The sequence below is a fragment of the Cupressus sempervirens genome, chromosome 10 (genome assembly GCF_028749045.1).
Source record: "Cupressus sempervirens isolate cs-2001-9-10 chromosome 10, ASM2874904v1, whole genome shotgun sequence".
Taxonomy (NCBI): Eukaryota; Viridiplantae; Streptophyta; class Pinopsida; order Cupressales; family Cupressaceae; genus Cupressus; species Cupressus sempervirens.
This window is the reverse complement of record NC_143127.1, coordinates 42,352,470-42,496,648: the sequence shown is the minus strand read 5'-3', so window position 1 is coordinate 42,496,648 and position 144,179 is coordinate 42,352,470. Positions and strand designations below refer to the sequence as shown.

The 144,179-nt window shown below is 37.5% G+C and overlaps 1 protein-coding gene across 2 annotated transcripts; it reads left to right on the top strand.

Annotated features, from left to right (window-relative positions):
- Positions 1–39,103: 39,103 nt before the first annotated feature.
- LOC149532471 (synaptotagmin-5-like) lies at positions 39,104–132,804 on the top strand. Of its 2 annotated transcripts, none has more exons than XM_089806018.1 (13): positions 39,104–39,217; positions 51,583–51,687; positions 51,869–51,919; positions 52,173–52,293; positions 62,727–62,848; positions 63,624–63,725; positions 63,835–63,909; positions 131,002–131,081; positions 131,212–131,362; positions 131,489–131,719; positions 131,850–132,143; positions 132,272–132,385; positions 132,481–132,804. In XM_089806018.1, the coding sequence occupies exons 1-13, from the start codon at positions 39,182–39,184 to the stop codon at positions 132,622–132,624; spliced, it is 1,626 nt and encodes a 541-aa protein (XP_089662144.1). In that variant the 5' UTR covers positions 39,104–39,181; the 3' UTR covers positions 132,625–132,804. The 2 variants fall into 2 exon arrangements, with proteins under 2 accessions (XP_089662144.1, XP_089662143.1); XM_089806017.1 differs by lacking the exon at positions 39,104–39,217 and adding an exon at positions 39,878–40,106.
- Positions 132,805–144,179: the final 11,375 nt, after the last annotated feature.

Genomic DNA, 144,179 nt, shown 5'->3' with positions numbered 1-144,179 from the left:
CTATAAAACCATGAACTAAACCCATTCTAGGGGTTAGAGGTGGTAATAAGTGAAGTTTTGTAACTGGATCCATGAAATATAGTTTAGAAATTGACAGTTTTTGGATTTCTTGATTGTATGTATGGATAAATTGATTGAAAGGCTCATTTTTACATTTTATTCTTGTTGTTCATATTGTTTCAGTACTTTTTTCTTAGATTTCAAATTTATTCGAGTCCAACTATGCATAGTGAGAAAATCATTTGTATATAGATTGTTCATTATTTTTGCTTTGACAATTTTTGGGAAAATGGCTTCCTCATGAATCCTCATTGTGGAATCATCATGGTTTTTGGGGATATGGAAGTGGATCCCTTATATAGTGTATATAGAAAAGGAAAGGCCTAGAAGATCTTTGCAACAATTTTTAAATTGATGCCCTAGGCGAGCCTTTGGTGCATGGCTAGGTGACCACAGTGCTAGCAAGCGGGATTTGGTAGATTGAATGTGTTAGATACTTAGATCTAAAAGTTTTAGAAGAAGGAGGGATGTGTGAGGAATTCATTTTCAAAAGGAGAAGGTCCCAAGACTAGGTTTTCCATATATTTCATTAGACCCTAATGAATTTTGTTTGGAAATGTTAGAAACCCTTGTTTTTAAGCATAAAAATAGCAAAGGGGTGTACGAATAGGTAGGGGACCTAAGACCCACAAAATATTATAGTATTTACAAAATGAAATCCTTCTCTGAGATTTATTTTCCACTTTATAAAGAAAAATTTGGAATTATAGCCCAAAAACCAACTTTGGAGGCCTAATTCTATTAGGACTATTCAGGACAGTTTTATCAAGTTTGGGGAAATTGATAAGGAGCCCTATGGAAATGGAGTCTAGAAGGTTAGTGGTAGACTAAAAACCATAAAGTTATATCCCTCACTCCATGTTGAAGGTATAATGAACAAGTTTTATGACATGATGAGTTTGAAGGACAAAGAAAGGTGTTCCAAGGAAGGAAAGAAGTTGTGAAAACCTTGGTGTAACTGGATAGTGAAGTGTGGAGGATAGGATAGATATCCTCTTGAGGTTAGGGTGACAAAGGGGATCCCTAATAGGATAAGAAGAGAGCCTATGTTAATCCTTAGGGAAGGAAAGGACATAGCAAGCAATCTAGATTACATCATATTGGTATCAGAGCCACCAAATATTTGGGGTCAGTGGCATGTCTTTGTGTACTGAAGAATCAATAGGGAATTCATAAATGGTGACCAATATAGAACTTACAAAGGAGATGAAATAGTAAAATGAAAGGAATAGACTTTAGAGAAAGCTTTAGAGGAGATAAAGACCAAATTATAAGAAGTTATTGAAGCAAGCAAGAAGACAGATCAAGAAGGAGATACTAGTAGCAAAGGTAAGAAGAAGGTTGATAAGGAAGACAAAATACCTGAGATAGACTCTCCTAAAATCCATCAAGGAATTGGGTGGAAAGGCCCTAGAAGGAGTTCCTTTTTTTAGTGGGAAGATGGACTCTAAAATTGTGATGGAATGGGTTGAAGGGATGGAATACTAATTTGAGTGTGAGGGGGTCACTGAAGCGCAAAAGGTCAAGGTAGCTAGATCTAGGCTAAGAGGATTAATTCCAACCTAGTGGAAGTATCTCCAAGAAGAAAGGGAGAAGATGGGAAAGAAACCAATTACAAATTGGAAAGCCATGGTGACTAAGGTAAAGGAAAAATACCTACCTGAAGACTATGAGATTCAAATACATAAGAAGAGACAAAGCTTAATAATAAAAGATATGGATGTAGCAACATATACTGAGGAATTCTAGAAGTTATGTTTGAGATCAAGGACTAAAGAAGAAGAATCTATTAAGGTGGCTAGGTATTTAGGTGGGTTGAAGTGGAACATCCAAGAAGAAATCAATCTATGGACACCTACAATAGTTCATAGATGTTTCCAATTGGCATTGAAAGTGAAAGAAAAGAACAACAAAAAGTATGATACAAACTTTAGAGGTAGAGATGATAGGAATCAAAAAGGTTATGGTAGCAGAGGTTCAAACTCAAGAAGCCAAGGGGAAAACAAGTGGATTGAACAACAAGAATGGAATTCAAATAGAGGGGGTTTCAATAGGGGAAGAAGCTCCAACAATGGTGGAAAAAGAAGAAGCAACACTCAAGGTAGAGGATCCTACTTTGCAACCATGAAGTGCTATAATTGCAATCAAATGGGACATACTACATGTAGGTGCCCTAAGAAAGGTTGTACTTGCTAAGGGAGTACAAAAAGAGTCAACTATGTGAAATAAGAATCTAGTACAAGTAACAAACCATCTAAGGTACCCTTAGAATCAAAATAAGAATATTAATTAAAGAACCTATCAAGAAAGAACCAAGCCAAAAAAGATCACTATTTAGGGTGAAGTGCAAGATGATGGGAAAAGTGGGTAAGGTCATCATAGATTCAGGTTCCACTAATAACATTGTGTCAAAGAAGGAAACTAACAAACTAAACATGAAAATAATTCCACATAACAATCCCTAAAAGGTTACATGGCTCGACAAAGGATAGCATGTTCTTGTAAGTGAAAAAGTATGGGTTTAATTCTAAATAGGAAGGTATAAGGACAAGGTGTTATGTTAAATTATACCTATAGATGGATGTCACCTTGTATTAGGAAGGTCATGGAAATTTGATAGGAAAGAAATGTATGATGGAGACAAGAATGAATACTCCTTCAAGAACGATGGTGTGACTTCAAGATCAAAATCTTAATAGAAGAAGGAGAGGTGAAATCTCCAAGTCCTAATGTCATCTTGGTGGGTGAAAAGGAGTTCTTGTAGACCTTGGAGGAAGGATAAGGAGTAGGGTTTGCCCTTGTGTTGAAGCCTAAACAAGAAGTTGTTGATAAGGTAGGAAAGAAAACCAAGCTACCTAAAGAAGTGCAAGAAATGCTTGAAGAATACAAGAATTTTGTTAGTGAAGGACAACTTGCTACCCTACCTCCCAAAAGACCTAATAGCCATCAAATTGACTTCATTCTAGGAGCCACTCTTCCAAACAAAGTTTCTTATAAAATGACCCCTCAAAAAAATAAGGAAATTGCCAAGCAAATCCAAGAACTCTTAGACCAAGGCCTAATTAGGAAAATTATAAGCTCTTGTGTTGTGCCTACTATTTTAGCACCTAAAGGGGGGGGGGGGGGGGGGGGGGGGAACTTGGAGATTTTGTACTAATCAAAGAACCATAAATAGGATCACCATTAGGTATGGGTTCCCAATACCTAGGATTGAAGACCTAATGGATTGTTTGGGGGATGTAAGGTGTAAGGAAACTTGGCAAGAAAGAATATAACCATTTCCACATAACCCATAATAGATCTGAAATAAACACGGAATTAAAATCCACATGCAAGAGAATAGACAACATACCCACAAAATTGTGAAACAAGATATACCTTGGGAAACCCTCATTGAGGTAAAAACCCAGCCTCCAAAAGTATCCATCACCATGTATTATTCAGCAAAAAATACCATTTCCATATAACCATGGAAGCCTTCGTGGCCATAGCCACAACTGAGAAAACTATGTGAACAAGCATGAATCCACACATCCCATGCCATGCTTTCAACCTTCACAAATGCTCCCTTGGCTAACCTGTCAAGCCTTGTCCCGCTCGACTCTTGCCTTTCTCACTCTCACTCTACAACAACTACCCTTGTGGCTACTTATATAGTAACAAGTCCCATAAAACCACTAAGTGGTATTACATAAACCATGTGCTAAAACCATGTGCCACCTAAGCCACTGACCCCACATTTAATATTGGGCATTTAATTCTTTTCCCCAATATTAAATAATTACATGAAATATTATCACAATGTTACAATACAACTCATCAAGAATATTCTATGGGAATCTTTACATGTTGCACATCCATCTAGGTACAACATTACATAATAAAATAAAATAATAAAATATAACAATATTATGCAATGTGTGCAATACCCATTATCTCAACACAAGGTACTTACCAAGATTGATCTTAAAAGTGGCTATCAACGAATTAGGATAAGGGAAGGGGAAGAATGGAAAAAAAACCTTCAAGACCACAGAAGGTTTGTATGAATGGATTATGATACCATTTGGTTTGTCAAATGCTCCATCTAATTTTATGAGGCTCATGAATGAGGTGTTGAAAGACTACATTGGTAAGTTTGTTGTTGTTTGTTTAGATAACATTTTGATTTTTAGTAAAAATAAGGAGGAGCATATCAAGCATTTAAAAATTGTTTTCAATAAATTGCATGAAGAAAAGCTAATGATTGATTTGGATAAGTGTGACTTCATGAAGTAGGAGCTAGTGTACCTTGGGTCTATTTTATCTCAAGGGAACCTCAAGATGGATCAGAGTAAGGTGTATGACATTCTAAACTGGCCTACTCCCAAAGTTGCTACAGAGGTGAGAAGTTTTCATGATTTGACCCAATATTATAGGAAATTTATCAAACATTTTAGTTCTATTTGTGATCCTATGTTAGACACTATCAAAGGTTTAATGAATACAAGGTTTCATTGTACTCCTCAAGAAAATGATGGGTTTGAGACACTCAAAAAAAGGATAGTAACTCAAACTATTCTTGTTCTACCTAGTTCTGATAAGCTCTTTACAGTGGAGTGTAATGCTAGCAATGTGGCAATAGGGGCATTCTTAAGCCAAGAAGGGAGGTTGTTGGCTTTTCATAGTGAGAAGCTAAATGATGCAAAGAGGAAGTACTCTTCATATGACTTAGAGTTGTATGCTCTAGTCCAAGCTTTAAGGAAGTGGAGGCATTACTTTCTTCCAAAGGATTTTGTGGGGTATTCTAATAATTAGGCCCTTAGTTTCCTTAACTCCCAAGACAAATTGCTCTACAAATAAAAGTGCTAATGAACTAAAAGAGATCATATTTCCACATTCCATTAGTGATTTGCTTCTAGATTATGTTGGAAATAACAATGGGAAAGTAAGTTCTGAGAGGAGGGGGGTTGAATTAGCACTTAAAAATTTTGCCTCTAAAATATATCATCGACATCCATCTCATAACTTATCATGTAAACTGAAATAACATACCATGCATCACATCCATAGCATAAAGCAAATAACACATAACATAGTAAATTGGTTACCCAAAAACCCTCCAATGAGAAGGTAAAATTGGGGTGGGGATGACACCCACAAATCTTCACTACAATAGTTGTAAAGTGTGGCCTATTACGACTACAATGTGTTTGATCATAATCTATTATCCACCTTGTGAAAGGTCTTCCCTATTAAAGGCTTACAAATACTATTAGGTTTCACCTTGTTAGAGGATTTAAACTTAAAATAAAGCAAGCACTCGGTTAAGAGATTTACAAAAGGCTGTTAGGACTACTCGATTAAGAGATTTTCTCTGTATCACCTGTTAGAATGAGTCAACACCATTATCCTTTGGTTAGCACCTTTCTGATTGATCTTAGATTTCTTTATTGTTTAAAACTTGATCCTCCTAATTAGATATGTCTCCTCTACCCTTTCACTTATATACTCTCTTCTTCTCAAACTGATTCTTCAATGCATAGCTCTATCATAGCCACCTCAACCACTATGAATTCTATCTCTACTCTTAGCATTCCTCTCCTCAAATGCATACAAACTCTCTAGGGTTTTCCTTGTTAAATATGCATTCACGGGGATGGATTAGGTAAGAATCAATGATTGTGATTGATCCATATTGCCACCTTAAGCTTCCATTTTTTTGATTGGATGCATGTACCACATAGGGATTATAATATACCTCCATACTTATCTTTCATAATTGTAAAATATGATTATGTTGGTCCAAAAATGGTTTACATAGTTGTTCACTCAACATATGAAGACTTTGATGCTCAACCTTCGCTGTGCTCCAAATGTTGTAACTCAGCTTCTGAATAGCTTGACACTCTCTATTTACTCTACACCTGAATCACTCAACATTTATAGACTATGTGACACTTGAGTGAATCGCACCTAACTACCCATATTGCTCGGCATGTATTGGCTAGAAACTTATGCTTGGCATTCTTTGATCATTTGGCCCACTCTGATTGCTCAACTCACTCTGATCACTTGGCATACACTATGTGCTCAACTTGCACTATAATTTTGCTAGATTATGACTAAGTGTTTTGTCACTGCCTTGTCAAAACCAATCTGAGATTAACAATCTCCCCCTTTGACATGAGTGGAAAAAACACTTTGTCATGGCATATACATTGGTACATTATTCATAAGTTAGATAATATATTCTTCGTTACTCGACTCATATACAAAACTTCAAAAATTTCAAAATTGTTATTTCTCCTATACTTTATTACTCCTCGTGAGTAAATGCTTCATTTCTGTTTATGCTCTAATACTCCTACTGAGTAGATATTTGCCTTAGCAAACATTTTCCTTCAAAATTTCATAAAATCCCCCTTTTTTATACTTATGTCATTTGGGTTGTACACTAACTATGTGTTTGTCCAAAAATGGCTTGTAAAGCTCCATGATTATCTTCAATGTTGCATCCCAGTTATTGAATGCTACCTCTAGAGATTGAAATTATTTGTCTAGCTAGAAAGCAAGGTCAACTAATCCATAATGTGTTGAAAGATGGGAATCTTTCTTCATCAAAATTTTTGCATAGGCTAGTTCCTTGTGCAACACTTCCATGTGAGGAGTGAGCATTAACTAGATACTAATCAAAGTAGATCTAATATTAGCATCTTGTCCTTGCAACTTGGCAAGCCTACTCTGATTCATTGGTGACCTCTAGAAATATATCTAACTTTGACTAGGAGATAGCTTTATAGTATTACCTATGAGCTGTAGATCTCCCTACATCTAGTCAATAGCCCTATGGGTTTCCTATGTGTATAATTCAACATTGCATAACTTAGTGAATAGAAAGAATATGTTCTTAACACTATATTTAAACTTTCCATCTTGGTTGCTAGATCAACCTGTCTAAGTGAAATTGCACTAGATATCTTTTCTAGTACCTTGGTATGAAACTTTCTTTCTAACCATTCTAATAATTTGACATTAGAATCTAGGTCTTCATCTTTTATCTTGTCTACAATAGTGATGAGTTTCTCTATGATAGGTTTATTTTCATTTGGTTCTAGGAGGCTAAAAGCATAAAAGAATATGTATTTAATGTCATGTAAGAATTTCTTTTTCTTGTATTCCCTCCTCAATAATTCTTGCCTCTTTTTCCTTTGAAGAGCTTCATGTAGTATACCCATTTCTTCAATAGTGATTGTGTTTAAATCAAACTTTGGGAGCTCAATCACTTCATCTAAGCTTACATCCTCAAATGATGTAATTTCAATGCTCTTAGGTTTGCTAGAACTTGGCCTTGATATTTGCAATGGTGTTTCTTGGGTACTCGGTCATTAAAGAGTTTGACTGCTAAGAGGAGATGTAGAAACTGGCAATGTGACTAGTGTATGTATAGCAATCTATTCCTCAAGCGTAGTAGTTAAATCTGACTCTTTAGTCTTATCATCTTGCTTTTGTATTACACCTTGTTATGGTGGTATAGGTACAAGACTTGCTTCCTAACCTGTGTGAACTTTAGTTTCATCCTTTTCAATAGTTACTACTGTTGATAAACTTGAACTATGTAGGCTTGGCACTAATGTGTCGACATGTTGTACTTCTACCTCTTTCATCTGAAATACAACTATGGGCATTGCAGATGGTGTTAATTGTATGGCCTCTTTTTGTTCCTAGTTTATAATTTGATCTTGTGATAGATCCTATGATTCCTTTTTTTTCACCTCTATAGATGGTGGGGGCACATTTGATGTGTCTTTTTGTTTCTCCCCTATAGATACAAGTTCTACCTTTTGAATTCGTCAACTCTCACCAATATAGGATGTTTGCATAGCATTGCTACATTGGTAGAGTCCTGTAGGATTTTTTTCAAGTCATCCATAGTCAAAGGATTCACATTTAGTGTTGAATTATCAGGAACATCATTAATAATAACAACTGAGTCTTGTTGACTCTCTTTGTCTGTATGTGGAGGATTGGTACTCGACACTTGTACATCCTATACATCCCACTGCTCATCTTCAGCTATGGCCTCCTCTATTGTTTCTTTAGTACCTTCCACATCAACTTCCTTGACTATGTTTTCATCCTTTTCTTTGTCTTCCTAATTCTTCTCAAGTTCTTACCTTTCCTGCTCACCTTTTCTATGATTGTTGGAGTAGATAACGCATAAATTGATTTCCAAATTGATGTACTTTTGGTTACCACATCTTCTATATTATCCTTCAAAATATGGAAAGCTCTGTATTTGGGGGGAAAATTTACTTTTATGCTTTTCCATAGCTTTAGCAATCACCCTTTCATCTAATTCAGGCATAACTTAGGCTAGTGTTGTTTATCTTATTTGTCTCTAAGTTTGTAAGTTGTATGGCCATTTTTGCTCAACTCCGTTATAAAGACTTTTGGGTATTGAGTTGGTAATTTCTAGAGGAGTTGTCTTGAATATACCCATCATGTCATATATGGTCTCCTCAACTTTATTTTTATCAAATTTTCCTAACTTCTCAAAATCTACATGTGTGAAACCAGATAAATCTACATTTGTAGTAATATTTTCATACAAATTGTCATTATTAGAAGAGGGATTGTGGCTTACCACCTTGTATTGACTCAAGTCATCTGACTCAATCTTCTCCTCATCTAAATCCTTCTGAGGTGTTCCCTTCTTCCTTAGCCTTTTGTAGGTCTTCTTAGCAGGCTCACTCAGCTTTGTTGTGTTAGCTACTCTTTTGTCCTTAGGCTTTGTCATTTTTGTAGCCTTAAAAATGGTTTCCCTTATGCTTGACCTCATTATAGGTATATATGGCTTCTGCTATGGATTCTTGACATGCTTCTCAATTTACTCCACTATCTTTTCTCTTCTTAGTTTTTTCCTTAGGTGCTTCATTGGCTTCTTCTCCCTTGACACCTTCTTCATCTTCACCTTGATCTTCACCTAGGCCTTATTTAATTCTAATGGAGCTTGTCCTTTTTCTTCCTCTTCATCATCTTCTTCTTCTTCCTCCTCTTCTCCACCTTCACCAAATCTCTCTTTTAACTTCTTAACCAATTTATTCTTCTTCCTAAGAATTGAAGCTATCTTTAAATCAATTGTTATCCTAGATTTGGCTTCCCCATAGTTTCCAAATGAGATTTCCCTCTTGTTAATATCTTTTGCTAATAAAGTTGTTATTTTTGTGGAGGCTTCATCCACATTGATCTCATATGGCAAGGGTTTCAGCCATCTAACCTTGGGTATTGCTGCTTGCACATATGTGTGTTTTGCATCCACTAGGAAACACACATCATCATAATGTTGTTCCACTAAAGATACAAGAATCCCCAATCTCTACTTCATGGATTTCTTAAAATCCTTGAAATAAGTAGTCATCACTGACTCAAAGTTATCTCCAAGTTGCTCAATAAATTCTAAAATTTGTTGTGCAATTGACCTGTTGGTCTTCCAAGCAACTTGTCCAAAGGTGGGGAATGCGTTTTTCACATAAAAGAATATGCAAACAAGTAAAGAACCAAACTTGCATAATACACTTTTATCTTTCCTAATGGCCTCCAAGTTCTCTGATAGTTGTTGCAGTTATAACTCAGCAAGGTCATAGGAATTGTCTCTCTTTACTATCTTATAACCCAAATTCATTACCATACATGAAACACTATTCAGTCCACACTCTCCCTACAAAGGAAACTAGGGGGTCATAAATAGTATCAATATACATCCCTCTCTTATTCCACATGGTACCTGTATTCTTTTCAATGGTTTCCTTTGCACACTTCTCATACTCTTAGGTCTATCTAGGGTAGGGTACCTTGATAGTCTATTTACAATCCTCTTTGTGATCTTGATTGGTCCACCTTCCAACCAAATATAATTGTCATGTATATGACTTAGAACAATTTTAATCCATTTGGTCTTGAACATTTGAGGAAAATTTAGGGCACACATTAACCCTTTTCATTCAACAATTTTCTTCTCTTCCCTACAAACTCCATTATCACATAGTTTGTTGTAGGCATCTCTTTTTTCCATATCTCCTACCTCTCAAATCTTTCTAGACTAACAACATCTAACATCTTGGATCATTAGAATCTTTGGTGGTATCATAGATAATGCACTAGGCAGATCTCTCTTGTATGCAATTTTAGGAATCAGACAAAATGAGGGTTGCCTAACATCATTACTTATCAAATAAACATTGAAAACCTATTTCCCCTCTTTTCTACTAGTCACAGAAGTGCTAGCTGCCATTTTGATTACCTAGGGTTTGTGAGAAATAAAACAATGTAACTTGACAATAGCTAAATAGCTTTTAAATCTAATGAAAAATGTTGAGTAGAAGCTGAATCTAGTTCGCAAATACTTGAATCTTCTTTCGCAATACACCTTCATGCACTCTATAAACTTTGGTAAGTGAAAATGAAGCAAAAATTGACTATATAATCCTTCATATTTGGCATTAAATTCTTAGTGCTTACATAGTTGTAAGCTCGGCTATCATAGACTTTCAACATGCTTGGTTAACATAGCGAGCTCGACACTTACTACCATGTCTTCTTAACTTAGCTATAACTACTATTCCTTGCCTTGCTTGACAACAACAATGAAATATTCTATGCTTGACACCAATATAGAAAACAAAAAAACTATAGATTTCCTCCGAGTTCTAATGACTACATGACATCTTAATCCATACATATATGATCTTTTCAGATCTTAGATTCTTGGAGCTGATGTATAATATAACTTTTCAAATATCAAACCCACACATACCTTTTATTGCCTAGTTGGGGGTGATGTGATCACTTGATTGATTGGATGAAGCAACCTCATTTGAGCTTGATGTACTGCATTCTTCCTTCTTCTATGTCTTGTTCATCTACACCTTTACCTTCTCAACATTGACCTTTCCTTTGCACTTACTGTTTTGATTACTCGGCATTAGTGACCTAGTTGGATAGTTTCTACTAACATGACCAGCCTTGAGACAGCTAAAGCATGTAGTCTCACTCAACCGTCTATTATAGTTTCCTCTAAAATGTGTTATAATGCAATTCTTAAGAACATGTCCATATTCTTGACAATAGTGACAACTATAGCTTGTGTTGTAATCCCAATCATGGGAGTTTCCATTTTGGTGTACCTTTGTCTACTTGGTTGATGTCCACTTGGTCTTAGATCCACATTCACATGCTTTATATCCATACTTCTGAAAATTGTAGCAGTATCCTTCAAATCTCTGAGTGCTCATGGTCTTTTTCTTGCATTAATTTGCCTGATGTCCTTGTTTATTGCAGTTGTAGTAGTATCCTTTGTATTTCTACTTGGGGTTCTAGTTGATAGTTTTTCTCCTACAAACATTTTCTATATGACTCAATTTTCAACAATTATGACTAGTAGGTTTGTAGTTCTTACCTTCTTTATTCCTTTGCTCACCACTTTTAGATGATTCTCCTTCCTCAGTATTAGTGTATCCAAATCAAGCAGTATCATTGTTGGGTCTTGAACATTTCATCAATTTCTCAAAGTGTTTGATGGCCTCACTTGGTTTGCTGAATCTTTCAATGAATTCATTTTCTTCCCTTTGTTCATTTTTTAGTTGATCATTTTGTAACTTTAGAATTTTGATCTTGATGTCGTTTCACTTCAATTCATGGTTTGCAAGCATCAATTGATTCATTGTATCCGATTGCATGTTAACAAGCTTTTGTACATTGATGTGTTCTCTTCAAGTTTTTTGGTCAATATTCTTTTGTCATCTTCAATCATGACTTTGTCTTCCTCAACTTTCTATCCCTATTTAGTCACCTCACATAGCAATACTAATTGGACTTCTTGTTCTATTTTAAGATTTTTGACCTCTTCAATTAGGGTATTGTTCTTTTCCATCAATATGCAACTGTTGCATCAAATTCACTTGAATTCCCATCCTCAAACAATCCAATAGTATATTCTTCTTGCTATTGAGTGTCATTTTGCTAAATAGCTAGTTCCTTTCTTCTCTTCAATGAACATTGCAATTCATCTCTTGCCTCCTTGAGTTGATGTAGGCCAAGATGTATTTCAATCTTCTAGTTCTCAATAGTCTTTTCCAACTTGTATACTTCCATCTTCAAAATCTTACCTCCAAAGCTATGAAACTTTCCTTTCTAGAGAAAAAAATCTTTGATACCGATTGTTGGAAATAACAATGGAAAAGTAAGTTCTGAGAGGGGGTGGTGAATCAAACTTAAAACCTTTGCCTCTAAAACATATCATAGACATCCATCTCATAACTTAACATGTAAACTAAAATAACATACCATGCATCACATCCATAGGATAAAGTAAATAACACATAACACTATAAATTGGTTATCCAGAAACCCTCCAATGAGAAGGTAAAACTAGGGTGGGGATGACACCCACAAATTTTCACTACTATAGTTGTAAAGTGTGGCCTATTATGGCTACAATGCATTTGATCATAATCTATGATCTACCCTATGAAAGGTCTTCCTTGGTAAAGGCTTAAAAAGATTGTTAGGTCTCACATTACTAGAGGATGTAAAATTACAATAATAGAAGCACTCGGTAAGAGATTTACAAAAGCCCATTAGGACTACTTGGTAAAGAGATTTGCTCTATATCACCTGTTAGAATGATTCAACACCATGATCCTTTGGTTAGTACCTTTCCATTTGATGTCAGATCTTCTCCTTATTGTTTAAACCTTGATCCTCCTGATTAAGTATGTCTCCTCTTTCCTTTCACTTCTATACATTGTTCTTCTCAAACTAATTCTTCAATTCATAGCTCAGTTATAGCCATCTTAGCCACCATGAATGCTCTCTTTACCCTTAGCATTCATCTCCTTGCATGCATACAAACTCTTTAGGGTTTGCCTTGTTAAATAAGAATTGGTGGGGATGGATTAGGTATGAATCCAAGGCTATGATTGATGCATATTGTTACCTTAAGCTTCCCTTTTTCTGATTTGATGCATGTACTACATAGGGATTCACAATATATTGCCATACTTATCTTTCATAATCATAAAATATGATTACGTTGGCCCAAAAATGGTTTACATAGAAGTATGTGACATTTCAAACAATTATGCCAAAAATTGTTCACTTGACATATGAAGACTCTGATGCTCGGCCTTCACTATGCTCCTAATGTTGTAACTCAACTTCTGAATAGCTTGACATTCTTTATTTACTCAGCACTTGAATCACTCAGCATGTATCGACTACTCGGCACTTGAGTGACTTGGCACTAACTATCCATATTGTTTAACATGTATTGGTTATAAACTTATGCTCGACATGCTTTGATCACTCAACTCGCTCTGATTGCTTGGCTCACTCTAATCACTTGGCATACATTATGTGCTGGTCTTGCACTATAATTCTGCTAGATTATGACTAAGTGTTTTGTCACTGTCTTGTCAGAACCAATCTAAGATTAATAAATTAGACTATGTTAAATTTTTTTACTATCAACATTTTGAATCACACTACATGATCTATCATTAGGGTGAAAGAGAGCAAGAGATGCAAAACAAAATGAGTTAAAGATAGGATTGACTACATCTCTTTTTCTCTTTCCTTCATGAGAGGGAAATTTGTTTTAAATCCAAACAACTAGATATATTAAGGATTAGGCTTATGAAAAAGGTTATAGATTTGGCTTTTCCCAAGAGATATAGGGACTTGCAGTTGAATCTCTCTTTCCTTGGTCCCTTCATATTTTGAATCAATTTCATCTACAACTCACATGTGCACAATCATATGAAATCATACCCTCACTTCTCTTCTTGTTTACATTTTTTGTCATTAACAAAGGTTCTGTCCGAGATCATATTTTTAAATTGTTGGGATTTAATGTGTGCCTTGGGTTTCTTTGCAATTTGTTTATACATTGACAAAAATCTAAACTCTTCATTTCTGACACAATTGTTCTATTTTGGCCCAAGCTCTGGCATTTGGTTTTACACTTGTCAATAGCATTCAAAAAAGGGCAACAAATAATGTTGTTAACATACCAGTGTAGCATTCAAATTGTGTTTTAGAGAAGGAGTGGAAATTTGGAAAGCCAAACTAATTATTTGAGCTAATAATGACTTCATTTTTGAAGCCAGATTGTTATAGTGTTGAACATGTAGAGCCTCTGCAAATTCTAGCAATAATGATTACTTACATATTTAGTTTAACATAGTTATAGTATGAGAAAATATGTTCTTGACAGTGTCAGGTGGAGCAAGTATGAGACGTTGGCTAATTTCTAGACAAAATGCACCAAAGACAAAAAAAAGTCAAACATAATTATTTTTCAAATTCACAAAAACACAACGAAATTTTCTTTAAAATTTTATTGTTTTCGATTACAAAATATAGAGATCATGAAGATCAAATGCTGAAAATTTCAAAAAATTTCATTGTGTTTTCATTTTTTTGAAATTTAGTCAATGGTGCAATTTATAGGGAGGATAGTCACATCCCAAGTATGATATGTGAAAAATTATGCTTGGAAATAAATATTTATCGTGTTAATAATCACTCAAGTTCATTAATTTATGCACAAGGCAAGTAGATTTTCAACTTTTATTTAAGAACACATTTGGACACCTTGGTTTTGTTTTTTAATTTGAATTTATATATTTGGCATTACCTATCTCTAATATTTTCTTAAGGTCAAATTTATTTTGAACTCTATTGAACATTGAATTTGTCACATAACATTTCAGTTTTAAACTTTATTATTTTTATTTTTTGAAAATTGAAGTCTTTAGTAACACCAAAGATCTTCATACTTTGTATAGTTTTAAATCATTGATGTGGATGACAAAATTCTCTGTGGAAGGGATCAACATAAAGAGGAATAATTTTTTGTTAGAGATGCTTCAAGAAATCCAATATGCTCTCAAACTGAGTTTATGAGAAAAAAAAAATAGGAATTCCTATTTTGAAATTTCATTACGACCCTAAATTTGGAAAATTTTGGAAATATCAAGACGTTTGTGGCTATAACTTTAAAATAGTCACAAAGCTCTATTAATTTGGATTTTTCTATGTCCATACCCCAATCGTATCTACATACTTGTGATTTGAATAGAATTCTATATTGTTAAACATTTTAGAGTTTAGAATTAGGTAAAAATTGAATTGAAATAAGCAGAGCACTAACCCGCCCATGATCTATATCAAAGACCTTGGCACATATATCGAATCTAGCATATCATACATTCTTAAATAAAGAGATTTTGGTTAATCAGATTTCTCAAAGTTGATTTTTTTTTGCTCTGCTAGGGTTTCATGTGTCTCTTGTGTATGACTCTCTATCTGAGCTTTCCTTCTATGTTTTCCATCTATCAAACCATATTTAGTGTGGGAATTTTTAGGGCTAGTTTATAATGGCCCTAGCCAGCTACAAGCCAATAGTTGATACTAGTGCTCGCGTTGTTGCTTTGGATAGTCGTGTCACCTCCATTCAATAAACATCATTGCAAGTTCATCTTGAAGGTCTTCCACAAGGTAACCCTAATATTATCCTTCCTTTGCAAGAATTTGATGTTGCATGTGAATTGTTAAAAAAACATACCTAGATAGGGTATTTTGTGGGTAGGACTCCTCTTGAAGCCATGCTCAGAGAATGGGTTACCAAGAGTTGGACTCATCATGGAGTCTACCTTGAAGCTATACAACACCCTACCAAAGGTTTTTTTCAATTCCACTTTGCTAACCTGTCCTAGGCTGATGTGGTCTTTAGCAATGGCCCTTGGTCAATTCATTCCTCCTTGCTTGTGTTCCAAAGGTGGTCTCAAGACTTTATAATCTCGGATAACAAAAAGCTTAGGGTTCCTATTTGGGTCGAGTTTCCTGGTCTCTCCCTACCATGTTGGTTGTTTATTGAGTCCATTGCCAACATTCTTTGCAAATTTGTTACTAAGGAACATGATAAGTTTCTCAATGCTTGCTCTAAGAAATGTGTTTGCATTGAGGTTGATCTCTTAAAGGATCTTAAGGATTTTGTGGAGATTCACATTGGTTCCCATGCCTTCTCTCAGATTTTCTTTATTTGAACCTATCAAACACCTGTTATATATGTTAGTTGGAAAAGCATAAGATTAGGGATTTCCCTTTGGCAATGCCTAGGCCCAAGGATGCTCCTATTAAGCCAGTAGAAGGAAACAAAAAGAGGTATGGACCACTATTGGGTGTAAGGGAAAGTCTTCCTCATCCCCTAAATAGTTGAATGTTGCTTCATCTTGTTAAGATTAACCTTAGACAGAAAAAATAGTTACATGCAAATATAACCAATTTCAAAAAATAATAGATCGCACATAAGATAACACAAGACACTAGGATTTAACATGGTTCACCCAATCCATGGGCTATGTCCACCAATAGCAAGTCCAATATTACTATTATCTAGTGATTACAACGTGATTATAATCTATAATCCCTTACAACTCAATACCACCGCAAGAAACAATTTTTGCATCACATATTATGAAAATCCCTAACCTTAAGCCCTTTTTATACAAGCTTTTTTCTGCTTACAAAATTAGGGCTAAAATAATAGAAAAATAGTAACCAAAACCTTTTATAATATAAGGGCATTTTTGGTTTTGGGGGTGCTACCCCTAAAAACCTCCACAGTGGCATTGCCCCTTGACCGCACCCTATACTATGATAGGGAGTGTACCTAGGGTGCTGCCCTAGGACCTCATCTTGGGAACCCCATAGAAATAATCTAGAGGGAAACAATGCTAAATAAATCTTTGAATTTGATTAGGCTCCACATCACAACAATCTCCCACTTGGAGACTAATCAAGCTCCACAACAATAACCTCTAACTTGGAGATTGATCATAGCACTACTAAACTTGTAGCTCCCACTGGAATATCAAACCACCCTAGACTATGTTGTTCTTTTATTCTATTCATTATAGAAGAACAACTGAAGCTGAAGAGGAATTTAGATTCTCCTTTGTCACTACCTTTGTAAACATATCTGTTAGATTGTCATCTATATGTATCTTGTCCAACTTTAACTGTCCATCTTCCAAAACTAACTAAATGAAATGGTACCACAACTGAATGTGTTTTGTCTTTGAATGCATAGTTGAATTCCTTGCAAGATGAATGACACTCTGCCTAAATTTAAACAAAAAATTATCCTTTTGAGGGTATCCTAGTTCTTCCAAGAAGAACTAAAGCCACATAATCTCCTTGGCTACCTTGGTAGCAGCCATACTTTACCTCTGTAGTAGATAAAGCATTAACCTTATGTAATTGAGAAACCTAGCTCACTGTTGCCCCACCAACAATTAATATATAACCTATAGTACTCTTCCTATTATCAATATCCTCTACAAAATTTGAGTTGAAATATTTTCATAAATTAGTAGTGGAGCCTCCAAAGTGTAAACACTTACTAGATGTATTGCTCAAATATCTAAGAATCCATTTAACTACATTCCAATGCTCAATTCTTGGATGATTCATATACCTATAAACAACTCCCACTACATGTGCAATATCTAGCCTTGTACATACCATAACATACATCAAGCTTCCTACGGTTGAAGCATAAGGTACCTTGGACATCTTATACTTCTTTTTTTATGTCTGTGGACACATCTCCTTGGTCAACTTCAAATGACTATGTAAAGGTGTGTTGATAGCTTTAGCATTCTCCATAGAGAAATGTTGCAACACCTTTGCAATATAATTAGCCTAACATAATGTCAATTTTCTATTTTTCCTATCTCTACAAATCTTCATACCAAGGATTTGTTTTTCTGCCCCCAAATCCTTCACAGCAAATGAATGTGCTAATTGGCATTTCAGCCCCTTCATGTGATCCATTTTAGACCTAGCTACAAGCATATCATCAACATATAAACATAAAATAATGTAGTTGTCATCATCCAACCACTTAAAATAAACATAATGATCTAAATGACACCTCCTATATCCATGCTTATGCATAAACCTATCAAATTTCATATACCCTTGCCGAGGTGCTTACTTTAAGCCATATAAAAAAAATTTCAATCTGCGCACTAAGTTCTCCTTACTGTTGACCTCAAATCCCTATGACTATACCATATATATCTCTTCATCCAAATCACCATGAAGGAAGGTTTTTTTAACATTAAGTTTCTCCAAATGCAAATCTTTAGTAGCCACAATATTAAAATAGTTTGAATAGAAGTCATTTTAACAATAGGAGAAAATATCTCATCAAAATCAATGCCCTTTTATTGTGCAAATCCTTTTACAACTAACCTAGCTTTAAATCATTTCTTACCTTCATCCTCTTCTTTCAACTTGTAAACCCATTTATTTTGTAAAGCCTTTTTACCTACATGCAACTTGCATAAATTCCATATCTTATTTTTTAGCAAAGAGTCCATTTCTTCTTTCATTGTAGACTTCTATTGAATCTTTGTATCCACCTGCACAGCTTCATCATAACATTTAGGTTCACTAGCATCAATAAGTAAAATAGATTACAATGAAGGAGAAAATCTTCTTGGAGGTCTACTTATCCTTGTTGATCATCTAACATTCATTGGGGTGTGTGGTATTTGTTGTTGTGGTTGTTGCAGATCATGAGCAATTGCTGGAACATCAACTGTTGGAGTATCATTTAACACTACATGATCATCTTCTTTCTTCTCATGTTGTTGCAACATATCTTTGTACACCACTTTCTCATTGAATATGACATCCTTGCTTCTTACAATTTTACAATTTTCAAAATCCCAAAGCCTATAACCAAATTCATTAATGACATATCCAACAAATACACATTTCTTTGACTTAGCTTCTAGCTTGGTTCTATTTTCATAATGTATATGAACAAATGTTTCACAACTAAAGGTTTTGAGAAAAAAATAACTCACCTTCTTACCAGTCCATGCTTCCTCTAGAATACCACAATCCAAAGGAATAGAGGGGCCTCTATCAATTAAATATATAATAGTATTAACAGCCTCTGCCCACATGTTTAAGCGAAACCCAACATGCAACCTCATGCTTCTTGAATGCTCCATTATAGTCCTATTCATGCATTCAACCACTCCATTTTCCTGTGGAGTCTTTGGAATAGTTTTCTATCTATGAATACCATTAGTGGAGCAATAATCTTTAAATTCATGGCTGCAATACTCACCACCATTATCAGATTTGAGACATTTTAATTTCTTTACAATCTCATTTTCAACCAAGCATTTCCATTTCTTAAAAATTTGAAATACATCAAATTTATATCTAAGGAAATAAACCCATACTTTTCTAGTTGCATCATCAATAAATGTAACATAATAAGGAGAGCCACCAAGGGAAGATATTTGAGCTGGTCCCAATATATTTGTATGGACAAGCTCTAATTTCTCATTTTTATTTTCCTTCTCATTCTTCACAAAGCTCACTTTCTTTTGTTTTCCATATACACAACTTTCACATATCCATATTAGCACATTTCAGACCTGGTAAAACTTTCTTTGAATGAAATACTTTCATACCTTTCTCACTCATGCGCCCAAGTCTGTTGTGCCACAACATTGTATCAAAATCTACAACAACTATTTATGAACATTCATTTTTCTTTGAAACAATCAAAATAGAAGGACAAATATGACCTATACAAAGATGTAAGGTGCCTACTTTCACATATTTTTCTACTACAATGGAACCTTTTGAAACATTTCAATTTTTATCATTAAAAGTAACTACACAACCCTCATCACTGAGTTTCCCTACTGAAATTTAATTCCTACTCAGCCTTGGAACGTGTCTTACCTCATGTAGTAGCCAATGATTCCCATTCTACAACTTAATCTTAACTTTTCCCTTTCTAGTAATCTGATAGAGTTCATTATCCCCCAAATAAACAAGCCCAAAATACCCTTGGACATAATCAATGAAATAACCTCTATGAGGTGTAGCATGAAATGAAGCACTAGAATCTAAAATCCATGTATCACCAATACTATCTAAAGATAGAAGCAAAGCATCCTCTTTGAATTTGCTACTGAACACATTTGCCTCCTTGTTCCCTTCTAGTTTGTCTCCTTCATTGTTCTTTTGAGTCCAATAATCTTTCTTCTTATGCCCTATTTTACCACAATACCAGTAATCTCTCTGTCCTCTAGATTGAGACCTCTTCCCCTTTGACTTTCCTCTTGATTTCTCATGATTTTCAGAATTGTTTCCTCTCTCGATCATTTTGCCTCTGCTTTGTGTATTCAAAGCACTTCTTGATGTAAATCCACTAGAGGATTTCCTACAAGTTTCTTCACTCAAAATAACACTGATCACATCATCATATTTTAGGGTATTAGATCTAGAAACAAAATTTCTCACAACCATTATCAAGTCATTCCAGCTTTCAGGCAAAGAACACAAAATAAAGAGAGCCCTAATTTCTTCATCAAAATTAATACCCACAAAAGATAACTGACTAGTAATAGTATTAAACTCATTTAAATAATTTGCAACATATCCACCTTTTTCAATTTTCATATTAAATAAATGCTTCATTAGAAATACCTTATTTGAAGCTGAGGGCTTTTCTTACAATTTCGCCAGGGTTTCCATCAACTCTTCCATTATCTTCGCTTTTGTAATGTTAAATGTCACTGATGGTTCCAAGCATAACTGAATGCTTCCAAGTGTCTTTCTATCTAAAATCTCCCATTCCTCATTTGTCATAGTTCCTTGGTTTTTAGTTTTTCCATCCAACGGCTTTCATAAATCCTTCTGATAGAGATAGTCCTCCATTTGCATCTTCCATAACTGAAAGTTATCCCAATTAAACTTGTCAACCCTTAGATTACCATCATTTTCCATCACCCCCACTCAACCGTGAGATTCCCACTCAAACATGAGACCTTATGGTAGAAGATCGCTAAAAAAAATGACAAAGGTCTAAATATATATAAAAAAGATGACTGTATGGCTCTAATACCACTTGTTAGGATTAATCTTAGACAAAAATAACAATTACATACAAATATAACCAATATTAGAAAATAATAGATTGCACATAAGAGAACACAAGACACCAAGATTTAACATGGTTCACCCAATCCTTGGGCTACGTCCACCAACAACAAGTCCAATATTATTGTTATCCAGTCATTACAACTTGATTACAATCTGTAATCCCTTACATCTCAATACCGTTGCAAGAACCAATTTTCACATCACACATTATGAAAATTCCTAACCCTAAGCCCTTTTTATACAAGCTTTTTGTTGCTTACAAAATTATGGCTAGAATAATAAAAAAATAGTAGTTGGCGCCTTTTACAATATAATGGTATTTTTGGTTGCGCACCTGGTGACCCCATCTTGGAGGCACTACCCCCAAACCCCCATAGAAATAATTTGGAGGAAAACCATGCCAAATAAACCTTCAAGTTTGGTTAGGCTCCACATCACAACACATCTTCTGCTCCTCTTATGTAAAATGGAGAGAAAACCTCAACCATTATAGGGTTAACGACGGTCTCGCCAAAGTCAATTCATATTGTTTCATAGGTTTCAAACCTTGTTGTTTTGCAAGGGATGAAGGTGGATGTGAGGGCTACCACTCTTGTAGTGGTTTGCACTCTACTTACTACATCCTTCATTAAGACACAAAATTTGTGGCATTCTCACAGTCCTCTCAGGTGTGCTAAGAAACCAAAAGAGAAGCAGTGGGTCATCACTCCTAGAGGGTTTCCCTCTAGTTTCTACCTTTCTACAAAATAGCTACTCCTCCCTTGAGGACAAAGTAGATATGGAAGAGTTTTCATGATTTTTTTTTATCATGGAATGTGTGAGGTCTTACAGACCTCTCCAAAAAGTACTATGTTTAAGACACCTATCATAGACTTGGTAATCTAGATTTCCTTTGTATGCAAAAGGTTAAAATTTCTAGTTTCATGCTTTCTTCTGCATGTCGCGTCATTTGGCCAAATGAAATTATGTTTTCTTCTTAACACAAAATTGGTAAGGGTGGTGTAAGTATTCTCCTATCACCTTGTCTTCATTTTGTTATTATTTTGCATGGTTTTGACCCATGCACAAAATTATTTGGATTTTTCTTTCTATAAATAATCATTCCTATGTTATAGTTAATGTTTATGCTCCCAATGATGTTGTGGAAAGATATCAACTTTGGTGCTAGATGGCTAACAACTTACCTCTAGCTACTTGGGTTTCATGCAACAAATTTAATATGGTAGAGCTGGCTTCTAACAAGGAAGGTATTTTTCCTTTTCACTAGACAAATGGGGAAAGGGAAGCATGGTACTACATGTGCAATAAATTGGGCCTTTTTTATCCCAATTCTTACCACCGCCAAAAGAGTGAAGTTTGACACACTTGGTCTAATTTTTGAGTTGGCTTTGACCTTATATTGAAATGTCTCAATTATGCCATGATTCCTAGACAATATTTTTTCTCCTTTTCTGAAGATCAAGAGTTACCTGTCATTCCTTTGCCATATGTGATGCTATCAAATCACTATCCCATTTATTTTACCATTTATTGACAAATTATTATCCAGCGATCTGTAAATTCATTTTTTCCTCAATATGTCGATGTTGATGCATGCTTCCACTATTGCTCACATCCTAAATGTCTAGAATTTGGAGCCATGTTCCCATTCTCAAACATGTTGGATTCAATGGTGGAATGATGTTGTTACTAGAACTGCTAGGTTTCTTCACATCTATGAGAGGCAGTTGGCAGTTTTTAGAAAAAAAAAGGTCTTATGAAGCCAATACCAAGGCTCTTAGGAAGGCTTTTGAAGCTCTTACCCTTAATCTGTTTAATTCTAATTTGCATGTCCAACTTGCCAATCTTCACCATGATAAATAGATTGTTGATAACTATGCTGCTTGGGGTGCCCAAATCCAAGCTCGCCTCCATTGGTTGGAGGCTGGCGATAACACTTCTAAAGAATTCTTCCAGGATCTCAAAGCTTGTCATACCAACTTTGGGATTAAAAAGATTAATCAGGACAATACTATTCTTCCCAATCTCCCTCACATCCTACAAGCTTTCGTGCATCATTATGTGTTGGTAAATAGATTTTTTCTTTCAGATTATTACTCTTAAATGCCCAACTCAGAACAATATCTGATCACAAACAATTGGAAAGCCACTTGTGGATGATTTGGATTTGCTTTGAATTAGTAGGTATAGCTCCCTAAAATGATCTCTAGCCAATTCCTTCACAGCATTGGACTGATTTGGCAGTTCCTCTTTCCCCACTTGTACACATCCACTGAGTGCTTGTAATTCAGTGATCGTATCTTGACTATGGAATTTTATGTCTGACAAACTATCCAAGAATTTGGAAAATTTTTCCTTCATGACAGTGACTCCAATAAGTGCTTTTCCTTGGCCTCTAGTTTGAGAGTCTGTATGTAATCCTCTCATAAGTTCAAATCCTCTATCTTGTGTTTTCTTCACCTTCTCCTCTATTTCTCTGAGACCTTTTTCTACAGACTGGATCATCTCAGTTTTGAATTACATGCTTTGAAGCCACTCAAATAGAGGCTCATCTCCCTTTGGTAAGATTTTAGCTTCCACTTCTTCTGTGGCTTTCATTTGGATGACCATCTTCAAGAGAAAGACACAATCTTCGCACTTCACCCTTTCTCCTACCAGAGTATTGCTATTTGATATAATGTTATATTTTTCTATTTCCAATCTTAAGATAACATTACCAATCTACTCCATGATTGTGACCCCTTCCAATTTGAATTTCCTGATCCATTCTTTACCAATCTGGCCATAATGCATATCTCCTTGGAGTTGGAGAATGAGGGCTTGTACTTTAGCTGTGGTAGGAGTCCAAGTCACAGACATACCAAAGATAGTTGCTAGTGGAGTGACTAGTTGCCTAATAAATTTGTTCAATTCCTCTATCTCGGCCTTCATCTTGATCTTTGATAACTTAAGACTTTCTAATTGTCCTTCTATTACTTCATTACTTGATCTCCACAAGCCAAATTTTGTATCATGTCTGACCTCTCCAAGATCAATTGAATGCAAAGTAAAATCATCAGGTGTCATATCCTCGATTCTCCCTCCTTTGTTTGGCTTGGCTATTTCCACAGTCAAGTGCCTTGTTTCTGGATCTTGCCCAAGTATTGACAAAGTCTTTTGCTTCTTAACCTTTGTTAATGCAATCCCAGAATGAACTATGAGGGATATAGTGTCTTTTGTAGAAACACTTTCATCCTTTCTCTTTCTCTTTCTTTCCAAAGTATCTTCGAACCAAGAATCTATTCCTATCACTTTGGAAGCCGTTCTGAGTGATTCAATACTAAACATCTTTTTCTTCATTGGAGTCATTGTTACAGTAGTTGAAGAGATAGGATTTTTTAATCCAATGAGATGAACTTGGAAGAAGTCTGGCCCTTCTCCATTTTTGAAGTTTTCTTTTCTGCCTCATCTGACTCAGTAGATTCATTGCTACTACTCTTTCCATCCCCTAGGTCTACTATCTATATAGGGGAACCACTTGGCTTCATAGTGAAACACTTATTGATGGAACAGGGCTATGGTGAGGAGATGGGATCAAGGTGGTATGTGGAGAAGGAATAGGGGTAGTGTGAGGAGATGGAACTAGAGTAGTATGAGGGGATGGGACTGGAGTGGAGACACTATCCTTTGGTTCCTTCATTTTCCTCTCCTCAGTACTAGTCTGGGTTCCGATAATCGAGAGAGAACCATCATGACAGGTTTGGGCTATAGGAACATTCTTGTCCAGAGGTTGATCACCTCTGCCTGAAGGTTGTGCTGGTGGTTGAATGGAAGCTATGGTCACACCTACTGAAGCACTTTGGGATGAAGTAGCTGTTGTAGTAGCTAGAAAAGTTTGAGTGGCTGCACCCTTGTTCCAACTCTTCCTGGTTGTCCACTCAACCCATTTCCTCGTTATTTTGATGATTCTAGCCATCATGATATCAAGATTCTCTTCCACATCCACATATGGTTCATAATTGATTGGAATCCCCCTTAACTTAGTCAAATAGGTGTTGCTATACATATTTTGACCATCATCCTCCAATCTTTTGACATTGAGATCAATACTATATGTCTTTATTTGTTCCACCATGAGCCTGGTGAAAGCACAATCTCAGCTCTCTAACTCATCCTTGCAATCTGCCCAATAATCCTCTATAGTGGTGATATGCTTGATGACACTCCCAATTTGTAGCACCTCTCTTGCATATCCATTTGGATTGAACATGGGTCTCATAACTTCATATTCTTCCAACTTGTACTTAGTCTCGAATGCCTTTAGCATGTTTTTGGCATCAGACTGAGACTCACAACTGTAAGTGCCAACCTTCAAAGGGAATTCATAGCCTTTCTTCTTCAAACTTGTGCTCAACATGTTCACCTAGATCACTTGCCTCACAATCTCTATCAGCATGATCAAATCACTTGCGTACCTAGGAAGCTTCAAAGCAAATTTGTCAAATGCTGCAAGACACAAATACAAAAAGGATAAGAACTAAATAAAGCAGCTACCAAACTGATTGATGGCCACCATTTCTTCCGGGCTGAACCTCCTCTTTGGGCATCCTTGGAGTTCCTTGAAAATCCTCATTCTAAATGAGTCATTAACTCTAACATATTTTGCATAGCTATTTTGTAACTGCAAACATGGATAAAATTCATAACTCTTCACATCATCAGGGAAATTCTCTATTCTGGGAAGGCCTAGCCACAACTGTAGAGAGGCTAACATATAAATCAGGAAAGAAGACATGTAGAAGGTATTGTAAAACTTTGTGGCATTGAGGGCCCTAGATAGATGCTCGCTTACCTAATATGCCCAATCAACATAATGTGTATCTGAACAGATGATTTTTACCAAAAAGAAATATAGTTCAACAAAATTGAGTGCTTGTACCTCACCTTTCAATCAATGCAAAAGAACCAGAATATCTATGATCTCAGGCTTGAGATCAGTGTTGAATAGAGTCTTAAGAACCTTACTTTTAGCTCCCCGTGGCTTTTGGAACTAGGACCTCATAATTTCCTTTTGCCACACCATTTTCTTCAAAGAGAACTTGGACATGGCTCCTCCTATTGTCAATTTAAAAAATTCTTCTCGCTCTAGAATCCAAAGGCAATTTACTACAGTTTGCCTATCAATTGAGATCAAAATTGTATGTTCGGGCAACAAAATTTGTTTAGTGTCCAGATTGTAGTGATTTATACATTCAACAATCAGCTCTAGAGCTTGAACTACCACTAGAAACCCGGTTGCTTCCACTAGCCCGCTTCCTTGGAGTTTCTCTATTATAGGGTGAATTGGCTCTATCCTTAGCCTCCTTTGGAAATCTTTCATATCAAAGAAATGGAGCGAGGTGTTTGTAACATTCTACAATTTTGACTTAATTCCATTCAACCCATTGAAACCAATGAATCTAGTTGTCATTTAATCTGTGATAGAGATGAATTGAAACCTTAAAATGAAAGTAGCATAGAGAGAAGAACTTTGCAACTAAAATAGCTTTGAAAACACTATTCAATTTGACAGCATAATAGTTCAATAAAGAAAGTAGTAATATGAAAATCTACTATGATCATCTCTATATAGAAATCCTAATTCACCCATTAATTTTCAAGATACGCACCACATGAGTGAATTAAAGGATAAATCCGTTAGATTAGCAAATGTGAGGGTTTGTAATGGATTTTTCCATGTCTTTTCACTATTTTCATTAGTCCAACGGTAACTTTCTTTAATTACATACTTACTTTCCCATTTTTCACCAAGTTCCGGAGAATTAAGAACGAAGTACTTTGTAAGGAAAAATTTGCTCAGCCAGATTTTGCTTAAAATACCTTCCCAAATGTGGTTAACTTGCTTCCATTATCATTTTTAAGTATCCTGTGATCAATCTATGAGCCCAACATGCTTGTAGAAGTGATTTTTCAATAGATATGGAAAATCGTTGTCTAGGGTTAAAAGCCCGCTGTGGAGAAAGCCACTCCTATTTTTCTATCCTTGCCTTTATTTTTCCTTTACCCTCTAAGTCAATGTGCCTCTAAGCTTCGAAAAATCTCAAAAGGGCTACAAAAGTGAAAAAGGAACCCATTTACTTACTTTTCTCTCTCGCAAATGCCTTTGTCAAAAAATTGACTTCATGGGTCAAAAGCCCATCATGGAGAAGTTACTTTAGAGTTTTTCGCTAGCTGTGATTCTCAGCACTATGATGAATCTTGAGTGACTCCCAAGGTAGAATACTATAATGTAGGGATGATCTATCCATAAAACAACTCTTTTCTTCCTTGTTTTAGCTTGTAAACCTCATTTGTTGACCTCTATGGAAAATTGCCTTCACAGCTCAAAAATTGGCCGAGGAGAAGACAATGTTGGGTTTTTCGCAAACTTCATTTTCTTTATGTGCAGATTATGATAAGTTGCGAACAAGTTCATCCTCGAAAATAGCTTTGTAAAAATCATTATATGACCCAAGAATCTCCATCAAATTAGGTTCTAGACTATCCACAAATTCATGACAACAAGAAAAACCCACCTAGTTATGTAATGCAAGGAAAGAGAAAAGATGAAAAACCCGATGGAGAAACTTTTCACTTGAGGGGAAAGAACTAGACTTGGACATACTCAAACTAAACTAAGACACAAGATCATTTTCCACTTTACAAAATGGGTACAGGATGAAAAGTAGGGCAACATTATGAAAGTGTTTTTGCTTCGTAGGGAAATTTGGTTGCATAGGAAGAATCTCTTAGAAAGTATATTTATGTTACTCCAAACTACCTAGTGATTGAGCAATGAGATTTCTTTAAGTAACTTCTCACCATTAAGGACCTCAAGGAGGCTATCCTTTCTAAAGAAAATGACAAGTCCCCTGGGTGTGATGGGTTCCCCTATGAATTTTGCAAGCACCTATGGGAGTCTATTGGTCAAGACCTACACAAAGTCTATCTTGAGACATATCACACTAAGAGTTTAGGATCCATCATTAACAAAGGAAACATTAAATTTATACCTAAAGCTGGTGACCTTGAGGATCTTTGCAACTGGCAGCCCATCACCTTGCTTAATGTGTCATACAATATCATTGCTAAGGCCTTATCTCTCAAGATTCAACATCTTCTTCCCTTAATTGTATGACCAAAACAAACTGGTTTTATCAAGTCCAGGTATATTCTTGACAACATCATTGTTGTTTGGGAAGGCATGGAGTAGGCTTGTAAGTCCAATCAAAAGACTTTATTTTTTAAAATTGATTTTACCAAAGCTTATGATTGAATTGAATGGCTCTTCATTTTGGCTATGCTTTAGGCTTTCGATTTCAGCCCTAACTTTCTTCAATCTGTGGAAATTCTTTTTGCAGATGCTAATGCTTGTATTATCATTAATAGTTCTCAATCTAAAGCCTTCGGGCTCTTTCGATCTATATGATAGGATTTCCCTCTGGCTCTGGCTTTATATGCTCTTGTTTCTAAAGGGTTTGGTTACTCACTCACCCACTCAATTTCTTCTAGTTTGGTTCGTGGCATTTCCTTTCCTGAATCTTCTTCTTAGCTTTCCAATGGTCACTTTGTTGATGACTCTTTTCTCACTCTCCTAGAGGACAAGGAAAGTATCATTAATGCCTCGCAATTCTTGGACACCTTTTGTCAAGCTTCTAGTTCTACTATTCGATGGCACAAGACACTATGTTATAGGAAATCTTTTCTTTCGACACCAACCTTGCTTACTCAATTTGAGTGGAAATGGGTTACTCACAAAGAGATATTCCACTTTATGGGCATTCCCTTCACATTTCAAGCTTCTCCAATGGAATTGTGGAATGTTGTGCTCATGAAAATTAAGAAAAAGCTTGATTACTGGATTACTAAACCCCTTTACCTTGCAGGGAAATTCCATATTTTCTCAAAGGTGTTGGCAGCTACTCATGTGTATTACTCTTCTTGCTAGGCTCCTTCCAAAGCCTCCTACCTCAAGATGGAACATTTACTTCATGACTTTCTTTGGGCTTCTGTGTCTAATCATCTTGGTTTTCATAGGGTTGTTGATGTGACAACCAATCTTGCTTACAAACCCTAAGCTCTCTAGGGTCTTCTTAGGTCTTTCACCTAACCAAAATAGGGTTTCTAACACACCTTGTGCCTCTGAGGAATCCATCAAGTAGATCTCACTCCTTCAACTGGTGCACATCAACTAGTTAGTTTAAGCTTGCTCATGAACTCTCTATAATAAACATAACCCCAGTGCTGATTAGATATCCCATATGATGAAATGGACACCTAGGTATACCTTAGATCACTCACCAAGATGCCAAACCCAAAACAAGAACTAAACCCTAATCGATTTGCAATTCACAAGTCAAATTGCACTCAAGTGCTTGGAAAAAGACTATAAGGATTAATCCTCCAAATGCACAAAAAGCGAGATATTTTGAAAAAAACCTTAACAAGTGCCCAAAAAAACTAGCAATCCAAATACCCTTTTCAAAAATATTGGAGATTTTGGAGGTCTTGACTCACCAACTTGTATGTACAACCTACGCACAATTTTAGCCTATAAATGAGGGTTTCAAGGGTTTTGGTTTTGTTTGCCTTAAAAAAAAAAATTTGCATCACCAAGACTTCTCCTCCAAATTGGTGTTAGCCTGCACCTCCTTGTCACTCACTATGTGCTTGGATTGATGTCTCTATACTCTCAATCCACTCCACAACTCATTTACCGATTTGTGATCACTAAACAAACATGTATGGCTTGCCTAGGAAATCACTCTCAAACTCAATGATGTTCATTCCAAGGGTCATCCATTAGTGTACATGAAGTACATGGAGTCTAGGTCTAAATCCCAAAGAATTGTACAAATCCAATGGTGCGAAGTGGCCCTAAGACTCCATTTTCCACATACATCCTTGTTCAGACTAGCAGATTGGTAATCTACAAAAGATTTATTTACCACACAGAAAACTAAATGAAAATTACAAAAAAATTCTTGACAAATATTCTAAACAACCTAAAGAAACTTATCCAACACCAAACCTTCTGCATCTAATTCATACAGTGCAAAGAACACACAAAAACAAGAACTGTTGTAGCACAGTTTGTACACTGCAATAACTTACTTCTTCACCTATTGAAAAGGTTGAGTTTGACCTTATATAGGCTTGGCATGACCGAACCCAACTACCTTAAGTGGCTGAAGATCTCCCATGAATAATTTTCTCAATTTACAAGAAAATTGCAAAAGTTGTCAAAGACAACTTTTGCAAGAATTGAGCAATTTTTGCAATTTTCCACTTTTGCTTCCCAAACTTGCTCCACTTGCTATCAAAATTTGCAAAAAGAAAACACCTAATAAGGACCTTAAAGCACTTACTTGCCCTATTTATCCCTCAAAACCCAAAAATGCTCTATTGAGCCAAATGAGCAAATTTTGAGCAACTAGGAGCAATATTGCATTTTGGGGGTCTTTTAATCTATGTAATCTCACCTTAGGACCAATTTGGTCCCCTTATTGGTCTAGTGAGGTGGTACCATCACTAAAATCCAAAACATCAAAGAATCCTTAGGTCTACCCTTAGCATAACTAGGTGCTCTTGCACCATACTCCCCCCATAAAAGAAACTAAGTCACACCTGATGGCAACATTTCCCAAGGTATGCCAATCTTTTTGAACTCTGTCTCAGCAACCCAAGTAGCCTCTGAAATTGGATTTCCCTTCCATTGGATGAGATGCTCCATATACACCTTGTGCCTTGTAGATTTCTTCACCCTAGAATCTAACATCTTCTCTGCTTCCAACATGTTGATATTAGGTGTTGCAACAAGTTCAAGGTCATCTTGAAAATTTGATCTAACCTAAAGTAATGTTCCTTTAAATGTCACCAAGTCTTGGACATTGAAAATAGGGGATATGCCAAAATTTGAAGGTAGTTCCACCTTATAGGCATTTGCTCCACACTTTGCCAAGATTTTGCAAGGCCCTACCATCTTCATTTGTAGCTTGATAGGAACACCTTTTTGAAGCCTTTCTTTATTCAAATGAACCATTTCATAGTCCCCAACAAAAAACTAAATATCCTTTCTATTTTCATTCACTTTGGCCTTGAGCTTTTTAGTGCTAGCTTGGATGGTTTGCTTGACTTGCTCTTGAATCTCCTTCATGGTTCAAACAAAGTCTTCAGCTTGACCACTTCACTAATCCATATCTCCAAGATATCTTAGTTCAAATACACCCCTTGGACACATTCCATAAACTATCTCAAAAGGACTCTTTCTAGTGGTCCTATTCCTACTATCATTATAGGCATATTCTGCTTGTGAAATGGTAGCATCACAACTTTGACCATATTCCTTAGTTAGGCACCTTAGAAGGTTTCCTAAGGTCTTATTAACTACTTTAGTTTGATCATCAATTTGGGGATGGTAAGCTAAACCAAAAGACATATTTGTGCCAAGCTTTCTCCATAGGGTTTTCCAAAAATGGCTCATAAACTTAAAATCCCTATCTAACACAATGCTTAATGGGAGTCCATGAATCCTTGCAACCTCCTTGAAAAATAGATGGGCAACATGAGTTGCATCATTAGTTGTCCTACATGGAATGAAATGCCCCATTTTGCCAAACCTATCAACAAAAACATAAATGCTATCATACCCTTGCTTGGTTTTTGGTAAACCCACAATAAAATCCATACCAACACAATCCCATGGCCTGTTTGGAATTGGTAAAGGCTGATATAGACCTAGATTTCTTATTCCTACTTTGAATTTCATGCATAACACACACTGCTCTACATATTTGGTTATATTCCTTGCTAATATTGGCCAATAACAGAACCTTTGCACTAGTTCTATGGCTTTGTTGACACCAAAATGTCCACTTTGCTTGCCATTATGCTTCTCCTGTATTAGGTTCTCTCTCATGGAACCCCTTGGTACACACAATTGGTTACCCTTGAATAGCAACCCATTTTGCAAGGTATATTCTGAAAATTTGCTATGAAAATGATTCTCAAAATCATTGCATACCTTTTAAGCTTCAGCAAAGTCCTCATCTTCTTTGTAAATATTATGAAAACTCTCTATTCCAATGCTTTGGAGCTGAATCTCTTGGGCTATCATGATTCTTCTACTTAGTGCATCTGCTACTTTGTTTAATTGTCCCTTTTTGTGCTTGATTTTGAAGGTAAAGGCCCACAAGTACACCATCCGCTTCAAGTGTTTGTTTCTTAGCTTCTCTTGAGTGTTGATGTAGCTAAGAGCTTCATTATCTGTAAACACACAAAATTCTTTGGACAAAAAATAATGTCTCCACTTCCTAAGACACTGAACTAAGGCATAGAGATAGAAGTCACAGGATGAATACTTCTTCTTGGACTCATTAAGTTTCTCACTATAAAAAGGTACTGGCCTACCTTCTTGACTCAAAACCCCATCTACTTCTAAGCCACTTGCATCACATTCTAAGGCAAACAATTTCTCAAAGCTAGGAAATTGTAGGATAGGTTGAGCAACTACATGTTTCTTCAACATTTCAAATGACTTTTCAACTTCTAAAGTCCACTTAAACTTAGAGTTAACTCCACCCTTTATAGTATCAAGCAAAGTTGCACAAATACCACTGAAATTCCTAATGAATTTCTTATAGAATTGAGACAAACCATGGAAACTTCTTACCTCAGTAGATGTGGTAGGTGTTGGCCAATCTAGTATAGTAGCAACCTTCTCCTTGTTCATCTTTAATGTGCATTGAGACGCCACAAAACCTAGGCACACAAGTTCCTCCTTGAAGAAATCACACTTCTCAAGGTTGATGGCTAGCTTTTCTTCATGAAGTCTTTTCAAAATTGCCTCAACATGCTTTATATGCTCTTCTCTAGTCTTGTTGAAGATAAGTATATCATCTAGATATACAACTGTAAAATTGCCTGTGAAGTCCTTGAGAACTTCATTCATGAGCCTCATGAATGTGCTAGGAGCATGGAAAGACCAAATGACATTACAAGCCATTCATAAAGACCATCAATAGTCCTAAATGTTATTTTATATTCATCTCCCTCCTTTATCCTTATTTGGTGATAACCACTCTTCAAGTCCAACTTAGTAAAATATTTAGCCCCTCTAAGACAATCCATAAGGTTTTTAATCCTAGGTATGGGAAACCTATATCTGATTGTAATCCTATTGATGGCTCTTATATTTGTACATAATCTCATTTTCCCCCTTTCTTAGATACCAACACAACAAGAACTGCACATGGGCTTATGCTCTTTTGTATCAAACCTTGATCCATCAATTCTTGGACTTGTCTTGCCACTTCTAGGTTCTAATATGGAGTGAGATTGTATGCTACTTTATTGGGAAAGGAAGCACCTAGAACAAAATCAATTTGATGACTTATAACTCTCCTAGGAGGTAGAGTAGCTGGAATACCATCACTCACTATGTCCTTGTATTTTTACAGAAAGGTTTGGACTTCAATTGGTAAGGGTTCCTTGGATGCATTTTCTTTTGCTTCAGACTTCAACACTATTGCAAAACTTTGAGATTCCTCATCCTTGAGGTCTTTGACAAATTCCTTTCCACTACAAAACAACACACTAGGCATTTTGGCTTGGGTTTCCTCCCTTCTAGCAATAACAAAATTTTAAAGGTCTTACATCCCTTTTTGAAAGTAATGGCATTAACTCTTCCATCATACACAACCTCCCTATCAAATTGCCAAGGCCTACCTAGCAAAAGATGGAAAGCATCCATAGGCAAAACATCACACAACAATCTATCTCTGTATCCTTCTATGGAAAACCCACCGAAGCTTACTCATTCACTAAGAGGATTTGTCCCTTGTTAAGCCAAGTAACCTTGTAAGGGTCATCATGAGGTATCTTCTACAATTTTAGTTTAGTAATATCCTCCTTTGATATTACATTATCAGTAGACCCTGAATCCACCACTACTTTGCATACTTTTCCTAGGATTTTGCATTTTATCCTAAACAATGCCCTTCTATGTTTAGGTTCATTAGGAGATGGTTGTTTGATAAGCACTCTCCTAAACATGAGATTCTCACCTTTTTCAGATTCAATGTGGTCCGCATTTGATTTTTTGCTACAATCCTCTTACACATATGTCATTCTTTTGTCTTAGTTTGAAGAAGAAGGCTTGTCTAGGCATCTATAGGCTGGATGACCTAACTGTCCACAATTATAACATTTCATACTTGCAAAGTATGAGTTGGATATGCCTGATCCTCTCCCCTTGTTAGATCCCCCTTGATTGCCTCTCCCTCTATTGTAACCACCTCTTGAAGAGTTGTCACTAGTTTGCTCTATGAGCTTGCTCTCACCTTGATTCTTTTGCTCACTACCTCTACCTTGGTAGCCTCCTCTGTGTCCTCTTTAATTTCTACCCTTACCTCTATCCTTAAAGTTGGAATCCCCTTTCCTCATGTTCTTTTCTTCCACCTTTAGAGCTAGCCGATGACAACTTTGAACTGTGGTAGCTACCAACAAACTGAGCTCCTCTTGGATATTCTACGTCAAACCACCTAGATATCTTGCCACTTTGATTAGCTCATCTTCTTGTTGTTTGGATCTTAGACATAACCTTTGAAATTCCTTAGTATAAGAGGTTACATCTAGGTCTTTTTGCTTAAGTCCTTTCCTTCTCTTGTGGAGCTAGATCTCAAAGTCTTCAGGTAGGAAGTTCTCCTTCACTTTAGTGACCATAGCCTTCCAATTTGCTATAGGTGTCTTACCCTTGTTGATTCTTTCATCTTATAGATATTTCCACCATGTCAATGCTAAACCTCTAAGCCTTGACTTAGCCACCTTGAACTTTTATGCCTCTGATACCTCCTCACACTCAAAATGGTTCTCCATGGCATCTATCTAGTCCATGATTGCATCTATGTCCATCTTTCCACTAAAAAGTGGAACACATTCCAAAGATTTTCCTCCTAGGGATTTGATAGCCTTCAAGAAGGGCTCTTCATTCAAAATAGGGTCAAGTTCAGGGACTACAACCTCCTTTGCTACCTCTTTACCCTTCACATACTCCTATTCTTCCTTCCTCCTGGCTGCTTCAACAAATGCATCCAGTTTCACCTTCACCTTTGCTAGGGATTCTTCAAGAACTATTCTTCTCCCTTTGTTCATCAACTTCCTTAGCTACCTTTGCATTAGTCACCATGCTAGTTTCACCTATTGACTCTCTAGTAGCTACAAGCATCCACCACCTATTACCAAATTTTTAACCTGCTTTGATACCAGTCTAATGTGACAACCAATCTTGCTCACAAACCCTAAGCTCTTTAGGGTCTTCTTAGGTCTTTCAGATCACCAAAATAGGGTTTCTAACACATGCTATGATACTAAGGAATCCATCAAGTAGATCCCACTCCTTCAACTAGTGCACATCAACTAGTTAGTTTAAGCTTGCCCATGAACTCTCTATAACAAACATAACCCCAATGCTAATTAGATCTCCCATATGATGAAATGGACACCTAGGTATGCCTTAGGTCACTCAACAAGATGCCAAACCCAAAATAATAACAAAACCCTAATTGAGTTGTAATCCACAAGTCAAATTGTACTCAAGTGCTTGGAAAAAGGCTACAAGGATTAGCCCTCAAAATGCACAAAAATTGAGATATTTTGCAAAAACCCTTAACAAGTGCCCAAACAAACTAGCAATCCAAATACTTTTTTCAAAAATCTTGGAGATTTTGAGTCACCAACTTGTTCGTACAACCAGGCACATTTTTAGCCTATAAATAAGAGTTTTAAGGGTTTTGGTGATGTTTGCCTTAAAAACTTGGTTTTCCACCTCATTAGGACTTCTCCTCTAGAGTAGGGTTAGCCTACATCTCCTTCTCACTCACCATGTGCTTGGATTGATGTCTCTGTACTCTCAATCCACTCCACAACTCATTTACTAATCTGTGATCCCTAACCAAACATGTATGGCTTGCCTAGGGCATCACTCTCAAACCCAATTTTGTGCATTCCAAGGGCCCTCCATTAGTGTGCATGAAGTACATGGATTCTAGTTCCAAATCCCAAAGAACTATACAAATCCAATGGTAGGAAGTGGCCCTAAGACTCCGTTTTCCACATACAACCTTGTTCAAACCAACATGTTGGTGAACTACAACAGATTTATTTACCACACACAAAATTGAATGAAAAGTACAACCAAATGCTTGACAGAGATTCTAAACAACCTAAAGAAACTTATCCAACACCAAATGTATTGCATCTAATCCATATAGAACAAAGAACACACAAAAACAATAATTGTTGTAGTGAAATGTTGTAGCACAGTTCGTACACTGCAATAACTTACTTCTCCAACCTGTTGAAAAGGTTGAGTTTGGCCTTATATAGACTTGGCATGACCGAACCCAACTACCTTAAGCTGTTGAAGAGCTCCAACAAAGAAGTTGCTCAATTTGTAAGAAAATTGCAAAAGTTGAGCAATTTTTGCAATTTTTTGCTTTTGCTTCCCAAACTTGCTCCACTTGCTATCAAACTTTGCAAAAGGCCTTAGATAGGTACAAAACAACTAATAAGGACCTTAAAACACTTACTTGCCCTATTTAGCCCTCAAAACCCAAAAAACTATATTGAGCCAAATGATCAATTTTTGAACAACTAGGAGCATATTGCATTTTGAGGCTCTTTTAACCTATCTAATCTCACCTTAGGACCAAGTTGGTCTCCTTATTGATCTAGTGATGTGGCTAGCATCACTACAACCCAAAACATTAAAAAAGCTATAGGTCTACCCTTAGCCTACCTAGGTGCTCCTGCACTAGTTGTTTGGAATTTTTGCTATCTCCTCAAAGAGTCTGGAGCTCTTGGCCTTCTTTCCGCACATAAGCAAGGGCTCACTCTTTGTGCTAAGTGGATTATCTATGCTCTCACTGGTGATGAAGCTTGGAAAGTGTTGGTTCAACATTGTATCTCTTTTTGGATTCCCTGTTAACATGTCTGTGTGGAAGGGGATTGGTCTTCAGACCCTTCTCATCATGTGGGAACCTATTCATATCCAAGGCTCTTTTGTTATCAAGAGCATTTAGAAAGCTTAGGAAGCTGTGAAGCCTTGGATTTGCTAGGATGGTGATGGGTTTCGTGATGAGCTTTCTTTGAATCAACATAACCTTTGGTGGTCCCCGTTGTTTTCCATTCAAGGTGTTCCTCTAGCCAAGACTCAAGGCGCCAGTGCTCTGCATTTTTTCAAATGTGACATCAAGGCTCCTAAGGACCTTTTTTTCCAGGATCTCTATGATTCTTAGATCTTGGGAGGATATGCAGGTCCAGTTCTGTCTTGCTCGTTTACATCGACGGACTTTTATCTTCTGCTCTTTGCCATTCCACCTCATTTGATTCATAAGGCAGGCATCCCATCTATGTGACCTTGGTGGAAAGATTGGAAGTGGTATCTTGCTACACCCTTCACCAGTTACAAGCCCAACTTAGGATATTGCTAGCTTTCTCCCCATCTCCTTATGGTGGATACTCTCAACCAGCAATGACATCTTTTGTCTTCTCCTTATCTTTGGAGGGTGCGATTTAATACTATTTGGAGTGTTATTATTGAGCTAAAGATTGCCCATTTTTCCTTGTGCCTACTATTTCAAGGGTTTCCCCTTGGGCCACGGCTCAAGCATATTGGTGTTCTGAATCCTCAATGTCCTTTTTGTGGGCATCTTGAGTCATTTTTGCATATTTTTTGGTTTTGTAGGTGTGCTCAGAATTATTGGCAATGGATACCTGATTTTTTCAAGCCTTTTAGGCCAGAACCCTTTTTCTTGGCACATGATTGTGCTGGGTGATTCCCCCAAGATTCCTAAGAATTTTGCTCAGATTTAGCATACCTTCAGGATGGAGATTTTGTTTACTTTGTGGAAGGATAGGAATATTGTTCTTTTCACTCACAACTTTCTTGATATCAATGTTACTATGTACACTAAAGCATGCATTTATAATAATGGCATGTTGCAGATTCAGGTCCAAGCCAACAAGGTGGTGCTAGAGGTGGCCCACCTTTAGGAATTGCTTAATCATTGGGGTAACACGCTTTGCACGATTGCCAGAGTTCTTCTTGACTCCTCAACTGACCACACTTTGCCCCGGGGCCGTCATTGAGGTTATGGTTCTTCTACTCACTGCTCGCATACATTGAGCTTGTAAGCTCCCCACCACCGCTCTCCTAGTGGTGGAGTTGCTAGTTGGCGATGCCGCTCGACTTCTTCTCGCCGTGGCTTTGGCTGGTCCCCAATGCTTGTGGTCCCCCCTCTTGTCGCTCATCCTGGCTCTAGTGGCTCCAAGTGGTCTTTCCCCTACTTGGATCTAGCTATTTCTTCGCCACGGGCGAAGGAGAAAGATTAAAAAAAAGTTGATGATGATGACATTGCTGATGGCTAGACTATTCCTAGTCCTCCTGCCAATCCTAGGGATTCCCAGGGTTATAATGATCGCAATGATCCACCTCCCTTGACTAACACTACTCTGACAGCTTGAGGGAGTTGCTTATATGTTTTTCTGATGACTAGTTGTTGATTTCGAGTTCGGCCATGTGAACTCTTGTGGGGTGATCTCGTATCCCTTGACCCCTTTTTTGTGAATTTGTAACTAGTATATTAATTTATTAATATAAAGGCACTATTCATCAAAATAATGAAGAGATTTTTCTAAATCACATTGATTTTTCTGGAAAGATGAAAGAAATATAGTTTCTAATAACTAAATGAAAACTTTTAGAAAGTTTCAGAGTAAATTTATTATATTTTTATCAGCAATAAATTATTTTTCATATTGCCCCTACTAATGAGAATTAAGATAAATCATATTTTAAAATTATAAAAAATAAATAGTAATATTCAACTATTGTATTTTGATTTTGATGTGTTAAAATTTAATCTTTTTTGGATTGATTCTTTGTCAAATAGCTAAATTGGAACTCACCGGTTGAAGGCAGGAACTAATAAACTTGTGTAGAGGACTGTGTATACGCATTACAAGCTTTCGGGAATGAGTACAGTCAATACATCGTTCAGTTATTCGAGCTCCTTCGATGAAAATCTCTCCAATTCCGTACGACAGTACGCACGTATGTCCTTTATAGCGAAGCCTTTAAGCCCAGTGGTTGTATTGAAAACTTAAAAATTATTAAGAAGCAAGGTTGTTTTGTTAATGACGAGGGAGGCCTGCAAATTTGCGACACTCAAAGGTTAATGCCATTTCTCTACATTCTTCGTTCTTTTCGCTTAACATCATTCCTTTAAAGCTGGTACATATGTTCTTTTGCTTACTCCTGCTTGTTTTTTTCCCGAGTTCTCTTCAAGCTCCAACACTGTAATTGCTTGGATCTTTTCAAGAGGGAAGCGAAGAATTCACAAAATTTATTTATTATAATCAACAGTAGGAGAACCAGTGATTATAACGAAGAAACATTTTGTTAAATTCGCGGCCTTTACGTTGTTGAAAAGACCGCAGCTTTTGTACTGACGTAAGAAAAAATACTTTACGATATTCGAACATATCTGGTGATTGCAGTAAATTATTTCAGAAGTTGGTCATGCCGGCTTCGAATTGTCCGTCAGTATTTCGTCGTGAGCTAAAGATTGAATTGTAGCAACTCAACTTTTGTATTCTTTAATTATCGTTCTCCCGAACGATCTCAGGGACTCAAACAGAGGGCTTGCCTTGAATAGAAGTGAACATTTAACGTAAACACGATTTCAAAGAAAGTGAACATTTGTGCGAAACATGACTGCAATTTCAAAGAGACTATGTCCAGATCTAAGTCTAATTTTTTTAATGTAGCAGCTTTCTTCGTTATGTACGAGTTTGAAGTGTAAAAAAATTTGAGTATTACAGTTGAGAAAGCGGTAATGGGGTTTATTTGGGGTTTTATGGTTGGAATTTTATGTGGAATAGGTCTGGTTGTCGCGTTTGTTAATGCAGAGGACTACCGAGGTAAACAACGCAGGCAACTGGTATGTTTATCTCTGCTCCTCTTTTTTTCTCTAGGATTTATTTTATTTAGAATGGTTTCATATAGACCTATTATTTAGTTTAGGTAATTTGTTGCCACTCCAACGAACTTGCCAGGACGTTGCTTCATCTCTAGAATTGAGCTGGCATGCGATTTATTTTAGATGACTTAACAGTCCTAAGTGAAGAGGATTGAATAACGAAGGTGAAAACAGCAGATGAATTAAAAGTAGACAAGATACCAGAAAGTGCCTCGCAACCTGCCGTGGGAGAGATGGGATTATTATCCTTATCTTGCAGATGCTCATCGCTGTGTGTAGGATCGATTTGCTTGTGATTCTTGTTTTCATTTGGAATAGTCCCCTGTTCTGACATAAACTGCTGCCTATTAGCTTCCTCAAATTGTCCACTTTCTTCACCGTAATCTGTGTCATTAGTAGAATTAGATGGAGGAAACAAAACAGAGGTGGGAGTATATGAAATAGTATTGGGAACTTCCTGTAAGTTAGTTCAAAAATTCCTTTTTGTTGACTGATTGTGAATTGCAGAAATTGGCATATATTCTTTCTCTGATATTGCTTGTTTGCAAAGCTGGAAACATTTTCTCATTGAAAACGGTGTCTCTACTTCGAGTAACCTTCTTTGCCACTGGATCCCAAATTCTGAATCCTTATTGCTCCTTCCCATAACCAATGAAAATTTCCTTTTGTGATTTAAAATCCAGCCTAGTTCTCTTTTCTTTGGGAACATGTAAATATGCTTCACACCCAAATACCCGAATATGTGAGTATGAAATCCTCTTTCCCTGCTGTTCCTCTTCCGGAATTCCAAAATCCAACTGTGATGAAGGACTCTGTTTAATAATATACACAGTTGTATCACAAGCTTCAGCTCAGAATTCTTTGCCTAGACCAGCATTTGAAAGCATATCCAAACTTTCTCAAGTATGGTTCTGTTGAAGCTTTCTGCTGCCCCATTTTTTTGAGGGGTGGTGGGAAAAACTTTTACCCTTCGAATACCATTATCTGCACAAAAAAGTTATCAAACTTCAAGGAACAAAATTCACCTCCTTTATCCATTTTCAAGCATTTAATTTTGTAACTTCTTTGGAAAACACTTAAGATTTCCTAGCCATCATATAAATCCAGAGTTTCCAAGTACAATCATCAAGGAAAGTAACAAAATAACTTGCACCTCCTAAAGAAGTTAGCTCAGTAGGACGAAAAACATTTGAATGCACTAGTTCCAATGGTCTAGTCATCATGTCATACCGATCCTTCAAGAAGCTGACCCGCCTTTGCTTGCCATAGAGACACTGTTTGTAAAACTCCAAGGTTGCTGATTGAAGACCTGGAAGTTGATCGCTTTTGAGCATAACCTCAAGTTTGAGCATAACCTCAAGTCCTTTCTTACTTTAGCCTTTGATGCCAAAGTGCCATATTGCTGCCCACAACAGCCATAGCAGCACCTACTTCAGTAGGTCTTTCAAAAAGATATAAACTACCAACTTTATTGCCCTTGGCAATAATCATGAAACCTTTTAGTGACTTTTCAAGAATCCGGAAGAAAGAAGGGATGGATGAAATTAGACTCTATTTGGGAACATGGCAAGTATCCTTTAGCACCCATTGGCCCCCTCCTTCTAGCTGCAACATAAATATCACCTTTACCAACTATCTCACAAGATTTGTTATCTCCAAGAAATACTTCTCCAAATTTCCCTTCATGATAGTTTGTAAAACACTCCGTACAAGAGGTGGCATGAAAAGAGGCTCCGGAATCTAACACCCACGAATCTGAAGTGGTGTCGGTTGTTGAAAGGATTGAAATACTATCCTCCTTTTCATAGTTTGTATTACCTTCACTATTTGGCAACTTTTCTTGTGCCTTCTTGTAAGCTCGTCAATTTCACTTTGAGTGACCAACCTTACCACAAAACCAACATTCTCCATTTCTACCTCTTGACATTGATCTATTAGCTGATTTAGATCTCCTTTGATTATGATTATTAACTCTACAATGACTTCTTCCCCTAGTTTTGGTGTTGACCATGGTAAGAGCATCACCGGAAGAAGTCTCTTGGTTTCTTGTTCTCATATCTTCACTCAAAAGAATGGAACCTACATTACCAAAAACCAGTTTACTTTTGGCTGAAACTGAAGTACTGATTGCTATCACCACACCATTCCAACTGGTTGGTAGCAAGCATTATGATAGAATGACTTTGTTCTCATCGTCTTGAGTCATCCCCATTGAATTTGCTTGGTGGACAAGAGTGTTGAACTCGTTGAGGTGACTAGACATAATTCCTCCTTCCTTCATGTTGAGATTATATAATTTCTTCATAATAAAAACTTTGTTCGCAGCTGATGCCATGGCATGCATGGCTGCAAGCTTGTCCCATACCGCCTTTGTGGACTTTTCATTTATCATATTGAAGAGGACATTATTTGAGAGCCCAAATTTAATAGATGTTTTTGCCTTCTTGTCCAACTGTTCCCAATCTTCATCCTTCATTGACATTGGTTTCTTTGTCTTCCCTTCTAGTGCAAGAGCAAGATCTTGCTTAATTAATAACGATTCCATCTGCACCTTCCAAAGGCTGAAATTCTGGCCTGTGAATTTCTCTACTTTCGCATCCTCCATTGTTCTGGAAATTCAGCATGGATTTCCAACCGGCATAACTTATGCTCAGAGACCAATTGAAGAGGATTGAATAACGAAATTGAAAACATCAGATGAGTTAAAAGTAGACAAGAGAAAACACAATTAAATGAGACACCAGATTTATTGCGGTTCACCACAATTTGTAGCTACGTCCACACTGAGCAGAGTATTGTATTCATTAAAAAAAGTTGATTACAAATGATACAGGAACAGCATATCTAAAGACTCCAATCACATAATATAATGAAGAGTCTTAAAATCCAAGAGACACATAATTGGAGGGAAGAAATATTCTGACTGTTGGTCTTCACACTAACACTAAGCTAATTTGTGGCCACACAATAGAACACCGCAGAGGCCTAGAAAACACTGTTTGAATTCATATGTTTTATTTGCTTTTGCGAAATAATCAGACACCATGGAACTTGTATGTGTTATGGTGAAGACTGCACCCATTTCATTTTTAGCACCTGGTTGATTTAAAATTGTATTTGAGACAATCAAACTGCCCGTTTTGGATGCATACATTTTAGCAAAGTAGCAACGGATTTATATTAGTATACTTGACGTCTTTGCCAGAGTACTCATTGGTGCATACCAACTTATACTTTGCACGGTTTTAAAGAGGTAAAACTCAAAGCTAGTAGTGCACCATTCCCTGCAATACAGTTTGCATTTATTGGGTTATTTAAGCCAGGGAAAACCATGAAGATGTGCATGATCAATGCATGCGCTGGTGCTGGATATCTTCTTATTGTTTCAGTTTTTAGCTTTATTTTTTTTTCATTATAAAATTACAGATCTACTTAGCTTTTAGTTCTGGCTTTTTGCTTTTCTATCCTTCGTATTGCATAATAAACACTGCTTGTATCCTCTGTATTATAACACAGTTCAGTGTTGGGCAGATATGCTCTTCACTTTTTCAGTCTAATGTTAGAGCTGTTTTTGAAATCTTAATCTTTCAATTGGTATCAAAGTAGGTTACACAGACTTTTATTGTGCATGTAGCAAGCTCAAGGAAATATTTATCTGCACATGGCTAATGGCAATTATTTACCATTTTGGCTTCTATTATTTACATGAGACAACTATGATTGTTTGAGTATAAAAATGAAGACTCTATTATTATCCAAAGAACTTTGGGAAGTAGTGGAAGTGGGATACACAAGACCTATAAATAAGAATGCTTTGAATGCATTGATACCAAATCAACGAAATCAGTTGAAAGAAGATAGAAAGAAAGACTACAAAACTCTTTTCTCCATCGGTGTTAAAATTTTCCCTCATATTGCTAGTGTGAGTCCCATTAGCGCTGGTAAAGGGACCTTAATGCATGAGAGTGGAATTTTCTCTTATATAGCTGGTATGGTATGGGTTTCATGGGTACACTATTAAAAGGCTTTGCAAATTGCATATTGAGGTACATGCAAAATTAGATTGGTAAGACTTAAAACTTTTTAAATAGTTCTTGAAAATTTAAAGATGACAAAAAGTGAGTCCATTCAAGGGAATTTGTAACAAAACTGAAAATTGTAGGAAAAATTCTTATATCTCTTTGTTCTAAGTTTGATCCAATGGCGATAGCCATCAGAGAAAAGAAACTACACGCTTAAAGTGAGACTTTGACACCCAAGCAAAATGTCTGTACCTCAATACAGTGTCCACATCTAGGAAGTTTGCAAGTGTTGCACATATTGGATCATTATGCCATAGAAAAGAGGTCACAACAGCAATAGAAAACCACATGTCCTCCAAATATCAATAAAGTGGCCATAAATCAAAGTATCCATGCCCCGAAAGCTTCTCTACACATCTGAGGCAAAGCAAAGTACTCACAACTTGAACCTCACTGGAATATGAATTGCCACACACTGGAAATACTGTCTTCAAGGAGTCTCCCATAATACGGCTGGGAGGCTATAGCAAATGCCACGCCCTTTGCCAAGATCTCTATGGCCCATGAGCAGAAGTCCACACTAATTAGAAAACAACAGAGCCGCTGATATTTATTCCTGCATACTAGGAATCACCTCATGCCATAGAGATATTAGTTCTGCCCCGACTGTATTCATGTTCAATAGGTAGAATAAAATGGCTAGGAAGGAGGAATCCTATCTCCAAGGAAGGTTGTACTGGCTCGAATTGACTAAGATATGTAATGAAATATTCAAAATGCAACCTTTGGTGCCAACACTATCTTCAGGAATATGTTTGACTAGTCTCTGTGATAAATAGTTTATGTAAACTTTCCACTCTTTTACTGGATCTTTGAGTACTACCCAAAGTTCCCAATTAGTCTGCATGCTTTTTCATCAAGACTGAACGGCTGCACACAATATTTTATTTGCAATACATTGAATTGTACTTATTCCTTCATGCAGTGTGCCCAAAAAGCATTGGAAAAAGCTTACGCCAAATGCAAATATATATGCCTCTTTTAGTTTATTAAACCCATGTGGCTATTGTTGATGCTAGAGGATTGCTGCAAATGAAATAATACTACCTGTGATTTCTGTATATTTCAAATGCAGCAAATGCTCTTGCATTTATATTTGGAAATGAGGTAGAGAGAGAGACATGTCCCTTCATGGGACATGTCTATTCATTAAGGTGAACTTAATATAATAATTATAATTACTTATGTAACCATATATATAATATTAATTTCTCCGAATAATATTTTAGATATATATACGTATATATATGTATGTAAATATGTATATATATACACTTCTCACATGAGATGTGTATATATCTTCAATAGGATTAGACATAAGCTACAAAACATTAACACTCCAGGGAGGATAAACACAAGATAGATATTACACCACTGGTTATATTAGGAATGACAAGTTATAAGGATATCTTTGACCAGAAGATATCCACCATTTTGATATCGCATTTGATATCATCAGTATTGGCCTCCAGAATATCAATATATGATATTCACCAAGTACTCAATAAGGTAATGGCCTACAGAATATCAACACATGATATTCACCAAATACCTATCATATATCTATAGAAACAACTCTTAGACCATCAAGTGAATGACATATAACACTTAGTTGTTGATTTATGTTACATCCCAAATTTTGACCTAATTTTAAATCTATTTATAGCCATTAGATTAAATGGATTTTCTTTCATAATCATGTGAAGAAGGTAGTTAAATATATCCGTTGTATTCATTATGTTAATTGTTTAATGAAGATAGTCGTTATCCATTATTTGTCATGTGATGTTTAACAATTGCTTGATTTTGGAATTATGGTTAATAAGTAAATTCTTTAGCTATATTAAATTTTATTATGAAATTATCGTGGAACTTGTTATTATTGTGGAAATATTGCATGGGTGATTGCAAAAGAAGATGAAGGGGAGAAGCATTGCTAAATAGGATCAACGGAATGAGACACTAGTTTAGTCCCATTATCAGGTTGATAGGTATGACTTTAAATTGCCTTGGTAAGAGTTTAGCGACTTGATCTTTAGGATACAATTGATGGACCCGCATGAGCTATTAAACAAACATTTTAAAACATAAATTAATTTAATTAAAAATAATACGTACCTCAAAGGTTTTTGATTGATCTTTCCACCACATTATTATAATATATACCTATGTACATATACATAGATATAAGAATAAAGTGACACCATAATATTATTTTTATAATAATATGATGCCACCTCACAAGTATATCTATGTGCAAGTAGATAGATATAAACTATAATTATTTTCGATTTATAACCTTCAAATGTTTTTTCATATTTATTAATTTTTCTTGCTAGAAACCGAATGAACACTTGGCATATTTATTTGGCGTCCAAAAGCCAAGACTCTTTCTTTTTATGTTACGGCTTCTTGGAAGCCAAAGAGACATATAACCTTGATATATCATGAGGTCGAGAGAGATGGAGGAGATATAACTCATCATCTAACTTCCTTCTCATCACCCCGACTTCCTTTTCTATCGACCAATCTCCATTCTTTTACCACTCGATACCTTTGTAGATACCATCCGATACCTCTGCATTATAAATATTGCCAATCTCTTTCACGTTCTACTTGGTATTTTTTTTTCTTTTCTAAAGACGTGATTATAATTCACATTGAGTTTGCACTTGGAGATCATTTTGAGGAAGAGCTAAATCATTAGTGTCTAGCAAGACTCCAATCTTTTCCAGTTTATACCAGGTTATGTGGTCAATCATATTCCAAGTATTGCTATAAATTTCATTATCAGTTGTTACTGCATTTCGATTACCACAGTAGTAAGCTACAGTTTATATTCATCATGCTTAAGTATCATCAGTTAGACCCTCTTTAAGAAGGAGTTGCTTATGATAAATAAAAGCCAAGTATCCATGACATGGAATCATAATTTATTTGTGCCATTGATATTTAGAATCAAATGATATTTTTTTGCAAGTCTTTAAGAACACATTTTTTTAATCACAGATTGTGATAAGTTGGAAACATATAATATTCATGAATTACTCGAGAATCAACGTACAGAGCCGAATGCTTTGAGATCCGAGCACTTAGGACTCATCGGCTGTATAGCCATGGAAAAGGTGAAGAGGTGAGATGGAATTTGCAATGACATGGAAATAAAAGTCAAATATGATACATTGAATCTAAATTAATTTCATTTAATGGCTCATGCTCGTCCATATTATTGTTCCCCTGTTGTCAAGTCAAGTGGTGGTGATCAGATCATTGAACTCATCAGAAAACCTTGGCCAAGGTCGTTTAAGGCATGTTTGCCATCTATGATCACTTGATGTTAGTAGAGCCAGTTATTTAGATGTGTCTGTCCATAACTGTGTAGACATTCTAAACACTAGAATGCTCAGAGGGCTGGGCTAAAAGTATCTCAAAACTAAAATGTATTTGCCAAGAACGGCATCTCTAAGGGTTTGCAATTAGTTAGTAATTACACTAACTATAACTATGCAATAAAACATTAATAAATGCTCCCAAGGAAGGTGCTGATCAGGTTAATAACTTAGAGTACTTTAACGGCCAATTCACTTAAGGATTTTCATGCTTTACCAGATTTGTTAGATCAAAGAAGTCAGATCAGAATGATTATGAGAGTTACTAATATATTTAACAACCCCAAACTATTGAAAATAAACAAAAAAGTAGTCTCACATTTGGCTATTTACTTTCGGCCTTCAAAAATAAGAAGTGTTGTGGAAATTATTAAAGTTTTCCAGCTAGTTTATTCGTAAGGCTAGAGGAGTGCAAGGGAGTTTATTGATTGTTGTCAATAAAATCTTTGGATATTGATAAGTCTATATTGACAATAAAGCCTTTCTATTAGTCTTGTCGTGAAAGCGCTGTGTGGGGGCGTACTGTTACAGAAATATTTAGGCATCTTTCACCATACAGAGTGTATTACAATGAAGAAGCAACTTGGGCAAATTAAATGGCTTCCTTGTATGCAGGTAGTGGTGGTTGTGACTATAATAGCAACAATGAATCCAAAATGAAACGTATTGGGCATTTTCCTTAGGACTAAGTACCGCATTGAACATTGCTCCTACTGATCTTGTGAATTATCGCCATCTACCTACACATTTGAGGAGTTAAACATATTTGCTGGAGAAGAACAAACATCTGGGTTATAGCATTAACTCTTTGGGCTTGGCTTCAACAACACTATTCATTCACATGAGCAATCATGGCTTCAGTCACTAAAAGAGGTTGCTTGTAGAGTTTTGCAGCAGCTGTTTCCTTCAACAGGCTTGCAACAGTAGCCATTTGGAAGAGAAACATATTTGGATTTTTTCTGGGAGTGTAACCTCAGTACATAGTGTTGGCAGACTTAATCATATGATGAACAGTCTCATGACTTGTAGTGTGTGCGCCTCACTCATTTATGTGTTTCTTGACTATAGTGTTGTGCTTTAGCCGTTGATGCATTTTCTGACTTGTTTTCATGTTGGATACGTTGGAAGGGGAGGTTGTCAGAACCATTTGGAATCTGCAAAGACCGACAAATATATTTGGCCAAGAAAAGTATTGGTCATGCTCCTCCTGCGATAGCAGTTTTGAGAAAACTGATACTAAAGGGGAAGCATAAGATTCTTGTGCCTAGTCTTCATTGAGCTGACAAGGACATCACCTGTTGCAAGCACTAAAGGCAAAGGATGCTTGTGTAAACAATCAATATAGAACTAAATCACATCGTGTAGTTGCTTTAAAATCATTTGTGGACTTATAAGATCAGAACCCATTATATATTGAAATGGAGATTTACAGAGATGACCCTGCTAACAATTATAATAGGGGAAATAACACAGTCTTCTAGTGCCATCTGTTTTTCAAAATTAACTATTGAAACTTCATTTTGGATGTGAAAGAATTCTTTCTAGAGCATTGCTACAGATTTTTTGAGATTTGGCCATTACACAGTTTACATTGGAATAACAATGGTTTTGAGAGGCACCAGAACAGCTGCAGAAACTTTCTATTTGGGATCTGACTTATAGTTCCATCTGTATTACTGCTGGACTGAAGTTTTAGACATCTGTTTCTGTTCATCTTGGCATGTGTATAAGTCTTGAAATACATGGTATGTTCATAATTGAGTTTCAAGCTTATCCTTGAGCACTATTACATTGCTAGACGCACAATCTTCGAGTTTGACTGCAACATGGGCATAAAGAAATATCTTTGTTTGTACCTGTATTAAGAGTGCTACTCAACGATGATCCTTTTGGAAAAAAATAGTTTCTAGACAGCTTATTACAGCTTGTTGGGCAGTTCAAAATTCTCAGTTCCAAATGGCATCGAAGGACATATCAGATTTGGCTAGAGTGCTTTACGAAACAGGTCACAAACTTGAGCTAGAATTTACAAGTAGGGAAAAGAGTCTCAATATATTGATTCAATTGGAAGGATGTTTAACCATGGTAGAGCAATCACCCCCAAATTTATTGCAAACAATTCTTGTTCCTACAGTGTCGAGGTTGAATCAACACAAGTGGTTGAATTATTCAGATAGGGAGATTAATTAATGGCGATTGTAAGAATTTTAACACCACAAGAACCTTATGAAGAAGATATCATGAAGGAGGCAGTACAACTCATTGTCGATAGTTTTCAAAATCTTGGGGAAAGCAGTTTTCCACAGAAGGGCTGCTACACTAAAATCATTTGCAGATATCAGATTATGCAATCTCATGCTTGACATGGGACTGTATGATTTAATACATACCATGTTTTATAATCTATTAGACACAATTAGGGACAAACACAATGCAAATGTTATTGCAACCATGGAAATCATTATGGTCATAACAATTATTGAGTGTGATGCTCATTTCCAGCCACTTCTACAAACGTTGTTAACAATTTCAAATAGAGAACAAAAGGCTTCAAAAGCTGCTTGTAAGTTGGTCAACAAGGTGCTCAAACAAGGTGAGCCAAAGATTGAGAAGTATAAACAACAACGGGCTGAAGAAGAATTAAGGGCAAGGGAATTACAGGTTGTATAATCTTAGAAAATGAGCAAGAGCCAAATGAGGAAAGAGCAAGAGCCAAATGAGGAAAGAGCAGATTTGTTTAAGAGGAGGGATCCAAGTAGGATGGAGAGAAGCGAAACTGAGAGTTGATGAAGCACTCCTTTGCATGAATGGATTGCTAAAACTGGTTGTCCACCTCCTATCAGTAATTTCCCCTATGGAGTCAATTTTGAGGCTGCCCCTCTAGTAGTGATTTTTGATAGCTTCTTTGGCCCTATCCATGGCTTCATAAAGATACTTTCTCCATTAGGCTTCTTTGAATAGCTTGAGTCTCGTCATGCTTGACTTACAAACATTTGCTTCAAAGTTGTCAAAGAAGTAATAGTACTTAGCAACATTAAGAAATTCGTTGTATATCTTGTGACTCCTGCTCTAACCTACTCCTTCCCTTGAGTGTGTTATCTCATCTAGCGAAGAATCCAAGGGTGATTGTAGATATATTTTGTAATCTTTCTTGCATCCTCTACAAATAGTCTCATTGTGCTCCAAAAGAAGGCCAAGGACATGCGTTGCACAAGGAGACCAAAAAAGTGTACTATATTTTTCTTGGAGGATTCTACTCGCTGCTACATATGTCGTTGCATTGCTAGTTATGGTTTGCACCACATTATTAAACTCCACCTCCACCACAAATTGCTCTAATATTAGAACCAAAGTATCATCTATCTTTACCTGTTTGGAGGCATCCAAAGATTTCAAAAGGAGAAGTTAATCCTTGTAAGAAACCAAAAAGTTGATGATGTTGCATTTTTTCATCCGTCCATCCATGTAAAAGAATGGTGCAACCAAATTGTTTCCATTATAATCTTTTCTCATCCACCACATCTTTGGCCCTAGAAATTGCATCTTTGAATACAGACCATGGGAAATATGATGGTAGTTGGAACTATTTCCTCTAGAAATTCTAGCCAACAAATACTTTAGTCACTTTCTTTTGATCGGTATTTCGCCCACACTTTTTTTTGTGCATATATGTGTGAAACCATATTGTGAACTTTCCTTTCATATGTGAGTACATGTGTGTAAGTGAGAGAGGGAAGAAGTATTGGAGAGAGAGAGAGAGAGAGAGAGAGAGAGAGAGAGAGAGAGATGGTTAAACTAGAGATATGACCAGGGAAATTTTATTTGTGTAGGAATTGGCTTTCTTCTTGAAAGAGAGAGAGATGGTTAAACTAGAGATATGACCAGGGAAATTTTATTTGTGTAGGAATTGGCTTTCTTCTTAAATTGATAATTGAAATTCTTATTGTGTTTCAAATGTTATTGTAGGCTGTAAAAATCGCAGCTCTATCAAAGTTGACATTGGACGATACAAAACGGATTCTTCCAAAAGAATCTTTTCCACAATGGGTTACCTTCTCCAATCGTCAAAAGGTGTTGTAATTTTGTCTACATTTATTTTCTCCTTGAAGGGATAGAATTTTTTCTTCTTCAAATTTTTGTTTCTCAAACCAAATTTGTTTGGAAAGTTAATTCTTTAATTCTGAATCTGGATAATATACAGCTAAGCTGTTTGAAGGTCATAAAAAAAAGTCTCTGTTCATTTTGGTTGCAGTTAAGTTGGTTGAATTTCAAACTGAAGAAGGTTTGGCCATTTATCAATGAGGTTTGCTTCAATTTCACAATAAAATCATGTTTTGTCAGATGTTTTTGCACATCATTCATATCTTATTATAAAATGCTGAACTCTTATAGCATACAGATTGGGAAAACAATTTCAAAATTGTTAAAAAATTTAATTGGCTACTCAGATAGGAAAGTTATAAATTCATAACCACTTAATAGGGTTTAGGGTCAATGAAAGAGTATTAGAAAATTTTATGTTACGGAGTATAACAATTTATTCTATAACATGGCAGGCCGCATCTGAATTGATCAAAGAAACAATAGAGCCAATTCTAGAACTGTACAAACCATCTATACTGGCTTCTCTCACGTTTTCAACATTTACTCTTGGTACTGTTGCCCCACAATTTACGGGTTTGTATTTGAATCCTTACTTCTATTGAGTGTATCATTTGCATAGAGTTTTAAAGTAAAGTGGAATTAATTTTATGACTTCATAAAACAAAAATTTGCTATCAGTGCATTTTAAATCTATATCAAGCCTTTTTTATTGTAACAGACTTTTCTGCCTTCAAGAATCTGAGTTATGGATGCTTTATCATGTCCTATTTTTAATTTTTGCAGATAATTAAAAAAAATCTGTTTCCTTTTCAACTACATTAAAAGTTAAAAATAATGATGTAGGATTGAAATTAAACTCAAAGTCGTAGAATTTACTAATGACATTGACTAGTCTAAATGAGGTTTCAGTAAATAGGCTAAAACTTGGAATCAAAGTTAGACTTCATTCGATTCTTCTAGGTAGTTCAATAAGCAGTTAAAGGTAACTTTTTGTTGGAAAAAAGCTGGATTCCATTTTTGGTTTCACTACTAGTCGATTAGAATCTATTAATAAAGAACATTAAACTTTTAGCTTCTTGTTTCTTTTAGAGATGGGTCTCAATTTTGTTTCTTGTTGTTGTTAGCAGTTACCCCTTTGAATCCCTAGTCATTCATAGACATTAATATGGTTTCATTCTTGATTTTTCTTGTCTAATGCTTATTACATTAATTACAACTATCTTAATATTATCGCCTAAAATTTATTATGGACATTTATTTCCTTACATCCCTCTATCTAGACAATTTCTAATTGCAAACCAAAGTTTAGAGGACTTGGTAATCACTTTCAAAGATGAGGGGGTCTGAATTTGAAGCCATACTAATGTTGTGATGCATAATGCAAGTTTAATCAAAGAGGTGTTTGTTTACCATATGGGGTAAATAGTTTAATGCATACAGATAATAGACAAGAACATGTAACACAGCAGTACTCCTTTTATTATTCGCATATATGCCGAAAAGATTACATAGTGCTTCCAATGATGATTACAATCATGATCCAAAGTTGTACATATACCATTCCGAAGAACCTTCCCGAAGGGGCCCATTGGCTACATAACAATTACCGACTACATGATAATCTACCCATCGGCTATTTTATAACTTTACCGACAACAGTGTTTTATGGTGTAGGTTCAATCACTGAAATAATCTGTTCAGCAACTGTAACCATTGTTCAAGTGGGAATGGTATGTGCCTGTGTTGGCTTAGCCATTCAGAATCTCCACCAAGCATCATCTTAGTGGCAGATCCCAGTCAAATCAATGACCAACTCTGTTTGTAGACCTTTTAAGTGGTGAAAGAAAGTAAAGATGGTTCCTAAAAAATTAGAAGACACCTTAAACTAACAGAAACACTGGAAAGAAGCCTAGGTAGTGAAAACATGCCTGTAGATGGAGTGACAGTCACAAAAGAATGTCTCAGAAGAGAAGAGTTGCAGCTTCCTACAGCAGTAGCTTAGGCCCTTAAAGCATATTTTCAGGTTCTTGAATATATTTATCAGCATTTTTCTCTGGCTATGAGGGCAGCTTTCATATTAGATCTGCAGGAGTTAGGGTTTTCTTGCTTCTCAAAAACTATTTATTAGTTTTAAAAGGAGACTCTAAATTGAACAAGTGTTAGTTTTCAGCCTTTTAAAGAAGGAATGGGCAGGAATTCTTAAAACATCGTCTCTTGCTAACTTAGTGACAGCTTCAGTCTTTTTGGCTAGTTTTCACCAAGTCTCTTGCTAGGGTTTCAACATTTGATCTTCACAAACCCTAGGTATGATTTTCCAATTGGAAGGATGGACGCATGCAGTTAGGGTTTCTAGGATATCAAGGGGATGATTTGTCTTATCATGGTTTTTTATCATTGAGAAAGAATTTAGTGTTTGGAACTCTAAATTTTCCATGCTTTTCATGGGGATTATCAAATTGAATTGGTAGAGTTGTTAGTAATTCGTGGTGTTAGGGTTTCAAAAGTTTTCAAATGGTTTGTAAAATATAGATAAAAAGTTTCTTCAAAATCCTAGAGTTTGTTCATGGTTAGAAAGAATGTCATCTGGATGTCTCACAACTGCACACCCAAATTCACCAACATTGACTATTGATAGAAATTCCTCCACATAAAAACTTGACTTCACTTCCAATGCACCATATGTGATGTCCCAGCCTTGACATTGCAACACTAATATTTCACACAATTCTTCCATTTTGTGACAAAATCGCAAAAGGATAGGCAGTTCAAGTATGGTATTTTTGACGTAGTCTGATGAAACCCATCGATACAACTGGATTAGCTTAATAATAATGTGACTACTGGTCATCTTTGAAACAACTAGGATGTGATCAGCACACGTGATATTGGTATCATCAATTATTCATATATTGACATGCAGTTTTCATATATAGCAACACAATCCACTATGTGGAGACCACATGTAAGAGTCAACGAGAAAGGGAAAAATCCAAGTACCGTGAATAATGACATCGAAGAGGAGAATTTGTGATTGATAACATTAAAGGCTAATAGATTTTGAGGATACTGCAAATCATCTATTGTTCATGGGCATCATGGAGGATTAAAGGGATAAACAATTCCTGACATGTTGATTATCTAACTTACTAGATACTCTTCAGCAACCCTCAAAGTCTGGTTCAATTCTGTACAAAGTCTGGTCCTTGTCAGATTCTCGCCAAATTCTCTTGCAGAGCTATGAAATCGCTGCAAATTCTGTCAGAGGAACCCGGGCAGAATCTGCAGCAAATTTTAAAGAATTTGCTGGGCTGAATTTGGTCTCCAAACATTTTTTTAAGACTTTTAAAGTGTTTTTTTAATCTCTCAACCCTATTGTGACCACCAAAAAGACCAAAAAAGATGTTTATATGTCATTTATGCATGAGTATGAAAATGAAAACTTATACAGGAAATCCAAATTGACAATAGGTGACATCTAAATTGATGATTATAGAGGAATGCCTTTAAAAAGATATGATATCTTTGAATCTGGGAATTCAAATTTGTACCTCACCTTTTGACATAGCCTGCATAGAAATGCTCTGTTTACTGTACTGGTAAAGAAATCAACACATACAGACAATGGAACAGAATAGCAGAATTATATTCGCATATGCCAGACACACATTATGCTTCATAAGATGAGTAATAGAAGATCATTTACAATTATTCCAGACGGGATATAAATACTTTCTGCCGAACCTTCCTGAAGGAGTCTGTCGGCCAAAAACATTATGTCCGCTACAAACTATTTGCCCGTCGGCTACAAAATACAAAACACCGACGACAATCATTTCGTCGGCTACAGAAACACCGCCGGGACCATCCAGTCGGCTGACACCATTCCCCCCAAAAAGAAAAGTCATCTCCGGACGACAATTACAAAATATCTGAAACAAATTAACAAACAAAATACATTATCAAAGTGACTACAACAAGAGAAATCCGCTTCTGTCACATCACTTCCACATTCATCCCATGCCTGTAGCCTCTACTAACACAACACTGCCTCCTTAATGAAGCTGACCTTGATAGCCACCTGTGCTGCTTTCTTTGTTTTCAATTCCTCAGTACCCTGAGCCAAGCGTCGCTGCATTGCCTCCAACTGGATGATTAGCTCCTCCCGAGCTCTCTACGCATCCACCAAGACAGCCTCCCGGCCAACACGTACTCCCAGTGCTTTTGGTACACAGAAAGTCCATCCTTGCAGCAACTTCAACTCTTCTCAACTGGTCAGACTCCCACGACTGATATCCGCAACGACTGGGGGTCTAGGGGGCAACGCCCCTGGCGGGGTCAAGGGGCAGCGCCCCAGGTGCGCTCCCTATCGCAGTACAGGGTGGGGTTGAGGGGCAGCGCCCCTCGCCGCCAAAACCAAATTAACATTTCGAAACCCACACAAAACTGCACGGAACACACCATTTCTATCATTTTCTGCCGATTCTACACTCTTTTTGGCAACCACTGATGCTTCCCCTTCCTTGTGGCATCATCTGCTACTCATTCCAAACAACTTGAATCTGTCGTCGTTTTTTTTTTTTTTTTTTAAGAAAACCCCGCGCACCCATCTTCTACACAGACTCAACAATCTCTCTTTCGCAAATGAGAAACAAAACTTCAACAATCTTTCGCTGAAACAACTCCTTTGGCAATGAGAAGCTCAACAATTCTTCCGGCAATGAAAACAATCAAACAATCTATTCCTTCGAAATTTCTTGTTGCAAATTGCATTAAATCCGGGCTTCTCCAGAAACCGTAGAGCTAACGCACCTGGAAAAAAATGCAAAGCCGTGGGGCAGTCTGTGGGAAAATGTGAAAAGACTCCGCTGAGAGATGCGGACAACTCCGCCGGCGCCCGATGAAGAACTCTGCGGGAAGATAATAGACAGATCACGCTGCAGAAGACCTTTCGCGGAATAGTTCGCGGGAGCTACCCGCGAGACAGTCCGCAGACATCTGCTGCGGGACAGTCCGCGGACAGCTACCCACAGGATATGTTCGTGGGAGCCACTCGTGGGACAGTCCGCGGACACATGCCGCGGGATAGTCCGCGGGAGCTACTCGCAAACATCTTCCCGTGGGACAGTCCACGGACAGCTGCATCCGCCCGCGAGACTTTTACTGCTTCTTTTTAAAAAAAAAAAAAAAAATCTTTTATATATATATATATTTTTTCACTTTTTTTCTTTTTTCTTTTTTTTTTTTCAATTTTTTTTTTCTTCTTTTTTTTTTTTTGACAAAAATAAAATAAATAAAAAACAACACCTCAATTTTGCCTCCAGGCGTCGCCATTCTGCAACGACGACAAGGGAATCATCTGATCATTCTATGACGGCGATGGCGACAGCATCTTCCTGGCACGGTAGGATTCGTTGATTGCGTGAGGTACCTCTTGCCTGTCCAACGTCCCCAACTTTACCACTCGATTGTTGCCGACCTCCCGGATCTGATATGGTCCAACCCATCTTGCCTTAAAACTTTCGTGTTTGCTTTCATTCCAATCGTCGTACTTGAGTACCAACTGCCCCGGCTGAAACCTGTTGAGTTTGTCATGCCACGCCTTATGCCTGTTCTGTGTCACCTCCGTTGCCCACTGTGCTTGCTATCGTCGCGCATCTAGATTATTTCCTTGCTGTCGGTCGGTACCCTTCAAGTAATTTAATGGTGTGATGCGTTCTTTTCCTCTTCCTCCTGTGCAATCCATTCACCATGTACCGAATGGTGAAATTTTTCTTTTTTCTGGCTCTGTGTTGTATGTCCTTCCCTTCTTCAGCCGTAACCTCCTTTGCATCATCTGCTTCTCTGTATTCCTCCAGACACTCATTTTCCTCCTTTTTCTCACCTTTGTCGACCCTTAGCATATTACAACTCGGAAAGAGTTCGTAGTCTTCTATTTGCCAATGGTAAAGGCCATTCACCGAGTATAGGTCGTCGTCATTTGATCCTCTGTCTAGTCTCAATATTCCTTTGTCATCCGGTTCCATTCTCCTCTTTCCTTCATTTTCATTTTTTTCGTCGTCACTATCGCCTTCACCTTCTGAGTCTGACGATGTTGCCTCCTCACCTACCATTTGTGTGTGCAGGTCAATTATGAATCTTTTGCCTCCGCGCTCCATTGATAGGGTATTTCGTTTCCAATCATGTTTTACTTTTGCTTGCATCAACCAAGTCTGTCCAAGAATAGCATCATATCCTTTTTTTTTCAATGGAATGACCACAAAATCCAATAAAAATGGTTGCGTACCAATAGTTACCGGTTGCGCCCTCAAGGTTCCCAACGGTTTAATCCCGTGCTAGTCCGCCGTGAGCAACTGGAATGTAGGTGGCCACAGCGTCAACTTTTCCAATTTCTTCCAAGTGTCCTCCGGCAACACATTCACGCTTGACCCTCCGTCGACAATTGTGTCTATCAGAACATTTCTCAAAATCCCCATCTCGACGATCGCCGGATGCCGTCCGGATGTGAGTGTCAGCAGCATTTGGTCTGTTGTCATCACTTCCCTACTGTCCCTTCCTGTGTCCTCCATTGCTTTCGAAAACTGTGTATGATTCAGAATGGCCGTCTGTAACTGGGGCATTGTGAGGAGGAGGTCACTTATCTTGACCGGTATCTCCATTTGTAAGATCTGTCGTACAATGTTTTGTTCTGCGAAGTTCCTTGCCAAGGTGTCGGTGATGTCCTTCAACTGAGATGTCCCCACCGACGATGCCTTCGCAATTTCTACCTGCGCTTCCCCCAATTTTCTCTTTTCCTCCGCTTGCCTCCGTGTAATTGCCAAAACCTCCTCTACATCCGTGCCGACAGTGATCAAGTTTACTTCAGACTTTGGACACTTGGAATCTTCGTGATCGCTGGGTCCGCACCAGCTGCATAATAATTTCGGTGTGTTTGCCGCTGTACAATCCCGTGCAAAATGACCCCACAAATTACATGCTTGGCATTGAACAATCGGCCGTCCGTTTGCATCATACTGGGTTCAACTTCGGCTCCCATTATTATTGTTATTGTTCGCATTGTTGTTATTTTGCCCTCTGTTATTATTCCTGTACCCTCCAGATGTGGCACCTGCACTATTCGTATTTCCGCTACTGCCCGACAGGGAAGCCTCCTGTGTAAGAAGCACCTGCGGAGATCCTCTTGTCTTCATGTTAAAGGGGCACTCTTTTGTCGAATGGCCCATGATCTGACAAATGTCACAGAATTGGTTCTTTGGACACGATCCTTTAGTATGACCGTTGGTCTTACACTCCGTGCACCACAGCTCACTGCCTTTGGGCTCCTTCTGCATGTTTTTAAACTCCTTCATCATGCGGATCATGTCCTTCTGTAAAGCGTGGATCTTCTTGCTACTGCCTTCATCATCGCTGCTATCTTCTCAGGTAGGCTCGTCGTCATCATAATCAGATGAGCTAGTGTTCTTCTTCTTCTTTGTTTTCTGCTCACTTTCGAGGTCCAATGCTCTGTTATAAGCTTCCGTGTATGACGACGGTGGCACAATTTTCATTTTCCTTCGCAACTTCGAGCATAGGCCTTCCACGAACCATCTTTTCTGAAATCCGTCTACCGGCTTACTTTCCATTTTGTTTATCAAGTCTTTTAATTTTCTGGCGTAAACACGGACAGTTTCGTTCTTCCCCTGCTTAGTATTGAAGATCTCTGCTACAATTTCATTATCATCCCGCAACAGTTTAAATTTTGCCAGAAACTCTTTTTTAATGTTATCCCAACTGTTTAGCTTTTGTGGATTTGTATCAGTGAACCAATCAATTGGTACACCTCGTAGGGTGGCTGGAAATTGCCTCATCTAGTCATCTTCATCAGTTATCCCATTTGCCTTCCACATCGTTTCACATGTTTTGCAATGTCGAATGGGATCGGTCGTACCATCGCCATTGAACTTCAGCAGTTTCTCTTTTGGTCCCGCCATCACAATTGGTTTCTGTAAACAGGCGTTGCTCAGTCCTGCAACACTGGCGCTCTTCACTCCCACACCGGCGGTCTGCACTTCCACACCGATAGTCTGTACTCCCACACCGGCGGACTGGTCTCCCACACCGACGGTCTGCACTCCCACACCCACAGTCTGTACTCCCACACCGGCGGACTGGTCTCCCACACCGACGATCTGCACTCCCACACCGGCGGATTGCACTCCCACACCGGCGGACTTCACTCCCACACCAACGGATTGCTCTCCCACACTGGCGGACTGCACTCCCACACCGGCGGACTGCTCTCCCACATTGGCGGACTGCACTCCCACACCGGTGCTTTGCACTCCCACACCGACAGACTGTTCTTCGACACCGTCAGACTCAACAACTGCGAACCTTGGTGAAGAAGGGTGTTCTGAAGTTGTCCCCTGCGGAAGTATATCCCGGACGAAGAGTTCACTCCACGCTCTTGCTCTGTCGGCACTTCGAGCCATGCGAGTCGATGCTCTTCTGTCTGGATTCTCTTCCCTCGGCAAACACAAATTCAAAAACTCCTCCCGTGCTTCTTCCACCAATTCCACCCGCTGCTGATTCTCCTCCAACAATTCTTCAGCGCTCTGGTTTCCATCGGCAATCTTCTGAAATCTCCGTCGGCGTTCGGCTTGCTGTGCCAGAATTAAATTCTCTTGCGCAGTACGGATTCCATCTTTTCCCTTGACCTTATTCCGATCCTTGTTAAGCTGATTTGGCATTAATCTTCATTCCTCCCACCTTCCAGGTTCATAAGGCAACGACGCCAAATGTTTACCGTACTGGTAAAGAAATCAACACATACAGACAATGGAACAGAATAGCAGAATTATATTCGCATATGCCAGACATACATTATGCTTCATAAGATGAGTAATAGAAGATCATTGACAATTATTCCAGACGGGATATAAATACTATCTGCCGAACCTTCCCGAAGGCCAAAAACATTATTTCCGCTACAAACTATTTACCCGTCGGCTACAAAAATACAAAACATTGACGACAATCATTCCGTCGGCTACAGAAACACTGTCGGGACCATCCAGTTGGTTGACATGCTCTAACCAATACAAAATAAAAATTCAGATAATTGCACTTATCTTTTGTTTCATTCTCAAACTGTCCTCATGATATGGAAATATGTTCCATGCATGTGACCAAGTAAGTGTATCAAGTTGTATGTATTGCTAAATGATGCAATACAGTGTCCAAGAAGTCATCACTTGGACCTAGGAAAGGAAAGTGGAAAGCATGAACACGTTATTGGACAAGGATAGATGATCATGATCCAAAAGTTGCATCAAGAGATTCACCCATACTCCTCACAACAAATGTTATCAGAGACCTTGGAAGTGGTTAAAAAGGAAGAAAGGGCAAGGTGTTTGATAATTGCAAAACATGAATCCCTAAGAAAGTTCAAAACATGAGATAATCATCAAGCATCACAAGGAGCAGGTGATTCTTCATGTGAATCCTCTCTCACAGAGAAAGTGAATGCTTGGATTCATGAAGATCATAAGGCTACACTTAGCCCATCTCAAAGATCATTTGTTGAGGATAACTTATCTAATGAATTCAGAAGACAAAATGGTGTTCATGATTCTTTTTTGCATCCTAATGAGCACATAGTATCTGCTACCAAGTCAAGTGTCGAGAAAGGAAATATCTCCAGTACAAGAAAATCAGAAGTCACTTCTTGTATCTAATTCAATCACTTTGAGGCAAATAGACAAGGAAATGTAACATTGAAGGTATGGAGAGATGAAATACAAGATAGTGAATGAGGATAGAAGAATATTTAGAGTTTATGGAACCCTAAATTAGTATGAATAGGAGGATAAGCCAATGGATGTACATAATATCTCACAAACAGAAAAGCAAGATGCAGACTGTATGGGCAAGCTATACCTCTGGACACACTGAGTAACTGCAAACACTCATTAGAAAAGTTGTGGGAATTACCAACCCGCAAGCAGGCAAGCTTTTGAGCTTTGCAGTTAACTTTCAAGTTGCATGAGTAGTTTGCAAATTTCTGATCTATGGTTTGTAATATGGTGGTGGTTGGGGAAACCGACTTGCATCAAACCTAATAATGCATATTCAAATTATCTATTTTGAGGAGAAAAGGTAAACACCATGAGAATTATCGTAGAGAAATTGCATCAGGACTATCACATAAAGTTGTGAACCCCACAGTCCTTACCTTATAGAAAAGAATTATGCAATAGACATTTGATATTTCAACATGAAAACATTTTGACAGGTTCATCTTTCTATTACCGTGTTTGTGTCCAAGGAAGAATTGTGTAATAAACTTTTTATTAGTTGTTACAGATTAAGTTACCTTTATGCAGAACTTATGACTCTTTGAGGGTTAGCTCCTTCGGGCTAGTTTCCTGTTGGGTACAAAATCGTTGACTATGGCTTTTATAGTGTACTTTAAAATCAATGAATTGATTAAAAATAATTCTCTCTTATCAAATTTGTTCCATGTTTGTATTTTTTATAACACAAATGAGGGTGAAATAATAGGAATTGCAAATTAAAGTAACTTATCTGCTTCTATCAAGAGTTTAATATTTCAGGATGATTAGTTTTCAGAGTGTGAACCAAAATATAGGGTTTTGAGACTCAACTCCCCAAAACCATTATATTTTTGGAAACATATTGAGAAATACTGAACTGCTTTTATATATACACACACATGATAAAGCTTGAGTAAAATATGGAAAAGAAATGCAATATGTATCACCTGTGTTAGAGTTACAAGAATGTCATGAAGTGGATTATAACACGTAACATAATATAGAATTCAAGTATAAAAGAATGTCTTGTTAGGATGTGAAATGTGCCATCAAAACAAGATGGAGAATTTGTTCCTCCTAATAAAATGTTATTCTAGGGTATGCCTTAAGTATTAGAACTTTGAATTTGCATGCTTATTGAACATATTAAGAGATATAGTTATATGTGGAACATTGACTGAAGTTTTCAAGCAGGAGTTAAACTGGTCGAGACTACAAATAGTGGAGCTATAATGGAGCTAGAGGTGCAGTGGGATGGTGATCAGAATATTATATTGGATATTAGAACTTTACTTGGTGTGGCTTTTCCAATCCAGGTGAACCCTATTATGTCCGATTCCCTAGTATAAAAAGAGAATTTTTGAGAATCTGTGCAAATAAATGGGACTACTCTGTTTGCAATCTCCACTATCTCTACGTTGGAAATTTACCAATCCCTGAATGATAATAATCATTTTATTCTAATTATAATTTTCTATATGCACAAAAAGATCTAGGTCCAAAAATGATTGTTCATTTATGTATTTTTGCATTCTTTAACACCTATTAGTTGATTCACCTAAACTTGTTATCTGTCAACAATTTATAGTTGGTAGCTAGTAGTGGTGCATAACTTTTAACATCCTTCCCAAAACAATTTCTAATTGACATGTTTGATTGCAAGAATAATGTGAAATTGTAAGTTCTAATTGAGTGCTTCACAATTTAGTTTTAAAGAACAATTCCCGTATAGTTGCTTATCATTAAAATGCTAAAAAGTAAAAATACAATAATACAAAATATATAAACTGTTTCTTTGGGAAGGATCAATTGAAGAATTTATTTCTAATGTATGCCATAACTTCATTGAATTTTTTGATTCGGTAATTTCTGTATTGCGCGCACACAAATAATAATAGAAATGTCTCTCTGTTCTAAATTTAGTTACTAGAATTTACATTTAAAGTTTAGTACATGTTTAGTCCAAAGTACATCAATTTGTATGATAGTATGCTTTCTGCATTTGAAGAATGCAGAATTAACCATTTTGGGTTGTTGAAAGTCATGTTGAGAACGACAGAATAAATAATTGGTTTGTTCAGTTTCTTTCAGGTAAAGAATATTGGTTTCACTGGTGTGTTCCAATTGATTTTGCAACCTTGGGAGAACCAACTTCCTTGCTTTGGGGCACTTATTTATTCTTTACTTGAGAAGGTTAGCTTAAAAAGGAAGTTACAGTTTTTTATTGGTTTGAGGAAATAAATGTCATGAAATTAAATATATTCAAATTTTTATTAACCTCACTTTTCAAGAATTGTTACAGGAGAACCTAGACTTTACTTTGAAGGTTATTGGAGGTGACATCAAGGCAATTCCTGGGTTGGCTGGTGCTATTGAGGTTTGTAAGAAAATTCTTGAACTGATACTTGAAAAAGTAATCACACTTACTGAATCTCTTGGTTTCAAGTTTAAACAGGTCAAAAGAAGGCTTATTTTACCAGACTAAGCAAGTCTAGCTGAGTATTGGCTGATTTTTTCAATATATATTGTTCTTTGTAAACTAGAAATATTTTAGTCTCTGAGTCTGCCAAGTTTTTGCTGTGTTTTGTTGATGAGCCAGAGTCTGAGAAAAATTGGCATCCTGATTCCGAGTTTTGCAACATTGATCGCATAAGAATAAGCTAACTCATGTATGTAATATTAATTTGTATGGATGCATATATGATGATTAATATTGAATGCTTGAATTAACATATTGAAGATCTAATGATAACAGATTTCCACAATCCATGATAGTATATTCATGCTTTTGGATACGATTGCGTTGTGGTTTATTAGCATCAACATTTTCGACCATAGTCAATGATCCATCATCAGGATGAGAGAGCATGTAAAGAGATAATAGGAAGCAGACCCAGACTACATAAAAATAAAACCAGAGGGAATAGAGAGGAGCATGCAAACCAAGAGAGAAAATTAAAGAAATAAAAGCTAAAAATAAAGAACAAGGAAAGAAAATAGAGAAGCAAAGAAAAAGAAAAAGAAAAAAGAAGATAAAGAAATAAATCTCCAAAAAATATAAAATAAAAATAAAAATTAAATAAAGGAAAGACACACAATTCTATATATATATAGATCAATAAATCAATGTATATGTATATGATTAATGTCTAGGAATATATGTATACTAATGTATACATATATACAGAATTTAAATAACATGTATATATCTATTCATATATGTTCTAATATACACACATAAATATATGTATATATATGAAATTGACTAGGTATATATGCAAACTAATATATATATATATATATATATATATATATATATATATATATAATTTAACTAACATTTAAGTATATAATCTATTATTTAAATACATAAAAAATATGCAAAAAATTATGATAACGAATAGGTATATAGACTATGAGCCTATACATATATATAACAATAAACATATACCTATATGCAATGTAAGGAGTATGTATTTATACACACAAAACTAGAACAAGAAAGGGAAAATAACAAAAGGACTAGAACCCAAAATCAAGAAAGACGAATAACAAAAAGAGAAAACATCAAAGACCAATAAAATAAATGAAAACAAAACATCAAGAGAAGACACAAATGCCAAAAATGAAAGAAAGGGACATGATAAATAAACAAGTGAGTACGTGTGTGTGTGTAACACAAGGAGGAAGGGACAAAAGAGGAAGCGAGAAGAAACACGAGGAGGAGATGCAAGAGAGAGACACCACAATAGCTAAGAGAAAGACAAGGTGAAAAGGTGGGGGGGGGGGGGGGGGACACATAATGAGCGGGAATGAGGGAAGACAACATAGGCCTAGGCCAAGAGGGGTGGAGGGTAGGAGGGGGAGAGAGACGAACCAGGGGGGTGCTAGTGTGAGAAAAAGCGGAACAAGAGGGGAAAAAAAGTTGAGGGCTGAAAAAGGCCAAGGAAAAGAGGAAAAACACGGAACAAGCAAAGGCAAGGGGAGCAAAGATTAACCAGCGGTGGGTGGGGGGAGTGAGGGAGTCTCTTGAAGGGGTATAATAACAGAAACCAAGAAAGGTTGAGAGCCCAACCTTCATCACGATTGAGACTGGAGGGGTGATTAAATATTTCAATAGCTTCCATCTTTCTCTTGTAATAATTATCCTCTTTTACGAGAATTTGGGTTTTTTCCAAACAAATTAGATGTTTGGTGGAAGATGAATGCTCGGTTAAAGCAGATTTGATCACCCTTTAATGCTTGATGTCAGTACTATGCTTCTTGATTCCTGTGGCAAAGGATCTACCAGTTTTTCCAATGTAGGGCACTTGATAGGACCACAACACTTTGTAGACCCCTGATTCTGACAAGGTGTCCCTAGAGTCCTTGAGCAGGCATAAGTAATTCCTAATTGCGGAAAGGGGTTTGAAGGCACAATGAACTCCTTTTTTGAGAAGAATTTTGGAGATTTTTGATGTAGCCCAAACCCTTCAAAGCAATAGCTTAGAAAATTACATAATACAGAAGTTCAGAATGCCAGATTCTTCATTAAATTTTTTTCACTACTCTCATCTACAATGAAAGAAAACAACTAATTATTACAATTTCAAAAATTTCCATATTTGGCAGATTCTCGGAGAAAATAGATTTTTCCATTTTTGGTAATTTTCAAAACCCATCCTCTGAATCCTGATTTTTCCCAAGAAAAGCCCCCAACTAAGGCAAGATGAATTGCCAACTAATCTACAAAATCAAGAATATGATTTCAGATTTATTACAAAAACAACTTTCTAAAAAGTTGGAAAAAAACACAAAAATCCAATTTTGGAGGCCAAGATGATATTTCAGCCCCCCCAAAAGATGTCAAAATGGCCACAAATCGTGCTGAGCTCCTTCGACAAATAACTCCTCACACAGCTGCCTATAAAATTTCAGCCAAACCCACATCCGAGTCAAAAGTTATGACTCCCAGAAGTTGATGCATCATTCTTCCCTTGAAAGAAACGTAGCTCTGGCAAGTGGTTGTTTGTGAATTGCTGCAATTTTATTGAATCTAACTGCATTACTGTCCACTCTAATAACCATGTACTCTCCGTTTCAGGTAACCCGTCCCACTATATTAGGTATTTGTTATGCTGGCTATGCCTTGTGGAGGTAGTCTGCTTATCAAGAATTTGGGCAATCTTTTCTTTCTTCTTGGGAAGGTGATGTTGTCAATCCACTCCCTAGATGTCATCTGCACTTGGAACATCTCCATGGAATATGTATAAATTAGAAACATTAAAAACAGGGGAGATGTCAAGATTTGTTGGTAAGCTAACCTCATAAGCATTATCATTAATCTTTTTGATGATTTTGCAAGGTCCAATCTTTTTATACTTCAATTTATGATATGTGCCTGTAGGAAACCATTCACGCCTCAAGTAAACCATCACCAAGTCACCTACAACAAATACTTGTTGTCTCCGAGTACCATCTGTAGAAATCTTATATCTCGCATTACTATCTTGTAACTTTTGTCTGACATCTTGTTGGAGCTGGTGAAGGTGTTTAGCAAAGGCAACTCCATCATCACTAATTCTGTCTCCCAAGGGAAGTGAAACAAGATCTAGAACACCTTGAGGGTTTCGACCATAGACAATTTGAAAAAGAGATTTTCAAGTGGATCTGTTAACAAAACTATTATAGGAAAATTCTGCCAGGGGTAATGCCAAGTCCCACTGTTTAGGCTTCTCACCCACAATGTAGTGTAATAGATTTCCCAAACTCTGATTGACTAACTCTGTTTGTCCATCAGTTTGAGGATGATTGTAATAAACGAATTTTCATAACCAATTTAAATCTCCTAATAATTTGATTTAATAAGTAACTGATTCCATTTCACATGATAATGACTTCCATTAACTGAATGTAACTATGATTAAAGTAACTGTTTCTAATCTAACTGTGTTTCACATTCAGCTGATATATCGGGATCAAAATAAATAAAAAATACAAATACATTGCTAACAATTTATCCATTTCTAACTGATAACATATTCAGTTGAAAATAAAGTAACGACTAACTTTCTTAATTGATTATATCAATTGAAATATTTATTCAATGTAAATGTCAATATTTACTTTATCTAAACTATCCAAATATTTTTCTAAGGGCTAAAAGTAAAAGTGTAAAAGAAACATACAGTAATAACGGAAGAATCCCTTTATCTTATTGTTCAAGTCTTGACATTGGTGAGAGGAGAAGCATTGACATAGGCTTAACCTCCCAACCTCGGACCATACTTATCCCCACACATTCTAACTTATTAGAATGACCCTCCTTACCTCGAGATCGGGCTTGGGATGTTCATCAGTCCAGCCATCCAAGCTACTCGGTGGTTTGAGTGCCCCATTAGTTATACCTATATAACTGACATGTATGGACAAACAAGTGATCTCAAGATTGGCACATATGCCTATAAACTACCTTGGCCAAGGATTTCAGTTGGGTTCGTGAACTCGATCTCCATCACTCGACTTAACAACAGATTTCATTACCAGGACATGCATGAGCTATTAATGATTCATTATTCAAATTTGATTCCATTGTTGATTCTTACAGGTTAATTCCACCTCTTCGCCCTTTCGTGGCTTCTATGCCTAGGTGAATCCTAGGTGTTTGAAAGATTATGATCACCTTGTTGTTATATGCACCTCTTCACCATTCTATGGCTTCTTTGCCGGTGAATTCCTCGGTGTTTGTAAGATTATGAACATTTTGATATTATTTACACCTCTTCACCAATTCTATGGCATCTTGCTGATGAATTCCTTGGTGTTACAAGTACTCTGAATGTGTTTGAAAAATGTGATTAAATGTGCATTGATGTTGATTCATACATTTCATTCAAGCTTTCTACACCTACCATTTGAATTCATAAATGTTGGTACTTGATGAGGATCTGAAAGGATCTAAATATAATATAGGGAATTAACAGCAAGGTACCAAAAATTATCATAGACTTCATTTAAAGCCGACTATGGTTGGATATGGATTTGAAGAGAGTTCTGTTCTTGAAAACGCATTTAATCTCAGCCTATTATTCATATGGTCTAGCAACAAACATTATAATCAGTGAAATCGAACTATGAACAATATTGCTTCCGTGATATATCATTGAGCATTTAAAGAAGGAAAACGGCTTAAACTTAGCAGAGATAATAAAATAGAACAAGACACATGACCTGTGATTTGAATATGGCTCTTCCTCCCGCAGTCGGAACTCTTGTTCACCCACTGTATGATACTTTTCTTGGACTTCCTATCGCCGGTAGAGTTAAGGAAAAATGGGAAATTAGGAGTATGAAATACTGGATGGTTATTCTGCCGAGAACGTCCAAACTCGGCCTGGTATATTTCATAGTAGATAGAAAATGAGAGAAAGAAAGAGTGGAGAAAGGATCGATCTCCAAATTGTTTCATGGCATTCCTTAATGGTTGGCCGAGACTCCTCGGTTACCATCAGTTATCAAGAAGACCATTCGAATACATCATAAATTCGAATTTGAAAAGGAGAGAAATAAAGAGGGAAAGGAGTTGAAGAGTTTGAAACTTATTTTATTATTATAATATGCTCTTATATACATTCACATAAGTATATTGATGAGTTGACATCATTAGATTTTATTATTATAATTTATTGGTGCCATTTCATTTTTATATTTATATGTTTGTATTTACGTGTTTATTATAATGATAAAATAAGAAAATTTAATAATAAATTTCTGAAGGTATGAATTATATTTTAATTTAGATTATTTTTATGTTTTTATTAGATTGTTTCTCTAATAGCTGATGTGGTCCCATAATGTAACATATGGACAAGTCCTCGTATCCTTTCCAAGGGAGTCTTAGGTCATACTTGTCGATCCTGATGACTGAACCAAATGACCATCCCATTCCGATGATCTCATTTAGCAATGATTCCCCTCTCTTCAGTCTTCTCCTGCAATCACCCAAGCATAACATTCTTGCCAAAACATTAATTCAAAAATATATTGATCGTTAATTCAAATCAAACAATTGCTAGTCATCTAATACCAGTTATAGTTTACTGATCATTTCATCAACATCTATAAATAAAGAACTTATTTCACATGACTATGAAAAGAAATAATTCGTTAACAGTTGGTACAATGTATATAAATAACTAACTCATTTCACATGATCATAAAAAGATATAATTCATTAAACTAATAGTTATGATCAAATTAAAAATTAGGGCAAAATTTGGGATGTAACAATGATAGGCACTACTAAACTATAACTTTGTTCCTAATTTCTTCTAGAGAGTCCGCCAAAAAATGACTCAAGAACTTAGTGTGTATTAGAGGTAACGGTCTTTGCAAAAACAAACAACTTCTGAGAAGAATAGTTCTGCTATTCGAGGTGTATCATTGGTCTTTTTACAAGCAATAAAGTGGACCATTTTTGGAAATCGATCAACAACCACAAAAATAGAATCATTACCTCGTTGAGTGTGTGGGAAATCCAATACAAAATCTATACTCAAGTTAGTCCATGGTTCGGTGGGTATTGGTAAAGGCATGTATAATCCTGTATTCCGTGAATGTCCTTTAGCCACTTGATAGATTCTGCACCTTGCCACATATTTAGTGATGTCCCTCTTTATCTTGGGCCAATAATACTTATCTTCAACCAAGTTTATTGTTTTGTCTTTTCCAAAGTGTCCAGCTAGTCCACCACTGTGAAATTCCTTGATAATGTTTTCCCGCATGGATCTGCCTAGTATACATAGTTGTTTACCCTTAAAGAGGTAACCATTGTCGTCGGAAGGAAATTGTGTATCAGTCAACGAGTCCCTTCAGAAAGGTTCTTGTTATGTAGCTGACGGGTCCTGTCGGAAAGGTTTTTGTTATGTAGTGACATGTTGTATGTGGCCGACGGACTCCTTCGGGAAAGTTCTTTGGAAAGTATTTATAACCTCTTCGGGGATCATTGTAATTCATCTTCTATCATTCATCTTATCATTGAAGCATAATGTAATGTTCTGACATATGCGAATAAAATAAGAAGTTATGCTATTCATATCTATTGTCTGTGCATTGATTTCTTTACCTGGTACGGTAAACATTTGGTGCACGAAAGATACTTCTAGCAGGATTATGGTGGCCAACGGTATACAATGACGCCAGGGAATAGGTTGTTGCATGCAATACATGTCAGCGAGCTAGAAAACCTTTGAAGAGAGACTTCATGCCTCTGAATCCCTCTCATGCTCAGGAGCTCTTTGAACGATGGGGTTTGGACTTCATAGGACCTCTGAAGACGAGTAAAATCAGGAGGTGTCGATACATCGTCGTCGCGACAGAGTACCTAACCAAATGGGTGGAGGCATGCACACTACCAAAAAACTCAGCGGTAAGTACAGCAAAGTTTATTTACGAGCAAATTATTACCAGGTACGACATTCCGTTACAATTAACAAGTGATAGAGGCGAGCATTTTGTAAATCATGTGATCCGATTGCTCACCACGGAGTTCAAAATTTATCATTCACTATCAAGTCCGTACTACCCAAGGGCAAATGGATAGGCCGAAGCTACCAATAAAATCCTGGTGTCAATTATATACAAATCTTGCGCGGTCGAAGGAGAGGATTGGGAGGAGAAATTACCTTCTGCTCTGTGGGCTTACCGTACGGCGTATAAAGTTACAACAGGACGCGGGCATTTTGTAAATCATGTGATTTGATTGCTCACGACGGAGTTCAAAATTTATCATTCACTATCAAGTCCGTACTACCCAAGGGCAAACGGATAGGCCGAAGCTACCAATAAAATCCTGGTGTCAATTATATACAAATCCTGCGCGGTCGAAGGAGAGGATTGGGAGGAGAAATTACCTTCTGCTCTGTGGGCTTACCGTACGGCGTATAAAGTTACAACAAGACACACGCCATTTCAACTGATGTTCGGACAGGAGGCCGTAGTACCAGCAGAATTCATGATACCAAGCCTACAGATAGCACTAGAAAACAGGTTGGGTGACATGGGAAGCTTAAGGGAGCGGCTGTACAAACTAAACAGGTTGGAGGAGAAGCGATTATTAGCATAGTGGGCGATTGAAGTAACGCAGAACAGGCGAAAGGCATGGCACGATAAGCACCTGAAGCTAAATAGGTTTCAGCCCGGACAGTGGGTATTGAAGTACGACGGCCGGAATGAGATCAAGCCGGGCAAGTTCAAAGTTAAGTGGGTCGGGCCGTATCAGATCCGGGAAGTAGGGGACAATGGAGTAAAAAAATTATGGACTTTGGATGGACAGGAAGTGCCTCAGGCGGTGAATGGCTCGAAGCTGAAGGTATACCACGGCCGGAAGACTTCTGTGTCAGAGAATGGCCTTTGGGCAACCCCTTCGTCGTTGTAGACCGACAATGCCGATGGTCGAAGGGAAAACTGACTTTGCTGCTGAAAAAAAAAATGATGCAAAAAAAAAAAAAAGGGAAAAAAAAATGGAAAAAAAAAAATGATTAAAAAGCTACTGTATGGATTTTGGAAACAAAGAACCATACAAATTCTTAACTGTTCACTGTATGGTTTTGGAGGAAGTGTACGGTTTTTTGTGCAGTACGGATTTCATCAGGGTTTTGCATCCTCTTGCCGTACGGCGTACGGTTTTTGGAAGAAGCTGAAGTGAAGGCAATGTATGGATTTTTCTGGAGCTTGGAACAATACGGATTTTAATATGTGATGTACAGATTTTATAACAATAATGCAGTGTACGGTTTCTAAGTAAAGGTTACCGTATGGATTTTTGAGGATTGGTTGTTGCATGGGTTTTAGACATTGTACGGATTTCTAGCAGGAGTCACCGTACGGAGTTCTGGAGTGAAGCTACCATAGGGATTTTTATAGTCAATTTTTGATAGGCCATCGTACGGATTTTAAGCTTGTGTTCTTGTACGGCTTTCTACCTCACCACACAGATGTTATAAAAATCTAAGTACCGTATGGATTTAGCAGAGCACTTGGCGAATGGACTTTCTTGACGTACAGATTTTTCAGGCAAAGCCTAGCATATGGATTTCTGAGACAAAGCATGGTATACGGATTTTAAAGTTTTCATTATAGACTAATGCCGTGCGGATTTCATTTGCTGTATTTGTATGGTTCTGAGGTCGCCATACGGATTTTGCATAATATGGGGTATGGTTTTTGCATAATGTGGCGAATCGATTCTATAGTTTTTGGCGTATTTCTTCTACCTGTTATTGCATTCAGACTTTGGAGGACGTTATAGGATATTGCATAAGGAAGGAGTCGACACGGTGGCAGGATGTATGGTGTAACTGTACATTGGTAGCACAGAAGGGTGACAGGAGGTTTTCTAAAAAAAAAAAAAAAAAAGTCGACAAATCAAGAATGCTCAGAATGAGTAACGGATGATGCACAGGGTAGAGGAAGAACTAGCGGTTGCCAGAAAGAGTGTAGAATTGACAGAACATGACAGAAACAGTGTGTTTCGTGCATTTTTCTTTGGGTTTCAGAGTGCTAATTTGGTCTTGGCGGCGAGGGGCGCACCTGGGGCATTGCCCTTTGACCCCGCCGGGGGCGTTGCCCCCTGGACCCCCAGTCATTGCGGATATCAGTTGTGACATGTGACCAGTTGAGAAGACTTGAAGCTGCTGCAAGCATGGAGTGTCTGTGTACCAGAGGCACTGGGAGTAGGTGTTGGCCGAGAGGCTGTCTTGGTGGATGCACAGAGAGCTCGAGAGGAGTGAGTCATCTAGAAGGCAGTACAGCGACACTTAGCTCAGTGGACCCAGAGTTGGAAGCAGAGAAAGCAGCACAGGTGGCTATCAAGGTCAGCTTGACTAAGGAGACAGTGTGTTTTGGAAACCAGTTCGGCGTAGGCACAGGACGAATGTGAAAGTGATGTGGCAGATCAATATTGTTGTATTCGTTGTTTGAGTTTGTTCTGTTGTCGTCAGGAGACGACTTTTTTTTTTGGGGGGGGATGATGTCGTTGGAAGGAAATTGTGTATCAACCGACAGGTCCCTTCGGAAAGGAAATTGTGTATTAGCCGACGGGTCCCTTCGGAAAGGTTCTTGTTATGTAGCGACATGTTGTATGTGGCCGACGGACTCCTTCGTGAAAGTTCTTTGGAAACTATTTATAACCTCTTCGGAGATCATTGTAATTCATCTTCTATCATTCATCTTATCATTGAAGCATAATGTAATGCTCTGGCATAGGCGAATAAAATAAGAAGTTCTGCTATTCATATCTATTGTCTGTGCATTGATTTCTTTACCCAGTACAGTAAACAACCATCTTGCATAGAATAGTTACCTTTCACATGATCCAGCTTACCAAAAGATGGAGCCTTTAGCTATTCTTCGATTTACCATAAATCATCATCAGTTTCATACAAGGCTTTAATAGCATCAAAACTAGTGACCTTAGTTTCCATTGTGGTTAATAGTGTAGTGCACCTGCTCAAGGCATCAACAACCTGATTTTGTTTTCCAGACTTATGTTTCAGAGCAAAGGTATATCCCTGTAAGAAAGATACCCACATGGCATGTCGACTATTCAACTTCTTTTGTGTGTTGAGATATTCCAGAGCAATATGATCGGTAAATATCACAAACTCATGTGGGGCCAAATAATGCCTCCAATGTGTTAATGCTTGAACAATTGCATAAAACTCTAGATCATAGGTAGAATAATTATTCCTTACTTCATTCAATTTCTCGCTAAACAAGGCTACAGGCTTGCTTGGCTAAGAACAATGCCTACCCCAACATATGAAGCATCATACTCTACTTCAAAAACTTTGTCAAAATGTGGAAGTGTCAATATAGGAGCTTTAGTTACCTTTTTCTTCAAGAATTTAAAACTCTCTTCAGCATTGGTTGTCCATGTGAACTCCCTTCCTTTGGTACAGTCTGTTATAGGTGCTACAATATTGCTAAAATTTTGGATAAACTTTCGGTAGAAAGTTGCCAACCCATGAAAACTTTGTACTCATGTTATACTAGAAGGATTGGGCCATTCTAGGATTGCTTTTACCTTTTTTGGATCCATTTGAACACCAGCCTGAGAAATGACAAAGCCTAGAAAGGTCAAACTAGTTTGCATGAATGTACACTTCTTCAAGTTTGCAAAGAGCTTCTCCTCCCTTAAGACACTTAAGATGATCCTCAGGTATTATAAGTGTTCTTCCTTGCTTCTACTATAGATCAAAATATCATTAGAGTAAACTACAACAAAGTTACCAATGTGAGGTTGTAACACTGTATTCATCAACCACATAAATGTGCTAGGTGCGTTCGAAAGCCCAAAAGGCATAACCATCCATTCATAAAAACCATCTCTTGTCTTAAATGTTGTTTTCAATTCATCTCCCTCTCGAATGCGGATCTGGTGGTAGCCACTTCAGAGATCAATCTTGCTGGAGTACTTAGCCCCCACTAATTCATCCATCATGTCCTCTATCTAAGGAATAGGAAACCGGTACTTAATAGTAATCTTATTGATTGCTTTTCTATTAGCGCACATCCTCCATGTGCCATCCTTCTTTGGAGTCAACAATCATGCTTTCCTTGACCAAACCCTTTTGCATCTTTTTGTCACTTGTTTGTTCAACTCTACATGTTTTGTTGGATTCAACAGAAAGGCTGCTTGATTAGTTAGAGTTGCTCCAGGAATAAGATCAATATGATGTTGAATATCTCTTTTGGGTGGGAGACCATCAGGAGCAACATCAGCAAACTCCTCCAGCACCTTCATTCCCTCGGGTGGCACCAATTTTTCTTGTTCTTCTCCTTTTTTAGTACTAGTGCATAACAGCAACATGTTACTTTCATTTCTTTGACAACCTCTTTTGTAGACAACATGGTTTCATTCTTCTTTTCATCCTTAAGCGACAATATAACCACTTTAGAGCCTTCCTTCCAAAATATGTAAGTATTGTTCTCCCCATCATGTATGACATTCCTATCATACTACCATGGTCTTCCCAACAACATATGGCAAGCATGCATAGGGATAACATCACACCATATTTCATCCTTATAAATTTTCCCTATGGTAAATCTAACTAAACATCTTTTACCAACTGTTACTTCATTTCCTTTCTTAAACCATGCAATATGATAAGGACAAGGATGCTTTTCACATTGTAAATTTAATTTCTCTACCATTTCTCTAGATACCATATTCTCACAACTACCCCCATCAATAATAACTTGACATGCCTTTCCACTAGAAGTGCATCTAGTTCTGAAAATGTTGGTCCGGAGCCACGAATCGTCAGAGTTCTTTGCAAAAACTTCATTTTTTTCTAGAATGATTATTGATATCCTCATCATTAGGGTTTCTTCCACATCTGGTGAAACTTCTTGCTCCTCTTCTGGCTGAACCATGTCCACTCTAGGTTGTCTTCCTTGATTTATTTCTAGCATGTTATAATTTTAGCATTCAAAGGCTCTATGTCCTCCACATCTGAAATAGGTAAAGGGCCTCTACTGGTTTTCCCATCCTCTTCCGTTACCATGACCTCTTCCTCGCTGAAATCCCCTTCCTCTTTCCTATTTTGCAGGATTTTTTCTGGAATCTATATATTTTTTGAATCCTTAGGAGGATTCACCTCGGCCGTAATTAGAAGCTCCTCGAAATGGTGTTGAGGGACCCCTTCTTCCTCTCCTCTATTCCTCTGATTGTATTGTCAATTATGTTTTCTTTAGCCTTTAGGGCTAGTCGATAGGCCCCTTCCATACTACTAATACGATCCATGCTCAACTCATCTTGGATAGAAAATTTTAGGCCATTTATGTACCTAGCAGCCATTTGCGCATCATCTTCTTAATCCTCTATTCTCATGGATAACTTATAGAACTCATTTGTGTACTCTTGTGTAGCGAACAAATTTTGCTTCAAATTCTAGAACTTACGAAAGAGGGTTTGTGAGTAATCCAAGGGTAAGAACTTTTACTTAACCTTTTTCTCCATCTTGCTCCACGTTTTGATCTTTTCCTTTTGTTTTCTAGTTCGTTCCTTTTGGAGGTGAGCCCACCATATCATTGCATGTCCTTTTAATTTTGTGCATGCAAACTTCATCTTCTTTTCCTCCGCCATAGGCTTCCATTTAAAAAATTTCTCCATCTCATCTAGCCAGTCAATCAACTTTTCTGGCTTAAGACTACCAGCATACTCTAAAACTTTGATCTTGTTCCCTTCATTTTTACCTTCTAAAGCCTGGAGCACTCTATCTTCATAGCTCAACTCTTTTAAGTGTTCTTCATTTTCTTCATTTTGATTAGCAACTCTTTGATTTCCCTCTTCATCTGATTCATTCTCTCCTTGTACTACTAGTATTCCTTGATTATCCATTCTCTCATTTAGCCATTCAATCTGCCTATGCATATCCAACATAAATCTTTGCATTGGAGTGACACCTCCTCCTCCTCTTCCTCTTCCTCTCCTAGCCATCTTCACACTTTGATACCAAATGATGTAACTCAAACCCTTCAAAGCAATAGCTCAGAAAATTACATAACACAGAAGTTTACAATGTCAGATTCTTCATTAAACTTTTTTTCCACTCTACCCTCCTCTACAATGAAAGAAAACAACTACTTATTACAATTTCAAAAATTATCATATTTGGCAGATTTTCAAGAAAAAATAGATTTTTCCATTTTTGGTAACTTTCAAAACCCATCCTACGAATCCTAATTTTTCCCAAGAAAAGCCCCCAACTAAGGCAAGATGAATTGCCAACTAATCTACAAAATCAAGAATATGATTTCGGATTATATTACAAAAACAACTTTTTAAAAAATTGGAAAAAAACACAAAAATTCTGAAAAAATGTCAAAATGACCAACAATTGAGTTGAGCTCAATCGGCAATTCAAATAACTCCTCACATAGCTGCCTGTAAAATTTTAACCAAAACCCACATCCGAGTCAAAAGTTATGACTCCTAGAAGTTGATGGATCAATTTTGTGTGAGATGCTTTCAATAAAAGGAAGAACAGTGGTGGGGGGAGCCTCATGGTCGAAAGAGAAAGGTCTCGGGGTAGTGTGAAAAGTCTTGGCTTGCTAAAAAGCTTTGGGTATGTGCTTGTTAGAATTCTGTTGAGCCTGAAGACCTGACGAACGTGGGAGAACTCTTGCTCAATGTTGTCATCATCACAACTGTGAAGGGCCCTCAGGCAAAGGGTTTTAAGAACCCCTACTTTTTGGCAAGGGTGATGATGAGAAGAAGGATGGAGATATAAGTCAGTGTGGGTGGCTTTGCGGAACACCCGACAACCTAGGGAGACATCCAGTTTTTTGATTAGTAACACATCAAGAAATAGAAGGCAATCATTCATCTCTACTTCCATAGTGAAGGAGATGCAAGGCAACACATTATTAAGATGAGCCCATGGCCACATCAACTTGCTCATGTCTTTCCCTTCAGGTATTATGGTCTCTCCATTGCATCTCGTGTTTTTTCTCGTTTCCTTTTTGTCCCTTCCTTGTGTTATTGATTTTGAGCCATGGATGTATAAGTTCATGTTTTAGATTATGGAGAATAAAGAACACATCTTTTGGGGAGAACTTATTAGTACTACACTCTGCCAACATATATGTAATGTGGGAACATCAGTGCTTTTCTATATGAATTCTTATATAAATTTACATCGCTGCTGCTATGGATCTTTCTCTGGTGTTTCTACCAAAAGAGATTGTCTTCAAGTTTTTATTTGGGATTGCTATGACCAAATCACTTTGGAAAATAGTAAATTCCACTACAGAAGAGTCCAAGATGCCTTCTTCAGACATTTCCGGTGCTTGTTTGATAAGTAATTGTCTATCAAAAGAGTGTTTGATGCAGCATGAGAGAAGGTGAACCAATATGGCTGTATTTTTCTTTAGTTTCCCACTTTCACATACTTTAGAGTTGGATATTTCAAGGGAGAGCCGTATACCTTACCTAGGTATGCTACAGATTGAATCATCCTGATGGAGCTAGCTAGATAGCTCATGGATGTGCAGAGTGATCAGCATGCTTCACATAGGTCTGATTTTTGCATTACTTCAGCTAAGTCTTTGGCTATTGGCAATTATTCAATCATTTCTATTTCTAAAGCAAAGAATATGGAAGTAGAGTTGCAGTGAATTACTTTGAAGAAGTTCAAGGCCAAATTTGATTTTGACTATCAAGAGATGAATTCTCAGATGAAAAGAGTCTACGCTTATGTTCATCGCATCAAAGACACCTGGATAGATATGAGGACAGAACTTGACATCATGAAGATGGATTATTGCAGATTAACTTTGCAGCAGATAATTGATCTTAAGATGTTGGAAATCTCTTCAGATTTTCAAATTAAAGATGATGGTGACATCCTTGATCCGGAGTTTCATCATACTGGCTTTGATGAGAAGTGCCCTTTTCCTATTCAATGGAAACAAAAGGAAGGTACATCTATTATGGACAGATTTCAATCCATCCTAGTAAACACTAACAAATGGTTGAAAAGTAAAGGCATTAAAATAGTAAATCCTAAGATGGGCTTGGATTGTGGAAGTTTTGGTCCTCCTGGCAAAAAATCACAACTGGAGATTGCAGAGAAAGATGGTGCCTCATCTTCTGATGCCAAGGGTTCCCTCAAATTTAAATTGAAGGGTGAAAAAGGAACAAAATCATCTCAAGTTCCTAAGTCAATTCAAGAATCAATAGCAGAATTAGAAGAAGAATTGGAAACAGAATCCGATAAGGGAGATTTAGATGAAGAAGGGGAAATCACGATCATATCTCCTCCAAAGCCTGCACAAGCTTGTACGTCTTCTATACATGAAGATCCCTTTTTGCATGAGGTTGATGATGACGTGGATTCATTTTCCACTGTTTTCACTCCTTCCATTCCAGTGTCGGAGGTTAATATTATGGCTCTTTCTATTTCTTCTGCTGCTCCTTGTGTCCCTGCACATGAACAATATGATCACTTAGCAAATGTGTTTGAAGATTTTCCGACTCTTACCAGTGGTCAAGTTTCCCAACTTGATACATCTTTGACAGGATTTGAATTTTTCATGATGGAGTTTTCTCAACATGTTCCAATGCCTTTAGTGGAATCTTGCTCAGTCACTACAGATATACAATCTGGATCAATGCCAGTGGTCTCCATTGTACCTGCTTCTGCAGATGAAAGTTTCAGCCAGCCTGCATGGTTGAGTAAAATAACAACAAAGAGAAGGAAAGTTGTTGTTCCTCTTGACAATCTTCCTGTTAAGAAGACCAAATCCAAATCTTTGAAAGATAAGATTGCTTCTAGAATTTTGGTTGATTTTGATAAAACCAAATTTGTTGAGGTTGTTGAGCCCTTGGTAGATAAACTTGTTGAGGAACTTACTCATTTTGACTACAAGTTTACGAAAGTTGAAGTTGGAAAGCAATCATGTTTGGGTTGTTTGCAAGATGCTCAAGATGCATTGGCTAATGTATCAAAAAACAATCATGAGCTTTGGGAAAAGAAGAATCGACTGAAACAGGGGATCTCTCATTTGAATGAGGTTATCTAGAAACAATCTTCTCAGAGTGTTGTTGTTATGTCTCAAACATCTAAAGAGGGAAGGCTGATTGAAGCTGCTAAGTCTTGGATACAAGAAATCATTTCTGAAGGAGTTTGAGCCATCACAGAGACATTTGTAGTTCTTAGGCGTGTCAAAGAAATGAATGAAATGAAGCAAACCTTAATTTCTTCTTTGACACAAGAAACAGATAACTTGAAGGAAATCCTTGATGATTGGGATGAAATGGTGAAATTCGATTTGGATGCCTTGGTTTCATGTGACATTCTTCCGTCATGTGAAATGTTCTTAGATTTCAAGGGTTCATTGGTTACAAGGAGGAAACAAAAAGGAAGTTGATCACAAAGTTGCAGGTGGCTTTTGGAGATTGTCAAGCAGTTGAAACAAGTGTCACTTGTAATTTGGAACAGATGGGATGTCATGTTACTGATGAATCTGGTAATCTTATTGCAACAACGATAGCAAATTCAGAATATAGCAACAAGATCAATGCTGATGTAGATTCTAAAGATTTTGGTTCACATACAATGAACAAGCTTGTTTTGTATAAATCCTTGACAAAACACTTGTTAGATACTACGGCAACAAGTTCCAAAGTTGTGCGATCAGCATATGAAAAGGTAGTGAGAGTTGAAGCCATATCGAAGATAATGGAAATTGTTGATCTTCCCTCAGTGCATGACATCATTGTCAAATTCAAAGCATTAAGAAACAATTTCTAAAACTGTTGTTTTGTTTTTATTTCATGTTGGTAGTTGTAAAGAATGCATTACAAACATGTAATGTGAGTTACATGTATGTAAAAGGATGTAATTCAAGTTGCATGTGTAGTTGCATGTAACCCTTTATTTTCTTCTGTAGTTAGACTAGGTCAAAGTTGGTTGAGTTGCTTCCACTTTTTCCTCCACCTTTTTCTCAACTCCCGTGCCTATATAAAGGAGTGCCCCCTCATTGTAAAATCATCATTATCTTTATGCAAGAGAGCTTTGGAGAAATTGTGCCAGCAGAACTTTGTTTGTGTAAGCACTATTTTGAGAAAAAGTGAATACAAAGGAACATTTGAGACTTAACTTTGTTTAAGTGAGATTGTGATTTGTGTGAATTGTAAGCGTTGTCTATAATTCGTCCAAGTTGTCTTTGATTCATGTTATCTTGTGTTATTGGTAATTGTATTTTGAGAATTGAATAGAAAAAAAATTAAGAAGCAATTGAAGCCAGAGCTTTGACCAGGAGCAATTGTGAAAGTGGATAGCTAGAAACTTTGCCTGTAGCTTATATTTTCTTCTTAATTTGCAAAATAGCTAAGTATTCTTACTTTTAGGAGTCTTTATGCCTTGATTGTAAAGTTTTTCCATATAGTACGACTGGACTTAGAGCCAAACCGATACATTTTGAGCTAGCCTTTGAGTTAGTAAAGGTTTATTAGTATCATAATTTCCAGCTCTTGATAGAAGTGTAGTTAGAGATTCACCTTGCCCATTGCTCGCTCTACAAGTGGATTCTTTCTTAAAATTTAAGAAGAAAGGATATTGGTAACACCCATTTTATAAAATCTCTAGACTTCTTGCTTACCTTGAATTGATCCAAGGAACGGTGAGAAGGGAGAGCCTTCTCTATAAGGTAGGAGAGACTCTGTCTCACATGTTGTGGCTGGTCATCCTATTTTGCGACTGGTTTTTTACCCAAAACTGTCGGTTGCAAAATATCCACCCAACAGTGTCCTCCCTTGATGTTTTGTTTTCATGTATTTTGTTGGTCTTTGATGTTTTTTCTTTTTGTTTTTCGTGTTTCTTGGTTTTTGGTTCTAGTCATTTTGTTATTTCCTTTTTCTTGTTCTAGTTTGTGTGTGTATACATACTCCTTGCATTGTATATAGGTTTATATTTTATTGTTAAATATATGTTGTATATAGGCTCATAGTGTCTATATATACCTATTCATTATCATATTTTTTGCATATTTTTTTTCGTATTTATATAATAGATTATATATTGAAATGTTAATTAAATTTTGTATATATGTATATATTAGTTTACATATATACCTAGTCAATTTCACATATATACATATATTTGTGTGTGTGTGTATATAGATATTAGAACTAACATGTGTGTGTGTGTGTCTATATATATATAGAATTGTGTGTCTTTCCTTTGTTTAATTTTTAATTTTTTAATTTTTTTGGTTGGTACGAGGTCAAAGCGAAGATTAATTATTATTGTGTTGTGATTAATGATGATTTTTCATTAAGTTCAAGTAGACTCAAACCCAAGACCTCCTAGATAAGAGGCTCACAATTTACCGTTGTCTTGTATGCTCTTGCCTAATTTTGATTTTATATTTTTTGGAGATTTATTTCTTTGTCTTTTTTTATGTTTTTTTCTTATTCTTTTCTTCTCCTCTATTTTTCTTTCCTCGTTCTTTATTTTTAGTTTTTATGTCTTTAATTTTCTCTCTTGGCTTGTGTGCTCCTCTCTATTCCCTCTCTTTTTCTTTTAATGTAGTTTGGGTCTATTTCCTATTATCTCTTTACGATTACACCTAGCTACTACTAACCCTCCAGTCATTAATATGGCTGCTGGTCTGCGGGGAGCAACTTTTGGTCCGTTAAATCTTGCAGCACCATTGCATGCATTACCTCAAGGTTCTTGTAAGAATTTTCCCAAATTCTACGAAGACAGTAAGCAACACCCCAATGAACACATTAAAGCCTTCTACATTGCTATAGAAGTCTTTGGTGTTGAACATGAAGATATATCTGTAGGGCTCTTTATTGAGACTTTACAAGGTATAGCAGCTGATTGGTTCTATAATCTAGGACCTAATTCCATCACTGATTGGGCATCTCTGCATGCTAAGTTCCTTGAAAGATTCAAGCCTGTAGAAGACAAGCATGCTCTCTTAGCACAGCTCATGCAAATGAAGGAGGCAAATGATGGAATGTGGGAGTTTATTGCTAAGTTCAATAAATTAGCTAATAGAATTCCTACTACTTCTCAGCCCACTGCCACAGATTTGAAGTGTTGCTTCATCAACACTCAACTTCTTGAAGTTAGCTTTTTACTTTGAAGGGCTGCCCCTACAACATTGGCTCTTGCACAATCTTTGGCAACAAAGATTGAAGATGATCTAATTCTTGCAGGAAAGATTCGCAAAGATGCTAGCCAATTCAAGAATAATTCCTTCTCGAAATCCTCTTCATCGGGTACATCTGATTCACTGGTTCAAAAGCTGGCAAATGAACTTCTTGCTCTCAAGAAGCAGATATCTCAAGGTTCATATGCAGCACCATATAAGGATATTCCAAGGCGACCTTATCCTAATGCTGCAAACAATTATATAGCTAAGAATTAGAATAAGCTTCCTTCTCCTTTGGAGAGGCTTGCGCTTGAAGCACCACCAAGTAACACAACTACTGGTTACTTCAAAGATGATCCACTGGATGATAATCAAGACAAATATCCTTCTGAGGATAATGCTGCTTTGTATCATGACGATTCTCAAACAGTTGGTGACTCTACTACTGGTTATGTGCAGAATGATGCTGAAGATCATGAAATTGATTTTGCACAAGTTTATGTGGTGATGACATGTTCACAAACTAAGTTGGCTCAACAACAAGAAGAGGCTGAAAAGAAGTTGGATGTTCCTTAGATGCCTGTTACTATTGCAAAGAGGGGGACACCATTGCCCAGTTTACCTAATGATCCAACTAAAAATCAAGTAAGTGTTGATCAAACTATTTCTGCATCTACTGTTTTAAAGCCCACTATGCCTAAATCTCAGGCTGAAATTTTTAATTCTTCCTTAGCAAATTCTTTTCAAGCTTTTGATATCATAGATCATGCTAAGAAGACCAAAATTTAAATGTCTGAGGTTGAATACCTACAAGCTTATCCAGATCAGCTAGATAGACATGCTAAATTTGTCAAAGAATCCCAGCCTACTCAAACCCATTTGGTTGCTCCTGAAGTCAAGAATATGCCAAATAACTTAGTAACCATTCCATCCTCAGTTCCAAGGAAGATTGAGCCTTTCTATCTTTCTCTTTTGATCAATGGTTTTAAGTTAAGTAACTGCATCATAGATTCGGGAGCTTCCAATAATGTCATGTTTGCTAAGGTTACAAATGCCTTAGGTTTGACCTTAACCAAGTCTTTTGGTAACTGTTATTCTATGAAGAACAAACAAGTGCCTCTAAAAGGGCAAATCAAAGATGCTCAGTTTTCCTTTGCATCCTTCCCAGACAAAAATATCAAAATGACGATCATAGTTGCTGATGTACCAGCCTCCTATGGTATGTTACTTGGTCACAATTTTTGTAAGGATGTAGAAGAATTCAACATGGATATGCTTGAAGCTAGAATACCTGTTAAAGGTGTTATGCAGAAATTGTATCCTAAAAGAGAAACAAAGTATGTGGTAGTCAATCCAATGATCCACGTGCTCAAATTCTTTTTGAATCAGCAGGAATGGGAAATTATTATCTACATGCTAATAAAGTATTTGAATTTGCCAAAGACTAGACGGATTTTGAAAGTCCTTCACTATTATCAGACACTGAGAGATTTGTTGATACCATAGGGGAAGATGCCATTCCTGATGAAAAAGCTATTCTTAAAGATGATCCTATGGATTGTTTTAAGGATAAAGAGATGCATTTTGAAGGTGATTCTATTGACTCTCTTGAAGGAAGAATTATTTTGAATGATTTTGGTGCAAGCACAAGTAGCTCTACTACTATTTGGGTTATGGAATTTGATGGTAGTTGTGCTTCTATGGGATTTGGTGCTGGAGTTGTTTTTGTTTCTCCTGATGGTGAATTCTTCCCTTTTTCATACAAATTGTAGTTTCCTAACACCAATAACACGGCTGAATATGAAGCCTTGATATTGAGATTGAACATGGCGCAGGCTAGAGGAATTCAAAATTTGCATGTTAAAGGAGACGTTGAATTGGTAGCGTGTCAAATTAAGGGTCAGTATCAAGCCAGAAATGATCGACTTAGACACTATCGTGATTTAGCTTGGGACTACATCAAGTAATTTGATGCCTTCAATATTTTGGTGATACCTAGAGAATTAAATGATAGAGTTGATGTGCTTGTTGTTTCAGCTATTCTTCTTCCACATCAGGATTTTGAAGACAACATATATGAGATAAAGTTGGTCTACCAACCAAGTATTCTAGATAATTGTGAACATTAGGAAGTGTTCAATTATGATACTCAAATCATCAACTTTCTTCAAACAAAAGAAGGTTTTGATGAAATGTACTTCGAAGGAGGTGAATATGATCTAAATGAAGTTCTTTCTGAAGTAGATCCAGAAACTAGTCATGAAGTCATTCAACTTAAAGGGAATAAGATTCCTAAAAGATTGGTTTCTTTGGAAAAGGTGTTGGATAAACATGATAGATATATCAAAGAACAACAAAAGAACAAGAACCTGGTCTATGGAACAGTACGAGAAACACAACATTGGAACGGATGAAGACCCAAAGCTGGTGAACATTGGTAATTGGTGCATGGAGGAAGAGAAAGAGAAGTTTATTACTCTTCGTCGTGAATATAAAGATGTCCTAGCGTATTTTTATGAAGATCTTAAGTCTTTCCGTCCTAAAGAAGTACAACATGATATTCCTCTAAAGTTTGGTGCAACTCCTTTTCGCAAAAAGCAGAGGCAATATGATCCTAAGATTTCAGGTACTATTCTGGTTGAAATTAGGTATCATTTTTCCTATTCATCATTCATCTTGGGTAGCCAATATTGTTCCTGTCAGATAGAAGAATGTCAAGATTCGCATGTGTGGATTTCCGTAATCTTAATCAAGCATCTCTTAAGGACAATTATCCATTGCTGATCATGGACCAAGTGTTGCAAGCTGTCACTGGTTCCAAAATGTTGTCTATGCTCGATGGCTTTTTTGGATATAATCAAATTGAGGTCTACAAAGATGATCAATACAAGACAACATTTACTACCCCATGGGGAACCTTTGCATATAGGCAGATGCCTTTTGGTCTTATTAATACTGGAGCGACTTTTCAAACGGCAATAAATCTTGCTTTTGATGGTTTAATCAATGATAGTATTGTCGTGTACTTAGATGACTTGATTGTTTATTCCAAGAAATGCCAATATCATTTCTTTCATCTATGAAAAGTTTTGGAAAGGTGCAGACAACATGGCGTGTCTTTGAATACCAAGAAGTCAAATTTTGGTTTGATGGAGGGAAAACTCCTAGGACACATTGTGTCAAAGGAAGGTATTAAGATTAATCCTGAGAGAGTACTGACAATTCAAAGCCTATCTCTACCATCAAGTAAGATAGCAGTTCATTCTTTCTTCGGAAAGGTGAATTTTCTTAGAAGATTTGTACCTGATTTTGCCGAACTAACTCATCATAATGATGAGATGATGAAAGAAAAGACTGCTTTCCATTGGTATCAGGAAGGAAGGAAAGCATTTGCAAGAATCAAGGACGCTATAGCACATGCTCCCGTGTTGGCATGTCCTAATTATACTAAAAGCTTCATTATGTATAGTTATGCTTCAGAGCATACTCTTTCTACTATTCTGATGCAGAAAAATAATGAAGGTTTTGAATCACCTATTTCATTTATGAGTTGTCCTTTGGTCCTTTGAAGGCTCATGAATTGAAATACAGTCAAATGGAGAAACATGCTTACGCTATTGTCAAGGCAATAAGGCATTTTAGATTTTATATTTTGAACTCACATATCATTGCTCTAGTTTTGGATACTACAGTCAAGACTATCTTGATTGAGCAGGATTTTGGTACAAAAAGAGGAAACTGGATCGCTAAGATTCAAGAGTATGATATGGAGATATGCCCTACCAAGTTAGTTCATGGTAAGGGACTTTGTGAGCTTATGGCTGAAAATGGACCATTACAAGTAGAAGATGAGAACTCCTCACTTCCTACTGTATTATTTGTTAGTACAATAGATGATTGGTTTTTTGACATGGCTTATTATTTACGTTATGGCGAATGTCCTCCACATGTGACATACAAAGAACAAAGGACTCTCAAGTTGAAAGCTTCTAGTTTTGTTCTTTGGGAAAATGGTCTTTTCAAGCGAGCATTGGATGGAACATTTTTAAGGTGTTTTGATAAAAGTCAGCGAATCCGACTTTTGGATTCTTTTCACAATCAAGTATGTGGTGGACATTTCTCAGTACTTGTCACTGCTCACAAGATTTTGAGAGCTCAATATTATTGGCCCATGCTTTTCCAAGTTGCTTATCAATGGGTGAAGAAATGTGAGTTATGCCAGCAGTTTCTTGGTAAGCAGAAACTTGCTGCCCTTCCATTAAAGCCAGTAGTAATTGACGAGCCATTTCAACAATGGGGAATTGATTTCATTGGTATGATTAATCCACCTTCAAGCAAGGGTCATACTCATATATTAGCAGCAACTGATTACTTCACCAAATGGGTTGAAGTAATTCCGGTGAAAGGCTCTACATTAGAAATTATTTGTGACTTTCTGAAGCAGAACATTATCTCACGTTTTGGTGTTCCAAATAAGATTGTTGCAGATAATGCAACTGCTTTCTCTTCCAAGGAGGTTATTGATTTTTTTTTCAATCATGGAGTTACCTTGGCACATGCATCTGATTATTACCCTCAAGGTAATGGTCAAGCAGAATCAAGCAACAAAAATTTGGTAAACATCATGAAGAAGTTGATTGATTCAAATCAGTGAACCTGGCACAAAGCATTGTTTGATGATTTGTGGGCAGATCGGATCCCTCCAAAACGGGCAATTGGAATGTCACCTTTCTAATTGTTATATAGGATCAATGCTGAGATTCCAATAACTTTAGAGCTTTCCGCTCTCAAGTTGGTGCGTACTATTGAAGATGAAACTTATTCAGAGGCACTGGATAAGAGAATTATGTTTCTTCAATAGTTGGAAGAACAAAGAAAAGAAGTGGCTGATACACTTGCTGCTCATTAGCAACAAGTGAAAGTTCTTTTTGACAAGAAGGCCAAGTATCAAGAATTTCAAATTGGTGATCTTGCCCTACTCTGGGACAAGGGGCAAGAATGAAAAAGAATGCATGGTAAATTTGATTCTCTTTGGTGAGGACTTTTCACAATTCATCAGATTGCTGGTGAAAATAGTTTTTGGCTTGCATATCGTGATGGAACAACAATGCCACTACCTTACAGTGGACAGTATCTGAAATATTACTTCCAGTAATTATCAGATAAGTACCCCTTGTATATAGTTTATGTTTTTGAGTCGTTAGTTTAGTTTTTTTTTTCTTTTGTCGCCTGACTCTTTTGCCCAAGAGAGTGGATAAAGGCACTTAGAGAACTGAATTCTATGTCACTTATTGTTTCCAAAAACAAACGAGTAACATTCCCTAGATAGAGCCAGCTATTGTCCTACATTTTGTCATCAGAAAATGTTGGTAACAACATGAAACTTTTCCAAGCTAGTTTCACGTTTCTCTAAGCTTGAATTTGATATTTAATTGTTAATATTGATCAATTGATCCATTTCAATTCAGATATCAAATTGTTTTACTAAAGGCCTTCGTCAACTTTTTTTCGTTTTGCTTTTTGCCGAGTCTTTGCTTGATTTTTGAAGCCTTCATCGTTCGTTCTTTGCTTTTGAATTTGCATTTGCCTGTTTTTAGTCCTTTGGTTTTGCTCATGTCATGCCTTTCGTTTTTTCCTTCGATCTAGTTTAACCTAGAGGTCAATCGGAGTTGCTAGTCAAGAGTTATGCACGTTTTAGTGCCTCAAAAATGAACATTTTAGGTGTAACAACACGAATTAGAAATATGATGTTATATTTTCAATTTGACTTTCACTTTTTGAAAGATCCTTGATAGATGCCCTTGCTGATCTGCTGTAGTTTTTAAATTAATAAACTATATTTTCCTGTGATTTCTTTGATGGTCTTTGAGAATAGATAGAAGTTGCAGAAGGTTTTGTTTTTGATCTGTGTTTTTTGATAGTTTTCACAATAGTAATGAATAATGAACAATAAACATGAGAGGAGATTGAAAATAAATAAGAACATAGAGCCAAATCAGAATTGCTATAAATCGTACAGGCAGATTTCTGATTTATAAAGCCAAATAATAAATCCAATGCAGTTCCAAGGAGCTTACATCCAACAATGATGCCAAACTGCTGCAAATGGTAGCCGTAAGACTGCAAGGAATCACGTCCCAGCTGAAAGAATCAATCTGTAACGCTGAAACCATAAATCTGCAACCTGAATCCACAATAAAGAATGGTGTACTCTATCCCTGATAACAACACACACTATCTGAAGAATCCAATGCCAATAACTGTTGAGGGCTACGTCCCAGCCAATCCAGAACCTGGGGTTTGCATCCCAGATGAAGAATTGCTCTCTCAGAGCCAATTCACAAAAACAAGTTTTTCAATATGCAAAAGATAATAAGAAATTAGGTCTCCATCTCTTTATATCCCCTTCCAATTGTAAATTGAACCCTAAAGGGAAATTACACTTTGCCCTTTAAATAAAATATAATAAAATAACATTTTCCCAGTTAAAGTCGTCCATGCTATAGGAAAAACATTACTTTATTAAAATTTCATAGCTGAAGGCACCAAAAAGTCTACAGATAGTAAAAATCATGTATAATAATTCGAGACCTTTCCAACGAGCTATAACACATTGGTGTATCTGATCAACTGAAGCCAAAATCCCCTTATTACTCCAAAATGGTTATATTATTAACCTTATTTTAATTTATTTAATCACCAACTTAGGAAATATTTAAATATATTAAAATATTTCCCAAATGGTCCCATAAGGCCCAAAATGACTAATCAAACATGAATCTGACCTTATCACCTGTCTGTGACTGATGCCGGACAAGATGGGTCAACTGGCAGTCCATCCCTAAAATCTAGGGATGCTCCTAAAAAGTAGGAAACAACCCCAATCAACCAAAATTGAGTCCCAATGACTCCCCTACTGTGTGCACCTCTGAGAGAACTGTCACTGAATTGGGAGTTCCTCCTAAAAAATAGGAGATGCACTCTAAGTCTCCAAAACATTCGCCGAGGTCTCCAAATGCCTCCTAGACCTCCTAGTCAATCCTTAAAAATTAGGAATCTCTCCTAAATTGCAGGAAACTGTTGTCTACTGCTCCAAACTACTTGGGAAGCTCATACATGACTCTCAAAGCCCCTAGGTTGGTTCCCTCTATGCTCTGCTGGCCTATGGGAACCAGATAATAGACCAACCTTGCTAGAAATGTTGTCACTAAGAAAGGGCAGAAATTGGGGACATGACAGTCCTCCCTTCCCAAAAATTGCTTGTCCTCAAGCAATGTCAATCCAACTCCACAAACATTAGGCAAGTCCATACCATAACCAAGAATGATCCCGGGGTCCCAAGCCATCTTGGAAGGTTTGTAGTTCCATCTTCTAGAAACACTATCCTACACTGCACCCAAACAAGTAGCCTCATGAAAACCCCCTGAAGGAAGAGCAATCAAATACTGTACCAACTTTGTCAACTCCTCAATGAATTGCTCTTCAAAAGAACCAAACTGGAACACTAAAGGCGGAAACTCTAGTAAGCCTACATTGGCTTCCATATCCTCAACTATTGAACTGCAAATCCAAGTGATTCCAGGATTCCAAATCCACCTCAAAAGGGAACCACCATGCTGACGCTTCGTCACTCTGATATAAATATTAGTGAACCACAAGTTGTAAAGCAATTCATTAGGACCCTGAAGCACCAATGTATCAATGAGACCAGGGCTCGGATCCCAAACCAAAATACCAAATGTACTGAATGAGATGAAGAAGTATCTCAACCGCACTCCATGAAACATACATACAGTGAAGTAGACCAGAAAAGTGTGAAAGTGAACTCCCATAAACCAGTATTCCAACCCACATGACCACCTAACAATGCTGCTATAATTCTGACCAACAACTTGAATGATATCATAGACGTCATTATACCAATTCCAAACAACAAATGTCCCAAAGAAACACTCCTCAATGCCCTCATACTGAATCATGGATGTAGTCAATGCCAAGTCAAGTAGTAAATGATTGCAGCTTGGATAGCCACTAGTCCATAAGGAATCAAAGACTATGGAATCACCAATCAACAAGGATACCATTGCCATATCAATGGATGTAGATGACAAACTCGAAGATGAAGTATGTATGCCATCATGAGAAAAACCAAAGCATGTGTCATTTGTACCCAACATTGTAGGATTATCAATTCCTGAATCCCATATCGATCTGAGAAATGTTGCTCCACCCAACCACTGCGTTGCTCTGATGTAAACATCTGTATACCAAAAGTGAAGCAACTCAATATGAATCCACTGAAGAAATGCCCAACACATGTTGATACCAAGATCCCAAATCTTTGCACTGACACATCCCTTTGGCATGTTGATACTCATTATGTTGTTGTTGTGAAATTGTACCTCATCCAACCAACTAAGAACTTCACTCCAAATGAAGCCACAATTACTACCAACAACCAATGCTGTTAGGAATTCACAAATGAGCTAATCATCGGCAAGGAAAGTTTGTTGAATACTTTTCCAACTCTTCCAAACAGCTGCTACAAATTTACCTATATTTCCACAAATTAGTGTGCCTTCATTAAAGGTTGTTAAGTAAATGTTTTGTTTAACCATGTAACCAACGAAGTCCCTTATATTCTGATCTTGAAAGCCCAATGTAATATTTAAAAAGTCTGAATCTTTAATCAAAAAGTACATCGCTGCCCTATCATATGGAAGAGGTGATAAACCCATTGATGATTGAGAGATGTTTCTAATTCTCAACAAAGACAGGCTCTTTGTGGCTGGTCCACTAGGTATGCAACTTAATATATCATCAACTCTTGGTAGGGAAGGATCAACTTCACACTTGAACACCCCAACTTCAATGTAACCAACCCAAGGTTCAAAGTTTGACTCATGAGATGAAAGAGAATTGCTGTTCAAAGTTAGAAAATCAGAAGTATGTTCATACCTTTCCACTATGTTTTTGCGGTCTTCTCTTGCCTCTCCTTCCAAGGTAGGTGACCCCTCTAAAGGTGCTGATCCATGGGGTGTGTTCAAACGAATATAACATGTCCTATTAACTGCCTTAGCTGCCCAAAATCTGATCCATACCTCTATCTCCAGAACTGATATGTTTTCCATTACTAACAAACTCCAAGGTGTAGTATGCCAAACAAACCAAACATTATCAAAATGCAATATCTTCTTAGTAAGCAGCCTTTTAGTCACCCTAATCATCTCTTTAAGACAAGATGCTTCGTATGATCTTAACAATTGTTCTTCCATTGTAGATGATGCATGATTAACCAAATCAGAATCAATAATGTTCCATTCCACACAAATGAAAATAACACTTGTGGTTGGTCCATCAAGTGTGAAATTAATATCATCATTGTTTGGAGCCTTTAAGGGGCTCTTTAAAAGAGGAACGTCATAAACTTCATGATGCAAACTAGACCAAACCGAGTTTTCTAAATCATAACTCTTTTTCTCTTCACACATTTCAACATGCTCTTCTTGTGGACTTACCTCAAGAAGCTCTTCCCTTGTATGCTCAACATCCTCACTTTCTTCCCTTGGAAGAAATAAGGATCTAATGTATGACTCTCTTTATCTTCTTGCATTATCAAGCTGATTGCATCTTTCCTTGACCTCTTGTTAAGTGTTGTCTTGCTTGGGCAGCAAGCATCTTGGCCTTCTTAGCTCTATGTGACCATCCATTGCACGTCTCTTGAGCCTTTTTCACATCTTCCAAGGTGGGGTAAACACAATCAAAAGTTTTGTGGTTTGAATCCACAATATAAATCTCATGTGCAACACACTTAACCTGAGTACCATCATGGGAAGACTCAACAACCTCATTACCTTCATGTGAAATGGATGATACCACATGACTAGAGCTACTATTGCAAAAATTAGAATAGGTATCAGACTTTGGAGACATGCTTTCAGCATCCCTAATGGACTGATCCATGATTGTAATCTCTTCCATTTTGTGATCAACTTGATGAATCAATGGTGTGCTATGTGTCTCCTCCTAATCTAGAGTTATTTCTTCTTTAGGAATCCCACATGATGACTGATTTTTGTTTTTCATAGGCTGCAACTCAAATGATAACCCATCTTCATGACTTTCTTCTGCATACCCTGCAAGTGACTGATCCATTATGGTGTTTTTATCATGAACATGGATAGGTTGACACAAATCTTCTTTCTCACATGAAAACATATCATCAACTATGGCATGGTATTCTTTTTTTGCAAGCTTAACCTTATGACAAATTTTTGGATGCATGTCAATGTAATCTTTGAAATGAAAGTTCTCCCAAACATATTGAGGAAGAGTATTATACTCCTCAAGTATGCTAATTACTTCCGTTTTCCTGTCTAGTGGCAATGGATCCTTTCTAGAAGAAGATGATGATCCACTAGCATGTCCAAATTTCCTTGACATAGAATAATTGAACTGCTGCAATTGAAGCTTGAATTTTTGTTGTGACTGTTCCCATTCTTTCCATAGGGTTATATCTCTTAACAATTTTGCTATAATGAATTCTCACGCTGACCAACTGAAACTAACATGCCAGAGCAAAAATCGACCCTGTACTGCTAATATGAATTATTAAAACTTTTGATCTAGTACCCAGATGCCAAAATGAATTATCAAAATTTTTTAGCCAGTACCCAGATGCTGAAATGAATTATCAAAATCTTTTATCCAATACCCAGATGCCAAAATGAATTATCAAAACTTTTAAGCCAATACCCAGATGCTGAAATGAATTATCAAAACTTTTTATCCAGTACCCAGATGTCAAAATCTGTTGTGACAATTTCTCACAAACCCTACAGGCTGGTAGGATGTAGGCTCTGATATCACTGAAAGATCCCTGATAGATGCCCTTGCTGATCTGCTGTAGTTTTTAAATTAATAAACTATATTTTCCTGTGATTTCTTTGATGGTCTTTGAGAATAGATAAAAGTTGCAGAAGGTTTTGTTTTTGTTCTGTGTTTTTTGATAGTTTTCACAATAGTAATGAATAATGAACAATAAACATGAGAGGAGACTGAAAATAAATAAGAACATAGAGCCAAATTAGAATTGCTATAAATCGTACAGGCAGATTTCTGATTTATAAAGCCAAATAATAAATCCAATGCAGTTCCAAGGAGCTTACATCCAACAATGATGCCAAATTGCTGCAAATGGCAGCCGTAAGACTGCAAGGAATCACGTCCCAGCTGAAAGAATCAATCTGTAAAGCTGAAACCATAAATCTGCAACCTGAATCCACAATAAAGAATGGTGTACTCTATCCCTGATAGCAATGCACACTGTCTGAAGAATCCAATGCCAATAACTGCTGAGGGCTACGTCCCAGCCAATCCAGAACCTGGGGTTTGCGTCCCAGATGAAGAATTGCTCTCTCAGAGCCAATTCACAAAAACAAGTTTTTCAATATGCAAAAGATAATAAGAAATTAGGTCTCCATCTCCTTATATCCCCTTCCAATTGTAAATTGAACCCTAAAGGGAAATTACACTTTGCCCTTTAAATAAAATATAATAAAATAACATTTTGCCAATTAAAGTCGTCCATGCTATAGGAAAAATATTACTTTATTAAAATTCCATAGCTGAAGGCACCAAAAAGTCTACAGATAGTAAAAATCATATATAATAATTCAAGACCTTTCCAACGAGCTATAACACATAGGTGTATCTGATCAACTGAAGCCAAAATCCCCTTATTACTCCAAAATGGTTATATTATTAACCTTATTTTAATTTTTTTAATCACCAACTTAGAAAATATTTAAATATATTAAAATATTTTCCAAATGGTCCCATAAGGCCCAAAATGACCAATCAAACATGAATCTGACCTTGTCACCTGTCTGTGACTGATGCCGGACAAGATGTGTCAATTGGCACTCCATCCCTAAAATCTAGGGATGCTCCTTAAAAGTAGGAGACATCCCCAATCAACCAAAATTGAGTCCCAATGACTCCCCTACTGTGTGCACCTCTGAGAGAACTGTCACTGAACTGGGAGTTCCTCCTAAAAAATAGGAGATGCACTCTAAGTTTTCAAAACGTTCGCCAAGGTCTCCAAATGCCTCCTAGACCACTCTTAGTCAATCCTTACAAATTAGGAATCCCTCCTAAATTGTACGAAACTGTTGTCTACTGCTCCAAACTACTTGGGAAGCTCATGCATGACTCTCAAAGCCCCTAGGTTGGTTCCCTCTATGCTTTGTTGGCCTATGGGAACCAGATAATAGACCAACCTTGCTAGAAATGTTGTCACTAAGGAAGGGCAGAAATTGGGGACATGACACTTTTTGAAAAATATAATATCATATTCACTTTTTGTTATGTTTTTAAGTTACTTTTACTTTAAATTCATAACTTAAAGTGACTATAGTGCACTTTATGTTATAATTTTAAGTTGAGTTACTTTTTAATTTTTCACTTAAAGTAACTATCTAACTATATAGTTTTATATTAATTTTTGGTATTAAAAATTAAATGTTTATTTAAATGTTACTATAAAATGATGTTTATGTATTATATTTCATAGTATGATAAATAAATATTGTTTATGACCCTTTTTCTAATATTTTTATAATTTAAAGTGAATTAAATAACTTAAAGTCTTCATAAGTGGACATTTTATATGCAATATGTAGAATCCATCAAAAGTGGACTTTTTACATGCCATTCCATATAAAGTTTACTTCAGTGGACCTTTTTGATGTTATTACATCAAAAGTTCATCATAAGTGGACCTTTTTGATGCTATGACATGAAAAGTGAAGTTTTTATGTCTAAACATCTAAAAGGTAAGTTGCATTGTAAAATATGCATTCTCCTCCAAAAAGTGCAATTTTACTTGGATGCATATTTTAAAACATGTTGTGCACCCAAAAAGGTCCGATTTTAACTTGTTGCATATTTTAAAACATGCTATGCACCCAAAAAGGTCCGATTTTGATCAAAAGCATGTTTTACAATGTGTTGAGTCCTCTAAAAAGTCCAATTTTGAAAGAATGCATGCGTTTGCTCCCCAAGAACCTCATTTTGCTCATTGTGAGAGATTTATTTGGTGGATTTGCATGAAATCTTCTCCATTGAAGGCGTTTTTACTTGGCAATGAGTTTCCTTGCATCAAGAATGGATTTAACATGTTAAAAATCATTTTTGGGAGCTCAGTCCTAGGGCATATTTTTTAAGAAAACTCCAAATACCTCCATTTTTTATCAACTTTTTTGCATGAGGGTGAATTGATTTGGTATTATTTGGTGATTACTTTGCATATGGGTTAACATTTTGGTGTTTAAACGCCAAATCAATTTACTTATGCTCCTTGGTCAAACACATTTTTCACCAAAAACGTCCCATGAGTTTCCATTTGTAAAAGCATTGGATCTTGGAGTGTTTTTAGGGCATGTTTTGGCATCTCCCAACAACTTCTTCTTTTTTGCTGCCCACTCCCATTCAAATTTGGAAAGTCGAAAAAAGTCTTATCATTTTTGGAGAATTTTTCAAACATCGGAGCATCTTTTCCTTCATTTTTGGCACATGTAAATAGACTCTTTCTTTCTTGCTTTAAATTCATGCTTATCTTGCTGATTTTATGCATGAAATTACTTGATGGTTGCCATTTGTGAAAATCTTTGCCATGGAAAGTGCATTTTTTTTTTAAATATGAAGTTTTTATTCATTTTCTTGTTTTTGGTTCTTTCCTAAGTCCCAATTTCAAATTTGATTTTTGAAGTTCTTTGCATCTTGACATGTTTGAGTTATTTTCCGAAGGTATGTTATTTCTTTTATGTTTTGTGTTTTGTGCTTGCTTGCCGGTTTTCTCCACTTGGAGAAATTGCAAGCTTTCACATGAACTTATTTTTGCTTCATTACATGTGAAAGCATCGTCATATTCCACATTCCGTTTCCATGTCACAACACTTCATCTCTCACTCAATGAAATGCGATTACATATTTTTCATCCCATTTGCCATTCGCATATGCATGTAATCCCATTTTCCACTTCCACTTTCACCCATCTCACTTTTTGTTTCCATTCGAACGACATGATTACATGAAATGTCATACGTGTAATTGCATTAAAAAAGTCTGATTTTGATTAGAAGTCACATTTTGAAATGTCAAAAAGATGTCATTTTCACTTTCCATTTACTTTGACTTCTCCTTTTCATCAAAAGTGACTATAAAACTTATTATCTCACTTCCATTTTCCATTTCCATCCTTTAACATGCATTTGCGCTTTTGTGAGCAAATACATGTTTCCACATCTTTTCATGCTTTCCATCTTGACCTTCATTCGCACATACATGTGAAATGTATTCTTCACCCAATTCTCATTTCATTTCACCCTCCATCTCTCGTTACATGTTGCATTTACATGTACTCATTTTTCATGCAATAATGCCTTGAAAACGCTAAGTCACTTTTGAAATTAGCAATTTTGATTTGCACGCATTCCCATGCATTTCACTTTCATGCATTCACAGTCCATTCCATTTCATTTCATTTTCCATTTTCTCACTTTCATTATGCTTTCCGTTCACTCCATTCCACTTTTCGTTCCATTGTATATGCATATGCTTTCTCATTGAAGTCATTTTGATGGATTCAAGAATTCTCTAATCCATTTTCGAATCTTTATTGCTGATCCAAAATTCACTTGTATGGAGATCCCTTTTGATGATATATTTATGTTTTGGGATTTTTGTGTTTTAGCGCAAGGACAAGATATGTTCTCGCCATCCAAATCCAAAGGCAAAATGAAATATTAATATGATAAAGAACTGGCTCATGCAACTCCTTCTTCAGCCATATCTTTTTTGAATAACGTGTTCGACACAAAGATTGGTCATGTGGACGTGGCTAATTTTCTACAAAGAGTTGAAGCTCCAGTTAGTCATGAAATGAAGCACATTAGGAGAAGCAACATTCAATTGGTATCTACATTTCCTATGGCAGCTAGAACCTGACTTCGTTTATGGATGTGCATGGCAGTTTACTCCCAAGATGAAGACTATCAAAGATGCTGACAGCAAGGTTATCATTAGCTTAAATCCTGAGGTTATAGAACAAATCTTTAAGGTTACGCATAAATCAGAATGTGCTGATTTGATTAAAGGATCATCATTGGCTAGTTGGAATGAGCAAAAGAGTAATTATTAGAAGTATGTCAACCTTTATTGGTTACACAATAAAAGAAGCAATTTCTCCAGATGGCCAAAGACCGTTCATTGGTCAAAATTCAAACAAGAGTATAAGGATCTCATCATCCTTCTCAATCGGATTTGTGGCCTTAAAGATTCTATTGATTTTGAGCCATGGATGTATAAGTTCAAGTTTTAGATTATGTAGAATAAAGAACACATATTTTGAGGAGAACTTATCAGTACTACACTATGCCAGCAGATATGTAATGTGGGAACATCAATGCCTTTCTATATGAATTCTTATCTAATTTATATCACTGCTGCTATGGAATCTCTCTCTAGTCTTTCTACCAAAGGAGATCGTCTTCAAGTTCCTATTTGGGATTAGTATGACCAAATCACTTTAGCAAATAGTAAATTCCACTACAAAAGAGTCCAAGATGCCTTCTTCGGACATTTTCGGTGCTTGTTTGATAAGCAGTTGTCTATCAAAAGAGTATTTGATGCAGCATGGGAGAAGGTGAACCAATACAGCTGTATTTTTCTTCAGTTTCCTACTTTCACATACTTGAGAGTTGGATATTTCAAGGGAGAGTTGTATACCTTACCTAAGGATGCTACAGATCGAATCATCCTGATGGAGCTAGCTAGATAGCTCATGGACGTCCAAAGCGATCAGCATGCTTTACATAGGCCTGGTTTCGACATTACTTCAGCTAAACCTTTGGCTATTGGCAATTATTCAATCATTTTTGTGCCTAAAGCAAAGAATATGGAAGTAGAGTTGCAGTTGATTACCTTGAAAAAGTTCAAGGCCAAATTTGATTTTGACTATCGAGAGATGAATTCTCAGATGAAAAGAGCCTACACTCATGTTCATCGCATCGAAGACATTTGGATAGATATGAGAACAAAACTTGACATCATGAAGATGGATTATTGCAGATAAACTTTGTAGCAAATAATTGATCTTAATATGTTGGAAATCCTTTAAAATTTTCAAGTTGAAGATGATGGTGACATCCTTGATCCGGAGCTTCATCAAGCCGGCTTTGATGAGTATTGCCCTTTTTCTATTCAATGACAACAAAAGGAAGGTACATCTATCATGGACAGATTTCAATCTATCCTAGTAAATACTAACAAATGGTTGAAAAGTAAAGGCCTTAAAATAGTAAATCCTAAGATTGGCTTGGATTGTGGAAGTTTTGGTCCTATTGATACGAAATCACTAAAGATTGCAGGGAAAGATGGTGCCTCATCTTTTGATGCCAAGGGTTCCCTCAAATTTAAATTAAAGGGCGGAAAAGGAAAGAAATCATCTCAAGTTCCTGAGCCAATTCAAGAATCAGTAGCAAAATCAGAAGAAGAATTAGAAACAGAATCTGATAAGGGAGATTTAGATGAAGAAGGGGAAATCACAATCATATCTCCTCCAAACCCTGCATAAGCCTGTACATCTTCTATACATGAAGAACCCTTTTTGCATGAGGTTGATGATGATGTGGATTCATTTTCCACTGTTTTCACTCCTTCCATTCCAATCTCAGAGGTTAATATCATGGCTCTTCCTTTTTTTTTTGCTGCTCCTCGCGTCCTTGCACATGAACAATATGATCACTTAGCAAATGTGTTTGAAGATTTTCTGACTCTTACTAGTGGTCAAGTTTCCCAACTTGATATATCTTTGACAGGATTTGAACTTTTCATGACGGAGTCTTCTCAACATGTTCCTATGCCTTTAGCAGTACAGACTGAATCTTGCTTAGTCACTACGGATATACAATCTGGATCAATGCCAATGGTCTCCACTATGCCTGCTTCTGTAGATGGAAGTTTCAGCCTGCCTGCATGCTTGAGTAAAATAACAACAGAGAGAAGGAAAGTGGTTGTTCCTCCTTACAATCTTCTTGTTAAGAAGACCAAATCCAAATCTTTGAAAGATAAGATTGTTTCTAGAATTTTGGTTGCTTCTGATAAAACCAAATTTGTTGAGGTTGTTGAGCCCTTGGTAGATAAACTTATTGAGGAACTTACTCATTCTGACTACAAGTTTACTAAGGTTGAAGTTGGAAAGCAATCATGTTTGGGTTGTTTGCAAGATGCTCAAGATGCATTGGTTAAGGTATCAAAAAACAATCATGAGCGTTGGGAAAAAAAGAATCGACTGAAATAGGAGATCTCTCGTTTGAATGAGGTTATCTAGAAACATTTAAAACATTTAAAAAGGGAAGATTGATCAAAGCTGCTAAGTTTTGGATATAGGAAATCATTTCTAAAGGAGTTTGAGCCATCATAGAGACGTTTGTAGTTCTTAGGCGTGTCAAAGAGATGAATGAAATTGAGCAAAACTTAATTTCTTCTTTGACTCAAGAAGTAGATAACTTGAAAGAAATCCTTAATGATTGGGATAAAATGTTGAAATTTGATTTGGATGCCTTGGTTTCATGTGACATTCTTCCCTCATGTGAACTGTTCTTCAGATTTCAAGGGCTCATTGGTTACAAGGAGGAAACATTAAGGAAGCTAATCAAAAAGTTGCAAGTGGCTTTTGGAGATTGTTAAGTAGTTGAAACAAGTGTCACTTGTAATTTGGAACAGATGGGATGTCATGTTACTGATGAATCTGGTAATCTTATTGCAGCATAGATAGTAAATTAAGAATATACCAACAAGATCAATGCTGATGTAGATTCTGAAGATTTTGGTTCACATACAATGAGCAAGTTTATTTTGTATGAATCTTTGATAAAACACTTGTTAGATACTACGACAACAAATTTCAAAGTTGTGCGATTAGCATATGAAAATGCAGTGAGAGTTGAAGCCATATTGAAGACTATGAAAATTGTTGATCTTCCCTCAGTGCGTGACATCATTATCAAATTCAAGGCATTGAAAAACAATCTTTAAGATTGTTGTTTTGATTTTATTTCATGATATTAGTTGTAAATAACACATTACATGAAAAAGCATAATTACATGTAATGCGAGTTACATGTATGTAAAAGGATGTAATGCGAGTTGCATGTTCAGTTGCATGTAAGCCTTTATTTTCTTCTGTAGTTAGACTAGGTCAAAGTTAGTTGAGTTTCTCTCACTTTTTCCTCCACCTTTTACTCAACTCCCGTGCCTATATAAAGGAGTGCCCGTTCATTGTAAAATCATCATTATCTTTATGCAAGAGAGCTTTGGAGAAATTGTGCCAATAAAACTTTGTTTGTGTAAGCACTATTTTGAGAGAAAGTGAATACAAAGGAGCATTTGAGACTTAACTTTGTTTAAGTGAGTTTGTTATTTGTTTGAATTGTAAGCTTTGTTTATAATTCATCCAAGTTGTCTTTGATTCATGTTATCTTATGTTATTGGTAATTGTATCTCGTGAATTGAATAGAAACGGATTAAGAAGCAATTGAAGCCAGAGCTTTGAGCAGGAGCAATTGTGAAAGTGTATGTTTACCGCATAGATTAATTGATTAATGCACACAGATAATGAACAAGAATGGCAACAGTAGTACTCAGTTTATTATTCGCATATGCCAAGAGATTACATACAGAGAATAAGATGATTTACAGTGATCCCAGATGGGGTATAAATACTTCCCGCCGAACCTTCTCGAAGGGGTTCGTTGGCTACATAACAATACTAATCTACTCGTTGGCTACAAAATCTTTACCGACAACAAGAGCTCGTCAGCTACACAATTTCCATCGACGACATCATCCCCCCCCAAAAGAAAAGTCGTCTCCTGGTGACTTCAAAACTAACAAAAACAAGAGACCACAAAATACAATAGAGAAGAATATACACTACAGAGGAGGCTACAATCTTGAAGAATGCTTCTACCGGCATAATTTGTAGACTTGCTCTGTCTAGATGCTCAAATCCTTCTGAATCCGTGTGTTAACCTCTACGGCCTCCTTCAGGAGAAGCGCTGCATGAGTCTTTGCCAACTGTAATTCTTGCTCTGTTGCTTCCTTATCCCGCAACAGTGCTGCACGCTCAGCTACCCACACTGCCTGCTGGCTGGCCAAATTTGCATTTACCTTTTCTCTAGCCTCCTCTGCTGCCAGAGACCTCTCCGTTGCGATCTTGTCTGCTGCCCCGTCTGCCTCTGTACGCGTACAAGCATAATAGACTTCTTTGTACAATCCTACTATCTTGTGTGCCAGCTTCTCCATGGAAGTGTTGCACAGACCCAACTCTGGCTCAGTGGCCCAATCCGCCAACATCTCTGGTGTCTCAACTGCTGGCCATCCTTTTTCCTTAAAACATGAACGAAACTGTTGCGAACAAATCCCCTTGATATAAGCTCGAACCAAATGCCACTCTCTCCGCCGAGTCATGGCCTACAATGCCACATTGTGTCCCTTCTGCAGCGCAACCCGCATAGCCTTGAGGTAATCTCTGCATCTGTCCTCATCCAACCCATAATCTTCCTTCAGCACATCATCCATGGTCCACTCCCCATCACTATTCGTCTCTACTACTGCCGCTATAACCATGTCCACATCTGGTGCCGCCTACTTCTTGGGTGCACCCTCCAACTGTGGAATTGCCACCTCCCGTGACTCTAATACGACTGCTGGTCCTGGAGGGACTCCTCCATGGCTAGGGGACTGGATAGATGGTCTAACCTCAACAGGAATGAGTCGGAACTGCTGCCTCAGAAATTCGCTCGCTCTATCTATTACCTCCAGTCTCTCTGGCTATTCTGATTGTGCTTCCGTCAACAAGGAAGATGAAACGGTGACCACAGCATCTGAACCAACCACATCCAAAGGAACCTAGGGTTCGGACTCTGGCACTTGCAACTCTATCAACTTTGCTGATGCAACAGGGTTTGGCGTACGCTCCTGAGAAGGTATGCCCTCGGGTGAAACCTCTACCTCGGCCGTTGGGAAAGCAATCTCTATGGTGTGCGCCTGGGCAACATCTGTCACTATTGGTGGGGCATCTACTACTATCCATGGGACCATATCTGCTATTGTCGGTGAGGTCATCATGACCGGTGCATGACGCTAACCAAAAGGAGGGATGTGTGAAGTGGAGGTGGACAAGTGTGCTGAAGTTGGCAACTACAATGGGCTGAAAAACGTGGACGCACTAACTGCTGGTTCGCTACCAACTTTCGCAGAAGTACTCTGTTCCTCGTACTCAGCTCCACTACTCTCTGAAGTGTCCTCTCATCCGCTATCTATGTCCTCGTAAGCCTCCAATCCTCGGAGTACCTTCTTCTGCTCCGCTACTGTCCCACTTGTGTCCAAATGTCTCCAATAGAATATTGGAGGCTCTCCTTGCGCCAACTTTCCTCGAGGTGGAGCCTAAAAATCATCCATTGGTATTTGATTAATTGTTGCCTCCAAAAACAAGCCAATTGCATAGTGCGACATAAATAATGTGCAGTGCTGGAGTGCCATGAACTCCTCCATCCTGTTGGCAAGAACTGTAGCCCAATCATACACCGTGCCATTCATGAATACAATCTGTGGTAATGCTATATGTGAAACTCGAGTTGCCCCTGTTAACTTGCTCTTGATGACATCCATAATACACCTCCAGTGGCCTTCCCGAATAAGATCTCGCCGAAGCCCTTTGCATTTAGACCCCTTTATCACTGACTCCATCTCCTCGAGCATAAGATCATGGCCCACTAATCATATCCAATGTTCTTTCTGTTCCTGAGAGAGCTTGTGGTTCTTGATTTCCACCTTCTTACCTCTTGGGCCAGGGATGCCAAAAACCCTAGTAAAATCCTTAGGTTTAAAAGAAATCATCATCCGATGCTTTTTGTACAAAAATGTGTTGGTTCTGCTGTGTCGATTATATGCTTCTATCATAGTTCGCAAAACCAATTCAAACAATCGGATGGCAAAAACTGGAAGTTGGATGGCCCAATGCACTTGTGCTCTTATCAAAATCTGCTTAATTACTTCTGTGTCCGGAGTCTCCTGCCACCACTTCCGGTATTCGTTGCCATTGAGCCCTTCAAATTGAACAGTAAGATGTGTGAGTTTTGCTTACTTTCTATTTCTTGCTGTTGGAAGCAGACGATAATGGCCTTGCAACTCGGATTCCAGGAGCTAAAACCCTGGCATTCTTCTCCATACTTTCCTTCAACTGGTTTCCACTTCCGTTTCCCTACTCAAATCCATAATAATAGCTTCTTTCTTGCCTTTATAATATAGGGCTCCTCCTCTTATTTTTAAAAAAACTCACGCTACGGGGGAGGCAAAAAGAACTTGTGGTAACCAATGGCCAAGCCACAAGCACACCTTCCACATGGGAAAATAAGACACTGGATAACCTCGGGAGAAATCTTCAACAGCTGGAGCCGCTAGCCGTAGGAGAACAAGGACAAGACGCGAAGAAGATCCACCCAATCATGTCCGCGGATGAGGAAATACCAAGCCGTGGCAAATGGAAAACAATCGTCTACGGGAGAACTCAAACCATTAGCAGCATGAACAGAACACTAAATGCAATTCCTTCTACTGGAAATGGAAGCCGAAATTCTCGTCCCACTAGCAGTTCTTCCCAAGGCAATCCCCATCTTTCCTCTACTCAACAGTTGAACCAGAATACAAAGCAAGTTGCAAGCCGTATAAACTCCATGCCTAGCCCAAGTGTACTACCATCAGTAACTTCGCCACAGATCGCAATGCCTAGTTATGGAGGAGATCGAACACCACTGACTTCCCATCTCAGCAAGTTTCCAGCATCTATGCCCTGTCAAGGCCAAAATATGAAGTAGGGACAACAGTCTCCTCAATGGAAGATATCTCCAAGAATGGCTATTCTTCCAATACTCGAGGGGAAGAAATAACACATCTTCGACAAGTCTGCTCCTTCGTTAACCTACTCGCAAGCCTTCCACGAAAAAGAACGCCATTGCAATAAAGGTAACTCGTAGGAGAATAAGGTGTGTCGTGGGAGAACAAGACCAATCACGGAAGGCCAGACTATGCATGGAAGAACATAATGCCAACAGTCTACCACAACAAAAACATTCGCAAACATCCGTCGGAAAGAATAGACTTTAAGCTGCGGGCAAGAAACAGTTTGAAGCCGCTATTCTGTTGGTAAAATTGTGTATTAGTCGACAGGGCCCTTTGGGAAGGTTCTTGTTGTGTGTGTATCAGCTGACAAGTCCCTTTGGAAAGGTTCTTTGGAGAGTATTAATACACCCTCTTGGGTCATTGTAAAGCATTTAATCATCTGTATGTAATCCTTTGGCATATGCGAATAATAGGAGTTCTACTGCTTCTATCTATTGCCTGTATGCATTTATTCATTTACCCAGTACGGTAAACATAGTCCACTTTCCACGGGAGGATTAAAAAAAGACGCCTTTCCATGGGAGAAGAAAACAAGGGCGTAGGTAAGAAAGGCAACCTGCAGGAGAAGAAGTCAGGTGCGGAAGAAAGAAAGATATCCGCCGAAGATGAAGCCACGGACGAAGAGAATCAAGCCGCGGGGTTCTAAGCCTATCCGCGGAAGTTTGTTTGCTCACGGGAAACAAGACACCCACGGGGTGTCCGCGGGACCACACATGCATAGGTGTCCACAGGCAGGTTACCCGCGGGCACACTTTTGTTCTTTCCACTTTTTTTTTAATTTTTTTAATTTTTTTAACATTTATACAAAAAAATACAACTCAACTTTGAACAAAAAAATACAACTCAATTTTTCCTCCAGACTTCACCATCCTATGACGACGAGGGAGTCCTTTCGGCTTGGCCATTCTGTGACGACGACGGAATCTTCCTGGCATAGTACATCTTCAGCTTCAATCTGTTGACTGACTGAGGCACTTCTTGTCTGTCCAAGGTCCACAGTTTTATTGCTCTATTATCACCTACCTCTCGGATCTAGTATGGCCCAACCCATCTGACCTTAAACTTTCCTAGTTTGATCTCATTTCACTCGTCATACTTCAACACTGACTGGCCTGGCTGAAACCTGTTCAGCTTCAGATGTTTATCATGCCATGCTTTGCGCCTGTTCTGTGTCACCTCTGTGGCCCATTATGCCAGTAGCCGTTTTGCCTCGAGCTTGTTCAAATTATGCAACTGTTCCCTTAGGTTTTCCATGTCACCCAACTTATTTTTCAACACAATCCTTAAGCTTGGTATCATGAACTCTGTTGGTACCACTACTTCCTGCCCGAACATTAGCTAGAACGGTGTGTGCCCCGTTGTCACCTTGTACATTTTGTGGTATGCACATAGAGCAGAAGGTAGTTTTTCCTCCCAATCTTCACCTTCGATCGCACAAGACTTGTAAATAAGTGATACCAAGATCTTGTTTGTAGCTTCGGCCTGTCTGTTTGCTCTCGGATAGTACAGGCTCGATAATGAATGACAGATCTTGAATTCATTGGTGAGTAGTTTGATAACATGGTTAACAAAGTGTCCACCCCTATCACTTGTTAACTATAATGGAATTTTGTACCTGGTAATGATCTGCTCGTAAATAAATCTTGCTGTGCTGATGGCTGAGTTATCCAGTAGTGCGCGTGCCTCCACCCACTTGGTCAAGTACTCCGTTGCAACAATAATGTATCAGCACCGTTTGGTCTTGCTCACCTTTAGAGGTCCGATGAAATCCAATCCTGACCGAAGAGTTCCTGCACGTGTGAGGGGTTAAGCGGTATAAAGTCTCTCTTTAGCAGCTTCCCGGCTCGTTGGCAAGTGTCACAACCGACAATCCATTTCCGTGCGTCGTTCTACACTGTTGGCCACCACAATCCTGCCAGCAATATCTTCCGTGCGGTAGTGTCAAGTCCCATGTGTCCTCTTGCTGGACCCTCATGTGCTTCCTTTAACACCCATGGTATTTCTTCCCCTAACACACACCGTCGTAGGATGTGATCTAGCCCTATTTTGTATAGCAGTCCATTAATCAACTGAAAGGTATGGCTCCTTAATACCAATTTTTGTCTTTCACTCTCTGGCATCTCCCTCGGTGGTTGTCCCGTAGACAAATACTCCCCAATACTAGTATACCATTTTGGTAGCACTGCAATTTGGAATAGCTGTGCATTAGGGAAGTCATTATTCACGCCTCCATCCATTGGTTCACCTGTTTCAATTTGCGACAAATGGTCCGTACTGACATGCTTCTTCCCAGCCTGTACAACGATTTTGAAGATGAATGCCTGTAGCAAAAGGAGCCACTGACTGATTCTTCCTTGGATGACCAGTTTATTTACCAGGTACAATAAAGCTTGATGGTCCACATAGAATACAAACGGTGTCACCAACAAGTAATGTCGAAACTTTTGTACTGCGTAAACCATGCCCAATGCTTCTTGTTCCATTGTACTGTAGTTCTGTTTTGCTTTTAATAACAGTCGGCTGGCAAAGTATATCGGGTGATCCAATCCGTGACTACTTATTTGTGCCAAGGTTGCTCCGATCACATAGTTGGATGCGTCGACATGAACATGGAATTCTTTATCCCAATCTGGGTATGCCAAGATGGGTGCCATAGCCAATCGTACCTTCAGCGCTTCAAATGCTTCATCATGTTCCTTCTCCCATTTGAACGATTCTCCTTTGCATGTTAACCTGTCCAGCCGGTATGATACTCTAGCAAAAATTTTAATGAACCTTCTGTAATAACCTATGTGTCCCAAGAAAGATTTTACCTCCGTTACATTGGTGGACGGCTACATTTCCAATATGATTCTGAGTTTGTTCGGATCCCTCTTCAATCCCTCTTTACAGACTATGTGGCCAAGCAGTCTTCCCTACGAAACCATGAATCTACATTTCTTCGGATTCAGGGCTAGTCACGCCCGTAAACATCTCTCCATACATTCACCTAACGCTGTTAAATGTTTGTCCTCGGCACTGAATATAGACCAATCATCCAAGAATGCTTTGAAGTTTCCCATAGACATTTTGTCAAAGATATGCAGTACAATCTGTTGGAATGTAGCCGACGCATTGCACAAGCCGAATGGCAGCCGGTTGTATGCGTATACCCCATCTTCCACAACGAATGTCGTTTTTAGTTTGTCCTCTGCTATGGAAATCTGATTGTATCCAGAGAACCAGTCCATAAAGGAATAAATTTCATATCCTGCAACTTTTTCCAATATACTGTCCGTAAATGGAATTGGGAAGGGATCCTTGATTGTGACTGCATTCAGGCATTTGAAATCAACGCATATTCGAATCTGGGTGGTGTCCTTCTTTAGTGAGATGACTATGGGTGACACCCATTCACTTGTCTACACCTTGAAAATAATACCGGCTCCTAGCATCCGATTGATCTCTTCTGTAACCTGTGCCATGTAGTTCTTTTTCATCCTATAAGGTCGCTTTCGTACAGGGACTGCACCTTCGATCAACAAGATGCGGTGTACACACAACTCCGGCAGTACTCCTTTCAGATCTTTGTATGTCCACACAAATACGTCTTTGTATTCCAAAAATATCTTGAATGTTGTCGCTTTCTGTACTGGATCCTAGTTATCTCCTATCGGTATGTTCCTTGGTTCGGCCTCATCTCCCAGATTCATCGTTTGCAGCGTGGCTTCATTGTATTTGATGAGCTCCCCCTCAGTGAATGCATGGGTGAGTGTCTCATCCAACGGCGCATCCCCCTCTTTCATTCTCTGAATTCTCTTGGAAACTCATCTCTGTCGTGGCGTTCCTCTATTGTCAATACATTGCAGCTCTGGAATAGTTCATAGTCCTCTATCTGGAATAGTTCATAGTCCAAATCGTCGTCTGTTGATCCTCCTTCCAACCGCAGGACTCCCTCCTGATCTGGTTCTATACGCTGCCTCCCTTCATCTTCTTCTTCAGAATCTGAGGACAGAGCTTCTTCCCTCACCATTTGGGTATGCAAATCAATGACAAATTTCCTCCCTTTGCTTTCAAGTGATAAAGTGTTTTTCTTCCAGTCATATTTAACTTTGGCTTGAATAAGCCATCTGTGGCCCAAAATGGCGTCGTATCCTTTTCTCTTCAGTGGGATCACGAAAAAGTCAAGCAGGAACGACTGTGTGCCAATTGTCACCAGTTGTGCCATCAAGACGCTGAGAGGTTTAATGCCATGTCAATCCACTATCAATAACTGGAATGTCGGTGGCCACAATGTCGGTTGTCCCAACCTCTTCCAAGTATCCTCGAGTAAGACATTCATGCCGGACCCTCCGTCCACAATTGTGTCCGTCAGCACACTTCCAAGAATCCCCATCTCGACGTCCGCTGGATGCCGTCTAGATGCAATGGCTAGCAACATTGGGTCTTCTCCACCAGCATCAATTTCCTTCCCTCTTCCTGATTCTCCTGGTAACTTAGCAACTGGTGCGATATTTGTGAGTGCCAATCGGAGCTAAGGCATTGTGATCAACAGATCATTGATTTTGACGGGTACCTCCATTTGTAGTATCTGTCGTACAATGTTCTGTTCCGCGCGGTTCCTGAGTGAGGTGCCCGTGGTGCCCTTCAACTGAGATGTCTCCGCCTATGTTGCTTTTTCAATTTCCTTCCGTACTTCCTCCAGCCTCTTCTTTTCTTCTGCTGGGTCGGGGTACAGTTTTGTTTGTTTCTGTGTGATTGCCAACACCTCTTCATCCGTCCCGACGATGATCAGATTCACTCCAAACTTTAGGCACTTGGCATCTTCATGATCGCCGGGTCCGCACCATCTGCATAATAATTTTGGTGTGTTTGCCATTGTACAATCCTGGGAAAAGTGGCCCCACAAATTACATGCTCGACATTGAACGATTGGCCACCCGTTCGCATCGTATTGAATTCTACTCCGGTTGCCATTGTTATTGTTATTGTTTGCATTGTTGTTGTTCTGCCCACGTCTATTATTTCTGTATCCTTCGGAAGTGGCACCCTCCGTGCTTGTGTTCCCACTCCCTTCAGATGCGGAAGCCACTTGTGCCAGGAACACCTGTTGAGGTCCTTTGCTTTTCATATTGAAGGGGCATTCCCTTGTGGAATGTCGCATGATCTGGAAAATGTCATAGAACTGATTCTTTGGACAGTATCCCTTTGTGTGACCTTCTGCCTTACATTCCGTGCACCATAGTTCACTTCCCTTTGTTTCTTTCTGCATGTTCTTAAATTCCTTCATCATCCTGATCATCTCCTTCTGGAGAGCTCAGACCTTCTTGCTATTGTTTTCATCATTGCTGTTCTCTTCTTCTGAAGACGCATCATCGTCTGACTCAGAGGAGCTACTCTTCTTCTTTGTTTTCTGCTCACTTTCCAAATTCATCGCTTGATTGTACGCTTCAGTGTATGACGACAGCGGCACAATCTTCATCTTCTTCCGCAACTTCAAGTGTAGACCTTCAACAAACCATGTTTTTTGTAACCCATCTACCGGCTTATTCTCCATTTTGTTTATTAGGTCTTTTAACTTCCTAGCATAGACTCAGATAGTTTCATTTTCCCCCTGTTTTGTGTTGTATATTTCGGCTACGATCTCATTGTCATTGTGGAGCAGTTGAAATTCAGTAGTAAACTCCTTAAGGTTGTCCCAAGTGGTTAATTTTTGGGAATCTACATTGGTGAACCAATCAATTGCAACAACTCATAAGATAGCCGGAAACTGCCGAACCCATTCATTTGTATCAGTTATGCCATTTGCCCTCCAAATCATTTCACATGTTTTACAGTGTTGGATCGGATCAGCCGTACCATCGCCATCAAACTTTGGCAACTTTTCCTTTGGTCCCGCCATCACTGTTGGATTTTGTGCACGGGCATTGTTCGGTCCTACAATACTGATGCTGTTCACTCCCACACCAGCAGTTTGCACTCCCACACCAGCAGTCTCTCCAACAGTGTTCTTATCTCCAACAGCTGTGTTTTCTGGTGAAGAATGGTCTTCCCGTTTTGGAACTGTATCACGGACGAAGAGTTCACTCCACACTCGTGCTCCCTCAGCACTCCGAGTCGTGCGAGTCGATTCCCTTCCGTTTGGATTCTCTTCCCTCGGTGAATACAGGCTCAAAAATTCCTCCTTGGCTTCTTCCACCAATTCCATCCGCTGTCAAGTCTCCTCTAACAATTCTTTAGTGCTTCGGTGTCCGTTGGCAATCTTCTGAAACCTCCGTCTACATACGGCCTACTGTGCTAAAATTAAATTTCCTTGAGCTGTGTGGATTTCATCTTTGTCCTTCAGCTTATTCTTATTTTTGTTTAACTGATTCAGCATTAGTCGTTATTCCAGCCTTTGTTCCAGGTCCATTGGGCAACGGCGCCAAATGTTTACCGCATAAATTAATTGATTAATGCACACAGATAATGAATAAGAACAACAACATCAGTACTTCGTTTATTATTCGCATATGCCAAGAGATTACATACAAAGCATAAGATGATTTACAATGATCTCAAATAGGGTATAAATACTTTCCGCCGAACCTTCCCAAAGGGGTCCGTCAGCTACATAACAATACTAATCTACCCGTTGGCTACAAAATCTTTACTGACAACAAGAGCCCGTCGGCCGCACAGTTCCTACTGATGATAGTGTATGGCTAGAAGCTTTGCTTGTAGCTAATATTTTCTTCTTAATTCGCAAATTAGCTAAGTATTCTTACTTTTAGGAGTCTTTGTGCCCTGATTGTAAAGTTTTCCCATACAGAAATACGACCGAACTTAGAGTCAAACCGGTACGTTTTGAGCTAGTCTTTTAGTAAAGGTTTATTGCTATCATTGCTTCTAGCTCTTGATAGAAGTGTAGTTAAAGATTAACCCTACCCATTACTCGCTCCATGAGTAAGTGTATTCTTTTTTGAAAGTTAAGAAGAAAGGATTTTGGTAACACCCATTTTATAAAATCTCTCGACTTCTTGCTTACCTTGAATTGATCCAAGGAATGGTGAGAAGGGGGAGCCTTGCTTTTAAGGTAGTAGAGACTTTGTCTCACACGTTGTGGTGGGTCATCCTATTTTGCGAGTGGATTTTTACTCAAAACTGTCGGTTGCAAAATATCCACCCAACAGTGTCCTCCCTTGATGTTTTGTTTTCATTTATTTTATTGGTCTTTGATGTTTTCTCTTTTTGTTTTTCGTCTTTCTTGGTTTTTGGTTCTAGTCATTTTGTTATTTCCTTTTTCTCGTTCTAGTTTTGTGTGTGTGTGTATACATACTCCTTGCATTGTATATAGGTTTATATTTTATTGTTATATATATGTTGTATATAGGCTCATAGTGTATATATATACCTATTCATTATCATATTTTTTGCATTTTTTTGTATTTATATAATAGATTATAGATTGAAATGTTAGTTAAATTTTGTATGTATGTATATATTAGTTTACATATATACCTAGTCAATTTCACATATATACATATATTTATGTATATATATATTAGAACTAACATATATATATATATATATAATTCTGTGTCTTTCCTTTATATGATATTTAATTTTTTAATTTTTTTGATCGGTATGAGGTTAAAGCTAAGATTAATTATTATTGTGTTGTGATTAATTATTATTATTTATTAAGTTCAAGTAGACTCGAACCCAAGACCTCCCAGATAAGAGGCTCACAATTTACTGTTGTGTTGTAGGCTCTTGCCTAATTTTGATTTTATATTTTTTGGAGATTTATTTCTTATCTTTTTTTTTCCCCTTATTCTTTTCTTCTCTTCTCTATTTTTCTTTCCTTGTTCTTTATTTTAGTTTTTATTTCTTTAATTTTTTCTCTTAGCTTGTGTGCTCCTCTCTATTCCCTCCGTTTTTCTTTTTATATACTTTGGGTCTATTTCCTATTATCTCTTTACATTCTTAGCTCTCTCATCCCAATGACGGATCATTGATTATGATCTGAAACATTGATGCTAATTAAATCATACAATCATATCCAAAAGCATGAATATAATATTGAAGATCTTCTAAAAGTTTTCAAGATTTGCCATCAGTTTATCAATCGTGTGGTGATTTATTGAGATTCAACTTTGTAGTGTTGAGTCAAATTTTCCTCTCCCATAATTCATGAGTTGTGGTTCACAAGAACTGATCTTTTCTCAGTTAGCACCTATTACATCCAAGTGATGCGAATGCAAGCAGAGAGTGTGGTTGGCAGGGAGGCACTTGAACTTGCTAGGAAACTACTCATCCTAATAAGTCCCTAGTTGAAACATGGTCAACCATGGAATTTCCCTAGAATCAAGCCCATGTGGCTTTCTTCCCCATTTGGAAAAACTTGAACAAGTGCTGTGCCCTGTGATGTGTGAATCATTAATTATAAAGCTCCTTAGCACATTCATTTTTATACAAGTGATGTTTTTACAATTTATCAAATTTTTTGATGATTAATTGTGATTCAATCATTGAGTGTTGAGTCAAATTGTTACTAATCCTTTTAAATAAAATAAGTGAAGCTTATGTTTTTGTAATTAGAGGTTGTATCACATTGATATTACTTTAAAGGTTCGATTAGCAATTATAAGAGCAACTGACCTATGATAGTAGCATGTGTACAAAAATGAGTGACCCCTTAATTGAATACTTACCCGAACAAATGATGATGTTTTGGTTGTAGTAGGTTGTGGTAGTCTTTTCTATAGATTTTCTTGAATTGTGATGTTGTAATGTGGGTTTATTTGGGTGTGTTCCTGATTTTTTTCTCCTAGTGACACTAGAGTCTGCAATGGGTCATTGCTTCCATTATGTCATAAAATTAGGTCTTGACTTTCAAATTCAGCACTCAAAAGGTTAGGTGTTTTTTCATAGATCCCATGGTATGGAAAGCTTATGATTTTGTATTGTCTCACATGGTTTTGAGTTCAAAGCAGTCCACCCTATATTTGGGATATCTTCCTTTTAGGGAGACCCAAGGGATGACCAAATAATAACACAAAAGCAAATTTATATTTTGAAACATTTCTATAAATAAAATATTTTCTGCATCCATACTTTTTCCCTTGAGTGATAAAATTGGGAAAATGGCATGTGTCATGAAGGTTTGTGTCATTTTGAAGGCTTTAAGAAATTTGATTGCAATGAGGGGGTGATGAGGAATTGGGATCTAACTCTTGAGCAACTGGACTTGGATGTTATTGTTGCACACCATTCCAAAAGATATCTTTAGATGACTACATGGCTAGTGGATGTTGTATTGTAACATGTTGTGGTTGAATCAAAATTGAATCAAATATTATGCTGTGATGCTTTCAATGAAATTTTATTTTTCATGGTGTATTTATGTTTTATCTGTAATATGATATTTTTATTAATTAAAATAGCCAAATTACATAGAGAGCATTACATCATCGAAACATCCATGTATGTTGTTCAGCTTGTAAACTGACAATCCCCACCAAAAACCACTATCCAAACCGCTGTTCAGGATTTATGTGTAATATCACATCAAAAGTCCCTGAATACCTAACTACATTCTGCTAGTTACATCTGAGAGAGTAAAATCTATATCCATTCTACTGTGTGCAACTTCCACACTATATTCTTATCTATTCTAGACTTTATTCATGATAGCAGCCCACGACATTACAGAACTCAACAAAAACAGACATGACCTTTAACACCAATAACTATTACCAGTTGCCACTACCCACAAACCTTAACCTTTTTAAAACCAGAGAAGCCATTACTATTATAGCTGACCAAAACGCAAAAGGTGAGAACCCTATATTTTCATCGTGTATTAACATTTAACAAATCATTGAATTATGAACATATGAGTATTTCCATAGTTGCAAATTCTGAGTATTATTGCTTTACATTGTAAAATTAAAAAAAATTAATGCATGATATATATATCTACACACAGAGATACATGCATACGTATATACACACACACATTATTATATATATTCTTGTACCCAAGGGAAAAAAATTCCATATTGTTTTACAGTAACTCTACTAGGTTCCAATACCCATACCCACACTAATGACCAATTTGGTGACTTAGCACATATCTCTAATTGAGTCTGGCACCACACCAGTCATCACAGTCTGATTTATAGTGGGTTATGATGCTATAAAAAAATCTAGGTTAGAAGAGAAAAAATGGCCATGTTCATATGTTAATTATCTAGAATTCAAATTTTATTTCAAATGTGAGGTTAACTTACAAGTTATTTATAGCATAGTTCAAATTCTCGCTGATATGTCGATTTCTTGCTAGAAATTCGTAGTGGCGAGAAAACTTGAGTTTTTATTGCCCAGTTGACTGTACGAGATTTTGGTTGTCGTTACGAGAAGTTGGCGATTTCTTGGTGCTATATCGTCATTTCTCAGCGGTAACTAAGGCACTTCTCGTGCACAACGTGCCAATAAATACCCGCGCACAAGCCCATCATTCTCGTGCACGTGCCAGTAAATACCTGTGCACAAGCTCAATGTTTCATTGTTTTTTAGTAGTGTTCAGCTTCTTGGGTGGAGGAGAAGGGTTTTGGAAAAGATCCTGAGTGTTTGGCATTGATTTGAAGCAATTTCCAATGGATTAGGAGTGGATTTGAAGCGGATTCAAAGCTCTTTCCAAGGAAATCCGGATTCACAAATAAGTTTATGAAAATTTTGCTCTTTTGAGTTAAAATTCGTTGTCTTCCCATCCTTGCATATCTTGCATCTAACTTAATTTAAACTCTAGGAATACTATTTGTAATGTTCTCTAATATGTTTTAGAGTGTAATGACAAAGATCTAACACCATGTTTTTGCAATTTTTCCAAAAAAAAATGACTAATTTCTCAATAATTTCATAACCTAATACATTTTTTGTTTTATTCTATGATTTCCAGCTTGTGTTTAAACTTATTTGTTGTTTTAATCTAATATAGTTTGCTCCTAAATATGTTTATTAAATTTCTAAATTTGTGGCTTATTTTGTATGTGTAGGTTGATTTTACATTAAATGACAAATATGGCTTCCTCTACAATTGGGTCAATTGCAACATCTCCCAATGGCCCCATAGCATGTCCATCTGGATTCATAGGCACGTGCCCTAAAAGAGCTAGAGACTTTGCATTGAAATATGCCTTTAAAGGAACAAAGTATAATAGTGTCATATGCATGAAATGTGAAAAACAACTTCGTGGAGGCATATCTCGTTTGAAGTACCACTTTGTTGATATAGAAAAGTGTGACATAAGGATTTGTGATGCGACTATAGAGGAAATAAAAAGAGAGATGATTATTTTGCATAGTGCCCAAGAAGAATAGAAGTTGAAAAGGGAAAGGGAAAAATTGGCCATGAGGGCTTCCATTTACAAGAATCATTTATTATTTTCTAATCACAACTAATGATTGTGCTAAAACAATTATCATGATTCATAATGAAATGATGTGGGTTGTGACCAAGTATCTTAGTCACCCTTGATGAAGCAGATGCACTTGAGGGGATAGTGGGCTCTTTTCATGGCCCACGGATCCGTTGATGGAACTCTAAATTTTGGGAAAATTTAAGATCTCCATTTAAGAAATAATGTTGAAAATTTGATAAAGCATTGCCATGAATGTTGAAAGCATGAAGACAAAGATTGTGAGAGATGGATACATCCTAAAATTAATGTGACTGGGCAGATTTACAAAGAAAGAAAAGGCAAAGTACATGGAATATGCAATGAAGAGAAATAGTAGTATATAGAGTTCACTGTGATAAGTAAAAGATACACATAAGTTGAGCCTTGTCAAAAGTAAAAACAGAGATTGAGTATATCAGATGCTTGGTATGGATGTGAAACTCTGGTCTTCATGAATGACACCTCAACTATAACATCCAATACAAAACCCCCAACTAGATCGTTATCAATGTTTTGACTTTATGTTAAGAACCAATTTCTTAGCACACCTGGGAAAGCTTTCGAAAATGGTCAAGGACATGTTTCTATCGTCAAATGATAATGTGGAGAGATGTTCGGGCATGAGTGAAAGCAAGCAATTGTACTCAAAACAACAAATTGACATCTGCATTGAGTCCAAGTTGGACACCATGTTCGCACGTTAAATACAAACACAATATTATGAGCAGTGATTACTGTCCGGGCATGACAAGTTAGAGGCAGCATTTTCAAAGATTGTTGTTTGGGATTTATGTCCAATGATTGGAGCCACGTGTCGTCGATAAAAATTGTGTAGCTGACGGGTAGATTAGCATTGTCATGTAGCCAACGGACCCCTTCAGGAAGGTTCGGCAGGAAGTATATAGACCCCATTGGAGATCATTGTAAATCATCATTATAAGCTTTATGTAATCTTTTGGCATATGCCAATAATAAAAGGAGTTTTGTTGTTCTTGTTCTTTGTTTGTATGCATTAATCTATTTACCCATGCGGTAAACATTTGGCACCGTTGCCTGATGGACCTGGAACGAAGGTAGAGGAATGCGGACTAATGCCAAATCAGCTTAACAAGGATAGAAATAAGTTAAAGGGAAAAGATGAAATATGCACCGCACAAGAAAATTTAATTTTGGGAGGATAGGCCGAACGCAGACGGAGGTTTCAGCAAATTGCCGATGGATACCGAAGCACTGAGGAATTGTTGGAGGAGACTCGACAGCGGGTGGAATTGGTGGAAGAAGCAAGGGAGGAATTTTTGAACCTGTATTCATCGAGAGAAGAGAATCTAAACGGAAGGGACTTAACTCGCATGGCTCAGAGTGCCGAGGTAGCACGAGCGTGGAGTGAACTCTTCATCCACGATACACTTCCAGAATGGGAAGACCCTTCTTCACCAAAGAACACAGCTGTTGGAAATAAGACAACTGTCGAAGAGAGCGCCGGTGTGGGAGTGCAGAAGAACGTCGGTGTGGCAGTGATGAACAGTGCCTGTACACACAATCAAGTACTAATGGCTGGACCGAAAGAAAAGTTGCCAAAATTTGATGGTGATGGAACAGCCGATCCAATCCGACACTGTAAAACACACAATCCAGTACTAAAAGTAGCGGTGTTTAAAATATTCCTGGAATATAAAGATGTCTTCGCTTGGATATGTAAGGATTTGAAGGGGGTTCCGTCAGAGCTGTGTGTTCACTGCATTCCGTTGGTTGAAGGTGCAATACCTGTACAGAAGCGACCTTACAGGATGAATAAGAATTACACCACGCGGGTTATAGAAGAAATTAACAGGATGCTGGACATTGGTATCATTTTCAAGGTTCAGACAAGTGAATGGGTGTTGCCTATAGTAATCTCACTGAAGAAGGATACCACCCAAATCTGGATATGTATCGATTTTAGATGTCTCAATGTGGTAACAATCAAGGACCCCTTGCCGATACCATTCACAGATAGCATATTGGAGGAGGTAGTCGGACATGAAATTTACTCATTTATGGACGGGTTCTCAAGGTATAATCAAATTTGCATAGTAGAAGAGGACAAGCTAAAAACAACATTTGTAGTAGAAGACGGGGTGTACGCGTACAACCGGATGTCATTCGGCTTGTGCAATGTGCCGGCGACATGGAGGTAGCCAGACATGAAATTTACTCATTTATGGACGGGTTCTCGAGGTATAATCAAATTTGCATAGCAGAAGAGGACAAGCTGAAAACATGATGTGTGGTAGAAGATGGGGTGTACGCGTACAACCGGATGCCATTCAACTTGTGCAATGCGCCAATGACATTCCAACGGATCATACTACACATATTCGACAAGATGTCTGTAGGTAACTTCAAGGCATTTTTGGATGATTGGTTTGTATTCAGCACCAAGGACAAACATCTCACAGCGTTGGGCAAATGCATGGAGAGATGTCGAAGGGCACGACTAGCTTTAAATCCAAAAAAATGCCGATCTGTGGTTCCGCAGGGAAAGTTGTTGGGACATATAGTTTGCAAGGAAGGATTGAAAACGGATCTAGACAAAGTCAGGGTGATACTGGAAATGCAACCATCCACGAATGTAACGGAGGTGAAGTCTTTCCTCAGACACAGGCTATTACAGAAGGTTCATCAAAAACTTTGCCAAAGTATCATACCCATTAGACAAATTAACATGCAAAGGAGAACCGTTCAGATGGGAGAAACAACAGGATGAATCATTTGAAGGGTTGAAGGTACGCTTGGCCACAACACATCTTGGCGTATCCGGATTGGAACAAGGAATTTCATGTTCACGTCGATGCATCCAACTATGCAATCAAAGCAACTTTGGCACAGATAGGTAGCCACGGGTTAGATCACCTAGTATATTTTGCCAGTCGACTACTATCTAAGGCAGAGAAAAATTATAGTACAACGGAATGGAAGGCATTGGGAATGGTCTATGCAGTGCAAAAGTTCCGACATTACTTGCTGGTGACATCATTCGTATTCTATGTGGACCATCAGGCTCTATTGTACTTGGTGAATAAACTTGTCATCCAAGGACGAATCAGCTGGTGGCTACTTTTTCTATTGGAATTCACTTTTAAAATCATTGTACAGGCTGGGAAGAAACATGTCAACGTAGACCATCTGTCGCGGATTAAAACAGGTGAACCAGTGGATGGAGGCGTGAATGATTATTTCCCCGATGCACAACTATTTCAAATTGCAATACTGCCAAAATGGTACACGAGTATTGGGGAGTACCTGTCCACGAGACAGCCACCAAGGGAGATGCTAGAGAATGAAAGACGAAAATTGGTATTAAGAAGCCGTGCATTTCAGTTGATTAATGGATTACTGTACAAAATGGGGCCAAATCACATCCTGTGACAGTGTGTTGGAGGAGGAAATACCAAAAGTATTGAAGGAAGTGCATGAGGGATCAGCAGGAGGACATATGGGACCTGACACCACGGCAAGGAAGATACTACTGGCAGGACTGTGGTGGCCAACAGTGTACAATGACACGCGAGAATGGGTCGTCGGTTGTGACACTTGCCAAAGGGTCGAGAAGCCGCTGAAGAGAGACTTCATGTCTCTTAACCCCTCACATGCGTAGGAACTCTTCGAAAGATAGGGATTGGACTTTATCGGATCTCTGAAGGTGAGCAAAACTAGAAGGTGCCAATACATTGTTGTAGCGATGGAGTATCTGACCAATTGGGTGGAGGCATGCGCACTACCGGATAATTCGGTAGCAAACATAGCAAGATTTATTTATGAGCAAATTATTAGCAGGTACGGAATCCCAATGCAATTGACAAGTGATAGGGGAGGACATTTTGTTAACCATGTTATTCGACTGCTCACTACTGAATTTAAGATCTATCATTCATCATCGAGCTCGTACTACCCGAGAGCAAACGGACAGGCCGAGGCTATGAACAAGATCTTGGTGGCAATCATTTATAAGTCATGCGTGATCGAAGGTGAAGACTGGGAGGAAAAATTGCCCTCTACTCTTTGGGCATACCGCACAGCGTACAAGGTGACAACAGGACACACTGTTCCAGTTGATGTTCAGGCAAGAAGCAGTGGTACCAGTAGAGTTCATGATACCAAGCCTGAGGATCGCGCTAGAAAATAAGTTGGGTGACATGGCAAGCCTGAGGGAAAGGTTGCATAATTTGAACAAGCTCAAGGAGAAGCGGCTACTGGCACAATGGGCCATGGAGGTGACACAGAACAGTCACAAAACGTGGCATGATAAACACTTGAAATTGAATTGGTTTCAACGGGGATAGTTGGTTTTGAAGTATGATGGACAGAACGAAATCAAACCAGGCAAGTTTAAAGTCAAGTGGGTCAGGCCATACCAGATCCGGGAGGTAGGGGATAATGGAGCAATAAAGTTGTGGACTTTAGACGACCGAGAAATACTGGAGGCAATCAACAGTTCAAAGCTAAAAATATAACATGCTAGAACGATCCCTTAGTCATTAGAGAATGGCGACAGTCAGAGAGAATTGATTTTTTTTTGTTATTAAAAAAACAAAAATAAAAATCGAAGGATGGCCGTGGACACTTGTCCCGTGGACGAGGTGTTCCACGGGCAATTCTGTGAACACTTGTCCCACGGACAAGGTGTTCCACGAGCTGTTCCACGGATAACTTCCCCACAAACATGGTTTCGCAAGCGGTCTATGTTTCCCCCAACGTCTACTTATTCTCCTATGGACTTTCGGAGGTATTCCCACGTGTAAACTTGTTAGACCGTGGACAGCATTAGCGGCCGAGAAATAAGAACTAGTGGTGCAAAGGAGATAGCCCTCGCCCTCATTGCAGTTCATCCCCTTGACAAATTTGTCGTGGTTGCAATTGACCCAAATCTTCGCATCTTCAGCTTTGGAGAAAGACAACCCTGCTAGTTGCCACGATATTGTAGATGGTCATGTATGCAGTGACTCCATAAGATCAATATGGTTTGATAGAAAAGGAGATTTCTTTGCTTCTGCTAGAGATGACAAGCTTGTTAATATATGGAATGCATCTTCATGGCATTACGTTAAATCCATTCATTTTGATGAGAGGGTGAGTGTGATCAGCTGATTGGGTTTGTCCATGACAAAGAGTTGTGATTACTCTCTTCTCCACCAGGGCTTGGTTGAATCCATTCTATTTTAACTTTGCTCGGCAAAACACCTTTTGTTTTAACTTTGATAGCTGCATCATCTGCACTAATGGTCTTGGATGCCTTTTGATATTGGTCAATTGGGTGACCCCCCCTACGCCTGTGCTCAGCCGGAGCCACTTAGGTGACCCGCGGGTTATTTTTTCCACAGCATAACTCTAATTCTCCCATGGAGGTGTTTATCTCGACGGAGGAGAACACAGAGGATTTAATATCATTTTCATTGGGTCTCTTATACGGAAAAAGACCGCGGACAAGTAAGGGATCTTCAGTCGTTAGTTGAAAGGGAACCAAGCAACGGAAAAGAAATATATATTGAGCCATATTATCTGCAAGAAGGAAAAGTGATAGAAAGCCTACATTATAAAAGTCAAGCAAGAAGTCGTTATTATGGAATCCGTAAGGAAACGAAAGCAATGGAAGAACCAGCTAAAGACAACTATGGAGAAGAATGCTAGAGTCGGCTTCTGGAATCCGAGTTGCAGGGCCATCGGCATCCACCAACAAGAAGCAAAAAGTAAGGGCTGAACTCTCTCATTGCATGGTTCAGTTGGAAGGGCTCAATGGTAGCGAATGTCGAAAATGGTGGCAAGAGACTCTGGACACAGAGGTAATTAAACAAATTCTGGTGCGAGCATAGGTGCATTGGGCCATACAGCTTCCAGTGTTTTCTATTCAATTATTTGAATTGGTTTTGCAAACCATGATGGAATGTTACAATAGGTACAGTAGAATCAGCACATTTCTGTACAAAAAGCACCGCATGAAAGTTTCATTTAAACCTAAGGATTTCACTAGGGTTTTTGGCATCCCTAGCCAAGGAGGTCAGAAGGTGGAAATCAAGAACCACAAGCTGTCGCAGGAACGGAAAGAATATTGGGTGAAGTTAGTAGACCGTGATCTTACACCTGAAAATGGAATCAGTGGTCAAGGGTGCCAAATGCAGAGGGCTTCGGTGAGATTTTATTTGGGAGGGCCACTGGAGATGCATCATGGATGTCATCAAGAGCAAGTTGACAGGGGCAAGTCAGGTGTTGGATATAGCTTTTCCGCAGATTGTATTCATGAACGACATCATGAATGGTACAGTGTACGATTGGGCTACGGTTCTCACCGATAGGATGGAGTTCATGACACTTCAGCACCAGATGTTCTTTATGCCGCACAATGCCATTGTCCTGTTTCTGGAGGCAGCCATTAATCAGATACCAGTGGATGATTTTGAAGTTCCACCATGGGGAAAGTTGGTGCCAAAAGAGTATTGGAGGCATTTGGACATGGGTGGAACAACAACGGGGCAAAATAAGGTATTTCAAGGATTGGAGGCTTACAGGGACACGGACAGTGGACGGGAGGACACTTCAGAGAGCAGTGGGGCTGAGTACAAGGAAGAGAGTACTTTTGCAGAAGTTGGTAGCGAACTAGCAATTAGCGAGTCCACATTTTTCACCCTTCCGCAATTGCCAACTTCGGCGCACTTGTTTGCCACCACTTCACACATTTCTCTGTTTGGTCAACGTCATGCACTGGTCGTTATGACTCCACTGACAGTGGCAGATGTCCCACGGGCAATGGCAGATGTCCCACGTATGACGACAGATGTTGCACTGGCGACCACTTTAGAGGTTGCTTTTTCGACGGTCGTGGCGGATGTGGTTTCTCCTATGGCCACGACCGAGGGCATGCCTCCCCAAGATTGTACGCTAGACCTTGTTGCACCAACAGAGTCAACTCCAGAGTTGGTAGAGTTGTCAACACCAGAGCCTAAACTGCAGGTTCGTTTGGATGTGATTGGCTTTGATGCTACAGTCACTATTTCGTCTTCCTTATTGACAAAGGCGCAACTAGCATAGTTAGCACAGCCCGCACAATAAGAGGAGAGCATCGTGCCAACATAGACAGAGCAGTCCGAGAGAATGGAGGTGATGGATAGAGTGAGCGCATTTTTGATTCATTCCTGCAGAAGTTGGTCCGTCCATTTAATCCCTGAGACATGGAGGGGTCTCCCTAGGATCAGCCACCATATCAGAGTCACAGGAGGTGGCAGTTCCATAGTCTGAGGAGGCGGCACCAGATGTGGACATGGTTACTGCAAGAGTGGCAGAGACGAGTAGTGATGGGGAGTGGACCATGGACGATGTGGCGAAGGAGGATTATGGGTCAAATGAGGACAGATGCAAGGACTACCTCAGAGCCATGCGAGTTGCATTGAAGAAGGGACACACTATTGCATTACAGGCGTTAACTCATCGAAAAGAGTTGCATTTGGTCCGAGTTTATATTAGGGGGGTTTGTCCGGAGCGGTTCCATTCGTGCTTTGAGGATAGGGGTTGGCCAACAGTCGAGACACTTGAGATGTTGGCAGATTGGGCCACCAAGCCTGAGTTGGGGCTATGCACCACTCCGTTGGAGAAGCTGGTGCACAAGATAGTAGGATTGTACAAAGAAGTCTATTATGCTCACAAGCGTGCGAAGGCGAACAGGGCAGCAGACAAAGTCACAACTGAGAGGTCTCTGGTAGTAGAGAGGGAGGCTAGAGAAAAGGTAAATGTGGATTTGGCCAGCCAGCAAGCAGCGTGGGCAGCTGAGCATGCAACACTTTTGCGGAATAAGGAAGCAGCTGAGTAGGAATTGCAGTTAGCGAAGAACTAGGCTATGGATGTAGCACTTCTTCTGAAGGAAGCCGTAGAGGTTAATACACAGATTCAAAAGGATTTGAGCATCTAGACGGATCAAGTATATGAATTGCACCGGCAACAACATTTTTCAGGACCACAACCTCCTCTCTAGCATATATTCTGTGGTCTCCTATTTTTGTTAGTTTTGAAGTCGATAGGAGACGACTTTTCTTTTGGGGGGATGTTATCGGTAAAAATTGTGTTGCCGACGAGTAGATTAGCATTGTCATGTAGTTGATAGACCCCTTCGGGAAGGTTCAACGGGAAGTATATATGCCCCATCGGAGACCATTGTAAATCATCATTATAAGCTTTATGTAATCTCCTGGCATATGCGAATAATAAAAGGAGTTTCGTTGTTCTTGTTCTTTGTCTGTATGCATTAATCTATTTACCCATGTGATAAACATTTGGCTCTGCTATTCTTGTTCTTTGTCTTTATGCATTAATCTATTTACCCATGCGGTAAACATTCAAACACAATATTATGAGTAGTGATTACTGTCCGGGCATGACAAGTTAGAGGCAGCATTTTCAAAGATTGTTGTTTGGGATTTATCTCTGATGATTGGAGCCACACACCATTTAGAATTGGAGGAATAGCTGATACCATGTTTTGAAGATTCATGTCCATTGATTATGCTTGCAACGGGAAAATAATGGGGTCAAGACATTGCTAAAGTTCTATATGAATTGGATGAATTAGATATGGTGTCCAAAACTGAACAAGCTCCTCCTGATAGCAGAAAATGCCATAGTTTCCAGCAATGCATGAACCGAATGGAGTCTGTGTGTGATTAACGAAAGCTTACATCGAGGCGTTTGTGATAGGAGAATACAAAAGTGATGAATTTAGGATTCATGGCAAGAGAAATAAATATATGAAATATTGATTTACACAAGCAATCCAATCTATGGCAAAAATCAATGCTTTTTTCCAAAGTTATAACTATGGAGATACCATGAATGATTGAAAGGGTCCGAGAGATATATTAAAGTGCTTGTAATAATAAAAGATTAAAAGGTGCTATTACTAAATGTTTGTTTAATTAAGAATATATTATTTAGAAGAAAAGTTGTTCATAAATAAAGGGACACTTTACTTCTATTTTCAATATATAAATAAGAGAAGTACTATATTCCAAAAGATCAACAGACATATCTGAACATTTTATATTCATTCAGGAGAAATTATTTTATATTACTTGTATGGAGGGATGAGGAGTTTAATATGATTTTGTAATAGAAATTCCATTTATTTTATTTTATAATAAAATAAAATATTTTTTGCTTATTATTAAAGGCATGGAGATTTAAACTGTAGGCGAATCGTCCTTTGTAATTATTTTCTAGAATTCTGTATACAATTTAAATATTAGATAAGCAGACATGGTCATTTAACATTTTAAATTTGATCATCGCAGATATTGTGAAATATTAATTCATTTCCGTATCTGTGTCCAGTTTGTCTCCCAAAGGAGTTAAAATTCAATCTGAACTAATTGAAGATTGCGTAATAATTGATTTGTTGCATTTTGATTATTTAATTGTTGGCAGTAAAGTGTGGAAATTCACTGAAGTTGACTCTATTGCTCGGATGAGCAGAGGCACTAGTCTTTTTATTATTGAAGTCAAAAAATCTGTAACTTCCTTCCTACAAACATCAAATCAATTATTTAAAACCTTATACAAAACATTCAACTATTATCTAGCATCTAGTTTCATTTTGATCGAGTTCAAGAACTTTGCCAGCCAGAGAACTCTGAAAGCTTAAATTCGCTCTAGAAAAGTCTTGAACTAGACAGTTGGTGTTAAGGTGAAGGTTTACCCGCCTGGGGTGTAGTGGAGCCTAAAGTGCAGGGGAATCAAAAAAGTATTCCCATTTGTTGCCCATAACTGATTGAGAAGTCTTATCAGAGAAGTGGCCGGCTCTTGGATTTCCAATCTACAGTTTTGGGAACCAACCCCGCGCATGGGCCACACCTAACTGTGGCAAGCCCTCAAGCTCAGCTTCCACATCTGTTGGTTCTAGTAGACCACAAAACTCTTCTATTGATGGTTATTTTGTGCATAGAAACGCAACTGGAGTGCAACCATCATTGGAGGGTACTGGATGGAACCGTGAATTGCATGAGCAACTTGACATTCAATGTGTTGATTTTTGGTTTTTTAACCTCTCCTTCAATGTTGCAGCAAGTCCATATTTTATGAATTTTGTGACAGATTATACGGTAGCAAGAAAGGGCTAGAAGCCACCTACTCATGCAGCCTTGAGTGGGAGGTTAGTTTACTTGTTTCAAACTTAAATACTTTTACAATTTTACAATTTATTTATTTTTGTTGAAAGTAATTTTTTTTAATCAAAGTTGTGTACTTAATCTCATTTTTTATTTTTGCTTGTAGATTCCTAAAAGATGCTTCTACAGGTAAAGATGTGGTTAAAGAGCAAAAGTTACAATGGAAATAGTATGGTTGCACCATAATTTCAAATGGATGGATGGATGGAAGAGACCGTACCGTAATCAACTTTTTGGTTTCTTGCAAAGATCAACTAGTCTTTCTTAAATCCTTGGATGCCTCAGACAAGATGATGACGGTTGAGACTTTGGCTCTAATGCTAGAGCATGTTGTGATGGAGGTTGGGACTAAAAATGTGGTGCAAATCATAATTGATAATGTAGCGACATATATGGTAGCGAGTAGGGTCTTACAAGAAAAGCATAACACAATATTTTGGTCTCCTTGTGCAGTGCATGTTATTGACCTTCTTTTGGAGGATATATGGAAATTGGATTGGGTGAAACCGGTTGTAGAGGAAGCAAGGAAGATAACAAAATATATTTACAATCGCCCTTGGGTCCTTTGCTTGATGAGACACTTCACTGAAGACAAGGAGTTGGTTAGACCCTTGGTTACAAGATTTGCAACAATTTTTTTAACGTTGCAAAATGTTCTTCATCATAGGAATCCTTTGAGGCAGATGTTTGTGTGTCCAAAATGGCTATAGTCAATTTATTCAAAGAAGGCCGATGGACAGAGTGTTGCGTGCATTGTGTTTGACATCCATTTTTTTGATCGAGCTACAAAAATTGTGGAGGTAAGTTGGAAACTTCAAAAGTTGAATATTTTTTTTTGTACTTATTAAGTCTTTCATTATTAATTTATAACCCTATTATCTGATCAATAATTGTTTTCTACATTTCAATGGTGAAGTCCTTGGTTAGAGTTTTCCGCTTGGTAGTTGGGGAACACACCCCGATGGGGTTCTTTTATGAGGCCATGGATAGGGCCAAAGAGGCTGTATGAAATAAGTACAGGGGCATTGCCTAAAATTTCAGCCCATATGGGATATTATTAATAGGAAGTGGAGCAATTAGCTCCACCAACCTATTCATGTAGCGGGGTATTTCCTCAACCCTTGTTACTGCTTCTTTCCATCATATGTCGATCCCAATGGAGTGGTCATGGAGGGCTTCAGTGAATGCATGTAGAGGATGGTACCTGACATTGCAGTGAGAGATGTCATATCCCCATTTTAAGATAGAATATTAATAATAATTAAATAATACAATGTTATTAAATAAATAATGATAATAAAGTTATATTAAAACTAATACAAAGACAATATTGTAGAAAGTATGTGAACTTTCTAAATAAAATTTAATAATAAAAAATAATAAACACAAATAAGTAAGTAAATAAATAATATAACTTAGAATAATATAAATTAACTAACTCTAATGAAAAGTCAAGAGATGTTTAACAAGTAGACATGACTCCTTAAAATTAAGATATAAAAGGGAGGGGAGTTTATTATAGAGGAAGGAAAAAGAAGAAGAGGAGAAGATAGGAGTTCAAAAAGGAAAAATGGAAGAGGAAAGTAATATGGAGAAAATAAGGAAGCGACTTTCTAAAAAGGTATCAATGATATTGAAAGGATGTGAACCTTCGAAAGGGTCATAATTATGAATAGTTGGGACTTTTCCAAAATATTGTGATTGTAAAGTATTGGGGCTTTTCCAAAGGATTTTAGATATGAAGTGTTGTGACTTTTCGAAAGGACTATAACTATGAAGTGTTGTGACTTTTCAAAGGATTTGTATTATGAAAGGTTGTGAGTCTTGGAAAAGAAGAAACAAAAAAGTATATTTTATCCTCTCCTTACAATTAGAAAAAGAAGAATATTAGAAAGTAAATATAGAGTTGAGATAATCTAGAAGGAATAATTCATTGAAGGGCCGAATAAGGATAGAGCCACATGGACCAAGAAAAGAAGGTAAGAAAGGTATGTTTATGGATTATATTTTTTTAATTATGTTTATTTATATTAATGAATCATAATTATGGATAATATTGTGTTAGCTCATGGGGTAACACCATGGAGATTAATGAGACTCAAAGTATCGAGCATGTGAGATATCAAGATCTCCATTGTCCGCCATGGCCGAGAATCAATGTGCCAAAATACTTTGATGATGTCAACATATGCATATGTGATTGGCCTTGGATAGAGGATGCCTGTCCAAAAAGAATCTTAAGGGTTGCGCTCTCAGGAAGACGACGATGAAGCTATGAGCTAGTAAGCTTGATCTGGAGATGTCCTTAAGATTGGAGTTAAATTAGAGGGTAGAATAATACAGATAGTTTTGTTATTGTTGTGATTCTAACCATTATTTTGTAGGTATTACTTGTCCCAAACTAACCCTAATAGTGGGGATATTACAAGAGATCTTATTGTGCCTAAGATGGAAGTGTATCAAAATGCAACAGGCAAACTATTTTCCTCAGCATTGGCAAAGAGAGGCAAACACACTCAAACCTCAGGTACAATATTTGAAATTTGGAGTCTTTCACATGCATGATAAGTAGACATCAGGTACAATATTTGGAATTTGGAGTCTTTCACATGCATGATAAGTAGATAAATACTAAGCTACAAATACTTGTCCTCACCTTGCTTTCTAACTCTTTAATATTTATCTTGCAGATGCTTGGTGGCGAAATTGGGGTAGAAATGTCACAAATCTGCAAAAACTTGCTCTTTGCATCTTATGTCAGCCATTTAGATCATCCAATTGTGAGCTTAATTGGAGCTTGTTCAAATCCATTCACACAAAGAAGAGGAACAAGTTGGCACAGATATGCCTAAATGACCTTGTTTTTGTGCATTATAACCTCAAGTTGCGCATAAGAAAGGTAATGTCATCTACAGCTGAGCCACTTGATCTGGATGACATAGATCCTTTTGGTGATTGGGCAACACAGGAGCAACCTTCATTGTTCACCAAGGATGACCTATACGAGTTGGAGAGGCCACCTATGGAGGAGGGTGGTTTTGCAATGGGACAGGACGACGTTCAAGAGGAGGGCAGTGAGAGTGAGGACACTAACAGTGAGCACAGTGATAGTGAGGATGAGGAGTCATTGCCAAGACGAGCACCAACACCAGCACCACCACAAACAATTGCTACAGCTAAAGCCGCTAGACCCCCTCCCTTGCCCATAGTTTTTACTAGAACTATTGGGAAGGGGAAGAGGAAGATGTAGACTAGTTGCATATTGAACTTGACATTTGTATTTGCTTATATTTTTACAAAGACATTTCGGTATTTGTAGTTTGCTTCAGAGTTCAGAGTCTTTGATTACATGTACATTCCACATGAGGATACGATTCTGTTACTTATAGCATATATATATAGAGAGAAATCAGCTTGTTTGGTTTCTTTTCTCATTTACTGATTCATTACATGCATCTATTTATTGAATTTTGTGAAAAAATGCTTTTTTAATTCAGTTTAAGTCATTTTAAAAATTCTCTATATTTTCCTGAGAAGTTGCTAATTTCTCTCCAATATTTGCCAATAATTATTATTTTTGCCTTGCCAAGAAGTGGCAGAAAATGAGATTTTGAACTATGAGTTATTGAGTATCATCAATTACGTTGGGTTTAAATTGAGATCACTATCACAATCCAATTTCTAGCTTTCCTCCAATAGTTTAGTAACAGCTTCTCTTTCTAGTAGAGGCTTTCATATGCAAAGTTTGAGATAAATAAACTCCAAGCTCTGAAATCATGCAGCTGACAAAGTCTTATCACGTCAATACCTCAGTTGTAAAAGATACTACTTCTGCGTTATCAACAACCAAGTCTAGTATGTTTGTTCAAGAACATGACCAAGATAAGCTAAAAAAGAAACATGAATATGTGTGGAATGCATGTAATCCATGATAGTCCAACATAATGGATTGGACCCCATTTCAGTTTAATTTCAGTAAAATGCATCAAATTAATCTTGTAGTTCTTTTATTATTTCAATCAATATTAAGCATAAAGAGTGTTTTTTTTAATGATCTAGTTCATAAGGCCAAATCGACGAATTACTTCTAGTGAAGTGAAATGGTTAAAGTATTTTCTATAGAATGACTCTCTTAATGACTTTAAAGTTTAAATTGATAAAGTTTTTTTTTTACAGGATACAATCAAAGATGCACTTGAAGGCTCCCTCATGTGGCCTGCACGGAACATTATTCCTATTTTACCTGGAAATTACAGGTAACACTGGCAGAGACTTCAGAATCATATATGAAGTGCATCTAATTATCTGAATTGTATAGATATATCTAAAATATGAGCCACATGTACCAGGATTATTTACCATTTTATAACATTTTTTGGTTTACAGTGAGATGGAATTACGAACTATAGGAATCCTGGAGGTGAAGCTTGTACAAGCAAAGAATTTGAAAAGCAAAGAAATCCTGGGAAAGTCTGATCCTTTTTGTGTCATCTATACAAGACCATTACGAGATAGATTGAAGAAAAGCAGTACCATAGTAAGACCCAAGTAACCTGAGTATTGGCTGCATAAAGTCAATAAACTCATCTGGGAAAAATCAGTGAGGATAAAATTGTGATCTGTTTCAATGTTAAGGTAATAGTGTTTGAATTTTTTGCCACAGAACAATCAACTGAATCCTATTTGGAATGAGCATTTTGAGTTAGAGGTTGAGGATGTCTCAACTCAATGTTTCCACTTAAAGGTTTTTGATGAAGAACGAGTTAAAGGAGATAAAATTATGGGGTGTTCCAGTGTCAAGCTAAAGGACTTGAAGCCAGGAGAAACTAAGAGCTTGTGGCTGCCATTAGTCAAAAATTTTGAAGAAAAATGGGATACCCGATATAGGGGTGAGGTAAGGTCTCTATTTTTGCATGCATTAAGATCCATGTTCCCGTAGATGTGCCTAGTTAGATAGCTTTTTGATGGACCGGGAATGGTTATGTAAACCATAAGAAAAATTGACTCTGTCCCAATGGAATCAGGTACATGTAGAGCTTAGATATTGTCCATTTGGCATGGAGAAAGAGCTTACAAATTCTTTCAAAGGAAAAGAAATAACACCACTTGAGGAAACATTTTCTATGAATATGATTGGGCAGGCTAATACTTCATTACAATATGAACTTTCTTCCAAGAGGCATAGAATAGTACGGGGTGTTCTTTCTGTGAGAGTTAAACGTGCTGAAAATTTGATGCCAATGGATTTACTGACTAAGTTAGCTGATCCTTTTGTTGTATTAAAAATGAAGAAATCCAACACAGTGAAAAAGACAAAAGTGAGTGAATGAATTTTCCAATTATTTCAAATTGATTTGATTTTGCTTTCTGTTCAATTGCTCAGTCTGTCAATCAATATTGTGGATCTTATGTTTTGCTTCATTGAACTAAAATAACAAGCATGCAGGTTGTGCCAAAAACCTTAGAGCCTACATGGGACCAGACGTTTCACTTTGTGGTGGAGGATGCATTGTGTGATTTGCTGATTGCTGAAGTGTGGGATCACGATACATTTGGCAAGGCAATTTCAGCACCACTCCCCTTGTATTTATTTTGTTACTGCATCGATTCTGTTGCCCACAACAGCTAGATGATTTGATGTATTTTTCCTTTCAGGATTTCATGGGCAGAAGTGTATTGACATTATCAAAGTTGCTTCTTGATGGGGAATATGATGCAGACTTGACATTGGATGGTATAGAATCTGGCAAATTATTTCTGCATCTTAAGTGGATACGACAGCAATACTACAAGGCTTGATGGTTCTCCATGGTAAAAACAAAAGTTTAATGTGATGACAAAAAAGACAATGGGCTTAACTAATAACTATTATAACATTAATAATTTAGTTATTTGAAATTAAATGTTTATAAACTTAAGACTGTTAATAACACCTATGTATTCTGTTGGTTTTTAATGTTATATGATTTCCTACTGCAAGATTACCATTTGCAAAATATCACACCAAACAAGGGCAGAAATTACTTTATAAATATCAGATATTTAGTATTTGACATTTTACACTTTTTCAAAAGATTTTGAGCCTTGCCCAACCATATGAGCCTACTAACTAGCTTCCCCATAAAGTCTCTCTATGTATGTTTTTTGTGTATACACGTTTTTGTGTGTGATGTGAGAGTTGGGGATGACAAAGCAAGGTATGGTGGTGTTAGGCTCATTCGACCATATGAGCCTACAAGCTAGCTTCCACATATATGCACCTAAATATTTAGCGTCATCCTACCATATGATCATACAAGCCAACTTTCACATATATTCTCTTTGTGTATGTAATATGTGTGTTTGTGTCTTTGTGCGCATGTGTTGGGTTAGGTGAGAGTTGGGGAGGATAAAGCAAGGTGATCTAGGTAGATCTCTCCTTAAAAATACAAGTATCCCAAAATCTCCCTAAGTAGCGACAAATTGAAGAAAACATCAAAATGAACTAGATGCAACTTAAACAGGCTCGAAAGGAGTTCATTTGTTCAAGTTATGGCTAGTCAAAGTTTTGGTCAAACTGGGTACAAAGGCCAATCAATGAAGAGCCAAAAACTTCACCATCTACAAAATGGTCAAATCCAATACCAAATTAAAGAGCTTGACAAGAGCTTTCCAACGATGTTCATTTTGTCCGGAAAAGATGATTGGACAAAATTGGGTTGACCAGGTTGACTTTTGTTGATTGATGGCATCATCATGTTGATGTGGCACCTTCTACCAATCTACATTTGACATGTGGTATGTATGATGACATGGTGTACTGGCTATTTTGTCCAATCAATGATGGACTCATGGCATGTGATGAACAAATAAGAGATTGTCATGTGATGCCACGTTGCACCTCAAAATTAGGACAGTTGAATGGTTTTAACAAAATATGGTTGCTAGATTCAAACTTGCAACCTCTCATTGCATAACCACCTACCATTGCCACTAAACCAAACATGACATTTACTATTATGTTGGGAGAAGCTATTTTTAACTTGTAACAAGTTGTCCAAACAAAGAATGAAGCCAGTGGTTTTTGAATCTATAACCACCATACTCTCAAAAATGGTGCATAATCGTTGCGCTATTTGTAGTGCTCAAGATATTTTCGGGTTAGTTTTTATTTAACCTATTACCTATCCTGTGTATCCTCAGTTAAATAAGGATAGGGGTTAAAACAAACCCCTTAAATTACATGGTGGAATTAATTGGAATTTGTAAAAGGGATATTGATGAGATTGTGTGTTTTGAATAGGGATTTTATAGTTTTGGGGGTTTTAGCCTATTTTGGGCTAATTTTTATGTATAAAAAGGGGTTAGGAGGCCTATGTAAGGCATTTAGGTTTAGAGAGAAGAAGAGAATCAGTGAGAACATTTTCTCTTGTAAGAGTGAGAATGGGAGAGAATTTTCTCTCATGAGAAGAATTGACAAGTATTCCTTTTGCTGAGGTCTTATGAGAGGATTTCTAGCAAAAGGGAATAGTGAATCTATGTTGTAATAATGCTCTCCTTTTGTAGCAAATCCTTTAGGCAAAGCCATTCTCTTGCTCTTTGCAAATCAACCTTGTGGCTTTGAGAGCCTTTATGTGAGGTGATTTGAGTGAGGATTTTCTATTAGGACTTTGTGGATGGGCTACAAAATATTGCAAAGTAGTTTCTAGGAGGCTCTATTTAGAGATTATACTGTAGTTGAAGCATTATTAATAGATTGGTCACTCAGTTGAGCTAGTCCTGGAGACGTAATCTACTTGGACAAACTCCATATCAAATTGGTGCTCTCTTCTCTATCTCTTGCTATATGTTGTAATTTTCTCTCTTTATTATTCTTGTTATTTCTAAATGTTAATGCCCTTTCGATTATTCTTAAGGCATTAAATATTTGTACACCTTTATGCAATTACACTTAGCAATTATTGTCTAGATCTTAAAATCAGATCATAGGGTATGGTGGTGTTATGCTCATTTAACCATATGAGCTTACAAGCTAGCTTCCACATATATGCACCTAAATATTTAGCCTCATCCAACCATATGATCACACAAGCCAACTTTCTCTTTGTGTATGTTATATGTGTATCTGTGTCTGTGCACATGTGTTGGGTTGGGCAAGGAGTTTGTATCATGGATAGGGGAGAGGAGCCAATAAGTACATGGGTTCCAAAATGTGTGATGATAGTGGGGCTGATTGGGGTTCACACATTAGCACTTGGACTCCATTACATGTCAACAATATTTGTTAAAGGAGCAAAAAGAAACTAGACAAAAAAGAAGTAAAGCTACTTTGGTCCTTTTCTCGTTCTTGGTGGCCCTTGTTCCTTACTGTTCCCTCGTCTTTTCATGTTGGATCTACATTCTCTCTATCTTTATTGTTCTCTCTGCCATCCCCGATGATGGATCACAAAGTGTGATCTGAAATGTTGATGCAAACATTACACACACAATCTAATCGAAAAGCACTATAAACATCTTTTCATGGATTGTGGAAATCTATTGGCATTAATAAGGTATTTATGTGTTCATTAGTGCTCCCTATCTTTCCTATATTTTCCTTCATGTTCAAAACTCCTTTTTCTATTGTTTCCTATATTTACATTGACATTCATTTCATTTCCACTCATCTATCTTATCTATCCTTTCTATTGTTTATTTTTTCCTTCATTTTCTCATATATATATATATATATATATATATATATATATATATATATATATATATATCACATATTGTGTCTTGTATTCTTTGCTTGTTCATTCATTTTCCAAACTTCCTACCATTCACTTTCTATTTCACATCCTCTTTATATCTTGTCACATGACTTATAATGGCTAGGTATTATGCAAATGACACTAGACAATTCACCATGATCCAATCTAGATAACAGACATGGACAAAATTAAGTGTTTATATTAGGAACAAAAACCAACACTATCAAATTATCAAGAACTGAGTACAATTGAGAACAACACTATAGGAAATTGAGAACTCTAGCTATGAAGGCAACCTATCCTCCAAATGATGTAGATGAAGGCATCCTAGCATATATATGTGAAACTTCCTCCCCTTTACTCCACAAATTGATTCCCCACACTTAATGTCCAATGGAGATCCCATAGTCACAATTCAAGAACAAGAAGAATGAATTGCAAGACAATCTAATCTAATTGACCATTTCTTTCATGCTCCATATCTAGAGATAATCTACTACCGACCGCACCTTGTTTCTATTCTTATTTAATCGAAGTCATCTTAAAAACATAGCAGACCAACTACCTGAATAGACATTTCTTACAAAACAATGGTCCACAATTCAAAGAGTCCTTAGAATTTTTTTTCAAAGAGTAGTTATGGAGAAAATCCCATCATGGGTTTTCCAAAGGTGTACATTAAAACTCATACCAGTTTCTTTCCCACACTTCCTTGTCGTGTGCACACTTAGAAAATTATGTGTAATACCAACTACCCCACTTCAAATAATTGACTTGGAAGGTTTTGACCATGACTCACTATTAGTCTAGTTGTTAGATTTGTTCATGTCTTACTGTTTCTCCTCCCTATTGTCATCTCTACACCATATTAATTCTTAACTATCCACAAAAGTAAACAAACAACATGCCTATGCATTTGTTAAACAATAATAAAACCAAACAAGGGAATCATAACTCCTATGTTCAAGCATCACATATGCATTAAGCTAGACTATCATGCTATTGGAAAATGTAGAAGAGTTTGTCATTCAAGCATCAATGTTCACATTATTTGTCAAGCATCACTCTAAAAAATGTCATGGTTAGTCGGTTCCATTTCATAGGTAAACATTGTGTACTCTACTGCAATTTTAGTTTCATGTTGCAAAACACATATTCTTCTTATTGTATCATAAATTTTAGCATTACAATGATTAACTTTGTCTTAGTTTGTAACACATTGTTCTCATTGTGCAATAGATAAGGAAGTCGACTTGCTCGAAGGAGAAAGAGCCTTGTTTATCAAAAAGAGCAATAAACAAGGCTTCCTGCCCATAAAAGAGGTGTCTTCTTCCCTCTAGAGTTTGCAACCCCAACTCCACCTCTTGTTGTGACCAAGTTAGACCTTATTACACTGTCAGAGCAGTATATTACAACAATAACACCACCTAAAGTTAGGATGCAACAAAAGAAGTGGTTTGCACCTAATATGGAAGGGCTTGTTGGTTCCCAAATCATCATATTTTAAAGTTCTCAAAGTATGCCAAGCTCTGGTATCAAACCTTTCAAGTGATCTAGCCAACTAACAAATTTTATCTTCCAAGAGATTGAATTCTCGCACTTTAAGCTCTGCAAAATAAAGATGGATAGGCCTATTCTCCAACCTTTCCCTAAGCTGAAACTTGTTATAGCATATGTATTAGCTTATCCTCTCTTATTACTTGTCTCAAAGTGGCATTTATCTTTGGACATATAGTATAGGGTGTTTGAAACTCTTTTTCTTTTTGTAGCATTGTTTCTTCAATTGTGCTTTTACTTCTTACTTATATATTATTGCCATTTGTATTCTTCCTTAAATAGATCTTTATCTTATCTTTTATTGACTTGATTATTTGATTGATTGACTGAATTATATGACCAATGCCTTTCTTCTGTTGAGTTATAGAGCCAATGACCTATTTATGCATAACTTATGTGAGAATTTTTAAGATTGCCATTGGGACGACCCTCACAACTATATTGATGTTCAATGCATTTGTTTATTGAATATGATTCCAATTAGCATATTTATTTTTAGTAAAAAATAAGTCATGCCACATATAAAGGTGAGAGTGGAAAGGAAGACCTCCTATATGGAGGGCACCCCAATTTACCCCTAGACTGCAAGTGGACTCTCATATTCCAATTAGTTATATAACTTTTATTGGAAAAGGCCAATAGAACAAAATTCATAAGGAAAAGAAACTTGTATACAAATTATGATATTCAAATTTAAACCATATATTAAAAACCTCTCTAGAAAAAGACTCAAAGTAGTTTCTATTAGCTAGAAATAAAATTTGACACAACACACACTATGTTGGAGGGTCTAAAAACAGACTATCAAGCCAAGCTAAAAATAATTCCAGCAGAAGCACAACACAATGCAATAGAAGATGTGACAGGAAATCAACATCCTTATTCATCAACAATTGATTGCATACAATGTGCCTGGTTGTAAGGCCTTCCCAGTTATGGTCAAATACAAAAGCAATTATAGTAACAATTATTGCAAGATCTCACAAGATCCAAACCAATCCTAGCTAACCCAAATATGTAACACCACAACAATCTAGTAGAAACACCAAGAGAGATCTAAATGTGTGCTCGTAAGCCACCAAGAAACTTTCTTGTTTCCTAAGCCCACATTTAGCTACTAGCTTTGCTAAACTTCTCTCCTCTCAGCTACTTCTCTCTAGCTAACTCCTTCACTACCTACAACACAACCCCAAACCTTCTTTTATACTTGCACGGCCACAAGTCGGCCTATAGAAAATTCTAGAACTCAAAATAAACATAACATGCCTTAAATTGTCTTACAACAATCATTAAATGCACATAGGAGAAAGAACCAAGACCAAGAATAGGTCCCCACACATCCCATGATCGATCCACGTCACTATCAAATGTAACACAAATTAGATGTACTAGTCAGCTCGCCAAACAAACAAGAACAATCGGTTGGTGAACCAAGCCACTGAGCATCAACAAGAACAACAATCAAGCACACAAAGTATCACTAAGCATACTGAGCACATTCATCCACTAAGCTCCACGTTCACCAAGCACAAGTTCCACCAAGCAGAACACCAAATGAGCACCACCAACATAACCGAGTCCCTTCAGTCACTAAGCTCATCGGTGAAACCACAACTTCAAATCGAGAACTACTACTTAAGTGACCTAGCATCACCAACCTTCAACCAAATTCACCAACTCCAAGATCAAAAGGCACTCCAACATACATGATTCCCAACTATCCCATGATGCTCTTGCATCAGACACCCTAGGCGCAAAAAGATGTTCTCAATAGCTAGACAAACATCTTCCACATCCTCATCTCGTACACTCTTACCTTTGTTCCTCTTCTACAAATCATTTATTGCAATAAATGACTTCACATCTTTCCTTGGTGGGCCATTGGTCTATCTTCACGATGATCTCTACCCCTCGGAGAATCCTTCAACTCAACTCGCCTACCAAAACTCAAGTTCCTCCTACTGAGTTATGCATCTTGCAAAGGAATCAAGAAAAACTTCATGTCACCTTTCTCAATGGTAACTATGTTCTTGACACAATCATATAGATCCTTACAATCATACTGCCAAGGTCTACCAAGTAATATGTGACAACTAATCACGTTTGAATATCACATAACATTCGATGCACATACTACCCAATCTAAAAATTAACAAGACATTACTCCCTCATTTCTAATGTTCGTCTTGCAACCAACTATTCCTATAAGCACCCTTTTCAAACCAAATTCATGGACCATCTCCTTAGCAACTAGGTTATTAGTATTACCACTATCTACAATCATAGTCCAACATTTACCTCCAAACTTACATTGAGTCCTGAACAAATTCCTCCTCTGAAAAGGTTCCAACACCTTCTTACCAAATAATTTTTACCAAACCATCAAGTTCTCTTCCACCTTGGGTTCATTCATTGAGTTCTCATTCTCATTCACCACATCAACTTTGTTGTCACAGATCTTCCTATCAAGACAGGGAAATTCAAAAGGTCTATGTCCTCCACTATTATAAAGAGTACCTTAAAATCCACCCTAACCTGTTCTTCTCCTCGGTTCAATAGGTTCCAATTTATCTCCAGTCATAAGTTTATCTTTCATCGAGTGTTCCTTCTCCTTCCCTCGGGAATTACTCTGATGTACTCTCTTCAACTTATCTTTTGCCTTCAAAGCATACTGATAAGCATCCTCGACCAAATCAATCTTCAACTTACCAATCTCATCCTAAATATTGAATCTCAAACCATTAATATATTTGGCCACCTTTTCCTTCAAAAGTTCTCTGTATCCAAATCGAATTGTTAACTTGTGGAACTCCTTGGTATAATCTTTCACAGGTATATCCTTCTACTTCATGTTCTAAAATCTCTTAAGCAACTCAAGTTCATAATTAGTTGGAATGAACTTAGTCTTCAATTTTGTCACCATCAGTCTCCATCGAGTGATCTTCATCTCACCTTCCACTTCTCTATCTCTTTGCATTACTTTCCACTATAAAGCAACATGTCCTTTTAATTTAGTCTTTGCCAACCTCACTCTGAGCGGATCTCCAATATCCTCTAACTTGAAGTGGTCTTCCAACTCACAAATCCAATCAATCAAGTCCTCGAGATTCAAAGTACCTTAGAATTAGAAGCCTCCATCTTATGCTTTAGTTTCAACTGAGCTCCATATCTAACCAACAAACTAGTTTTGTCTTCCACAAATCTCTCCACCTAATTGGTTTTGTCTTCACCACTAGATCCAACAACCTCAAAGTCTTCAACAACTTCCTCATTGAATTTGAAGTTCCTTTCCTAGCAAAATGCCTCTTCTTTCCCCATATATTTTAAATGTATTTAGATACAATTCTCCCTAATAGAGTTTCCAATATGTTGCTTCTCAAATCAACATATTAGAAATCTCTCAATGTATGCAAAACTTTGTTATCAAACCTTCCAAGTGATCTTACCAACTAACTAATTCTATCTATCAAGAGATTGAATTCCAACATTTAGGCTTTGCAGAAGCAAGGTGAGTAGGCCTATATTCAAACCTTTCCCTAAGTTGGAACTTTTTATTGAAGATGTATTACCTTATCCTCTTATTACTTATTTCAAAGTGACATATATCTTTGGATAGGTAATCTAGGATGTTTGAATCTCTCTCTTTGTGTCATATTGTTTCTTCAAATGTGCTTTTACTTCTTACTCCTATATTGTTGCCAATTGCATTCTTCCTTAACACAAATATTTTTCTTATCTTTTATTGACTTGATTTTATTGATTGACTAGATTCTCAAAAGAGTCTTTTTTGGTGCCATACATTATGGCAATGACAAGGAGTTTCCTAAATTTAGTTATGTATCTATTTTGTTTAGGACAGGGACATGGGAATCTTTTTCTAGGGCAATTCTCTATGGTACTTTAGTTGTGTTGAGACTCAAAGTTGCGTTTCTAATTTGAGTACCTTTCCAAGCTTTTGAGTCATTTGAGCCCATTTAAGTGCATTTGAGGCATGTGTACCTTGCTGTCCTTTTAAGGCCTAAGAGGTGTTTAATGTTTCTAACACCTTACATTCAGTATATCCATGCACCCTATGAAGATAAATTGTCATTCTGAGTCATTCCGTGAAGTCCCATTTTGAGCAATGTTCAAATCTGCATTTTTTTTCTGAAGTGTCAAACAACGACAGGTAGTCTTGTTTACAATTAAATATCTCACACCCAGTAATGTTTCATAACTCACCGCTTTAGAAGTGTTTAGAATGCATTTCAAAGAATCTATGTTTCAAATTTCAAGCCGTTTTGATATGTTTTGTCTAAGCTTTGAATCCCTCAAATTTGGTTGTTTACTATTGTCATGCTGATGTAAATTGTTCAAAATTCTAGGAGGCCCTATTTGACCAATTATAACTTCGACCCAATTCACTAAAATGCAAAAATTTCTTTTGCGTTGTATTCTAGAGGTCAAAGACTTGTAATGTTTCAAATTTGAGCTTATGATGAATTCGTTTGATTAATTTTCAAATGCAATTTCATATGCAATTTGTAAAGTTGTACTAGTGTGAAGAAATGCAGATTGATCAGTACCCTATTTGGGATGTCGTAACTCTGAATCCGTGATAGGTAAGACCAAATGGATAGTATTGTTGTGTTTTACTCTAAAAATACTTCAAGTGTGCCAATTTGCAAATCTTGACAAATCCGTTTGCACACTTTCCTAAGTCTATTCCGTTTGTGAAAATCACTTTTTCTGCCATTGTTTCCAGTTCTGAAAATTCAAGTAGCCCACTTTGACCGCTTGCCAAATGTACCCAATTATTTTTCATGAGCCCAAATCCCAAATTTATACTATCATCGTGACAGTGAACTAACACCCCAATTTTCGTGCCCCAAGTGTCAATTTGACCTGTTTCTGAAGGCCGAGCCGAATGCATTTTATAGTTTTCTGACATGTTTGCTTGTAAGCGGTTTTGAGAGGGCAACTTTGACAACCAATATCTATTGACCCTGAAGTTGTCATGAGACGAGATCTGATAAGGTAAGAGAATGTGGAGTAGAGAATCAACATCTTAGGTGTTTCAGTTAGTTTTTAAAGCCAACTTAAAGGCTTTCCAGGCAGAAATTCACCGTTTGCAAAAGGTTGAAAATGAGTATAAAATTGATCAAGCAATGTTCCAAATTGATTTGAATCAGTTTGAAAAGGTCAGTCAGTGGTTACTAGGAAACTCAAGAGTTTGAAATGCAAACTTTTTAAAGTCGGATCCACTTTGGGACCCAACTGATCTATCAGATTGATAACACACAAGATTTGAGGATTTTCAAAAGATTGACTGTAATAAGTTTGATCATTTTTATGAGTTCACATATAATCTGTCTTTTCGAAATGGAGCCTAAGGTTTACAATTCTAAACCAACATATTATAATGTGTGGCCAAACCATTAGAGAACACATTTTACAAGAAGAATGTAATGCAAGCATCATCACATTTTGAATGTGACTTAAGAGTTTCTAGAAAAGAAGTTTTACTTTCACCAAGAAGATAATTATGATTTTAGTTCCATGAAGTATAAGTAGCAATTATAAATGGAGAGCAATGCCTACTCTTGAAAAGAGATGATGAACAAAAGAGGAACCCCTTATCTAACTTTAAAGTGAGCCTCCTCAGTTTAGTATGCATGTAAGGGAGATAAAAACCAACTTTATAAAGATTTAGACATATAATTTGAAAGAAGAAAACAATGAGAAGGCAAGGAAGACAAGACGGAAAGTTGGAAGTACCTTTCCTTGTGCTCCTGCAAGCTCTTCATTTGAACCTTGTAATGGTTTTTCTATGTACATTTTGGTTGCGGCTACTCTCTGTTTGGTAATGGGTGGAGGAGTTCTCAATTGGGAGTGTCTTTGCTAGAGTCTTTTCCACATTGTTTGTCTTTGATTGGAGAATTCACGGTTGCTAGTTGAGTTGCCAAAGCTTCTTTTTCTTTTGGTTGTGCAGGACATTACCTTGCACTAGCATGATGCAGGAAAATCTTGCATGGGAAAAATGTAATTTTGAAAAAAAAAAAAAAAAATTGTGTAAGAGAGAGAAAGTGACGAAAATAGAAAGAAAAATAATTTTAAAAAAAAAAAATAGAAAAAAAGGGAGAAAAGAGGAATTTCTATTTTCAAGGTGCAAAGGTGCCATAAATAGAAAAATAAGAAAATTAGTTGTCATTCCATTAATCGAGGTGTGTAGGTGGCATCTTAGAAGTTTGTGGAAAGTTGCTTAAATCATGCATTTAATATTTGTTGTGATCCACAAAAGAAATGTAATTTTCTAATTGGGCCACATGGTGGTGCTTATTTGTATTTAGGTGGAATTCTAAAAAGTTGTGGATATTGTAGAAGGTTGTGGATATTGTGTAGGTGGAATTCTAGAAGGTTGTGGATAAGTCATGCATTGGGTGGTAAGTGTCTATTTAAGCAAGGCATATGAGCATTTCTAATCAAGCTTTGGAAGGTCAAGCTTCAAGGTGTGAAGGCTTCAAGGTGTGATTTCTTCTTAGTAGAAGCTTGAAGAGAAGGATGAAGTGAGGAGTGAGTTTTCCTGAGTCTGTGGTTAGAGTACCAAATGTGAAGCAATTTACAACAGGATTGTGGTGGAGTTGCGAGTTTGTAAGAAGAGCTAGTGGCTACGGTTTAGAAACAAGGAGGTTGCTTAGTGGCTTGTGAGCACAAGTTGAGATCTCGGAAGTTTCTACAAGAGAGTGGATCTGGACTAGCTTGGGTTTGGATTGGATCTTGAGAGATCTTGCAGAAATGTTATTGTAATTGCTATTGGATTTTGAAGTACAATAAAATTGCTTGGGAGGCATTTTTTCTCTCTTTATCTCCATTTTGTTGCATTCTTGGTTATGATTTGGTAAGGGTGGTGTGGCCCTTCATCATAGCGTGATGCTATTCAGAGAGGTAGGTCAGGATGTGGAGAAATCTTGGTGTCATCGTCCCCACCTATTCTTGTGAGGTGGTTTTGAAGTTGTAAATTTTTTATTGTTTCTTTTCCCCTCCGAAGTCTCGCAAGGTGAGTAGAGATATTGATTAAAGTGGGGA

Bases quoted from the DNA above. Each gene is read 5' to 3' on its own strand.
- LOC149532471 (XM_089806017.1), top strand. From the start codon at position 40,002: ATGGGGTTTATTTGGGGTTTTATGGTTGGAATTTTATGTGGAATAGGT. The intron at 51,688-51,868 runs GTGTTGTAATTT...TTTTGGTTGCAG, and splicing joins CCTTCTCCAATCGTCAAAAG to TTAAGTTGGTTGAATTTCAA. The intron at 131,082-131,211 runs GTAACACTGGCA...TTTGGTTTACAG, and splicing joins ATTTTACCTGGAAATTACAG to TGAGATGGAATTACGAACTA.